The 144179-nt window shown below is 44.6% G+C and overlaps 3 protein-coding genes across 3 annotated transcripts; all 3 read right to left on the minus strand.

The window, feature by feature from the left end:
• Positions 1–288: 288 nt before the first annotated feature.
• On the minus strand, positions 289–61308 carry LPCAT2 (lysophosphatidylcholine acyltransferase 2). Its single transcript, XM_084757793.1, has 14 exons — positions 60990–61308; positions 53482–53621; positions 47984–48201; positions 46510–46622; positions 44741–44801; positions 43405–43463; positions 42018–42052; positions 38242–38296; positions 31881–31963; positions 29185–29310; positions 27655–27808; positions 9876–9974; positions 5484–5619; positions 289–1578 (listed from the first exon to the last, which is right to left on the minus strand). Exons 1-14 carry the CDS (start codon positions 61158–61160, stop codon positions 1394–1396), a joined length of 1635 nt encoding a protein of 544 aa, XP_084613919.1. The 5' UTR covers positions 61161–61308; the 3' UTR covers positions 289–1393.
• Positions 17579–18655, minus strand: CAPNS2 (calpain small subunit 2). Its single transcript, XM_084757796.1, has one exon. The coding sequence runs from the start codon at positions 18539–18541 to the stop codon at positions 17768–17770; it is 774 nt and encodes a 257-aa protein (XP_084613922.1). The 5' UTR covers positions 18542–18655; the 3' UTR covers positions 17579–17767.
• A 2518-nt stretch (positions 61309–63826) lies between the features above and the next one.
• On the minus strand, positions 63827–90119 carry MMP2 (matrix metallopeptidase 2). The gene is made up of 13 exons (XM_084757781.1): positions 89620–90119; positions 86725–86951; positions 85869–86017; positions 84854–84982; positions 84491–84664; positions 81165–81338; positions 80295–80468; positions 78024–78179; positions 76699–76840; positions 73310–73446; positions 70556–70715; positions 66853–66962; positions 63827–64719 (listed from the first exon to the last, which is right to left on the minus strand). Exons 1-13 carry the CDS (start codon positions 89773–89775, stop codon positions 64616–64618), a joined length of 1992 nt encoding a protein of 663 aa, XP_084613907.1. The 5' UTR covers positions 89776–90119; the 3' UTR covers positions 63827–64615.
• Between the last annotated feature and the right edge of the window lie 54060 nt (positions 90120–144179).

Raw genomic sequence — 144179 nt, forward strand, 5'->3', positions numbered from 1 at the left:
CTGGCTTACAAAGTTAAGTCCAGTTTAGCCAAGGCTATACAGAGAAACTCAATCTCAAAAAAGCAAAGGGGGATAAACCACACCTGCTTCGTGTGTGTGTTTAAAGTAGTTTAAAACCAAGGCCTTTGATTAAATATAGTTTGCAACATTTTCAGGTGACCCCAGAGCCTCAAAAGGAACTTTAAACTCAGGCTTATCGTGACTCTCCAATAGATTCTGGAATCTATCCAGAACAAAGAATTTGGTGCCGAACACTGAATGCAGAACAGAAACCGGTTGTTTTATACATTCTTTTAATAAATCAGTTCTTTATTCAAAACCTCAAATGGAAATGATATTAAAAGCATGCAGACATAGGTCCCAATAAAAATTGAATTCGAGGACATTTTTGCTTAGCCTAGAGGGAACTCCTGCCTGGGCATAGATGTGGCCACATGTTAACAAACTAAGCTTTTTGATACCTTGGCTCTCGGTGACACATTGGAAGTTTCTGTTTTCCACGTGGATACTTCTGAACAACTCTAAAGTCTGAGAGAAAAACTAACACAATAAAACTCCCTCTTGAATTGGATGGTAAAATATACTAATTTGGCCATTTACAGAAAAAGATCGAGTCTGATTTGTTTATTGGGAAAATGCTATCTTCGGAACCAGCCAACTCAAATTCAATTCAACTCTGTAGCAAACAATTCATTTTCTCATTAGGCAATCACTGTTCCCCTCAATAAGGCAATTCCCACTCAGCTTGTGGTCACAGGGGCTATCTTTAAGACGCAGTCCCTTCTGTACTATGGGTCATGTAAGAGGACCGCTGTCCTAAGCAGGCATCTTAGAGACCTGCAGTAGAGATGCACGTCAAGGCGAGCCTGTGCTCCTATGAAGCTCACCTAACTAAGGGCTCGCTCCCCTCTCCTAGCCAGGAAACTGAAATTTAAATGGAAAAAATAAACCTGTGAAGATAAAGATACAGAATTCTGCCATGTTTTCCAGATTCTTTAGCCGTACTTCCCAAAAGGGAAGGAATTAGAGAAAACATAGTATTACTATATGTGAAAGGACCGAAAATTGTTTGTAGCCACTAAACACATGGTGTTGATTAATGTTGGCCAGCACAGAGTTAAGGCCAATGCATTTATTTATTATGAAAATCAAACTGAAAATTTCATAAAAATATACAGCACTTTATCATCGGTTAATGCAACCAGTAAAGCACAAAGTTAAACAAAAGGAGCTTACTTGATATACGTGGGTTAATAAAAACATTTTAGGAAGAAAATACACCATCTTAGTAAAAAAGCTTTCTGTTTTGTACATTACTTGATGAGCACATTTACAATGTTGCCAATAAACACCTTTCCCACGTCACCTTTCTTCGCTGGGGACACTGAGGTTTTCAGTCAACCTTTTTGTCTGAGGCGCCTTCCTCGTGGGTCTCAGGGCTGACTTTATTACTAGCCACAGAGGGAGCTGTCTGGACTTCATCTGGTAACGAAAACACATGGCATGTCTGGAGGTCTAAGTATGTGGTAAATATCTTGGCATATTCTGGGTGCTTTAGGGCAAACCTTTTGAATTCCTCTAGAAGAGAGAGAGAGAGAAAAAAAAAATCAACAAGTTAGGGTGGTTCTTCATTTGGCATGATGAAACTTAACAGAAGATCCTAATCGTGTAGTCGTCACAGAATCCTGTTACTAAACTCACAAAAACCCGCTGATAACACACGTGGTACCACTGCTCTGTTATAGCTTTTCCAACATCTAGTCAAGTTGAAGACGCATATCTGTTAATCTAATAAATAAACTTCCTAATCCCATTCCGAGGTACACAACCTACGGAAACTGGGAATTGTGCCTGGGAGACAGGGGCGAAAAATGTTCACAGCAAAACAAAGCAACATCACTCATAACAGGGAAGAAAGAAAATGGCTCAGGTCGACAGTAGCAAGGAATGCAGTGAAAGTGAGTGAAATGAGGAACGCGTGACTACATAGGCTGGATGAAAAATGCCAGAGACAAAAGAACACGGACTATAGCACCTCATTTATGGAAAGCTCAAAAACTTAGACAAAACTGAAACATGCTGTGATGCACACGTCTGTGGTGAAAGGACAACATGAAACAGGGCAAGGATTCCTTTCCCACGAGGGGCTCCTGCTCTGGGCGAGCTCCCTTCGTCTCTCTGAACGGTAGTTACACAGGCGTTCATTTCATAACACACACGGGGCTCTATATTCTTATCTCATTCCATTTTCTATGTTTTTTTTTTTAAATCTATTATCCAGGACTGTCTATGGCTAGATTTTAAGACTATTTAAACCCTTAGCTCTTATGGAGAAAGGTGCAGACTTGACAAACTGAGCCCAAACTTGCAACCAATAATGGCTAGGAAAGCACATTCAATAATCACATCCCAGGAGCCCTGGGTCCTGCCTCTCTTACCTGTCAGTGTTATAGATCTGGGAACTGAGAAAAACACAGTGGGCGTATCAATGGGGACTTCCACCTCAAATCTCCAATAAGCCTGAGCTTCCACAATACGATACTGTTAGTTTTAAAACTTCTTCCACGTCTTTAGCCCCTTTCAGTGAGGAGGACGGGCTGAATGGTTTCTAGGCAGACTTTTTTTTTTTCCCACCACAAAATGAAGAACTTTATTAAAGGCTCACAGCATTAGGGAGGTTGAGAAGCATTGTTCTAGGGGATATGGTTTAAGTGTATCTTAATTTTAAAAATATATTTTATTAATTTATTCATATTACATCTCAATTGTTATCCCATCCCTTGGATCCTCCCATTCCTCCCTCCCTCCCATTTTCCCCTTACTCCCTTCCCCTGTGATTGTGACTGAGGGGGACCTCCTCCCCCTGTATATGCTCATTATGAACACAGGAGTTGGCTTACTAAATCTAAGGCTATACTTTTAAGACCCGTGCTTTGTTCAAAGGATTGAAGCCACTGGGTGGGATATCTGTGGCACTAGAATGTATGTGGGGTTCTGGTGGTCTAACCTCAGCACTTGGGAGGCATGAGCAGGTAGATCCTGGTGGGTTCCAAGTCAGCAAGGACTACATAGTAAGACGTTGTCTCAAAACAATCCAACAGTATCTTGTTTTTCAAGAAGGGCCTAAGAAGTGACTGTAAGCAGAACTGGGCCGTTGACTCGGCTAATGGAGAACCAAGAACGCTAACAATCTAAAGGATCATGTTCTTACTTCATGTCAACATTCATTTTTAAGAATACTTAAATATCTCAATTTTCTTATAATTGGACTTATATAGTATTAGGGGGAGGGGAGAGATTCTGGGTGCTCTGAAAGGAAAAAAGGTTAAATGGGAAAAACAAAAACAAAAACAAACAAACAAAAAAAACCCAGGCTCTGGCTGCTGGTGGATCACCAGACTGCGGGTGTTCCTGTGGATGATCCCACGCCCATGTACGCGTGTGCAGGACAAGTCAGACTCAGAGGGTTATTTACAAAGAGGAAGTAACATTGGAAGGGAGATGCCCTGAGAGGGCCTGGGGGGAGCTGGGGAGAGAGCTTGCGACGTGGGTATGACCAAAAGCTCTAAGATGTATACGTTTTCAACTACATAAATAAATGTATGATCAGAATATAGTGTATGAAACATTAGTTAAAAAGAAGAAGAAGGAAAAGACAAAGCCCCTGGGACTGCAGGAGCCCCATTAGTCACTTATTCTTGTACAGAGCCTTAGATTTGACTCCCATCACCCCCACGGCAGCTGACAACCGTCCACAATGCCAGTATCAGGAGATCCACTGTCCCTTTCTGACTTCTGGGGGCACCAGGTATGCACATGGTACACAAACACCCACACACATAAAAAAAACTCATAGACATAAAATAAACAAATCTTAAAAACAAAAGACCGGGCTGGAGAGATGGCTCAGAGGTTAAGAGCACCGGCTGCTCTTTCAAAGGTCCTGAGTTCAATTCCCAGCAACCACATGGTGGCTCACAAGCATCTATGATGTGATCAGATACATGCCCTCTTCTGTTCTGTCGATGTATATGCAGGCAGAGCACTGTATACATAATAATAATAAATAAACAAATCTTTAAAACAAAACAAAACAAAACAACAACAACAACAAAAAAAACAAAAGACCATGGAGCACAGTTCTCTAACAGACTACTTAAGCTGACAAAAGTGTGGCCACCTACAAACAGTTTTTAATTTAACTTAAGTCGTTATCTTCCAATGAAACGCTTCATCAAAACTTGGTAGCTCTGGTATGGAGAGATTGTTCAGCGGTTCTAAACACCCACACATTGGCTCTGTGGTCTGTAACACCATTTCCAGGGGATCTGATGCACTCTTTTGGCCTCCGTGGGCTCCTGCATGTACGTGATGCACAAAAACTCACAGAGGCAAACAAATAAACAAATATAAAGGCAAATGCTGTTTTGAAACTTGTATATAGAGTAATAGAGAATGTTACAGAAGCAGATAACCAAAGAAACTTTAGTTCGTATGAGTTTTCGAAGACGTTCCCCCCTCTTTTTAATAAGCTCAATAGATCTATTCCCCTCTGCATGTAACTATCTAAAAGAGAATATGGACAACCAAAATGCCAGCAACTGAACACAGAATGGGAAAAACACGTGGCCTGCTTTGCCCATCCCATGCGCATTACTAAAGCTGCAGCTGGGTGAACACCACCGTCAGGGCAAGGTAATTAGGTAGTTAGAGAGTGCCCTTTAGCCAGAGGGGAAAGCCGGAGGAAGATAAGCCAGCCTGGCATCCAGGACCACATCAAAGCTAAACAGAAAACAATCACTTAGGCCTGTGAACAGAGCTATGCCTTTTTTTTTTTTTTAAAGACTACCCTGGGTAATACAGGGAAAGTGATTCGCCACCATTGTTTTGATGTATACAGTCTTGAGGCACCAGGATGAAGGAGCAGCTAATGCCACAGGCCTTCGTTAGGGATGGTCACACCCTCATGGGTGCTCGCCACAGGATGGAAAGGACAAAGGCTGCCCAGGTTTACAGACACTACCACGTTAAGCATCAGTAAACTGTTGAGCTGCTTCCACTGTCGGTGCTTTGGTGCATACTCCTCCGCTGCAGTTGATTAGCTTGCTCAGGGCAGCCTGGGCAGACTCACAGCCGATGTGAAAGGCAGGGAGGTGTTGTTAATGCTTCAGGCTCTACAGCCAGACTCTTCGAATTTGAATCCTGGCTCTGACAATCTTAAGGAAATTACCCAAATCCTTTGTTCTTTGCCAAACACAGATGTGAAAGCACGGGACACCGATTAAAGACATTCATATTCACAGAATATAGAAGAGTATCTGGCATATAAGTCTTCAGTAGTTATGCATTACTATCACCACCATGACAATTAATACAGTCATAGCCGTCAGCGCTATTCGTAGCTTAGATGATTTCCTAGTAGTGGGGGTTGCGGGGGCGGGTGTGTGTGTGTGGGGGGGGATGGGTTGGGATTGTCTACTCACCGTAGGAAACAGAGTCCCCCTGGGCAATTTCCTTGAAGAGACCAGAAACATCAAGGTCAGTCACTCCAAGAGACGCCTGCAGAATGGTGCAAAACTCTTCCTCTGTTATGTAGCCATCCTCATCAACATCAAAGAGCTGCAAGGGAAACAGTACACAGAGGTAGGCTCCTAAAGCCTGTGGTATTGAATTGTTTGGAAAGTAAAGTCTTTAATAATGGAAACAGTTATTGTTTTATATATATATATATATATATATATATATATATACACACACACATATATATATATATACACATACACATATATTATATATATGAAACAGTATGCATATGATATAGGTACATAATGTAAATGCATGTGATATATATGGAGAGGGAGAGAGGGAGGTCTCTGCTACTCTTGAATGATTTAAAAATGTGTAGCAGTCTGGTCTTGGGAAGAGACAGAATTAAAATAGGGACATGCCAATACCTGAGGCCTGAGACCTGAGACCAAAAGACCTGAGAGCCCTGGGAGACATGATGAGTCATTCTCAAAGGCTTTCCAGAGAAGCTGTCATTACAGTTGTACCTCATAACAGAAAGAGATATTCCCAGAAGATAAAAGGACTGGCAGGTAAGGCCCTGGGCCTTCAGTCCAGAGACTGACGGAGAAGCCAGAACCAGATCACGGTGGACACATATGGCCCCACCTAATACTGAGGAAGTGATTGCGTGTATTCTAGAGCAGAGTGCGTAGAACAGGGTGGGGGCAGGACACTGCTAATGGCTACAAGTGAGAAAACTACGTGAATCTAGGGTGGACAAGCAGGACAGGAAGGCAGACTTTATACGCAGCACAGATAGGATGTGCAGAAAAAGGTTGTAGCAATGGAGGGGAACCAAAGAGACGAAGTCTGCTAGTTGGGTAACAGGAAAACTGTCCTAAGAACCACCGCCAAATGCGATCAAGGGTTGGACCTGGACATTGAAATTTGAGTCAGAAGGGCCAGGCGTGATGGGGGTGGGGGTGGGGGGGGAAATCAGCTACAAGCTCAAGAAACTGATAAGGTTACAGGTAGAAATTCAGGAAAGAACTGAATCCATGGGTGTGTGCAGCTTCTCTGTTGAGAAAGAACAGAGTAAAGGCCCAGCCGTGGGACAGCCACTACTGAGATGTGTGAGCCAAAGAAGACAGTGAGCTAACACAGACATGAACGGTGATTATATTTACAGGTGAAACAAACAACAACACCCCCCTCCCCCCAATAACAATGGACTAGGAAGGTTAAAAGCCAAGCAGTGGAAGAGAAGTAAATAAATGACGGATAACAAATAATCAAAATCCTCTCTGGCTATTAAGAATTTTTAACTAGAACTTGTTCTATGCAGACATTGATCAAGGGCATTCAGTTCCCTTTAAATGTATTAATCCTTAATGCTCCCAATATCACTGAGTCAACAGGTGCCACCATCAGCCCGCTCTTGCATATGAGGCAGCAGAGGTCCAATGAAGGTAGGAAGTTCTTTCCCAGGGCACACAACCTCTAAGTGGCAGAGCTAGCATTCAAAGGGTGATGCTCACTACGGAAAGCCCCGGTGGTTAAAGTCTCTACTTTAGACCAAACATTACATCAAAGACATGGAAAAATTGGCATCGGTAAGGTCCGGGAGTCATGGAAAGAGACGTAAGTGAATACTGAATAGTGGGCGAAAGAAAAAAGGTCCACAGCTCAAAGTTAGGATTTGTTCCCCAAAAGATGGAAAAAAAAACCAGGCTTCTGGCCCATTTCCTGTGTTGAGCTTTTAACTGGGGAGTGAAGATGGCTGGGGAGAGAGAAGTGAACTGACGGCTTTTCATAAACTGTCGACCTCAGCTTCCTTATGTAACTTGGTCTTTCATGCATTAACCACCAGGACTCAGTGGCACATCTCCCCTCTGCTCCCCCCCCTTAATCTTCCCCACCCTTAACAATTCTTTCCACCCACCTTAGCAGTCTACACCCGGCACAGCTGGGAGGGCTCACTTCCCTGTCATCTCTTTCTACCGGTCTGTTCTGGGTCTTCCTTCTTCTACGCTGATTCCTGGCCACAGCCACCCTAGACTGAAGCTTCTCCTTGATTTCCTTCCCCCAGTAAGAACTTCCAATCATCTCTGCTGGCCAATTCACAGATCTGGGATAAGCCCCAGTCTGGACCCATAGAGAAAGCCTGACACCCAGTTTCCTTAGGGGAATGATATTTCCCATTGTATAAAGCACTGTAGGACCCCCACCCCCAAAGAGACGATTCTCTATTAAGCAAGACCGTTCAGGTCGTCCTTGAATGTGAATTGTGAACTGCTCACTCCCTTTACCTGTAGGGCTCAAGGAAGGGTATAGGACTGCTCCTACAGCCAGGACCTCTGGGCTGGGCTGGTTCAGTGCATTCTCCTTGGCCTCTTCCCTGGACACATCACTGCTAACAATTTTGTCAATCAGTCAGAGTTGATCCGACTGCAACTAAAAACCTCTACCATCCTACCTGGATAGCTTAATGTAGAGAGGAAACAAAGGGTGAGAAGTTAGCTGTAAAGTGCTTAGCACAGAAAAGGAGGTGACCGGATTCCATATACTATGAAAGCATATTACTAACAGGAAACAAAAAATATGCAAAAATGTTCACAAAGCATAAGACATAATAAAAAGGCAGGGCGAGCTGTACCTGTAATTCTAACACTCAAGGGGCTGGGATAGAAGTACTTCAAGTTTGAGCCAGCCTGGGCTACAGTGTAAGACCTTGTCTCAAAAAAAGTGTGTGTGTGTGTGTGTGTGTGTGTGTATGTGTGTGTGTATGCATGTATATATGTATACATATATATAAACACATATATATGTATACAGATGATAGAAATAGATAGATGAATGATAGATGGATTAATGATAGATGATAAATTTTTGATAGGTAGATAGATAGAAAAAAACCAACGTAAAGCATGACCCTTGCCAAAGAGAAAAATGAGCTATTTTTAGATATGAGTCTTCCTTTCTTCCGTCCTCCATCTTCAAAGCATGGTCTCGGCTGGTCAAGATTTTCATGGCTTCTTTAAAAACAGTAATTACTATGATTAAGGGCCAACTGTTCTATTGGGTCTTTCATTGAGAAACCAAGAGTGACTATTTGGTCAGCTAAACGTATAATTACACATACAATCTCGAAACAGAAACAGAGAGGCCTGGACCGGGATGAGTTAGCTCCATGTCTCATTTTAGGGTCTTTGATGAGTAAGTCTAAAAGCTGAAGGTTTGGAACTTTGGAACAGTGTCTGGCCCCTGCATCATGCCCATCTACTGAGCATCAACCATGGAGTTATGTCCACTTTTCTGCATTTAAAGCGATCTGCAATAGAAAGTACCCACAGGGATTCCTGTAACAGTGACAGAACACACAGAATCCAGGGGCCATGGGGGCGGCTCTAAATCATGAAAAAGGGGTCTTGTCCAGAGGGTTTTTCTAGATCCTAGAAGGGGGGGGGGAGCCTGTTGGAGCCACAGTGGGATCTCTACCCCAGAGAAAGCCACGGAGAGAAGAGGAGGAGGTGAGAAAGAAGGCCACTGGCATTCAGGCTACACGGAAGCCAAGGCTGCCTCTGTGCAAATCAATGAGCCCATCTTGGCAAGACAGATGGGGAGGGGAAGGCACTGCCTCAGTTGAGAGAGGACTCCACGGAACTCAGAGCGCAAAGGAAACGCCACGATGAAACACTAAATGAGGAAGCATCTCCACTCTCAGGAGGACATGCATTTTGGACTATAGTATCCGTGACCAGCAAGTGCAGTCTGGATCTTCAAAATACACTTTTTCCTCTGGCTTTGCTGGGGAGAAGAGAGATATTTTTCCCCTCCTAAGTTAGATGCCTGCACTACACTGAAAATACGTTGACTACTACAGTATGCGGTAGTCGATACAGCAGGGTAGAAACTTGGGACATCGATGAGGATGATGTTGGCCTAACATCACCACACAAAAGAAATTCCAGCACCGAAGTGCCACTTAAACAATCTGACAGCTGCAAAAACAAGGACAGATCAGAACTTTCTAGATGAATCAGGATGAGGGGCAAGGGATGGTATTTATTTATAAATCTTACTCCAGGGCTTCAAAAGGGGACTGAAAAGAAATAACATTAATTTGTTAAATCACCTGCTCTTTGGTCTTGACGCTTGCACCTAGGCTGCTCCCACCTTTGTTTAAACGGATGCTGTGTTTTCTTTATTCTCAGTAGCAATTGGCTTAATCACATTACCCTCCCAAACATGTCACAGCAGATCTATAAACTCGGGGGACAGATTCACTGATTTTTCCAAATAATGGAGTTAGAGTCAACACATATTTAGAAGGCCAACTGAGATGTGGTCAGTGGGGTTGGCAGTACCTTAAATGCCACCTGGATGATCTCTTCTGTGTTGGCAGGGTTGCACAAGACAGCCAGGCCGATCACGTACTCTCGGAAGTCAATGCTGCCATCATTATTCTGGGAAAAGATACCAGTCAGTTAGAGAGGTGCAGGACAAGCATGCTGGGTAGCACTGAAGTGTCATGCACTGGGCCACGGTGAAGAGAAGTTTCCTGAGAAGGACAGCAAGGGACAGGCTACTCAGTCCCCAGCTCAGGAGGCAAAACACAGTACAGCCAATAATGACCATAAGTACTTACCACCGAAGCCATGTATAGTGACCCACTGATACTCAGTGTGGATTTCTAAGTTTAAAATTGCTTTGATGAGAACCCGTCAGGGAGGCACGGACTAAGACCTTAATCCTTAGTTGGGAATAAAGCATTGGATCCATGGAAATGAAATGAAAATAAAAATGAAATGAAATGGAAATGGTCCTGCCAAAATGGCCAGCATCAGAGGATCCCCAAAGGTCCTGGAGGGTTAATAAACCCTTGGCTGTTTATTAACACAGAAAATGGAAGCGAAAGGAGAAAAAAAGGGAAACTGAGGCATTAACTAAGCTGCATTCTTTAGTTGTTAATTATTAATCTGGAAGAAACAAGAAGCAACTGAGCCAAAACCAACAACCCCTTGGGGATTTCTGCCCCAGAAGCCCCTGTACTTTGAAGCCAACAGAAACCAAACACAACCAGAATGATACAGTTCAGGAGAGTGTCATGATGGCAACAGAAAACAAACATGGATGATTCCAGCCTAGGCTGACATACACCCTAACTATAGAGAATGAGAGCTTAAGATAAAGAGGAAGAAAGGAGCCAGTCTTGGTGGTGCCCACTTTAATCCCAGCACATGGGAGGCAAAGGCAGGTAGAGCTCTGTGAGTTCGAGGCCAGCCTGGTCCACAGCGTGAGTTCCAGGACAGCCAGGGCTAAAAGGTGGAACTCTGTCTCAGATTAAGAAGGAAAAGAAGGAGGAAGAGAAGCAGGGCAGACGGTGAGGGAGGACTGGAAGAGAGAACAGACATAAGGGAAAAAAAGGGGGACGCGATGGCGAGGAGGGAGCACTATGAGGAGAATCTGCGGGGCGAGAATGGATCTCGCAGTACAGCCCTCAAGTGACGAGGCTCCTGATAAACCATGCAGCCAGGGCAACAAGGCAGGAGCAATGCTTCATCGCACATTGACAAAGGACACTCACTGGGCGTCAGCAGGCGTGTGATCTTCACCTACACAGTCAGCAGCTGCGCTTGAAAAGACGGTTTCCGTCAAAGCCCCTGAAACGGCGGCTGACTCTTCACAGCATGGTTTTTTTTCTAGGGAGGTTTTCATGCGCTTCTCAAGAGCGAAGCCCTCCAAAAGTCAAGTCACTTTCCGCATATTACTGTATCTTACTGCAGGGCGGAAACTAAAAGGAATAATAATTTAATTTCCTGCTCCCACCAGAAGAGGCAGAAACAGAGATTTTAAGATTTCCCTCGAGTATCAGGGTTTATTTCTAAGACAAAACCTCACATCATTCAACTTCTCTATTTGTCTAGAAACATCTTGAGAATAACTATTTTTTTTAAAAGTCAGCTTTATTGCTGCATAAGTTATATCCGGCTGTATGCGCCTACTTAAAGTTTCTAACTGATGTCACATATCATAGGTATCAGGTAGTCACTGCCACAATGACCTTCTATGTCATTACCACGAAAGCTTCAAAGAGGACAACATCTTAAGTAGTACCCTATGCTCCTTGTACCATCACCATTTAATTCTTTTTATTTATTTATTTATTTATGTATACAGTGTATATTAGATCACATTATAGATGGTTGTGAGCCACCATGTAGTTGCTGGGAATTGAACTCAGGACCTCTGGAAGAGCAGACAGTGCTCTTAACCACTGAGCTATCACTCCAGCCCCATCACCATTTAATTCTTAACATACTGTACACAGTGGTTTTTAATGAGCCTTAGATGTTGAGGAGCTTTGAGTCATAGCAAAGTTGTTCTATGAGCATAGACTATACGTCCATATGATCTATGAGCACAGATGTGCTTCCTATGAAACTGAGGCAGGTGGAGTTCTGTGGGTTTGAGTCCAGCCTGGTCTACAGAATGAGTTCCAGGCCAACTAGGGCTGCAAGGAGGAACCCTGTTTCGAATAAAAAAGAAAGAGGAGGAGGAGATGTAGGTCAGAACATGAAGGAAGATTCGAGTAAAAGAGAACAGACCCAAGAGGAAACACTGAACAACACGGGACTCGGGAATGATCAGTGCTCACTATACTGTCAACACAGGCTAAGCACCAACACTCTTTTTTGTAGAAATGAAAATGTAACAACTCCCTATTGTCAGTAGCCGTGGAACAAGGCAATGTGCTGGAGCCCAAACTTCCATTAGTATATGATAGCTAAGGATGGCACATATTAATGGCATATTTTTTTTCAATTGATACAATTATATTATGGCAGACTCTTGACTCACATGAAAAAGAATACATAATTTTTCTTTCTAGTAATGTGAAGGAGAAAAAAATCAAGATGAAAGTTACTTGGAGAGATTATTTTATTGCATTAATAATATACTACTGAAGCTCCTAATTCAGAATAATAAAATTTATAACTGGAAGAAATTATAGAAACTAATAGTGAAACTAAGATATACATTTCATTTCAAGTTAATAAAACCTACTATTTCTATAATTGCAATTAAATTTAAGTAGTTTGACCATCAGTCATTCAAATTCAATAAACACTTTTGTAGAGGAATTTTAATCCAGCAACATGGATTAAAGACCATATCCAAAGACCTAGATCTGTATGATCTGGGCAAAATCAGACACATCCTTTAGTACACTTCTTTAATCTCTCTGGCTGGAATACAGACACACCTTTAGTATACACCTTTAATGTCAAAGAATGACATCTAATTGAGGGGCAGACAAAGTGATAAATCAGAGAAAGATCTGATAGAATGAGTCGGAGATAGGATATGGCCAACTCCCATTAGAACAGGTAGGAAAGAGAAGCTACTTCAGAGCAGAGAGAGATCAGGATAGTTTGTGGAGACTGTAGAGCCGAGTTTGGTAGTACAGCAGAGTTTGGTGAAGTTGGGTTCAACTCAGTTGAGTGCAGTTGAGATTGTGCAGTTCAGTTCATGGAGTTCAGAGGCAGTTTTTCCAAGCAAAGCAATTAATTCAGTGAGAAGTCAGAAGCAGAGAAAAGCCAATTTGAATCAGTCAGCTTGGAGAGGAGCTTTAAGCCCTAACAGCTTATTTTGAGCCAGCCAGCCAGTTCAGAAAGAACTAGAAAGGGTAATCTTATTCAGCAGTAAGTCTTGGAGGCTGAAAATAATCTAGGTCTAGGTTACCAAATGGAGGCCAGAAGCTGAAGCCTTCAAGGCACTGGCTTGCAGAAGATTAGATTGTATGGAGGCTAGAAATTTCCAGGCCTAGGCCTAGGAATAGTTAGATAGAAACACTCTGGGCTCATCCCAAGCCATGCACTCATAAAGCTTCAGTATAGCTCTCATCTCATGTCCTCATCTGAGGAAATAAAAACAGCATTTACACACCTTGAAAAAGAATATTTTAAAATGGGCAAAAAGTTATATTACAACATATATTCTTTTAATGTTTTTATTTTGACTCAGATTTGTGACTTAAACATTGTTCCATTAAACCCATAGTGGTTTCCTTAAAAATCTCCTCAGGAAGAATTATAAATAATAGCACCTGGTCTTAAAATGTATTTCAGAGAAACATGTAAATGAAGAAATAAACCTTTCAATGGAAGGCTCTAGCCATTTCTCCACATCCTTTGCCAAGCAGAGCTGGGAAAAAGCCAAAACTTGGCACCAAGAGGCCCTGCAGAGGCACCGCAGAAAGTGATGTGGCCAAGCTTCCAGTGAGCTGCATCTGTGAACGTCATCCCTTGCCTGGAAGCCAACAGATTCAGAAAAGCACAGAGTGTGGGAGGGCTCACAGTGAGTCCAGTCTCCCAGCACCTTTTACCTGCCACCCTGGCTGCTGGCAGCAATGGGAAGTCTAGGTAACTTGTCCTTATTTTAGCTGTTTAAAATCCCAGGAGGGAGCGCAGAGAGACAACCCAGCAGTTAAGAACACCTGCTCCTCTTCCAGAGGACCCGGGTTTGATTTCCAGCACCCACATGGCAGCTCACAATTATCTGTAACTCCAGTGTGAGGGTATTGGTATTGAATACTCTAGTCTGGCCCCTGCAGACACTGTACACACATGGAGCATTAACACACAGGCAAAACATTCATACATATAAAATAAATTAAGTAAATAAAACCTCAGGAGGAATAAATGGCCTGATTTTCAGGCATCAGCACTTCAAGGCTGCTTCACAACTTAATTTATTTAACATACATTTTTCATTTAAAAATTTTTTATAAGGTTCTGAGTCTTGCAACATTTCAGGATACAACTCTGAATACATATTACAAGAATTAATTGCCAAGAATGTTTCCCCCTCTTTGTTGCGTTATAATTGATGTCATCTTTTTGGATAAGAGATGACCAATGCTCTCAGAGTAAAACTCAAAACGTTCCCAAAAAATAGAATCTACTTGTCTGCAATAGTCTCCATCAGTGATGGCACATTACACTCCTGAGAAACACTGTTAGGACATTGCATGCCTCGGCTATCAAAGCGGAAGTGTTCCAGTTACCTGGGTATTCTGACTGGGAGTACATTTCTACCACATTTATAAGAATACTACCAAATTTCCTGTAATGAAACTACTTTAATATAGTTGGCACTATGTAAGCACTTTCAAACACTGAGCCTGATATTTTTCAAGATGAACTCACATTTGGCAGAGGGTTGTTGTTAGACAGGGGACGCTTTAAAACACTAAAAAAAAAAAAAAAAAAAAAATGTATCCCTAAAGTGACCTTCAAGAGGACATACAAATTATGAATGTTGTTGGAAGTTTTTCCCTCTCGGATACACAGCAGACATTTTCTTTTCTGTGTTTTTATAGGTTATAGAACTTAGTGGCTACAAACAAGATAGCTACTTTTGAAGTTACTCGTAGTTTCAAAATGTAAGTCTGCAGGCATTACAATTCCGTATGTTCGTCTCGCTATTACTCTCAGTTTACTGCCGTGACTGGACCCTGTAACGTCAGACGTTCACTGACAATCGGGTGGAAGAATCAAATGCCTTCTTCCCAGGCTCTACTGGCTTTCCACACAGAAATGGGCAATTGTTGAATGAGGGTTCCAGGGGATGACATAGGGTCTCATGTAACCCATGGTGGTCTCTGGGTTACATACATAGTCAAGGCTTGACTTGAACTCCTGACCTCAAGCCTTCGTCTCAAGTGTGAAGATCACAGACATGTGCTTCCATGCCCAATACATGGTGTCTCTGTCTCTGTCTCTGTCTCTGTCTCTGTCTCTGTCTCTGTCTGTCTCTCTCTCTCTCTGTCTCTCACACAGGTTTCTCTGTGGCCTCGAACTCGCAGAGATCTGCCTGCCTCTGCCTCCCATGTGCTAGGATTACAGGTGTGTGCCACCATGCCCGGCTATGGCACATTTTTTTTTATAGTTGCAAATTAATACTTTCTCTAACCCTGAAAGTACACCTTTAAACATTAAATATTGAATGAAAACTTAAAAACTCAGTCACTGGTCTTATATAATATATAATATACATAATAACCAAAGGTTTATCTACTTGGGACAATATAGAGTTTGGACTGAATTTTCTAGTGTCCACACTGGTGACTGGGGTTATTTAGATAAATTTTAAATGACTATAGAGAACAAGAAGAGAGAACCATAGGCGGCTTCTGGGTGTTAGAGGAGAATCCTGAAAATAGGCATTCCCTTAGCTGGAGGGATGAAGGGAACGCTTGCCGCCTCTTCTGGTGCGCGACGCCAGCCTTACCGCTTATAAGACACTCATGATGAAATCTGCATCAAGACCACAAGCTCTACATTGTCCTTTTCACAGCCACGATGTGGAGATCACATTAGAAAAACAGTCTGAGCCCTGATAGGCATCTTGGCGGCTTTCTCCCTTTCCTGGCTCCTCTCCCGCTCCCCGTGTCTGATGTGCTCCTGGGTGTATTCTACAGCAGGGAGGCTGATAGGGAGGTGAGGTTGCTGGCAGCAGCCTCATCATGCTCACATACCCACAGCTGGCCCAGGTAAACTCTCAGAGCAAGTGAAGTCACAAGTCCCTTGAAGAGAGCAGATACGATCTCTGTGCTTACCTCGGTTCAGAATCGTGTGTGTGTGGTATTTTGTAAACACTGCATGAGGGCAGTGATGGTACACACAGAGGCCAAACGCCAACCTCTCCCGGTGTCACTGGGGCTTTCAGACAGGCGCTCTAGACCTCCTAGGAGGCCAGCTACGGCTACATTGTTTCCATAGTTACAACTCTCTTCTAAATGACTCAAAAGAGGGAGAATAATTCAGTTTTGATCTCAGAAGGAGTCTCCAAAGTGGCCCAGGGTGGAAGGAATGTAATAAACACAGCAGAGAGTGAAAAACCCTGAAGGGCGGGGAACAGGTACACCTCTCTTGAGGTGTCTCCTCCAACATGCCCGGGGTTCTGCTTGCTCAGCTGAAACAAATAGCTTGTACCAAAATAATAAAATCAGGTTAAGAGCTGAACACCCGAAGGACATGGTTAACTCAGTGGTAAGGTGGCAGGTTTCCACTGTTCCTATTTTCTCTCCTTGAATGAAGGCAGCGCCAGCGCTCCAGCTTGGCAGTTGCTGCTAAGGCAGATTTGAAAAACCCTGGGAGACAGGCATAATGTAAAGAGCTTAAGACTGTCAGCTTGGCTGCTTGCTCATTAGCATGACCTGAGGAGCTTAAGGCAGAGAGGGTTCTGAAGAGACTCCTGTCATCTGGAGTGGGAGTCAGCCACTCATGGCTAAAGGACTCCCCCTGCAATGCTAAATTGCAGCCAGAGCCTCACAGCACTGCTGCAGGAAAAGTCAGCAATACTGCTGCCTGCCTTGCTTCATCTTCCACTTCACTGACTGCTAATTACGTGTGTTGTCTTTTTTTCCCCCCAACGTTTCTCCCTGCCTGTTGTTTTCAAAGATAAGCAAAAGAATTTTCCTTACTCTGAGGTAAGACAAGACAGGACAAGAGCTGGCTAACATCACCTGGGTGTGCCTGACTTTGTGTGAAGTAAACAGAAGAGTGATCGTTTGGCTTCATTAAGGTGGCCAACACTAGGAACAACGGTATGCCTTTATTCCTCAAGGCCCTTAACTCTTTACCAACACACCAAAACAAATCTGCTCTATCTGTCTTACTAAAAGGAAGACAAAGGAGTCTAGGCTTTTAGGCAAGTGCTCTATATTTTTTTTTATATAAAAGGATAATGCCCTACTTAAAACTGCTTAATCTCCTATTTTCAAATCTATTTCCACACAATAAAATAAGTTCTCTGGAGAGTGTTCTTCATAATATGAAGACCAGATGTGAAATTACGAGTAGGAAAGACTTCAGCCTTCCTTCTCAGCTTTTCAACAGAAAAAATTTGTACCTCCGGATGCTTTCTTGACTTAATTCCACAATATTACGCAACGCAAACCCATCCGCCAGCAACCACCTTTCAAAGCCAACACCCGCCCATCACATATACATGTCTCTATATATCATCTCTCAAAAACTGATACACAAACCACTCAGAACACTTTTTTTTTGTCCAAATTTAGTTTTAATCAAGCAGTAAAGTGTACGCTACGACAAGGACTATGCAGCGTTATAAATGAGCCCACCAGGAAATGGTAGCCGTTGGGTGGGATATGAGCTGTGGCGCCCACAGCCACGCTTTCTGCAGTCCGGTCTCTCAGGGATGGGGGCACCACCTCTCTGCACCCCTGTCAGGAATACATGGTGAGCTGCAGCCACTCTCGGATAGACACCTGAATCAGGCCATCCGCGTCACGATCCAGAGACTTGAAAGCGCGAAACATGGCATCCAGGCGAACCAGGCAACTGATAAAGTTGTTGAAATCCATACTGCCGTCCTCATCAGCGTACCGACGGACGATCATTAGGTAGAGTTGCTCGTTTAGCTGGAAGCCTGCCGCCTGCAGGGCCCCGTGCAGCTGGGAGCTCCTGAGAGAGCCGGAATGGTCCCGGTCATACTGCTTAAAAACACACTGCCATTTCTTGATGTTGTTCCACAGGTACTTAAACTCCTCAAAGCCCAGCTTCCCTGTCGTGTCACTGTCCATGACAGACACGATACTCCTGCAGGTGTCAAGGCTGAAGCCCTCGGTCTTCAGATCCTTATGCTTGGAAAGGACTTTGTTGAGGATATTCATCAAGTCCGTGGCACCCACCTCCATGTCCGGTCCGGCCAGCTGCGCAAACTGCTGCCGAAATCTCCTGACTTCCTCACTTTCTGATGCCTCCACAGCGGTAAAATGTCGCTGCTGCGGGGGAGGAGGCTCTGGGGTGTACTGAGCTGCGGCAGCCTCACTGATAAAATTGACAATTCCTCCAATGATCCCTCCGATGTTGCTTCCTCTTCCTCCTCCTCCTCCTCCTCCTCCTCCTCCTCTTCCCTGACCACCTCCTCCAAGAAAGCCCCCAAGAGCCTCCCCAAGACCCCGATCTGCCCCTTCCAGGATCGCCTTTGCGAGAAACATACTCGCAGGTTAGCGAACAGATGTGAACGCCGCTAATATCCTGGAAATGGTTTGGAGAGAGTCGCAATAGAGTCAGAGTGGTGCACATGTGGATGAACTGGCTTTTCTGTACCTGCCTAAAACGGAACCACACCCATGAGGAGATGCTTCACCTCCAAATGAAGTTGCTGAGTTCCGTTGGGTCCTAGCACCTGCCGTATTTTCACTGGCCTCAATGAGCTTATTTTTCCACACCTCTAGATATTCCACATTAAAATGAGACTTTAAACAGAAAACACAAAGCTACACATTTCTATGGCTTTGTTTTTTTTTTATTTTTATTAGCATCCAAAATTGGAGACTAATTATCTTCACAGGAGAAGGTAAGAGGCTCAAATGAACAGCTTCTTTACCAAGGAGTATTTATTATAAGGGTAGAATTGAAGAACTCTTGAGCATTTTAAACAGGCATTTCCCCTTCCTTTAGTAAGGCTTCCAGAGTCCAAATTTTAAGAAAAACTTGGAAAGAGTGTCTTCTTCAGTCAAGGTCTCCAGTGCTACCCTCAGAAGTTATGATTCTGGAGGTCAGCTACGGGGCCCATTATTAATATTTTTGGAATCTTTTTGAGGTTAAATTTATTTTTTAAAAAAATTACGTTATATGTATATGCCTCCACAGACGCCAGGGTGCCTTAGTCACAGACAGCTCTGAGCTGCTGTTGTGGCTGCCGGAAGAGAATTCATTCTCTGCAAGAACTCAACACTCTTGACTGCTGAGCCATCTCTCCAGCCCTCCGTGTTAACTCTTATTTACATGCTTGAAGGAATCCATCAGTGCAGGACTATGGCCTTGGGCCTTTCTTTGTAAAAAAAAAAAATCACTTACATCTCTGGGACTAGAGAGCTGGCTCAGCCGTTAAGAGCACATCTGTTCTTGCAGAGAACTAAGTTTGGTTCCTGTTACCCATACCAGGCGACTCACAGTCTCCTGTAACTCCCGCATCAGGGGATCTGATACCCCTTCCTGGCCTCTGTGGGCACTGTAGGTACACACACAGACACACACACACACACACACACACACACGATTATTCTTATTACTGAGTTCCTGGGGAAAGTGCCAATTTCAAATCTGGAAAAACGATGATAAAACTATCTTCCCTGCCTGCTTCACAATGATTCACTCTAACTTCTAACGCGTTGGGGCATGCACTAGGTGGCTACGAGACGAAGATAAGTAAGGCAGGACTGCTGTGTTCAAAATCAAGCAGACCATAAGGACCGACCATAAGTATAAGTTTGTGCCCATTTGTCTATTTCTATTATTAATACTAAACCATTATAATTTTATAGATCATAGTTTGGTGTCAAGGTTTCATAAAATTCTCCTGGAAGACAAAACGTACTCCGGTAAAGAGAAACCTCAAACAAATGAGCACCTATTCAAGATCATGCAGGTTATGTGTTTTATATTGCACTACCAAGCTAGCCCAGTTGCCAAACGAGAGTAGAAATTCTACTGAGCTAAAGGAAAGGGAAGCATCTACTACAGCAGAGATAATGAGTCATCCTCCAAATGTACAATGACACAAACGGATAGTGTAGTAGAAACTCAGAGGAACCAAGGGACACAAGAGGCAGCAAATAGCATAATGTGATGAGAATCTTTATAAGAGCGAGAATGACGAGAGAGCAACAAATCAGAACTGGACGAGAAAGGACTCTGGGCTGCCGTGTAACAGGGCGCACCTGATGGGTTACTGCAGACCCACCCCTAGCTCAGAGTGAAATCCAAGGAGGACAGATGCAAAATTACCATGCAACTATACGATTCAAGAACTGTGAATGTGCTAGCTATTTAGAAGAGAATGATAAGCTAGAGGCTCTCAACTTCTCGCCTCCTTCTGCGTCACCACATATCCTAAGAGGGCCTTGAACTGTCAATCCTCCTGTTTCAGCTCTGGAATGCTGGGATTGCAGGTATATGCCACCACATCCAACCAACTTTATTTATGTTTGTGTGTTTCTTGGATCATGAGAACAATGTCTTCAATGTCCTGTCTCTTTTAGCCATACCCAAAATTTGGCATTCTGTGCACGCCAAAGGACAAAATATCATCTTTAGCTCTGTAGGGAAAAGTACCCAGGAAAGACCACCTCAGGCTCACTGTGTCTCGCATAGACTGAAATATAATCACAGAAGCCTCTTTAAGCGAAATGGGCTTTGCTTTTTATGATTTTTTAAAAAATGTTATTTTATTTTACGTGGATGGGTGCTTTATCTGCATGTATGTCTGTGTACCTTCTGCATGCAGAGCCCATGTAGGCCAGAAGAGACTGAGAGATCTCCTGGCACTGGACTTACAGTTCTGGGCCACCCTGTGGGTACTGGGAATAGAACCTGGGTCCTCTGGAAGAGCAGCCAGTGTTCTTAACCACTGAGCCATCTTTCTAAATGGTTTTTAAGGTTGCAAATTAACTTGATAGCAGCTAGCATCATGTACAATGTACCTCATCTTATATGCTGTTTTGTTACTTTGCTACACTTCAGTCTCCTCTCATTTGTCTTCTGTAAAGAAGGCGGTATGTGACTGTTTGTTATAAACCATCATAGAACAAAATGCTGTTATGAAATGAGTAAGCCTTTTCTTCAATGGACCGTTTAATGTTCTACAGTTATTTAAAAGAACATTTACAGCAACCGGAGTTACTATCTGGGAGGAAACATCACTGCTGAAGCCTAGAGGAAAAGGATACAACAGGTCACACCTAATGGAAAATGTAGTCCCAATTTGGCATAGTTACTGAACTTCAGAGATCAACAATGAAACACGAACACTATTAGCAATGTTATTTCTAATAGCCAAAAGTGAAAAAAAAAAACCTGAATATCGACCAACTGGTGAATGAATATTTGATATAAAGAAATATTATTGGTAAACAAATTGGAACTAATGGCTAACGCACACTGCATGGATGAATCTTAAAGTATGTTAACTAAAGAAGCCAGACACAGGGAGCTAGATGTTGTAACGTTCCAGTTATGTGTAATGTCCGGAAAACCCAAATATATAAGGACAGGAAGCATATTAGTGGCAGCCTAAGTTCCAGGAGAGAAACATGGAACAAAAAATTACACAGTAAATGACACAAGGAATCATATGAGATGGATGGAAATGTGCTAAAACTGATTGATGGTGACAGTAGCAGCATTCTTGAGTTTAATTTTCTTGTGATACCACTGTCTCCTCATAGTGTGTGTGTGTGTGTGTGTGTGTGTGTGTGTAATTATCTATACCATAAACTTGGTTCTATTAATGTGAAAGGCATTTTAGTTACTCCTAACCCTATGCTTATGTGTTGCCTCATTTTCAAAAGTGTTTCTGACTACAACCTATAAGTACATTACCCCGCTAAGTAGGATTTCAAAGTTGCAGGGAGAATCTACTAACAGAGGATTCTCAGCTCCCAACTGAGGTAAAAATCTTTCTGTCAGGTATTGCTTTAGCTCCTGCAACATGATGTGGAACAGACACTCTGAATTCAGCAATAATTTGCTGATCAGAATGTCATGTTGGATGAAATCAGAAGCCTTTCTAGAGTCCATGTACACAGTATCAAGCTTTCCCTTATGCAGAACTCTTGCTCTGTCCAGAAAGGGGATGCAATTGGCTGAACACAATCTTTTCTTTACAAAGCCTGTGCTCTTCTCCCGTCTGCTTGTAGGGGAGGCTGGCATTGCTCACTTGCTGCAGCGAGGAAGCTGGATTACTGCAGGCCCTCTTCTGTTTCAGAAACTAACCTCCCGGGTACTTATGCATAATTCTGATGCCTAGATAACATATTTGCAGATGAAATGAGAGCGCTAATTCAGCCTAAGAACTGGAAAGACATGCTCAGACGTATAGGCCTGCCAAACTTTCAGGACAGCCGAGTAGGAAAGTTCACCTGCCCCACCCAGAAGTTTTAGCCTTTTTCTTCAAACAGTGCCATGTAAATTATGAAGTGAGTTTGACAGAGCAAAGACTGGATAAGTGGGCTTGAGATCAAGATGAGCTCTTCTTCTCACAGGAACTATGAGATACTAGGTTACTTAATCAAAACTGACACAGAGATGAAAAAGATTGGATTTCCTAGTCTCTCTACAACCATTTAAGGTGTCTCCCAACCTCCATCAGGAACAAAATCCCTGGGCCACAGCACCCTGCCTCTGACAGCAAGGGGCCAGCCAGAATGACTGCTATTGTTGGCACTGACACTTGGCCTCATACCGAGAACAGGGCAGACGGGAAGAGCTTGGGATAAAGAAACGAGCTTGGGATAAAGAAACACATTCATTCCACAGAATGAAACAATAATAAAAGATCTACAGAACATTACAATAGCCAGAAAGGCTGGGTTGCCAGAGTGCTGAAGTATACACAAACCCTTCCTGTGTAATCCTTAAACAAAGGGCACACTGCTGCCCGGAGAGCTCAGTGCGCAGCAGCAGAAACGGAAATATGATACTTGTCAACCTTTTTAAAAAGAAGGGGCATAGTAGCCATCTAGAACTTACTAGTCGATGGTCTGTGAAGAGAACAGTATTGGCTATTTAGATACTGAGCTCGTGTTGGGCTACACCTGGAGAATTAGAAATCAAGCTCTCTCATTCTCTCCCTTGTGTCTGTGAAGATGGTTGATAAACTACTACTTCACTCTGGGGAAGGATGGCAGACATGGCTCAGCGGTTAAGAGCACTGGCTGCTCTTCTAGAGGACCCTGGTTTAATTCCCAGCACCCACAAGGTAGCTCACAGCCATCTGTAACTCTAGCTCCAGGGAATCTGACAACCTCTTCTGGCCTCTGTGTGCATGAGGTATACCTGTGGTGCAAGGACATACATGCAACCAAGACACAGTAAAAAAAAAAAAAGAAAGAAAACAGAAAGAAAAGAGAAAGAAAGAAAACAGGTTAACAAGAGGAGCTGGCAGAGGATTAATGAACACTGTTGTTAGGGTCCTGGCCAGACATTGTTGCATCTGTAGAAATGGCTACCCCATAATTGGTCCTGATGTAGGCAATATTATTTCTCGATCTCATTAAATGCTCTCGAGTTCCTTCAGATGGGCTAGCAAATGATTTAATACTTAATTTGAATTATTACTATAAAATATTGAGAGGCCTTTGTTCTAAACCATTGCCTCAGACTTTTCTGGCCATCTAATTTCCCAGTTAACCTTTGATTAAGGAGAATTCGGTAAATACTCGTTGAGTGTAAACAAGTAAAACACACCTGAAATTGCCGTGCTTCCTTGCTCTATCAAATATTCCCAGCCCAATCACTTCATTTGAGTGAGAAACAGGGCTGGCATGGGTGAGTGTGTGTGCACAAGGTGTGGCAGCAATTACATAACTCAGCTTTTAAAAAACAAAGGAAATCTTCACTGGCACAGACATGCAGCTGCAACACACACACACACACACACACACACACACACACACACACACACACACGGGAGGGGGTACAGACATGGACAGATTTTGGACAGACGGACAAACACTATCTAATACATTAGTCTTTAATTCTCCACACTGTTTTCTCTTCCAATACATGGCAGGCAGAAGACCAGCTTCTTCTCTATAGCAAAAGCCAAGTGCAGAGAAGAACATTTATAGCTGGGAAGCTGAGATCTGTCTGTGTCTATGACTTCCTTCCCCAGCGTCAGCGTCACTACAGCTGCACCTGCACTGCAGGATTTAGTCTGTGGCTCCCTGTACACACACCATCCACCAGACGAACCCCGGGCCAGCCTTCCATTTCTTTGTCTCTTCTTTCAAGACATGCGTGTAGGAAAGTTCTTCCCCATATTTTTTTTTTAGGGAAAAGAGATGTAAAAGTCCTCATCTCATACCATCACTTTGCATGAGCCTGAAGCTTTGTAGTCCCATCACTATGCAGAGTTCCTCATGTCTATATTAATCCTGCATATGGCTCAAATTATAGGACCTGCCACATTTTCTTTTACTTTTGGTATATCATACTGTGTATATTGACATTTTGAATTTTTTTTTATTAAGTTGTCCCATAAACATTTTACTGTCTTATAAATAGGTTTTCAAAATCACTAAGGTCTAATGAGTTTTTATGTATAATTAATTTTATTGCCTAAAATTAAGTCCTCAGATAAATAAGAAGGAGATCAGAAGTCAGTGCTTGAGTGCTAAGACTGCAAGGAGGGTGGAACCAGTCTGCAAAGCAGAAGCAGGAGGGCTAACCAGGAAAGTATCACGTTACACTGTTCAGTGAGGGTCAGCAGTGCAGGTACAGATGAAGAGGCCAAGGACAGGCAGAGTCAAATCCGACTCACACACTGCTGAAGGAGCCAAGAAGGAAGGCTTCATGTTTGCATTAGTCACACAGTGTATTCCTCACCACAGGAAGAGAGGAACACTGATTCTTATAAGGAAAAAAAAAGAAAAAGAAAGAAAACTTAAGCACAAACCTACTGAAATAGTCCATGGAAAAATGTGACTGTCAACATAGGCAACAGTTCTCACCGGTGTCATTATGCCCAGGGACAACTGTCTTCTCTCAGCCCGAGTGACTCAATCTGTCTAACTGGTGATTATTTTAATCCCCACATTTAACTATCTTTCTCACTCCCAAATCTTCCTGCATTCAAGTGTGATACAGAAATGGCACAGCTGTTGGCAGGTGTCACCAATCAAAGGCCAGAACAGTTATGGTAGTTTGACACTTGAAGTACAAGACAATTTCTACAAATATTAGTTAATGTTGATGAAAAGGTCCTGATGATATCTAAAGATACGCTGGTGATTGTCCCCCTTTGTCCCTGTTTCACATGCTTTCCCATTTCCTCATCGCCTGTCTTTGTGTGGCGCTGCCACCACGTCCCTTCTTATCAGTGTGTCAACCAGAGAGAAGCTTCACTGGAAACCACCTGCATGGTGTTTGAGCCACAGTGGAAGTCGCTATAAAAATGTCACAGAAGCTCAGAGCTTGTGAGAGTGGCCAAGCAATGACTGGTCTGACTTAAGGCCTATGCTCTACACTGCCTGGATGGCCAGGAACCAGAAGCTGGATGGTTCAGAGACCTAGGGTAGCCCCCAACACGAGTGACAAAAAAAAAAATCCATGAAATGATTCCTAACTATAATCTGCTGTACTCGCAGATAGGTGCCTAGCCCGCTAGTCATTAGAGAGTCTTCCTCCAGCAGCTGATGGGGCAGATTCAGAGACCCACAGCCAAACAAATACTGGGCAGAGCTCAAGGAACCCAGCAGAAGAGAGGAGGAAGGATTGTAGAAGCCAGAGGGGTCCAGGACACCAGGACAACATGACTCACGGAATCAACTAGGCAGGGCTCAGATGGGTTCACAGAGACCGAAGCTGCAATCACAGAGCATGCACGGGGCTGCGCTAGGTCCTTGGAAGGCATGCTGGGATTGCTTAGTTTGGGGGGAGTGGGAAAGGGATGTCTCAGACTCTTTTCCTTACCCTTGAGACCCTTTTCCTCCTACTGGGTTGCCTCACCCAGCCTTGACATGAGGGGTTTGTGCCTAATCTTATCACATGTATGCTGTTCTGCCCTTTCATTTGACAATCACTGGGAGGCCTGCTTTTTTCTGCCGGGAAACAGAGGGGGAGGGGGAGTAGAGTTGGAGGTGGGTTAGGAGGAGTGGGGGGATGGGAAGCTGCTACAGTTGGGGATCAGTGGTTATAAAGTAAAAAGCACCTCTAATTTACCGATTTACATAGTTGCATCCAATACTTTTTCTCCCCCCACCGTAAATCATCATCATGCTTCAAGCACGCCATGACATTAGGATGCTATTTCATGTTATTTGAATGTTGTAGCAAGCCCAGCAGAGACAGACACACAGGGACTTCATACCGAAGACGGTTGGGGACCTGTGGCCTGCTAAAGACTAGCTGATTCTACAAGATCACAGAACAAATCACTAGGAAGATGGGCACGCTGCAGGCGTGGGGAGGAAGAGAGAGCTAGAGCTGGGAACCATGCTCTGTCTGTCATGCGCATAAGCTTTTTGAAAAAACTTCTTTTCTTGGTGGCAATAGGTAACTGGGGATTCTAGAACTAAACAAGAGGGAATAAGCCCCCTTCGAGCTCTCTCCCAATTAAACTACAAACTCCGGCCAACAAACAAACAAACAAAAAAACCAAACTACCTCCAAACAAAATGTGAAAGGAATATTACTAAGGAAGGTCCAACCCCAGAGAACAATCCATAAGGGTGTGAACTATGACATGTTTAAATTGCTCCAACTGGACACAAGGCTCCTCAGTTGAGAAATAGATAAAGAGAACAAGCTATTGATACATTAAACACAACGGCCGAATCTTAAATATATTATGCTGTGCAGAAGAAGCTAGAATTTAGAACCTTAATATAAAACTTCAACTTTGACACGGCATCTTGAATACCCATAAGGACTGGGATGCAGAGCTGATGGAGGAAGGGCTGTAAGAGAATTGCTAACTTTTGTGTATTTTGGATATTTTTAGACTGTCTTTTGTCTTCAACGTAATAGGAAGTTACCGGCTTCTACACATGTGCTAACTCAGAGCTCATATTAACACTTCAGATACTAAAATAAAACTTTAAAGAAAATTTGAAATGTTGAAAATTTTTTTCCTAAAGAAATCTGACTGACCAGTCAACTAACTGCCCACTTTTACATCTTTTTGCACAGTGAAGTGTTGAGTTGAACTCTGTCAGGCAATTTCATTTAAAAATAAAACTCATTTGGGCTTCATGCAGTTTGAAGGCAGCCCAGAAATGTTCAGAACAGCACACCAATGTACAAGTTCTACACAAGTTTAAAAATCCTTCCCAATTACATCAACATTTCCAATTCTACCCTGCAGATATGACTATATATAGTCAGTTTTTTACTTCTGAACAGATATTTAAATTAACATACACTGCTTAATGTTGCACTATATATGTAGTCATAACTATACTTATTATTAATACTGAGGGGACATATAACCATGACATTAAATGACACTGGCTCTTTGCACACTGACCCACCCAGTTTGTCAATATCTGCCTCCTGGTCTGCAGGGACTGGCTGTGTAAGATGTTAAAGACACATTCCAACATACCCTGTCAAAGAGTGCAAAGAGTTGTCTCAAGACGTCCGAAACAGGTAACTTCAAATATTCTGCAAACTCTTCAATTCCAATTCTGCCTCCTTTTGAGGAACTTGCAATAGATGCATATTCATCCAACTGCTTACGGACGCTGTCCCAGTCCAATCTAAATACAGAATTGTAAGTATGTGTTATTAGTTCTTTCAAGTCTCAGGGACATTTTATGAGTGTTATTTTATCACTGTGTCTAAGGGAAAACATTTTATGTTAAATTTAAAATGGAAGTGAAAGTAAGTATTAGAGAGAAAATATCAAACATATATGTGGGCATTTAAATTTCAAAAGTATGTCTGTACAAATGACAAAAAGAAAACCTAAATATTGGAAGGAAAGAAAATTAAGTAAGAACAGTGTGGTAGAACAGGAAGTGATCTGTGAATTTTAACCTAACATTATCTAGAAAGACAACTGTTGCTTATTGAGTGCTATGAAAGATATTATAATTATTTTTCTCAAAAAGCTTTCAGACTGATAGCTCATAGTTCACAAAATGGTATAATAGGGCGATTCACAAATTATGCATACTTTTATCAGTTATTAAAAGTCAGAATAATAAAATATTGAAAAGTACAGTATGCTGATATCATCTCTTGTTTTTGCTTTGAAGAATTAAATGTGTGACCTAACACACACTTCTACAAGCAATTGTAATGACTACCTAGATCACTTCAAATCTACAGAATACTGTGGACATAGTGCTAAAACAGCAAAACTTTGTCCTCTAGAAAACAGAAACAGTATTTTCTATATAACTTATCAAAACATATTTCCATATCAAGCTTTCAAAGAATAACTCCTTTTACAGTAACTGCCTAGGGAGGACGCCAACATCTTATTAACCTAATAAACTCTGCAAATTCCTAGTAAAGAGAAAAAAGAGAAGGCTGCCACCAACATGACTCATGGGGAAAAGGGGCCTGCCATCAAGCCTGCTGACCTGAATTCAATCTCGGCTCGGTAGAAATCAACAACTGACTTCCGCAAGCTGACCTCAGCACACGTGCAGTGGCATGGATGTGTGTGGGTACAGGTGCAGGCGCACACGCAGGCACAAACACACTTAAGTTTGTAATGTGTGTATAATGACCAGCGAATAGTGAGACTTCTCACTGTGTCAGTTTTCACACGCGAGGTTCTGACCAGCACACGCCAGTGCCACCCACGGTGCCAACCCTCCCTTATAAGCAGGTGACAGCAGTCACTACCCACTCGGAGTAGCATTTCTTGAGTAACAGGGTGATCTGTACAAATTCACAGTGATATCTCTTCCTTCTTAGTGTAACCAACTCATGCGGTCATCACTGCCTTCATTACTCTTGACAATACAAAACTAGATTATAAAAACATAGAAGACCAATTCACCATTACTGCTTTCCTGCACATAGGAGCTGGAACTGACAGTGGTAAAGCAACCGAAAACAGAGCTGGGATGTCACACTTTTGAATACTTCTGAGGGACGGGTTGTTTTAAAATACACTTACTTCAGTTTCCGGCTAATCTTGGTAAATTCTACCAACCCAGCCTCCATAGGCAGTGTCAGCTGTCCTGCCGAGATCATTAACCTGCAGTCTTCGTACGTATGATCCGTTACTGGTATTCCCAAAGCTCTGCAAACAGTAGGAAGAAACCATTTAACGAAGCACTCGGGATACTGTTTTTATTAGCCCTGAGCTGGTGAGCAGACAACAGTGACGGGAGAGACGTTAGTGACCCCCTCAGACTGGTCTTCTCTTGCTTGGTTCTACTTCCCAGTTTCACTCACAGAAACGCCTCCTACCTATAGGTGTCTGTCTGTTGTCTACCTATAGCTGAAAATGCTTATTTGGGGTTCTAACTGGAAAAAAACCCATCACTTTGTTAGTATTATATACCATGCAACATAGTAAGTCAGTGGTATGGGGTCTGGTGACAGGAAATGCAGGTTACAGTCCCACCCTGTCACCGGTCTCATATGATTTTGGGGGGAATGCTGCTTAGTGCCTGGTGCCTTCCATACCTCAGGATTCCTGTGAGCACACGGTGGCTAATGTAAACAAAGGGCCTGAACATCCCCTTGGCGGGAAGGACATCCACTGTGCTCCTCATAGCTTTTTGCCTGCTCTGTTGTAATTCAGGGTCTCAGTGTGCTCTCCAAGCTGGCCTTGAAGTCCCCACCCTCCTCGGCCTCATGAGAGCGGAGATGAGCTGGCATGTTAAATGAAACGGGTTTATTTTCCCATTTGAGTCTCATTATAATAAAAGCCATGTGAAAGACAAAGCAATACTTTTAAATTCCCATTTTATGTATTAGGAAAAGGAGTGCAGGGCCGCCCCTGGGGTGACTTGCTCTTCTACTCCTCATGTGAAGTCAATATTCACTCCACTCACAAAGCCTTGAAAAGAGCTGATTTTGAACAAATGCCTTCTTTGGTTTTAGATATACTTTGGAAAACCAAGATATGATACAAACTCCTTCCAGTTCTAATATTTACTTCCTCATTTCTAGACATACCCTGGCCAGTATAATAACATAATTTGCTTTTACACTGTGGAAAAAAAAAACTATAAAAACAATTTCATAGCTGGTTTAGAAACTAAATACAATAAGCACACCCAAGTATACATAATAGCAGTTTTTTTCAATAAACATGTGTCCTATTTTGAAAATAAATTTATCCTGCTGTGAAGTAAGCCATATGTGTATGTGGGGGGGGGGGTGGCGTATACAAAATCTGGCCTTAGTTCAGTTAGGATTCCTATTGTTGTGATAAAATATCATGATCAAACCTTGGTGAAAAAAGGGTTTATTTTGCTTACACTTCCAAGTAACAGTCCATCACTGAGGGAAGTCAGGACAGGAACTCAAGCAGGGCAGGAACCTGGAGGCAGGAGCTGATGCAGAGGCCATGGAGGGATGCTGCTTACTGGCTTGCCCCTCATGGCTGCTCAGCCTGTTTTCTTAGAGATCCCAGGACCACCAGCTCAGAGGTAACACCACCTACAGTGAGCTGGGCCCTGCCACATCAATCAGTAATTAAGAAAATTTGCTACAAACTAAGGAATGCTGAGAGTGGGAGGGCTAGTCTTCCCCAGGAAAGGGCACACCAAATGGCTACCCAATACCAGTGGTCAGCGAGGAAAACAGACAGGTAACATTATTCAGACTGAGTGTTTACATGTATGTGTTTAGGAACACTACACACACACACACACACACACACACACACACACACACACCAGCCATTAATGAAAAAAAGAGGCCATGAATTTAAAAGCAAGAATGAGGGCTATACGGGAGGACTTGGAGGGTGGAAAGGGAAGGGGTAAATTATGTGATTATACTCTAGTTTCAAAAAAGAAATAAAAAAGAAATAAAAGAAATAACATTTAAAAAAAATCCTCCCACCAAAAAGAAACGATGAAAAATGCACTATAGACTTGCCTACAGGCAGATCTCACGGGAGCATTACCAAATGATCCTAGCTTGTGCCAAGCTGGCATAAAACTAGCAGGACAGAGTCAAATTCAGAGTTGCTGTTGAATTCTTACTAAAAGCGGAGGAGGGGGAGGGTTACAATCAGTGTGTCTATTAGACCCAAACCTCCCAGTAGGGCTCACAGAAGGAGGTGGTGCCTGGAGGGCCCTGAAGCTGCCTAGGCGGTGGGCTAGAATCATACAATCTTTCCTTACAAGTTGGGTGATTTATGTAACCAACATATGGGCCATTAAAAACCCCCTTAAGTGCAGGACGCATTTACCGCATGCTGTACGTCTCCTAACTGCTATTACAGCCATCCTTTCACGTGGGTAACTGTTTTCCTCTTCTATAAACAAGCCTCTTCCTTTTTTGGTGCTATCATCGTGAATTCCTTCGAAACATCTGGCCTTGGGCAGCCGGGGATGGAACACTGGCCTCAGAAAGAGTGCCCGAAACCACCCCGAGGCTCTGTAGTGACAGGCCAGCACCCGTGCAAGACACTAGCTGGCCTCTCTACCTGAGGCACACTTCTATCAATTGGAGGAGGCACCTGGGAAGCGTTCGTAGATTACTTCACTGCCTGTGAACCTCAGCCCCGCCATTTTACCCACCATAAGATAAGAACCGTAATGGGGAGGGGAAAGCGCTACACTATATGAAGTGACATTGACCGATAATTTTCAAATTATTTATCAGTTAGACTCTCCAGGACATACTTACTCTGCCATTAAATTCCGAACTCTACTGGCAAAAAGAACAGGATTACTCTTTTCTTCATCACTTGGTGCTTGAACTGGCATGAACTGAAAGACAAATAATATCTTTCCACAGCAATCCTTAGTCCCGAGACATTAAATGCTAAATCAATCAAGTGGCCAATCAACACACTTCAACCGTGGTCTTCCTAGAGCACGTGTTGTATGTCATGGGACACTGGGGGTGGCCTTGGGACACGGGAGCCTGGCTGTGTTAACTCTGCTAAGCCACTGCCTCCTCCCCAACTCGGCAAAGATGGCCACGGTCACCCACCAGCCTCACTGTGCTACTGAAGAGAACCGCTGCCTAGATTTGTGGATTTGCCTAACGTCTCCGCCTCAGAGCTGGGTTTTCTTCATTCCCGTCTTATGTGAAAATGGCCTGCAGATAGGTCTATCTGCCACATGCAGGCATTGGCCACTAAAGCCAGAAGCAGGTGTCAGACTCTCTGGAACTGGGGTTACAGGAGAATGAGCCAACATAGGGGTGCTGGGAATTGAGCCCCGGTCCTGTGGGAAAGCGGTCAGTGCCTTTTACTGTTCAGCCATGTCTCCAGCCGAGAGGGATGAGCTTTTGAGCAACATCTTGGGTGGCTGGGAGGATAGAAGAAGAGCCTGGAAGATTCTGGAATGAACCCAGGAGAGACCTTGGGATCTAGAACAGGAGGTGTAGAGATGCAGACTCTGCAGCTGGGATGCAGGAGGCTTTTGAAGTTAAACGCAAAGGGCGTGTAGAATAATGTGTGCTGTGTGTCATTTTACTTGCATGTTATTTTACTAACTTTATTATTTTATTTTATTTCATTTTATTTATTTATTTTGGTTTTTGGAGACAGGGTTTCTCTGGGTAGCCTTGGCTGACCTGGACTCACTTTGTAGACTCGAACTCACAGCAATCCACCTGCCTCTGCCTCCAGAGTGCTGGGATTAAAGGCGTGCGCCACCACACCCGGCTTTATTAACTTTACAAGGAAGCAGCAGCAGCACACTGGAAAATGTCCCTGCTGTGTGATCCAGGTAAAGGCATTTAGCCTTTTGGGGCTTCAGGTCCTTCTGTCAAAGGACCAACTCTGGCTCTATAATCTCCAAGGTCCTTTCTAGGCAGAAGTCTCTGCTGAGCATAGTTCAAGGTGGAAAAACTAGCCGAGCCACCAGAGGTCTCCACATCACCTCATATATCCGGAGCAACAACTGCAAATCAGAATTACCAAAAATCCCTTCTGGCCTAACCTGTTAAAATGTATTATGCTTGCATGGCAAGAAATTTAAAAAAAAAAAAAAGAGGTTTTAAAAAAAAACCCCAAAGTTCATAAAATCTCTAACAAAACAATATAAGGAAATAAAGTTTCAAACTACCAACAATTCTCCAGTTTTTAAAGATGCCAGTGACGGTTTAAACTCAAGGGAAAAGAGAAAAAAAAAAAAAGCAGCCGGCGTGAACTCACCCCCCCCCCCAATTCCATTCCATTGCACCTGCCTCCTGCCCTATAGGGCCACACCCCTCCCCGCATAAGTAGTCTCCCATTTCCACTGTGCTTGACTTTGTCTCATAGCCTGTGTCCCATTTCAAAAGATTTGCTGTCCTGTTTCCCAGCTCTATGCTTTGATTTTTGTGCTCCCTGCCTCTTTTCAGGCCTTAAACTGTACACCAGACCCAGGGAACACTCCTCATGGTATGAGCCACAGTTACCCAATGGCCAGGCCCGGGCCTCCCACTCACACTGAGCACCAGTAAAACTAGTTGGTCCGTTGTTTCGTAACTACATCAAGCACCCCTCCTTCCCATAAACTAAAAGGATGGAGCGGAAGACTGCTGAGTGATGGCACTCTGATCACCTTGGTTCAACTTATAATTCCTTGTCTAAATCTTCAGAAAGGAAAATGCAAAAGAAAAAAAAAAAGAGAGAGAGAGGGGGAGGTGGGGGTGGGGAGGAAAACTCTTATCAACATCGCTTGGTGCTTCCTTCCCCATGGAAGAGAACTGCCAGATGAGGTGGGCATTTAAAGTTAATGTTTAATGAAGGCTTAGCACGTAAGGAGCCTTATTACATTTTCATAACCCTGTAAAAAGGTGTCATTATTCTTATTTGCCAGTGAGAGCACAGACTTGGAGAAGTAATTTTCACACATACATGCAGGTGGTCATTGGGGAAACCTGATACTTTTTTATAACAATCGTGTCTACTAATACTTATAAATTCCTGAATTTTTGTCAAGTTCCAGAACAAAGTTTGCTTTGTTAGGACAAGTATGCCCATGACTGGTTGTAACTTGGGCTTTTCTAAAAGGCCTGTTCTAGATTCAAGATTACAAATCACGTTAAGGTCTTTGGACATTTAAATAAAGTATACAAACATAAAGGCACAAACAGCTTAACATGGTGCTCAGCCGTGGACAACACTGGGCTGCTGATACATGTTTTCTTATGTATAGGCATTTATTATTCTATGATAACTTTCTACAGTATTTTAAATAGTAAGGTGAACAGGTTTGCAGTCGAGAAGCAACAGGCTCTACCACACAGCCTAGAGAGGCTCTGTGAGGGAAGCCTCTTCAGTCTAGATGCGTACATGTGCAGCCTAAAATGTTTACATAAAATGCGTTTGGTGAACATACCAGCTGTTATACAATATGTGACTGTATTTGAGCTTCTTCTAAGTTACGTAATATACAATAGTCATCATCCTAATGCACCCAAAGTTTGCTTTTAAAAGTGTTAAAACGAATCCCATATTCTTGGGTAGTAAGTCTTGGCTTAGGTTTACTCAGCACTGGAGATATTTTAATAGCATGTTTAAGACAATGACAAAGATGTCCAACAATTTTACAAAACAGAAAAAAATAAAAAGAGAGAGTGTGTTGTTGCTTCTGACTTACCAAGACACCTGCAATTCTCAGGACAAAATGACCCAAGGCCACCAACAAGCTTTGTGTCGGGCAGCTCAGTGCTGCCACAGAAGTCACAGAGATGCCTGCGCCTCAGAGGCCAGGCCTGGATTGTTAGAGTCTGTGCTAGGGTGTGGCCACACTTACTGCCGGGAAGGCCAGTGGGATGCATTTTTGAGTTACATTCCAACAGTGAAGAACCGAACTATTCAAATGTCACAGCGCTATCAGATTCAGGAGTGGTGGCATACAGTTTTAATCTTAGCTACTCAGACACTGAGGCAGGAGAATCGCAAGCTTGAGGCCAATCCTGGCAGCTTAGCAATATTCTTTCTTAAAATAGGATTTTAAAAAATGCTGGAGATACATGCAATTCAGGGTAGAAACCTTGACTAGAACGTGTGAAACCTGGGTAAAATTCCCAGGACATAAAATAAAACAAAAATGAGTAAAGAAGTCAGGAGCTCCATGTGTGAAGGAACTACAAATCCAAAATAAATATAACAAAACCAAGAATACTAAACCTAAAAACGCCATAAATTCCAGGTCTGCACCACGATCCAAGCATATCAGTACAATTCCTACTGATTCAACTATTTCCAACAGGCTGAAAGTCACAATGTATGTGAAATTGTGGAACAAAAAATACATTCTTTCCTTTGCCAGATGGTGAATGTAAATACTGTAATTTCTTTCTTTTCTTTTCTTTCTTTCTTTCTTTCTTTCTTTCTTTTTTTTTTCTTAAAGAAAGAAAGCCATGACACGGAAAGGAAATGTGGTAACAGCAGTCAGAGGACAAGATGAGGAACTTACGTACCCCTGTTGTAACGCAGTTTCACCACTGACACGTATGCTAGACCGGAAAGTAGGGCTCTGTGTGCATCGGGGACTAGCTCCTGTTTTGGCTAGAGATTGGTCGGTTTAGAGGAAAGGGTACTGATGTCGTGTGTGGTGTGGGGTGGGGTGGGGTGGGGTGGTACGGTGTATGTGTGTGACGGCTTCCAAATCTGCAAAGGCGATAACAAGGTTGTTTTAAGTATAGGTTTCTTGGTCTTTTTTAGAAAAAGAAAATAGAACCAGACCACAGGGCAGTTAAAGAAGGAAGAGCAACACTCAGGGCACTTAGGGACAACAGCATGAACTTGCCCAAAGTGTCCTCTAGGGAAAGAGTTTTGTAGTCTAACAGCTCAAAGGCACTAAAAAGACCTCCCAGTCACTGAACTTTCCTTCGTGGCTGCTGAAGTTTTTAGGACCAAGATGAGACATTTCCCCTCCCCGAGAAACAGCTAGGATTATGCCAAGAACAGGTTTTCTGCTACATTTTACAACACCACAGGCAGATGCTAAGCTGATTTTTTAAAAAAAGTAGGTAGGTGTAAACTGAGACAAATACGAAGATATCTTCAAAGTAGGCAGGTGTGGTGAGAGTTTTGGTATCTTAAAAAAAAACAGTTTGGGGGGAGGGAGGATGAGGGAGGGGGGAGGGAGGATGAGGGAGGGAGGGAGGGAGGATGAGGGAGGGAGGGAGGGTGGGACCAGGATGCAACAAGGGAGGGGGCTACAATCAGGATATAAAGTGAACAATTTTTAAAAAGTTATGTAACTATGTCTATTTTTTTTAAATCCCAGGTATGGGATATGGGAGCTGCTTCAGTCTGTCCACAGCTGTTACGTTATGATCACTAGCAGGGGGGTGATCTTTGTCAGCTACAGACAATTTAATTCTGGGGACTCTGGAGAGGGTATAAATCCCAGAGCCCAGAGAGAGAAGGGGAGGAGGGGGAGGAAGAGGAGGAGGAGGAGAAGGAGAAGGAAGAAGAAGAGGAGGAGTTGGAGAAAAGGAGGAGGAGGGGGAGGAAGAAGGAGGAGGAGGAGGAGGAGAAGGAAGAGGAGAAACTGCTCCCCTTTGCTGCTGTTTTGTTTTGACAAGAAGAACTTCGAGATACCCTGACAAGGAAGATTGGACTTGCCCTCAAGCAACCTGATGGCTCCAATCAGCAAAAAGTAGTTTTAAAAAGACCTTCACCCCTTTCCCCTCTAACATTCTTTCTCACCTAGAGTTGGGGAGCGGGTTGAAGAGATTGGGGTGGAGAAGAGTGGTAGATATAAGAACCCAAATAAAATAGATTTAAAAATACGCCAAGAGACAGATAGCATACAAATCTCCATGGAATTCACTGAAGTTTACACTCATTTTGAAGGCTAATTTACTCCTGTACATTACCTGATATTGCTAGTTACCTATAAATGGTGAAACAATTAAGTTCTCCAGCAAGGCAAAACAGTATTTTAAATGCCAAAGCCCTGCCACTTAGAGCACAAGTCTCCACTCATAATTCTGTAGTATACGTAAAAGTGTAAGGCTTTCTTAGAAGAAGAAGAAGAAGAAGAAGAAGAAGAAGAAGAAGAAGAAGAAGAAGAAGAAGAAGAAGAAGAAGAAGAAGAAGAAGAAGAAGAAGAAGAAGAAGAAGAAAAGAAGCAGCAGCAGCAGCAGGGCGTGGTGCTGCACGCCTTTAATCCCAGCACTCAGGAGGCAGAGGCAGGTGGATCTCTGTGAGTTCGAGGCCAGCCTGGTCTACAAAGTGAGTCCAGGATAGCCAAGGCTACATAGAGAAACCCTGTCTCAAAAAACTAAAATAAATAAATAAATAAATATAAAATAAAAATATTTTATTTTATTTTATTTTATTTTATTTTATGTGTAGGAGCTCTTTGGCCTGCATGTATGCTGGTACTTCATATACAGTGCTTGAAAAGATCAGAAGAGGGTGTTGGATCCCTTGGAACTGGAGTTACAGATGTCTGTGAGCCACCATGTGGGTGTTGGGAATCATACCCAGATCCTCTGGAAGAGCAGCCAGTGCTCTTAACCTCTGCGCCATATCTCCAGCCCCAATTTACATTGCTTAAGCCCACAGATGCAATTGGAGCATGCACATCGGAGTCTCAGATGTTGATACTGTTAACCTTCACACTTCAGTAATGACTTTAGGGTATCACTTGCTATCTGGAACCGATTCTTAGGATCTTAGAAGTTTGGTCCCAATTTTGAAAATGTTCCAACCATTTACTCATTCAAGGACTGTCCTGTGAATATAATAATATGAGCCACTCAAACCTTCAGAGAGGTTCCCAGATACAAAAGCACGCCGTGAGAGCGTCTAAAGTTGGTATCTCTTGTCTACATCGCAAGCATTACCTCTCAGCTTTCACACAAATTTTACCTGCCAGAATGATTAGCATGCCGAAGGCTCTCGGAAATTACATGTGTTTGCTGGCTCAATTCCGAGAGCTAAATCTGACATCAGGGAGACTTAGAAACCCAATCTACATTGACCGGAATAAGCAGTACTTTTTTAAAAGGTGTTGGACAGCAGCCTCTAAGCAAGGGTTCGAAGCCAGAGCATCTTAAATCCGGAGGCTGCATTGGAATGACCTACCTCAACTTCCACCTTTGTGAAGAGCTGACAGAAAGTGAGCACGCACAGCTGGATGCTGAAAAAGAAGAGAGGCGGCTATTGTCAGACCAGGACGCAGGTGTGGTCTGTTCCTCCCACACAGGCCACCCCACATCATGCTACACGTGTCTCTTGCATTTAGACACGCGACACTCAAGCCTTGACACCTCCTTGGGTGAGACAACTATTCTTGGTATTGAAACCCTAAAGCACTAAACGCAATCACTACGTTTGTCCTAGTGAATGTCAGCTATAGCTAAAACAGACCAGACGTCAAATCTGCAGTCTCCTTGATAGCGCACACTCACAGAGAGCACCCAAAGTCTACTTTAGGATAAATAAATATGCATGGGAGATAGGACTCAACGGTTAAGAGCACCGGCTGCGCTTCTAGAGAAGCAGGGTTCAGTTCCCAGCATCCGTAACACAGCTCACTCCTGTCTGTAACTCCAATTCCAGGGGCTCCAACACCCTCTTCTGGCTCCCTGGGCACTGGGCAGACATATATGTGGGCAAAACACCCATACACGTAAAACAAAAATAAATAAAAATAAAATAAAACTTAAAGGCACATAAATGTGTTTACAAGAAAACTAAGCAGTATATCATGTTTCTAAATTCTTTGGGTAACAACTTTTAAAAAGTCAGCGAGCTTTTTTTCCTTAAAAATTAGTTACTTTTCTCCAAATTGTCTCAGTAACAAGGTTTGAGCTATGGAGAAATGTCTTGAAGACTTGAAATTTTCACTGTAAATCTAGACAAAGGGCAGTCTGGAGGACATCCTGCCTTACAGCTTTCCAGGATGTATTTAGATTCTGAGCCAGATTTCTGTAGGATTTTCAGTTTAGCTTCTTCAGACAATTGACCCAGTAATCAGGCAGAGTGGATTAGACCATATGCTAAAGAAAGCAACCAGCCAAGCGTATTTTGTGCTATTATAAAATTAAAATTAAAATTGAAAAAAAATCATCTGAAGACACTTAAGTAAGCTAGAAATTTCAACAAAGGATACTGGCTACAGATGAGTCGGGGCTGGGGGAGTGCTCAGGACCTTCAGCTCTGTGTCCACTGGCAAGGGCACCAGGCTCCAGCCGACAGTTATAAGCCCGAGGCCACACACAGAGAGATCTGGATAAATCCATCGAGTCACAAAACAAACAAAAAGACATGAATGTGGGAAAGGGGGCTTGCAGGGAGCAGTGGGAGGGGAAAAGGGGGAGTGAGAGTAACATACTCAAAAGGCATCATGGATGAAATAGCAAATTTAATAAACTTTATATTGTTTTTGAAAAGGAATTTGGGAGTTAAAGTTGGTGTTTGTAAAGTTAATTACGATTTGGAAATGTGACTTTTTTTTTTAAATCACATAGAAGCTCCAAGCCACATCAATTTACTTTAACCACTGTCAAGGGACCTGTCTTCTCTTAAATATTTTTCATTGCTACGCTATGTTTGACTTTGCACGCCAAGTCTGTGAACTGTGTGTGTGCAGTACCCACAGAGATCAGAAGAGGTCATCACATGCCCTGAAATTGCAGGTGCAGCTGATTGTGACCAGCCATGTGTGGGTGCTGGGAATTGAACCCGGGTCCTCTGCAAGAGCAGCCAGTGCTCTTAACCACTGAGCCATCTCTCCACCCAAACTGAACCGTTTTTAACTATTTATATAGGGCCTTCGAATCAAGGATTCAGAGACATATATATTATGAAGCATGCACATAACAGATCACTAAGTTTGCCTTTTTCACACTACAGAGAAACCAAATACTTCTTAGGAAACTGCTCTCTCCAACTGTGCCTTCTCAAAGCTTACTCCTCATGCCTCTTCTTCCTTGGGTAAGGAAGGTCTGGTAAAATATCTCTGCTTTGAGGAAACAGCAACCAAGAATATAGATTTGAAAGCAATAGGTGCAGTGCTACCAGAAGCGTTCAGTAGGTCTGAAGACAGATAGAAACAGGACTTGCCATATGCAAGGGCCAGGTGCATTTGCACAAACTTATGCTTCTTAAAGACCTTGTGGCTGTTTCTAAGTCACGAGGCATCTTCGACACTTAATATTTTTCCTCTCTTCCCTGAATTCACTTTCCAATTTTATTTTCCCTTTTATCACACACTCCGCAGAGTAGAAAGCTGTATTCCTAAGCTACTCTATGTTCTTCCTCTAGTCCCCTGCTTCCAAAAAGCCCCCTTCTATTTGACTTTCACAACCTCCCAGACTGCTGCATAACAAAGTCACTCTGGTCAGTGAGTCCAAAGCCAGGCTTTCCACGGGACACCTAGCCCAGAAGGGCCCAGTGGAAAAAATAAGTTGGTATCCATTGAAATTCCAAACACTGTGTTTCTGAGATGATCAAATGCTGCCTGTTTCTCTAAGGTTTGTTGTTGTTGATCAAGAGTTAAAAACTTAGAATTCAAAACTAGTAGTGGCCTGAAGCATGCATCTAGTCTGAGGAGTAAATTGGTTCCTTGAAACGGTGAACATCACGCATCACTACATCTTCTTCATCATGTGTTCTTTGTTTCTTTCTTTTCTTTTGTTTTCTTTTGTTTTCATTCTTTGTTTCTAACTCTATCTGCTGACCTTCATCTACCAAGGGCTGAAGCTCAGAAGCCACATGAGTTCTATAGGCCGTTTACTCAAGTGTCCCTTAAGTCACCTTTCCTGGTCCAAATTTGTTATCTCAGAGAAAATACTGCACACACATGAAAGGAGAAATGCATACTACCTTTTCTCCCAGACTTGCCAAAGTACAAGGGACTATATAAATGTTATGGAAAGGAGCCAGGGTATGCTAAAAAGCCATGGCGACTTCCTCCAAAATAGTTCCATCAGCAATGTTATCTGAGATCTGCTCTTGACACTGTCAAAACTGGGTGAGGCCCCTGGGAAAATTCTCAAATCCAGCTTTGCCTGTGGGGCTCACTGAAATGGAAGGAGGCTCAACCTTTCCTAGTAGGAGCTGAACAAAAAGACTTGGAAGAAAGCTGTGATTTGTGTAAAAGGCCTGTTTCCTTTCGTCATGGTCAATGGTGAGAACACCCCTCACCTCTCTAAGAGCTCCAGAAACTGTGGGTGTCTGCGCTTTCAAGATCTGACACCACAGAACTGAAGTTCTGGGCAGCCATTTCCTTAGCACAGACAGACAGGCCACGGCAGTTTCAGGTCCCGAAATCTCAAGTGAGCTGAACTGCTTAAACTAACCTCATAAAATCTGAACAGAGATGATACTATGTGACGTTAAACCTACAGTGGGAATGAGAACACAAGATTCAAGCTAAGTATGATGCAAGCCAGGCCCCTAAAGCTGAGCTGGCCAAGAGCTCATAATCTTTATTATTATGAGTAGAGAGACTCATAAACAGTATGAGCAACAGTTACATCCTGCCTTTTTGCATCCCTCTGCTAAGGTTCCAGTGCCTGGCAAAGGGCACCCTTGGACATTAGAGAAGTTCTCGAAGACAGTTTCTTCATTAATTACACTAATATGTTCCTTACAACTGGCCGACAAAATTGTGAAGGTGACAGATCACTAGTATTCCTCAAATGGTATTTCATGTACGTCACAATTAATCTCACTGGGCATTTAGGGACAAGAAGATGATCCTGTCCCCGGGGATATGATTAAAAGACGTACAACTGACTGGAAATGTCTACTTTTACAAGAATAAGATTTTGTGTTTAAAGAAAGAATAAATTATATTTCTTTTCTTCATTAAGATGTTTTGCACATACGATTAAACTATGTAAGTGACTTACAATGTATATCCTTGCCATGTCCAGGTCACAGTATCCTAAAACAACAGAAGCAGTCGAACTGTTAGTCTAGACTTGTGTGGATACCTGGAATCCCAGCGACGGAGGCAGGATTCAGGAGTTCAAGGGCACTTTGAGCTACACCGTGAGCTCACAGCCAACAAAAGCTACATGAGACCCTGTCTCAAAAAAGGAAACTAAATAAATAAAACAAAACAAACGACAAATTAAACAACAAAGTAAAGTGAATCTTTGTTTAATGTTAGGACCCATGTATACTTTTTCTGCAATAAAAAACAATATATTAAAAACTTAAATAAGCCCATAATTATTAAAGGAACAGGAACTAATACACAAATACATGAATTACACAAGTTATAAAGCTGCATAAAGATTATCCTCACACCTTTATATTTTTATATTATAACTTGTTCTGAATTTAAAATATTGTACATGTTCAGTTATTTTTCTCCCCAAACAAGGTAGTGTGTGTGTATATATGTGTATGTATAATATATATATATATATATATATATATATATATATATATATAATTTATCAATCATCACAAATGATTATTTGGAAGAAAAAATGAAGTACATAGTGAAAGAATTTTAGTATATGAAGATTTAAACATATAGGCAGAAGGCTGAGTAGAAGTTTGATAGATTTTTAATTCCCTTTTTACTATAGATGTTCTAGTTGAGATAGAAAGCTGAACTGCTCAAGACGTCATAATCTTTATTATTATGAGTAGAGACTCATCCTCATAAGTAGGATGAGCAACAGTTACATCCTGCCTTCTTGTAGCCGTCTGGTAAGGCCTTTTTAGGATGGAACCCAGTGTCTGGGGAAGGGCAGCGTGACTGCTGTCCAGAGGGTAATGGTGTGACCAGCCGATGCAGAAAACGCTGCTTCCTAGGGGCACCCGTGGATGTGAGAGAAGATGTGGAGTTCTCTGTGACAGTTTCTTAATTAATTACAGTAATTCCCAATGCTCACCCAGCCAGTAAGTACAGAGCCTGTACTTACTGCCTCCCCTAAATTTATACTCTGCTTCCAGCCTTCTTATATCTCTAGTTAACTCTGTATCTGAAAAAGTTTCCCTGTCATCTCCACAAAAATCATACATTTCTACTGTCTGGTATAATTGGAGCCTAAGTGTGGGGCTTAACTGTCCATCACAGAGAAAGCAGAGTACAGACTTCGTGATGCCTTCCTGAAGCTAAATTATACAGAACGGTATTTAGTACGGGTATCACATTTTATAATGCTGGTGGCAGGTGGCGTTATTCTGCCCGATTGCTTCCCTCACTTAGCCATTCATCAACCAGATATTAAAAAGGCCCTAGAGAACGAACTATTTGGAACACAGAATTCCTTTCCTTACCAGCTTGTTTGGGTATCTGAGGAGGATGGGCTGCACTGGAACGCCTGGGATGAAGGCTCCTAGAACCACATCAAAGTTGTACAACATGGTTTGTAGTTGAACAGGAGGCACATAATAATAAAAATAGTATAAACACACTGGTTGCTTAAGAGTAGACAAAACAGAAACTATGCTCAAGTATTTACAAGTTATTACTCACAACAAGTTATTACAAGCAAGACTTAGGCAAGACATTAAATGTTGTGCCTAAGTCACTTAAGCATATATTTATTCATTGTTTTCTTCAATAAAGAAAATTAATGACATTGATTTCAAAACAGTTCTTACGTATACATATAATTTTACCATTTACTTTTATTTTGGGGGTTGTCTTCATTTCCTAAACACATACTATCCAACAATATAAAAAAGCAGTGACAAAAATCAAGGCAAGGAGAAAATAAGAACTAAAATGCTTGAAGCAAAGTTATTATATTGCCTGAAGTGAGTCATACCATTGGTGCAAAGCATACTAGCAGCGAGCCCACACAAAGAGCCTGAAGTGTTACAAGTTAAAACTGAACGGTGCATCCGTGGCTGCCTTCCCAGCACAGGGCAAAAATGAGTGAACTTTAGAAGGCATGAAAAAACAGGAATGATATTAAGGAAGGCTGTCTGAAATCCCCGGATATCTATGAGGTTCCTTGGAGGAAAAAGGAAAACGTCAGTGACTCCTGACATATACACACTGATATACACAGACACAGACACACAGAAACACACACAGACACATACATAGAGAAATACAAATAGGCAAACCAACACAGAAAGAAACACACAGATACACCCCCACCCCCCCCACACACACACAGAGGGAGAGAGAGAGAGAGACAGACAGACAGACAGACAGACAGAGACAGAGACGTACACAGGGACACAGACAGACACATATACAGAGATACACATGGGCAAACTAAAAGACACACACACACACACATACACCCCCACACACCCCACACACACACAGAGGGAGAGACAGACAGACAGACAGAGACAGAGACGTACACAGGGACACAGACAGACACATATACAGAGATACACATGGGCAAAGTAAAAGACACACACACACACACACACACACACAAACACACAAACACACAGGTAAAAGGGAAAGACCATATCAAAAAAAGAGAGCAAAGCAGTAAACAGGGGTAAGTTCTGTGGAATCAGAGTATCAGAAAGGTTTTATCAGAAAGGAAATGCCAGAAGCACATGAATTATATCGTGCATTCCAATGGAGTCATCTGAGAAATCTCCCATACTATATTGTTATAATACATAATTTAATTTATCTCACCTGGTTTAAAAGTAATCAAACAGGATCGATTAGTACAAGTACCTTCTGGGAAAACTAGTATCTTGGGAGAAAAGGAATAAATTTAATATTTCAGTCTAATTAATAGATTACCTCTTTATTCTTCTATGACTTCACTAACACTGCTAATGTTTCAAGAATAAAACTTAAATAAAAGGCTGACTCTTGATTCTAATAAGAGCTGGAAGAAAAAAAAAAAGAGCTGGGCTCAGATTGTTTCATATTCCTCTAAAAGCAGTGTAGTTTAAAAAAGAAGTACAGTTTGACCAGTCTAATAATTAGAAAAGATAGAGGCATTAAATAATATTTTTATAGACTATTTTACAGACTATTCTGCTTACTTATGTTTCTTTTGCATTTCTCAATCCTTTTATTAATAATCTGAATAAATTTAAAAGAAGACATAAAGCAAGGTTATATCCTTAACTAAAATAAATCTTATTGTCATAATTTTTTTCATTAAATGTTATTTACTCCCAATATATATTTCAGGGATGCCTTGAGAACAAAGGAGAGAGACTGCTTGTGTGCCTTCTGCTCGGTTTCTTTAGTTATCATGTGGGATCCACTTTATAGCTGGCTTTGCTTTTCCTGAGGAAACATTTTAGCTGTTAACGCGCTACTTAATGTTTTCTCTGCGTAAGACACACAAACATTGCGATCTCCTCCACTAATTAAGACACAAGCTTGGTTTTTTAAAGCTTTTCAAATTGAGTCAAGAGTTAACTTCTAAGTATATAAAATAAAATAAGATCCCCATACTCAAAGCAGTTAGCAGATACATGATCTATAGTAGTTAGAGAGGGAAAACATTGGCTCCAACTACAAAATAAAAATTAATGAGGAGGCATAACTCCAACCCCTTCATTTATAAAATGGGCTTCCTGTGACAAGCAGGCACAATGACCAGCAGTTTTGCTTGGCATACGTCCACAAATAGATTGCTAGCGAGGAATGCTAACAAAGTGAGTCAGAAAAATCTCAGGGAGGAAGGAGCATTCAAAGTAGCCAGCCTAGTAGCTCCGGTGTCTACAGCCTCCGCTGTCACCAAGTGCCTGTCAGTCAGGGCCTGACCATTTTACCCCTGGACAGATAAACTTTCTGCAAAATGAAAAACTAATGAGCTGAAATCTACCTACTTCTAATCATTTCTCACCTACTACTCCTAGACGTATTTCTTGGATCCAAAGAGAAACTTTTAAGTTTTCTAAACGCCACCTCAATCACTTTTTAAACCATTCCCCGTACACCCCGGGGTGGGTGTACGTGGGCATCTCTGTGCTACCACAGGTGGGCCGACTGCCGGAACAGCATCTGCCTGCTAGAGATCGCTTGTTTTCATCAGGACAGAGGCAGAGTGGGGAGATGGTGAAACAGGACGGTTTTACAGACTATTTCGCTATGCCTTTGAATGGAAAGCTCTATTTAAATATAATTCAGAAGAGATCTGGTACACTTAATAATATTTTTAGTCAAGTGAGTTAACTTATATAAAATATTCATTTTATTTAGTAGGAATTAAAGTCAGAGTTACAGAATCATTCTTTTTTTATGATGCAAAAAAAAAAAATCTGACAAATAAAATGGAATGGTCCATGCTGGGGACGGAGTCTTCTTCGCACTGACTAGTTTTATTCTGCATCTACGATGCTGTGGACATGGATACCTTGCTTTCTGTTGGCACGACTGAGTAAGTCTACTGACATACAAAAGCTCTCAGTTTATGCCAATGACAAGCAACTGCGCCTTACCTGGGGCCATTCCCCTCCTGATGTCGCTCGCTTTCTTATTTCATTTATTGTGTTTTTTCGGGAGTCGGGGTCAACACGGGACACCAAAACCGGCTGCACGGCCCGTAACAGCCCTTGAAAAACAAAAGGTCAAAACCAAGTCAATTTCTTAAAGCCACTATGGCATTAACGTTGGATAAACTGAAACAATTTTTACGGAAAGTGAAAACTTTAGCCAATCTAAACTCATAATCTTTTTAAAAACCCAGATTCAAAGTTTACTAGTTAGGTTCTAATTTCAAATAGAGAGATGGGTACCATGTCATTGATTTTTTACAGAAGTTGGCTGGAAGAATGGAAGAAGGGAGAATGGAGAGAGAAACAAACAAACTTTTATTTTCCTAAAAACCTTCTTCCTGAATGCATCTTAAACTGTTACCACGGAGCTTCAAAACTTTCTTGTTTGATTTTAACACACATGGTATGAATTGATAGTGCACACGAGTAGAGAGCGATTATGACCAATTTCACTAAAATCCCTCTGAGCAGATCGCTTCCTATCACATGCCAAGTAATCCTCCAGTGTTCTGCAACAGAGACGTTTAGGGAAAAGCCGCGTTGCATAAAGCACAGTAGTTGTACACGGAAGAGAAAACAAAACAACAAAGAACAAAATAAACATGTCTTCATTCAGTGACAAAGCTACAAGGACTACTGTTCTTTCTGAGGGGCAGCGAGGCGACATATCCGGCGACTTTCACACCCACTCTCTCATCACTTGGTGTTTGCAGTAACCTTGGGACAACCGGGAGCAGTTACTTGGACACTGATTCCTCGGGGAGAGATGGAAGCATCTGGCAGGGAAAACATTTCACCCGCTTCATTATTTTTTATGGCAGGAAGCACTTATTGTTCCAAATCATAATTTTCAAAGAGTTACACAAATGTCCCTCAGGGAACTTATAGGGGCACAATAATCCAGAAAACAGAGCTGGGAGAAAAGAGGCTTAGCACATTTATCAGCATGACGCCATAACGAGAAGTTCACGAGACAGCATGAGATCTGTGGTTTTCCGAGTCTTTTTTTTTTTTTAAAGAAGCATTTTTGAAATCTGATTTTCCTTATGACACACAGGAACACAGAGATATAATGGCCTGGTGGTGATAAGTCTCCTGAAAAACCTAAATGCGAAAGATAAGGGGATGTCTCTGACCTTTTTTTTTTTTTTAAACAAACTCACTCTTTACATAGAGTAGCTTATTTAAATAAAAGGAACTATGTTTAAAAATACAGTAGAGTTTTATTTTTAACTGGCTGGAGATGCCACTCAGTGTTAGGTCATTTGCCTTGCATGTATAAACACCATGGGTTTAATACTCAGTGAAATGAGTAAATGAAAACAAATAAATATATAGACATTGGATACGTACACGATTCTCTCGGCTTAATGTTTGCACATGCTAATATTGTGGCTGTTACCTTACAGGTACTTACTGCCAACCAGAGGGGTCTGGGCATTCTCATTTCGAGACACCAGAGAAGGCAGCCCGGCTACCACACAGGCGATCCCATCGAAGAACGTGGAATGAGGGGCAACCACAAAAATGGGCGCTTCCGAAGGGCTCGCGAGCTGTCCTTTCACAGTCACCACAAATCCCATCGAGAAAAACAGGGCGCGGCCCAGAAACTTCAACACAGGGTGAGTGATCTTCCTTTGAAAACGATGATAGAAAAGACACTGAGCTTTGCTTTACAGTAAAACACAGTAGGAAAATCAAAACAGGTCAGGGGACCCGTCCCCCCCCCCCTGCATCCTCACGCATGAGCTATGGAGACTAACGGCTGTTAGAATTATCTTCAGCTGTCAACTTGACACACGTGGGAGGAGGGAACTTCAGCTGGGGGGCTGCCATCTGTCTGCGGGGGGTAGGGGGGGCGCTTTCTTGATTACTAATTAATGCTGAAGGCCCAGCTCAGTTGTCTGTGGCGGGTGGGGGCCTGGACTGTATGAGAATAGAACGGAACATGAGCCTCATGGGGGCGGGGGGTGTAAGCCAGTCAGCACTGTTCCCCCACCATCTCTGCTTCAGTCCCCTAACTCTAAGGTCCTGCCTGGAGTCCCCTGGCTGACTCCCATGACTCAGCAATGCATTGCGACTTGGGAGCTGGAAGATGAAAGCGACTCTTCTCCACGTTGCTGTTGGTCGGTGTTTTATCAGAGCAACGGAAAGCAAACCGGAACAGGAGCTGAACAGGGAACCTCTTTCTGTGAAGTGGCAGGCTCTGTTCTAAAAAGGTTCCTTATATTAAGATTTTTAATCCTCGGTCTGTCCTTACGAAACGGCTATCATCATCATCATTCTCACTTGTAACACTTATTATGTTTACTTACAGATGCATGTGTGTCTGTAAGAATGTATGTCCTACAGTGCGCATTCGGTGGTCAGGGAACAACTTGTAGGAGTCAGTTCTTTCCTTCCACCATTGTGGATCCAGGAGGACTGAACTCAGGTTATCAGGCTTGGCAGCAAGACATCTTGCCAGCCCTATTAACCTCATTATTTAAGTTTAAATGTGTGTGTGTGTATGGGTGTGTGTGTCTGTCTGTCTGTCTGTCTGTCTGTCTCGCAGGCATATGGGTGACCAGAGAAGCCAGAAGAAGGTATCAGGGTCCCTGGAGCTAGAGTTGGTAGTGGGAACCAAACTCCAGTCCTCTAGAAGAACAGCAAGCATTTTTAAAGCCTGAGCCATCTCTCCTTATGCTCATTTTGAAGATGAGAGAACTGAGGCAAAGATACATGGATGATAAATGACTCCATTATTCTGTAAGCTTGAAGTGATCAAAACGAATCTTCAAACTAGATCCTGCACTGAGACTACCTACAAAAGTACTGGCCTTAGAAAGCAGTCATTTTGGGACTGGAGAGGTGGCTCAGAGGTTAAGAGCACTGGCAGCTCTTCCAGAGGTCCCAGGTTGAATTCCCAGGCCCCACGTGGCAGCTCACAACTGCCCATAACTCCAGTTCCAGAGGATCTGACCCCCTCACACAGACACACATGCAGGCAAAACACCAATGCATGTGAAATACAAATAATTTGTAAAATTAAAAAAATATTTTATTAAAGAAAGCCATTGTCTTGGGAATTAATTTTACTTTCACATAATGAAGATGGTTATTGTCTACCCAGGTACTTTAGAAGTCTCATGCTGAATTAACTTAGGAATAATTCTTAGAGAGAAATCTCATCTACAATAATATAGCCTGCAGACGTCATCAAACACCTCCAAAAAATAAACTCAGCATTGCTCTTCCGCTGAGCTTAGATATGCAAGCAACTCCAGAAGCCTTAGCATTTACTTTGTAAAAGGCTTTAAGATATTTTACCATTAGAGCTAATTATCTGAGCTGGCCAGATGGTTCACCAGGTAAACAGATGCCCTTGCCACAGTAGAAGAAGAGAAACAACAAGACCTCAACACGTGTGCGCTGGCGTATGTGCACATGCCTACACAGTCACACAAAACAATACTTAAAAACATTCAGAACTTCAAAGAACTGTGCTGGACACATAAGACAAGTGAGGTCCAGCATCTTTACTGGCAAGAGTAAATAATAGGGAGTCAAAAATATCCTTACAGATATTTAGAGTCCCAAGAACAGAACGGATACCTCAGTACATGAGCAAACATATGTTATAGAGCACCCAGACATGGTATGCCTTGGACTGCCCTGAAATCAGAACAGCGGAGATTCTTCCAGAAGACCCTCACAGGACTGGGCTCACCGAGACTCCCTTGTGGAGAGGTGAGGGCACTCACAAAACTCCAGAGGAAAGCTATGAAGGAAAGTGTCAGGCTCCCCAGTGGCTGACTTATCTATCCTTTCCCCCAGACGCATAAGCAAAAAAGCAATTTCTGGAGTCAAAGTGGGGGCCGCACCTTTTCTTTGGTGCTCCGGCCTCCCTTAAGTTGTCTGGGCTTCGATGGGCAACCTCTCGCCTATTCTTGTAAGCCTCCCTGATTAAACTCGCTGGTCCACTCAGCTAGACTTGGGTGGGATCATTTCTTCGGTCTGTCATCAGTGTCCTATCTGAATGAATAGACATTTGTTCACATCACTACTCTAAAAAAAAAAAAATACAGCTTTTCATTAAACGTAAAATGAAATATGCTCGGTCATCTCTGAGGAATTGTGGAGAACAGACTCCACACCCAGGCAACATCCTTGAATGCTCAAGTCATTTATATAATGTCACGTAACCACTGCATAAAAGCTATGCATTGTGTCCTGCAGACTCTCAAACACCTCTAGAATGTTTACAGTACCTCGTACACCGTGAACGCTATCTATGCAAATAGGTCTGCTGGTGTGCTGTTTAGGGGCTATGAATAGACAAACAGTATATGCATGCTCAGTAGGGATGTAATCTTTCCTCTAATCATTTTTCATCCACAATTGATTGACCTGCAGATGCAGAGCCCACTATTAACTCTAGAGTACCTACAAGGTGTTGAAAAGGACCTTTTTAAAAAAAAAAAGTGAGCTTCTAATTTTGTTAACCAGTGAAAAGCTTCTAGTAGTGAGCTACAGAGGAGGCTTCAGTGATGCTGGCCTCACAAGAAGTGAGACACAGTAAGCCAGAGGACTTCCCAGAGGGCACGGGAAAGCGACAACCTCCACCTTTAGTCTGGAGGTAAGCTCCATGCACATACAAGAACATGAAGTACATTCCTGTGTTTCCATACTTTCTTTCTTTTTTTTTTTTTAGTTTTTATTAATTTATTCTTGTTACATCTCAATGGTTATCCCATCCCTTGTATCCTCCCATTCTTCCCTCCCTCCCATTTTCCCCTTACTCCCCTCCCCTATGACTGTTCCTTTATTTCTTAACTATACTGGCATAGCTCCTTATAAATATATTTCAAGAAGTCAGATCCCGTAGTGACTTCTATTTAAGCATTTTTAAAACGCCTAGGGGAAAAGAGCCACGCAAACCTAATGGCCTGAGCTTGAGCTCCAGAGCCATTTAAAAGGCAGATGCAGCGGTGTGCATATGCAATCAGGGCTTCTGTGGAGGGATAGGGTGGAGACAGCGAGCTAGTTAGCGTGGAATATGCTGTGTAGTAGCAGAAAAAAGACAGTGTGCCTCAAAATGGGGGGAAAATGAGAATCAACTCCCAAGTGTCCTCTGAACTCCATCTATGTGCTTTGGCAAATGAACGTTCCCCCTACCCCCCTCACACACACTTTTAAATTTTTTAATGGCTAATAACTTCAAAGTTACTTGAATGAGAGGAAACAGACCCTGATTTAATTGACAAAAGTAAAACTTTTCTAAAGCAAAAACAATCAAATATTAAAAAGAACACTTTTCTATTTTTTTTTTTTCTGGATTCTTAACCTATTCCTCCCTTTGTCCTAGCTCTTGGTAAGCCAGTAACTATAAAACCAAAGAAAGAATCTGAGAGAAACGTGGGACTCATGAAATGCGGCCCATAAAGTGTTATTTTATAATGTGCATCCTTGAGTTATAAAACAAAGAAATAAGATTTGCAAGGACTGAGTTTTCTCTGGGGCACTGCCAACACTTTCCCACTTCAAAACAGCCTTGTGTTTGATATTCACGATTGTTCACTGGGACAAGGAACTGAATGCATTGAACTGCATGCCTCTCTTAAAGCCGCAGAACAGTAGTTTCCCAGTAATTTTGGAGGACATATTCACATTTGGGATTTGCACAAGAAGAACAAATCCTTCTATATGGAAAAAGCAAGCAAGCAAACAAACAAGCGCCATACACAATTGCAGGGAGCTCGTCAGTATCCTAAAATACATCTATGGCTCTGTAGCCTATGGAGCGCACAGTAAGAAGGCCCATGTTCAACAGACACAGATGGTGACAATTTAATCCCGCCAAAAGGTAGTGACTTCTACTCGTATACTTTATTTACTCTTGCCCAGTCTGTTCTCTAGAACTTTCCTAATTAGGTAATTCAAGAAATTCTAGAAAAGCAGTTCCATTTGCCTCTGTACTAACATTTCAAAAATGCTATGTTGAGTGATAATTAAAGTTAATATTAACCACTAATGTGATTAATAAAAATAATATAATCGATCTAGTTAATTATATTACTGCAGAAGGCATATCGTTACCTCAGGGGAACAAAAGGAAATGTGAAAACCGTGGAAAGGCCAAAGAAAGCCAAGTGGTTTACAGATATGTTTCAGGAAAAATAACAGAATGTGCTATTCTGGCCGCGTCCAGTGTATCACAAGGCCTGGCGTGAGCAGCTTGAAAGGAAGAAAGATTTGTCTTAGCTCATGGCTTTGGAGGTCAGTTCCATTCTGGGGACGCTGGTGAGGCTGAGCGTCACAGCAGTGAGAGAATATGCCACATGCTACTCACCTCACAGCGGACAGGAAACAGCGAAAGTGCATGCAGAAAGGGGCTAGCCCCCCTCCTCCTGAGAACATTCTAGTGACCTAATTACTTCAACTAGGCTAGGCCCCTCCAGATTTTCAGCACCTCCTAATACTGCCGTCATATTATGACTTCATCAAGAAACTAATCCTCAAGATAGAGTCACTTCCCAAAAGCCCATTGGCTGCTGACAAAGCTTCTAATCCATGAGGCTATCGGAGACGTTTCATGTTAAAATGTAACGCCATCAGAACCAGAGATGAAAATCCTTCACAATAACTCAGAAAACAAAATGTTTCAACATTAAGAAATTATACCCAGGGCTGGAGAGACATTCAGCCATTAAAGGCTAGGCTCACAACCAAAAATTTAAAAGAAATTATACCTAGCACGGAATATCATCAACATGTGCCTATATGATAATGTCTGCATAAATCAAGGCCCGTTCCGTGCAAGAAACAAATATAAACTGTTAAAACTGAGTAGCAGTAAGCTAAAAAGACCACTGGTTGCTAAAGAAACCTTTAGACTTTTGACTTGAGTAAGATTTGGGCATAATTATCTCCTACCTCCTCCAATCGGTTATCGGATGGGTCAGCTTTTCGGGGCGGCAAACTGTTGAGATTGCAGCAAACGGCCAGGCCAGGATCAAAACTAAAGCAACCAATAAAACACGGACTGGAAGCAGAATGAGTCCAAGAAGAACAATCTGCAAATGAAGGTTGACCTTATTAAATAAATAAATAAATAAAAGATAAATGGATGCTATTTACATAGACCACTACCAAATACAGAAGCATAAGAAGAAAGCTTTGGCTTCATGCACGTACTCAAGGATGAGTTCATTAAATGTTGTCTCATATGAGACTAAGATATAAACACACACACACACACACACACACACACACACACACACACACACGACATTTGATCTCAAAGGGCTCCTATTCGAGGGGCATGGTGGCACGTGCCTCTAATCTCAGCATTCTCCTCCCAGCAGAGGCAGGTGGCTCTCTATGGGATCCACATGAGTTCGAGGCCAGCCTGGTCTACACAGTGAGTTCCAGGTCAGCCAGAGACACATTAGGAGACCCTGTCTCCAAATACAAAACAATAACAACATAATAGAGGCAAACGAAGCATGGAGGAGAAACAGACGCTGGGACAACCTGATCTGTATGTCCATGAGGAAACAGAGGATGCTGGGACAACCTGATCTGTATGGCCATGAGGAAACAGAGGATGCTGGGACAACCTGATCTGTATGGCCATAAGGAAACAGAGGATGCTGGGACAACCTGATCTGTATGGCCATGAGGAAACAGAGGATGCTGGGACAACCTGATCTGTATGGCCATAAGGAAACAGAGGATGCTGGGACAACCTGATCTGTATGGCCATGAGGAAACAGAGGATGCTGGAACAACCTGATCTGTATGGCCATGAGGAAACAGAGGATGCTGGGACAACCTGATCTGCATGGCCATAAGAGGGAACAGGGGATGCTGGGACAACCTGATCTGCATGGCCATAAGAGGGAACAGGGGATGCTGGGACAACCTGATCTGCATGGCCATAAGAGGGAACAGGGGATGTTGCTAGAACAACAAAAGGTAGGCTTGACTTAGTAGCCAGCACAAGCTTCCTGGGGGAGCTGTGGCCGGAACAGTCCTGCCAAAGAAGCATGTGTGGCCAGACCTTTGGTCCGAGCGACTTGAGAGGCTGAGGCAGGAGGAGCAAGTTCAAGGCTGCCTAAGCTAGGAAGTGAAGGGAGCTGAGGTTTAACACCCCCTGGGCACGCTCAAGCTCTCTCAGTGTAGTGCCAGCACAGCTAAACACGAGGCGAACAGATGTTAGCTAGGCAAGATGTCACACTGCTCCCCAGAAGCTACCCAGAGAGAAGAGTGGGAATAAAAGCGTTAGCGGATGACAGATTACACTGCTTCCTGGGCCCGCCAGTTCTGTGGAACTGAGCCGTGAGAAACTGGAGGAGAGAATCAAAATGAAAAACAAATAAGAATAAAGAGTAGGTGAGTCAGAACAGTAAATCATACGGAAATGTTTACTGTGTGTCAAGCATAGGGCACACAGTGGTTCATTTAGTTCTTAAGTTGCTTTACATGAGAAGAATGTCACAGAGAGATGAATTCACAATAAAATTATATTAATATCAACAGAAGTGAAAACAAATGTATTTATAAAGCCTTTGCTCCTAATCCTTACGCCATCCTGTCTTTTAAGTAAATAGTTATTATGTATAATACTGATTTTTTTTTCTATAAATGAATTACATGATCCAAACAGTGCAGTCTGTCTTTTGTCTCTATTGGCCTCTATAGGAATCTGAACATCACCAAATAACTTATAAAATGCCCAAACTGTTCTAGTTATTGACCTGTTTTAGTTGCTGTAGTTTTCAAGTAGGTGGTGTGTACACTCAGTTTTTTGAAGATATTTCTACATCCTCTACATTTCCAAAGTTTAGAAGTAATGCCTCTGGTCGGTCGGTCGGTCGGTCTGTCTGTCTGTCTGTCTGTCTGTCTGTCTGTCTGTCTCTCTCTCTCTCTCTCTCACACACACACACACACACACACAGATTTTTATTGAGATTTCCATGAATCTAGAGGTAATCTTGAAAGAATCCTGGGTTTTCCTGTTCACAATAAGCAACATCCATCCACATGCCATAACTTCTCATTAAGCACTATCTTTTTGTTTCCAGTAGAGTGACTGGACATGGTTTGGGTTAAATATTCCTCAAAGTAGTCAACATCATTTACTGCTATTTCATATATGGTTATCTCCTTTATTTTTTAATTGTTTGATACTTGGATGTAAATACAAAATTGATTTAATTTCTAAATGTAAGAATTTTTTTTCAAACATCAGATTTATACATTCATTCATGCATTCCTCTGTTCACTCATTCCTAGAGACCGGACAGCAATATGTAGCCTGGATGGCTTGGAACGTGCTACATAGACCAGGCTAGCCCTGAGCTCACTGATTTCTGCCTGCTTCTGCCTCCCGAATGAAGTCGATGTGGGCACTGCCATGCCCAGCCTGTTTTTGATTTTTAATATAATGTGTTGCAATCAGCAAATATATTCTGTAATATATCAGTCTTTTCTTTCCTGCCAAGGATTGGTCTGTATTGGGAAGCACTTGGTATCCTGCAGTTACAGTAGACACTGTCCTACAAATGTCAGTCCAGTAAAGGTGCTCACGTGACATTGTTCTTCAACTCGAATGCTTTAATAATCATCTCTGGTCTGGTCTTTTCTCTCAGTTACTAAGAAATGAGTGTTAGCGTCCTCAAAGCAGGGTGCTGTTTGTTTACTAGCCTAGCTCTGTGTCCCCACCTAGAGTGCTGGAATGGCTCCTCAGCTATGCTGACTTGACATTTTGGCCAGTCGTTGCTATGAAGGCTACAGCATATACACTTACTATATGACAACTCAGAATTAATGCTACACCACTTCAGACACACCGCAAGAAAAATCAGTGCAATTCCGTCCTTTCAAAGCTCTTAACCATTCTTCACACCTCCATATGTGTAAACGTGAGAAAATACTGTTAGTTTTGCATTAAATCGGCACATTTTATAGTTCTTTAATTAAACCAAGATGAGGAAAAGTGAGTTTAGTTTTGAATTTCCAAGTATCATTTCCAGTATTCTTCATTATTTCCTGTGGATCCACACTTAGATCTGAGAATACGATGCCACATTCCTACTACTGGAAACACGTCCTTTGTCTCTCTCCTTTTTTAAAAAAATGATTTATTTCTTTTTATTTTATGTGCATTGATGTTTTGCCTGCATGCATGTTTGTGTGAGGATGTCTGATCCACTGGAACCAGAGTTAACAGACAGTTGTGAACTGCCAGGTGGATGCTGGGAATTAGAGCCGAATCCTCTGGTGAAGCAGACAGTGCTCCTCTCCACCGGTCCATCTTTCCAGCCCATCTCTTTCTTTTTTAAAATCACACTTACATATTTATTTGTGTCTGTGTGTACGTGTGTACGTGTGTGTGTGTGTGTGTGTGTGTGTGTGTGTGTGTGCATGCCACTGTCCATGTGTGGAAGTCGAAGTCAGTTCTCTTTTTCTACCAAATAGGTCCTGGGAAACCTAACTTAGGTTATCAGATTTAGCAGCCAGAGCCTTTTTCTGCTGAGCCATCTTGACAGGTTTTTTTTCTTTTCTTTTCTTTTCTCCTTTTTCTAACAAGTATTAAACCCAAGTCCTCAAGCAGTATGCCACTGTAGCACCAGTGAGCTACACATCTCCAACCCTCACTTACCATTTTGTTTTGTTCTGGGGCGAGGGTTGTTCTGTTGTTTAGACAGGGTCTCTATCTCCATAGCCCTGGCTGTCCTGGGACTCATTATGTGGAGCAGGCTGGCCACCACACCTTTACATAAGGAGCCATCTTTCCAGCCTCCTTGTCGCCTATTGATTTCTAGATTGACTTGTCTTTTCTAGAAGTTCTTTATATACTGATATACTGTGTACAAGATTTTCTCAAAAATTATAGGTTATCACTTTAATATCTTTCTTTCATTTTATATGTATATGTATTCGGTGTACGTGGTTGGTCCCATGCTTTTTTGTGGACACATGTAGGGAGGGAAGGGATATGGAAGCCTAAAGTTAATACTAGATGTTTTCTTCAAGCGCGTTCCACTTTATTTACTAGGGTAGTGTCCCTTATTGAATTTAGACTAGTCTAACTCGCCAGCCTGCCCCGGGATCCCATCTCTGCCTTAGTGCTGGGATTACAGGCAGCCACCACACCTGCCCAGCTTGTTGTAAGGTTTCCAGAGATGCATACTCAGGCTCCAATGTTTGTGTGACAACAGCTTTATCCACTGAGGCATCTTCTAGGATCCCTCTTCAATTTCCTGGTAGTGTGTATATTTTGAAGTAGAAAGCATTTAATTTGACAATACTACTTATCTATTTCTCCTGTCATGTGTGTGTATGCGCGCCCAAGCGCACACACGTGCGTGCTTATACTTGTATTGATTATTTAGGAAATTTCAACTGACTAATACAAGGTCATTAAGATTTACACTTATGTTCTCTCTTAAGACTTTCATTATTTAAACTCTCATATTTTCACTATTTCATTCTTTTATCAGCTTAGGCTGTTTTATATTAGATGAACTTAATTCTCCTGTACACGTTAATCCATTTATCCCAGACCATTTATTGAAAAGACAGGTCTTTCTCCATTGAATTGCTCTAGCACTCTTGTAGAAAAGTCAACGGCTATAGATATATGCTTGTTTCTGAATCCAGTTTTCTCCCATTGACTCATTTATTTAGGTATTTTACGATTTAATTCTGTAAAGGTTTTTTTTCCTTGTCATGTGTGGCTACTAAAATCTCTGATCAACTTGATTAATATTCAGTTAATGAATACAGGAATGTCCTTTAGTGTAGAAACATAAATTTCCCACTACTTGCAAGGAGTTTTTGTTGTATATAACTGGGTACAATGCAGGAGGCAGGTCACAACTGTCTTAGCCTGAGGTTCCTGCTTATACAGAGCCTCCAGGCCAATTAGAGATGAGATCTCAGGGCATTCTTGGATCTTTCCAGAACATGTGCAAAACATTTCTCTCATTTACTGCTATATGTCCAGAGGTATGTACTTACTATATTATAAGCAGCAAAAAGTATTTTTGATATTAACAAATAACCCCATAATGATAACTAATCATTTTAATTCTAAATTCTGTTGCAGCAATAAAAATCAGGTTACTATTTTCCATTCCACAAAGTAGAAAAAAAGACCCTTAAATGTATTTTTAAAAATACATTTATAGAGGCTAGAGAGATGACTCAGCAGTTAAGAATCTTTGCTTGCTCTTCCAGAGGACTGGGGTTAAATTCCCATCACCCAGATGGCAGCTCACAAACTGTCTGTAACTCGAGTTCCAGAGGATCCAACACCTTCATATAGAGAAACATGCAGGCAAAACACCAATGCATATAATATAAAAATAGATAAATCATTTTTAAGTACATAAATAAAGGAGAAAGGACAAATTTAACCTTCAAGCTCTATAATGAAATGCTCAAAGTGACAACAACCCTTAACAATCATAATTCAATATAAAATTTAGTCTGAACTAAGTATATTATCATATAGAGGTGGAAGTATATCTGTACTTTAAACTAGATAGTATAAACATATTTTATCCATGCTTATTCAAATTTTTCCTTTACCCATGCTATTCAAGTCACTGAAGTATCTACAGTAACACTGATATTATGGATTTAAGAAAGAAAAACGAAAGAAAAACGAAAGAAATTAAATGCCCATACCATACCTAAACAGTTTAATACAAGTACCAAATTTTAAATACAGATACAATTATATATATGCAGCAGAATTACCAATACTAAGACCAGCAAACCAGACTACATTATGCCACATATATAATCCCATTTAATTTAACTCTCCTTTGAAGAATTGTTATTTCAATTTAATAGACAAGAAAATGGAATAGACAAGGGCAGTTAAGTGACTAGGCTAAATTCACAGAATTTGTGACTAATAAGTGACCAGTGCTCTTCGCATTATATGTGGTTCTCAGAGTTCTTAAAAAGAGCTCCTTTAGGTGAGTTTTTAAAAAAATAATAATATACTCAGGGTACAATATAAATACTTAAATATGCCACTTTGAGCCTCCGCCCAAACTCTGAACCCTAATAGACAGGTCCGTTTTCATTTAAATATAACTCATCCTTCTGGAGTTAATCTTGAAGCAGGGCAGATGTGCCTGGAAGTGCTGCAGGAGAGTCAAGGCAGAAGACGGATTTGTAAACTTAGTTTATCCACCTGTCTTATCTTCCTCTCTCTTATCTATCCTTCAACCAGATACCTACCACAGACACCCCCACCCACTCCCAGCACATAGCTCAGGGCTTAATATGCCCCCTGTAGGGAGGTCACTAGTCTTAAAGCTTTACACAAAAACCCTGCAAGAGTAACCATTACTTCAATCCAAAATAACAAAAACTATGAGACGGACAGGGAAACATGAACACCTTTTGCTCCCCCTGCAGAATATGACAAATGCAGTTTCCACCCATCTCTATCTTGTTCTCCAATCACTAACCTCAGCGAAGAGGGAAGTCAAAAAGTGAACTAACTAGTAGTAAAAACTGCCCTTTACAAGATAAAGACAACTTCCTCTGTGGCCATTTCTAACAGTGGCTATCTCTCATGTCATCCTTGACTATAGAAAAGGTGTTGTGTGAAGGCTGGCTCAAACTAACAGAAACTCCTGACTGCCTGCATGTTATCTCTCTCACGTCTTTGCTTCTGATTTACAGCATGGTTGTTCGTTCTCGGCTAAATCCTTACCTATGGTTCCAAGGATAGCCCAGGGCTCTCTGCCTCCTCTCTTACTCTACCCGGCCCTGATTGACTCCCCTTTTTATAAAGGAGAGAACCCTGAAACCCACTCTTCTGTGCTTCCACAAACTCGAGCCAAAGTTCCTGCCCCATGTATCCCCTTCTCAGGCGAGGAACCCTTGTATGGATGGGATGTTCCTTGCTGACATGCCTTGTCTGCATCTTCTCGCTTTCACGTCCCTCGGATCATCCCACTCTCCACCCCCCTCCCCCAGTGTCCTCAGCTCTCACATCCTCCTGTCTGACCCTCATGACCCTTTCCAGTCAGATCCACAGCTCTTCCTTCCTCAGATGTTTTCCCTTAATAGACTCCACATCTCAGTCAGACAGCCTTTCCCCCTTCAGACTCAGTAACTCCTCAGATGCCTCCCCAATCAGATGTGTTCCCTGGACAAATTCCTAGTCACACCCACTAAGCCCTCAAAGTGTCAGACCTCTTCTTCAGATTCGTGATCCTCTCAAAAGCCTCCTCTCTTAGACCCGTGATCCCCCTCAGATGCCTCCCCTCTCAGACCTGATGCCCTCAAGACCTATTCCCTTTCAGACCAGAAGTCCTCAGGTGCTTCCTCTCTGGGATGCACGATTCCTCCCGAGCCTCCTCCTTCTGACCACATCCCTTCTGCCTGCGCGCGCACCACGCCTCTACCTGCAGCCAACGGGCCGCACTGATCCGCGTCTGCTGGACGAAGGGGTTGGGCACGGGCGGCGGGAAGAAGGACGCCTGGCGAGGTACCATGGGTGGCCGCAGCCCGCCGTCCCCGACGCCGGAGCCGGGCACTGTAGCCGCCACAGCGGCTGCCTCGGCACACCGGTTCATGACGGATCCCCGTGCAGGACCCAAGCCAAGCTGGGAACCCTGAGCTCGCGGAAGAACGATGCAGACTATCCCCAAGAACCTCCCAGCCCGAGGCACCGCTCCCGGCTTCTGCGCAGGCGCCTGAGTCACCTAGCTACTAGATGCCACGCCCCCGAGCCCTGGCTCCGCCCTCCTAGGTACCTGTTTTCTGAACACTGCCCCACCTCTTGGAGGCCGATCTGGTAAGTAAACTAATAAATCCAGGGTGGGCTTTGTTTAACTGTGTTCGATTTCCGGTGTGTTTCGTTTTTTGTGTGTAAACCTGTTTGATTAGGGGGTGTTTGTAGGTTACAAAGCGAGAACGAACTAAGGGAGGAACTGGTAGCAGAGGTACTCTGTCCCACTCAAGACGTGGATTAGCAGAATGGATGGCTGTCTTTCTCGGAAACTGAACTACTTTTTAGAAAAGGCAGAAATAACTGGCTTCCACTACGGATGAGGAACTTGACCCAGGGAAAGGAAATGACTGAGGTAGTGGCTCCATTTCACACTAAGGAAGTACGGGGCCTGTCTGGACCTGTGTGGGAGGGGGCAGGGGAAGACCAGAGTTGACCGAGGACCTTAGACCAGTTCCTAGCTGGTAGAACCCTGACTGACCAGAGTAAAAGAATGGAGATAAAGAACCCTTACCCCTACTGGCTAACTTTGCTCTCATCAGGCACCTACTGGCTAACTTTGCTCTCATCAGGCACCGGGGTCGGGGAGGAGCAGAGCAGTGAGAAGTGTCATCCAGGCCCTAGGACAGCTGCTTCTCCAAATGTAGCCACTATAATATCTCCAAATCTAGCCCCCCCACCACCACCACCACCAGGTAGTTGTGAGGTCTTGGGCTAGTGAATTGAAGTCTCTGAGCTAGCTGCCTCCTCTAGGAGCAAAGGCTTGGGGTCTGGGTAATTAATACCTCATAGGGCTATAGTACAGATTAAATAATGTCTCGTAGTGCTCATAGAGAAATTGGCCTGGCAGTGGTGGCGCACCCTTTAATCCCAGCACCTGGGAGGCAGAGGCAGGTGGATCTCTGTGAGTTTGAAGCCAGCCTGGACTACAGAGTGAGTTTCAGGACAGTCACAGCTGTTATACAGCAAAACCCTGTCTCGGAAAAATGAAAGAGAGAGAGAGAGAGAGAGAGAGAGAGAGAGAGAGAGAGAGAGAGAGAGAGAGAGAGAGAGAGAGAGAAAGAAGAAGAAGAAGGAGGAGGAGGAGGAGGAGGAGGACGACGACAAGGAGGAGAGAAATGGTATGGTGGGAACATCTGAATTCTCTCTGAATGTGTAATGGAGAGCCTTGATAATAATATCCTTCTGCTAGTGTGTGAGATTCTCACCCTTGAGACCCTCCCAATAGGGCTGTGCATCCCCAGTAAGCCACTTGCAAGACGGACCTTCAAGAATCAGAACTAAGAGCCGGGAGAGATGGCCCAGTGGTTAAGAGCACTGGCTCCTCTTCCAGAGGACCTGGGTTCAATTCCCAGCATCCACATGGCAGCTCACAGCTTTTTTTTTAACTCTGAAGTCTGAGACCTTCACAGAGACGTACATGCAGGCAAAACACTAATGCACATAAACTTTTTTTAAAAAGTAAAGAAAAAAGAAAGAAAGAAACCAGAACTGGCCATGGGAGAAAAGGTGATTTCAGGCCCCCTGAGATATCTTCCAGAATTGAATCCACACCTTACTCCACTACCTCTAACCCTACCAAGAAAGGCCCACAGCTAAAGACCACCAGCCTGTCAGATCTGGCAGGGACTTCTGAGAAACAAAAAAACAAAAAAAGTTTTGGAATTCGTTGACAAACCTCTATGTGTGTGGGTATGGGGTGTGGGTGTGGGGAAGACTAGAGGTGGATGACATGAAGGAGTAAGCGCCCACATTTATCATGGCTGCGTTTAGAAAACAAGCACACCATCCCCTCAAACTGTGTGTACTTGGGGGCAGTTTTGGGGGCGATGGAAGCTCCTGCTGCCACTGCTGCTGCTGTTGAGACTCTGGGCCGAACTATGTTGTTCCTCCTGTGGTCATCCTTTGGCCCCAACTCAAGTTCTGTTTCTAACAGCTGACTGACCCCGACAAGCCACTTTCCTCTGTGGCCAGTTGCCTCTCTGGAGTCTGTTAAGGTGACAGTGAAGGCTCTTAGAAGAGGAGGTTGTGCCTGTGCCGGGGCGTGGTGACTCACGCCTTTAATCCCGAGTACTCGGGAGGCAGAAGCTGGGGGTGGGGGGAGATATTGGATCGCTGTGGCTTTGAGGCCAGCCTGGTCTACAAAGCGAGTCCAAGACAGCCAAGGCTACACAGAGAAACCCTGTCTCGTAAAAACAAAACAAAACAAAAAGCAGAGGAGGTTGTGTGGTTGCAGTTCCATGCTTTCAGCCCAGACCCTATAATACAGCAACAGAACTGCTGCCCCAGCTCTTCCCCGTGAAGATCAAAGCACTGATATGTCCAGGCTCTTCCTCATGTGAACCAGGCATGCAAGTCTATTCCACTCCAGGGTCCTTAGCTGGGCAGCTCTGACCTTTCCAGCACACATCTTCTGCACCTTGCATTGAGCAAAGCTTTGCTCTTTAAGTTCCTCGCCCCTGCCCCCCTTTTTTGGTTGTGAGCTGCTAAAACAGAGCCAAAAGCTGCCACTCAGTTGGGTGTCTTTATTTACACTTGTTTGTCATTTCCCATGGGGAACTGGTAAAGGGAGAAGCGAGAAGACTGAGCAGAAAGCCCCTGGCTTGCATCTCCTCCATCCAGTGGAGGAAGTGACAGAGGATGCTCTAAATAGAGTGAAGAAAGAAACCATCGCTCATTGCTCTGTGGGCTGAGATGCACCGTGCAGCGATGCAGACAACCTGAGTCCTTCTGTCAGGATATGCTGTATGGTGGGAAACCGAGAAGGCTGAGGGGAAAAAAAAATGAACAAAGTGCATACAAAGCAAACTGCTAAAGTAGTGCAGGCACCAGGGCAGCCAGAAGTTGAGAAACCAGGTGTCTCCGACTACCACTGTGACACACCTGGATCCCACTGCCGCCATCCCCATGCCAGGCTGGGGGGCCACCAGTGCCCTCCTAAGACAGTCTCTGTTGACTCTGAGGCTGCTGTGAGCCATACGAGAGCATAGGCGTTGAAGAATCTGAAGTGTGGAGCACCGGGGCAGCCCAAAGGGGGGCTGCATTGAGAATATCCAAGCACCCCCTAGCGGGGGGTCAAAGGGGCAAGAAGCACCTGGGAGGGGTGCAATCAGCACCTTTCTTTGGGCACAAAAAGAAGCCACTCTCTGAACTCTTACATCATGAGGTGAAGGAGGAGGCTGATTAACTACAGAGCTGAAGGCAGAGCAGCCAGGCCCCCTCCCCATCCTTCTCCGGTGTGGTGCTCTGGGCCTGGTGTGCAGTGATGTGGATTATAGGGCCTGTGGGACCAGGGCCAGCTCAGCAGCCCAGCCAGTCCGATTTGACACTTCCGAACTTGACGCTCTTCAGACTTTGGTTCTCCAGCTTCAGGTAAAAAGCACCTTTGAAGAAGAAGCTGTGACCTGGAGAGAGAAGGAAGAGAGACTGACTGGACCCACCCTGACCTCACATGGCACAGGGAAGGTCCCTGGCAGTGGTCACATCTGCCCAGCTTAGTAAAGAAGCTTTTCGACCAGCCTCTGGGCTGGAGAAGAGGCGTGGCTAGGAGGTCAGGTCTCTTAGTGTCTGCTTACTGGTCTTGAAGCCAGGGATCAGGGCACTAGCTTCTTAGAGCAGCCATTTTCAACCCGTGGGGCACAAGCTTTTAATATAGTACATGTTGTGATCCTTCCCCCTACCATCAAATTATTTCATTGCTACATCATAACTGTAAATTTGCTACTGTTGTGAATCAAAAAGTAAAGATGTATTTTCCAATAGGTGACGCCTGTGAAAAAGCTATTTGATCCGTCCCCAGATGGGTCTCGCCCGGCAGGTTGAGAATCACACACTTAGAGCTTGTTACGATATTAATACTTGCTCTTGGTGACAATAGTGCCTTCCTGAGCACAAGCTCCAAGCCAAGCACAGCACACGTCAGGGGATGGGAAACAGGAGGTCCCCAGGCCCATAAGGTTTATTAGGCTCATACAAATATTTGCTTCACGTTGTCTTTAATTCTGAAAGAGTTGCCAAGATATAAACACATCTGGCAATGTCATATGAATATGCAGATATCTGGCTTCTCCTTAAACCTCTAAAATATATAAAACCACAAGAGCATACTTTTGCAGGTCAGCTGTCATCAGAGGCTGATAAGCGACTCTTCCCTGTCAGTGAACCACTTGTATCAATTCTGTAAACACACACACACACACACACACACACACACACACACACAGAGAGAGAGAGAGACAGACACACAGACAGGAGCTCTTACACAGTCACACAATTAGGACCCCCATATACACATACTCAGTTCCCACATGTATACATTCAAACACACACACAAACTTTCACACACACTCAGGGCCCCCAAACACACACACTTAGCACCCTGACACACACACACTCAGACCAAAACATGCACACACAAACAGGCACACACATATATATGCACACACTCATATACTCCAGCACCCACACACACTCAGGCTCTCCCTACATACTCACATCTACACCCATGTACACACTCATATACACTTATGTGTACACACATACTCAGACCCACACTCACAAACTTGCACAGAGTCACCCCTGCACAGAGTCATCCCTACACAGACTCACACACTACTGTTTCCTCTCCTAATCTCTAGAGGTTTTGGGACCTCTGAATTCCTCTAAACACACATGACTTCTCTTACTCCATTTAAAACCCTGGCTCACAGTAGGGACTTGACAGATGTTTGGTTGAAGGTCACTCATAATGGAGTACCTGACTATACATTACTTTCCTTCTGCACTTGTAAGACCTTCTGATGAATGCTCAGGGCTATGAGCTTTCAGATGGTAAAAGGACACACACACATCACACACACCACACACACACTTGCACATACATCACACACAACACATACACACACATCCCACACATACTACACATACCCCCCACACACACCACATTCATACACCACACACGCGCACACACACACACAAATCCTCCTCTAAAAAGCCACAAAAGCCAAACTGACTTCATTGCCAGGACCCTAGAGAATCACAGAAACCTCCCTGGGAGTACTGTTTCAAATTCCTAATGCTATCCTTTGCTGACATTGCAAAGAAGCAAGCAGCTGAGCTGGGAATCAATGCCACATGAGTGACAGAGCATGACAAAGTTTGCCTTGTCTCAAGAGAAGCCATGCTTCTGATGGGAGGTGGTCACGAGGCCTTTTGGGTAACCCAGTACAGCTTGGCTCAGCCCCCAGAATGAATCCAGGGCACCAGGCCATGTTCTTGGCCCTTGGAGGCCTCCCAGCCCCCTCTGCTGTGGCTGCAGCCCCTACAGCTGCACGAGGCCTTTCTAAGTCTTACAGCCCGGAGCTTAGCTGAGGCAGCAAGGGTCAGGAGACTGGCTGCCTTCCCAGCACCGAGCTGAAGGGACTGGTTTGTTTTCTAGGACTGCAGGGCTGCCCTGCAAGAGTATGTACCAACGAGGAGCTGTTTTCTGGCTGGGATCAGGCAATCCTAGAATGCTAACAGAGGCCCGGGTAGCTTACCACTGCCCTGAAGGTCCACGACTGCGTCCAGGTTATCAGGGATGGCGTTCCAGGAATCTGCGATGAGTTTAGGGAAACCGGGATCCATTTTCTTCTTCACCTCATTGTATCTAGGAGAGAGACATGAAGAAGCGGATGGCCTCTATGAAGGCCAAGCCCCTGCCCAACCCCAGTCAAGGATCCTGGAGAGAAAGATGCAAGGGTTGGCACAGAGTGGGTCTGGGAAATAAGACTTGGCCACTCAAAGGGGGAAGCAGGCAGCAATGCAAGCATCTAGAGAAGGCCTGGGTGTGCATCCCACACTGCTACTTCCTAATTGCATGGCTTGAGGCAATCCCTAAGAGCAACAGCCACTGTGACTGCCACCAAGAAGCACATGCTTGTGTCTTTCCCTCGTCTGGTATTCATCAGGGATTTGGGAACTGATAGTTCCCTTAAAAAACTTTTAAAATTTTTCTTTTGAGATTTTTGAAAAAATGTCTTTGGGTGTTTTGCCTGAATATATGTCTGCACACCATGTGAATGAGTGCCCTCAAAAGCCAGAAGAGGAAGTTGGATCCCCTGGAACTAAAGTTCTATATATAGAAGATTCTGAACCATGTGGGTACTAGGAATTGAAGCCAGGACTTAGGAAAGAGCAGATAGTACTGTTGACTGCTGAGCCATCTCTCCAGCACCTCCCGCCTCCTAAACCTTTGATTCCCTGCTGCAGTCAGAGGACCAATGGACCAGACAGACCCATAATTCTTTCACTGTGTGGTTTGAACAAATTGCTGCTGCTTCATCTGTGAAACGGAGATGACAAGCCACGTCTGGGAGTTAACCGAGGCTCAGAGAGCAAGGCTACAATGCAATGTGGTCCGTGTGAGCTCAAGGCCATGAGTCACTGGGCAGACTGCATGCCACTCAGTCCCAGCTGCAGCTGTGCTTTGTCAAGAAACACAACAAGAGAGGCCTGAGGAAGATGCAGGCAAACAATGCCACAGCAAAGAGTGCATGTGCAGAGGCCATTAAGGCCTTTGTGAAGCCTAAGGCTGTTAAGCCCAAGAAGCCAAAAGACCCCAGCCGCAGCCGGCTGGCTTGCTTTCATCACTCATCCCAAGCTTGGGAAGAAGATTCGAAACTACATGGCTAAGGGTCGTAGGCTCTGCCAACCAAAGCCCAAGGTGCAAACCAAGGCAGAGGCTGCAACCCCAGCCAAGGCCCAGGCTTCGGCGCCAGCTCAGGCTCCCAAAGGTGCCCAGGCCCCTGTAACAGCCCCATAGAAAAGGCTTCTGCCAATGAAGACAGATGAACTGGTGTGACACACCTACTATACACTTTACTTATGACCAGTGTCCTATGCTGTTTTTAACAAATAAACTCAAGGCAAGATCTGTTTCAAAAAAAAAAAAAAAAAAAAGAGTTGCCAATATGAGATGCAATTTTTTTTTTTAGCCTCTTTCCATCATAAGCTCCAGGAGTGCAGTGAGGGGCTACACCTGGGCCTACGTCTCCCCAGTACCTAGCTGTGTGCAAAACACATAAGGGACACTGAATGTCCATCTGTGGCCTCCATGAGAGCTTCCAAAGGCAGCACCTGAGTATATCCTGGCATGCTGGTGACAGCTGCTCACCCAGTGTCTCCAGACCCTCTTTTTCCTGCAACCATGGCCCAAAGAAGGTGTCTCCAGTTCTTGTGCCACCTTCCCTGGCACCCATCTCTCCTCTGTATGCGCAGTCCAGAACCTAGGGGCCAGCCCTTTCTACTCTTGCCTCTTTACCAAAGGCTCACGGAGCTTCCTCAGCAGAGGGCGGTATCTGTTCTGGCATCTAGGCTTAGAAGCCTTACCAAGGAAAAGGATTAGAAGAAACCAGCAAGACATTTCAGGCCCTCGGGTCTGTGTATGCGTGCGCTCTCATGCTCACATCGGGCGTGCCCGTTCTTGAAGGTGTATGCACAAAGGGTGTGTAGGAGAGAGACTGGGAGAGTACTTCCCACGCTGGGTAGGGGAATCACCTAGGCTTTAGGATTCTGAGATTCCTGAATGATGTGTCTATGTGAGACTCCACCCCTCCTGGCTGCCACGCCCACACTTGAAGATTCAGAGCGCCCATAAATTCAAGAGCCTGAGATGCCATTCTTGGTACGTGGGCCCAAGGCCTGCTCAGCGGTTTCCTGCCCGACTGTTTTTCTTCCTGAGCCTTGAGATACCAATCAGCTTAGGTTGCTAAGTATCTCGGGAGATACTACCAGAATTCCACCCTGCCATGCGCAGCCCTGGGGCAGCGTCTGAATGGGGGTGGGGGTGGGGGGAGGAGAAGGAAGGGAAGATGAGGAGGAGAAGGAGGAGGAGGGGGGTGATGAGGAAGGAGAGGGGAAGGAGAGAGAGGCTTTGAAGGAAGCAGGATTGTTTGTTTGTTCAGTGATAACCAGACAAAGTCTAGGAATCCCATCAATAGTTCCTGGGTAAGGCTTGGATACACTGACAGTTACAGAAGGGGAGAGGGGAGCTTTTGTCCACCCACTCTTTCCTCACTGACCAAATTACCCAGAGGGCACACTGAAGGGAGCACTTCGAGGAACAGAGGAGAAGCAACTTCAAGCATATCTCTCAGCCAGCACACCTACTCGAAAGTAGGTTGCCTGAGTTCCTCAGTTTCTCTGGGCCTCAGTTTCCTCAAGGGTAAGTTGTGACGGGCTGTAAGTTTCCCTTCTGAGTTTGAGCTATGTCCATAGACACTGCTGTCTCTGGCCTCTCATCCTGACCTTTTGCCTCTCAGTGCCAGAGCCTTCTCTCCAGAGGATTTGGAGCAGAGCCACCTGCTTCTCAACTGCTCCCCTGCCAGTCTGCACCACTAGCCAGGCCAGCTGAGACATGAGGGAGGGTGCCAGCTGCTGACATGGGGGAGGGTGCCAGCTGTTGACATGGGGAAGGGTGCCTGCTGCAGACATGAGGAAGGGTGCCCTGCTGCTGACATGGGGGAGGGTGCCTGCTGCTGACATGGGGGAGGGTGCCAGCTGCTGATATGGGGAAAGGGAGGGATGCCTGCTACAGACATGAGTGAGGGTTGCTGCTGCTGACCCAGGGAGGGCGCCCTCTGCAGACATGAGGGATGGTCCCTTTGGCTTCCCAGGACCTGGTTTGGGTGCTATCTTCCTCATTTCTCTCTGCTGCTCTGACTTCACCCTCCTTCCCTGTGTTCCCACTGCATCAGGAAGTCTAGGGCATTCTCCAAGGCCAGAATGCCCAGGTGTCACTCCATGGTTGTAGGAACTGGAACTAACTATTTAACCTTCCAGAACTGTTTTCTGCATGTAAAAAGCAGGAAGGACAGTGATTCTTACTTCATCGGGCCTTACATTAGCATCTGTCTGTCATACAGTGGCAACAGTAGCAACTGTTATTTGTATCTCCTGTCACTGTATTACCAGCACTCCTGTGGGATGCCCTAACATGAAGCTTTAGATAGTTATCTTCAGGCCCAGTCAGAACACAGCTGAAAAAGGAAAGAGGATTCCGGCCAGCCAAAATAACCCCAACAGTGTCACGAGGAGGGTGTAACATCCTGTGGTGACTTCTCTTGGTGGTCCCGCTGCCTTGCAGGCAGGCTGGAGATCGAGGACGGAGTGTCTACCCGCACTGTGTGTGTCAAGTCACAGAATGTCTTGCCCCATGAAACTTGCCATGCCATCATTCTACCTGCCCCTCCCCCCCCTTACCTCCAGAACTTGTCTCCAGCAAAGATGTATGTCTTCTTGTTTTTACTCCAGTTAAAGGCAGCATCTACTTTCTGGACGTCAGGGGGCAAGCCCAGGCTGGTCAGTGGCTTGGGGTATCCTCGCTCCAGGGTGCTGGCAGAATAGACCCAGTACTGGTTCCCTGAGAGAAGAGGCAAGAGATGAGTTTGTGGCTGTGGGAATATGCCTCAAGCCAACCTGGCCTTCCCATCCTCTCCGGCAAAAGAGCCTGCTGGGTCTTTCTTACCAGGATATACCCTTCTGCTCATAGCCCAGTTCTGTACCTAGAGGCAGGCCTCACACACAAGATTATGTTTTGTTTCACTTTGTTTTGAATCAAGATCTCATGTAACCCAGGCTGGCCTTGAACTCCTGATCATCCTGCCCCTCAGCCCCCCTCTCTCTCCAGACTACTGGGATTACAATGAGGCAGACTACACCACACCTGACTTCTACAGGGCTGAGAATCGAACCCACAGCTTTGTGTGTGCTAGACAAGCAATCTACCAATTGAACTATATCACCAACTCATATACACAGAGTTTTATACATTGGTTATTGAAGGTGCCAATCAAAGGATAATAAATGGAAGATAAGCAGCCAGTGTGTGTGTCACACTTGCCTGGATAAAGTGCCCTGGGAGCCAAAGCTAGCCTGGCTCCTGCCATGGTCACCAAAGGATGGGGCTGGAAGCTGTCCATATATGGGACAGAAAATGCTCAAATCTTAGCTGAACCTTCAAGGCCAGCCTGGGCTACATAGCAAATGCAGTGCCAGCCTGAATTACACCATAAAGCCTTGTCTCAGCTGGGTGTGGTGGTGTACACCTGTAATCCCAGCACTCAGGAGGCAGAGGCAGGTGGACCTCTGTGAGTTCGAGGCCAGCCTGGTCTACAAAGCGAGTCCAGGACAGCTGAGGCTACACAAAGAAACCCTGTCTCAAAAAACAAAAACAAAACAAAAAACCAAACCAACCAGCCAAAGAAACAAACAAAAAAACCCTGTCTCAAAACAAAGATAAAAGCAACAAACCTAATTTTAAAAATGATGCTTGTGTTTGGAGTCTAAATACCATGTATAGAACAGTTTGTTTCTATCCTTGTTTCAGACACTACTCTACAGTAACAAACTGCCTTTATGCAAATAGATATATGTTTAAAAAGACATTTTATGTTATAAATGGGGGCTGGGGGCTGTAGAGATGATTTCGTAGTTATGAGTGCTCCCTACTCTCCCTGAAGACTGGAGGTAGAGACCCAGGACTCAGGTTGAGCAGCTTACAAACTCTGTCTCCAGGTTCCTGCCCCGACTTCCCTGGAAGATGGAATGTAAGGTAAAATAAATCCTTCCTTTCCCAAGTTACCTTTGGCCATGGTGTTCTATCATAGTCATAGGAACCCTATCTAAGACACACTTGAACCTCTAGCTCTAGGGGGATCATTGTCTCTAGGCTCTGTGAGCACCTTCATGTGCACACACACCCTGACACAGACTTACGTACATAAAAAAGTTTTTAAAAGTTCAGGGTTGGAGCCGGGCATGGTGGCGCATGCCTTTAATCCTAGCACTCGGGAGGCAGAGGCAGGTGGATCGCTGTGAGTTCGAGGCCAGCCTGGCCTACAAAGCGAGTCCAGGACAGCCAAGGCTACACAGAGAAACCCTGTCTCAAAAAACCAAAAAAAAAAAAAAAAAAAAGTTCAGGGTTGGGCATGTAGCTTGGTTAGTAGGGCTTGCCCAGTGTGTACAAGGCTCTGAGTCCATCCCCAGCATCACAGTAAACCGGGTGTTATGGCAACCGGGTGTTATGGCAGATGCCTAATCCTAACAGTTGAGAGGAGGCAGGAGGATCATAAGGTAAAGGTTACCCTTGGCTACACTGCAAGTTTGAGGGCAGTCTGGGTTGCATGAGACCCCACCTGTCCACACACACACACACACACACACACACACATACACACACACACACACACACACACACACACACACACACACCTAACTATAACTAAAGCAGCTCCTGGCCAAGGCTCCAGCCATGGAAAGTTGTTAGGGAAACATCAGCACTGAAAGGAGATTCTGGTTTCTTCTAGGAAAGAAACCAAAGATCAACAAAGAACCCAGAAGAAAGGAAATTGTTGTGTGATTGGGGCGAGTTGATGCTGAGTGTCTACCCCGACCCCAAATAAATCTAATGTGTGTTAGCTAGGTTTTTTTTTTGTTTGTTTTTTTGTTTTTTGTTTTTTGTTTTTTGTCAACTTAACCCAAGGTAGAGTTATCTGAGAAGGGGGACTCTCAATGGAGAAAAAATATGTCTCCATAAAATTGGCCTGTAGATAAGCCCGTGGCTCATTTTCTTAATTAGTAACAGATGTAGGAGGCCCCAGCCCACTGTGGGTGGAGCCACCTCTGGGCAGGTTGTCCTGCACTATATAAGAAAGCAGGCTGACCAAGTGATGGGGAGGAGAGAGAGCTAGTGTTCAGTGTTCATCTGTGACTTCTGCTTCAGTTCCTGCCCTGGGTTTCTGGCCTGACTTGCCTTCAAGCTACACTACAACCGGAAGCTGAATGCTTTAGCACAATAGAAACCCTCACTAAGACACTGTGCTTTGAGAAATGATATTGAGACAGTCCCTAAAGGAGATGCAGCACCGCAGGTGGGCAGGTGCCTGAGAACTGCTTTGGCGGAGGGGTGGATCCAGTTAAACAGGACCTCAGAGCCAGCAGGACCCTCCCACATACCTGAGAAGAACACAGCCTTCTCTTCCTGCGGGGCCTCGTACACAGCATCGATCTTTTCTGGGAGCTCAGGCCAGAATGTGGCCACCAGCAAGGGTCCCGTAGGCTTGTCACGTGGTGTCACCGTCCGCCATATAAACCTGGGGACAGGAATCGGACACAGGAAGTCACACATTCCGGCACTCTGCAGCGCTAACAAGCAAACCCCCTCAGATAGTGGAAAGTCCAATAGTGGAAAGAGGCAAGGTCAAAAGATGGCTGGAGAAGGATGGTGAGAAATAGGAGGGACTCTGCTCGGACACCACCCTTCTGTCTTGTCCCTAGCTCCTCCAGGAAGCCACCCTAGACTGTCTCTGTTTACTGTGTTTCCTATCTTAGTGCCTCTCAACACCAGCTCTCAGTGCCTGAAGTTGCTGTTGTTTATCTCCCGTGTACTGTATGTTTAGAATCCCACTGAGCAGTGATTCACTGCACTTTAAAGCATTTTTGGAATTTAAATGGGATACATCTATAGGCATTGGCAAAAATAAGGGCTATATTTACTGAGAGCATACTAAGGGACAAGCACTTTTATGAGCGAGCCTTGTAAAATGGAACCCTCATAACTGTGTGATATGTGCGCTTCCTCATTCTGATCAGCATCTCTTTCTGGACCACCCTTCCTGTCAGCTCCACACTTCTAATCACCCTTCATCACCCTCTGCTGCCCATGACCTCATCCTCATCATAGGAATCAGCCCCACATGTCTTCAAACTCTTGACATCGTAACACAACTTGTCATCGAGTTACAAAAAGCAAAAGCTATCTTCAGCTGCACGTGGCCTTGAGTGGCAGGTCGGTCATGAGTTAAGCCTCCCGAGTCTCAAATTGCAATCCTCAGACCAGCAGCCCCAGCAGGCCCTGGGCTTAAGTTAGAAATGTAAATTACTGGACCTGACCTAAGATCTATAGAGCAGATGTCTCTGGCTTTCAATTGAGATACTATTTGAACAAGCCTTCCGGGTGATTCTGTTTGCCAGAGTCAGTTAGCCTAACACTCCTCGCCATGTGTCTTACATCAGCTCAGCAAGATTGAGCAGATAGACTTGTATCTCATGTCTAGACCTCTCTCTCTCTCTCTCTCTCTCTCTCTCTCTCTCTCTCTCTCTCTCTCTCTCTCTCTCCTACCTCCATTTGCACTTTGGCTGGATGTAGGAAGCCATTGGCAGCCATCTAAGGGGCCCAATCGCTGCATACAGGCCATACAAAGATACCAATGGAGGAAGACAAGTCGCTGACCTTCCTCTGCCCTTTAAAGCAGATTTACCCCTTGACACTATACCATGAAAGACCAATTTTTCTTCCACCGTTTGATTTGGAGCAGGAGAGACTGGTAGCTCTGTTACTTAAAGCAGCACATACAAGGCAAGGTCATGATCTTCATTTGCCAAACCCACACTCAGATAAGCATGTGAAAGTATCTGGATTTCAGTCCATATCCAACTCCAAAATGCATATTCAGGAATCCTGTAGTAGTACCCTGTCTCCCCAGAGCCTCCCTGGCTCCAATATTTGCACACAGTTACTGTTTAATTAATTATAGATCAAGTCAACAACTCCACTGAACATACATTTAGGTCTTTTTGATAGAAAGTGGGATGCGGTATCAGAACCAGGCCTAGCCTGGGCCTGGGCTCAGAGCCATTTCTGACAGCTCCATCCATGGTCACCGTTTCCACTGTGGCTAGTACTCCGAGCTGGGGACCTTGCTGGAGAATAGAGTCCCCACTTCACCACTTCTCCCTCTCTACAAAGTACGGCAGAACACTAGTAGCATCTGCAGTCACTAAAACTGGTTTGGGCACTAAGACCTAACTCTATTTGACTTGCTGCATTTTGAGTCTCATTTCTCTTTCTAGCTTTTTTTTGTTATCACCTATAGATAGTGGTAGACTCTGAAGGGCAGAGCATATGTATCCCACACATGTTCCCATGTCTGAAGAGAAGCCCTTCCTGAAACAGAAACAAGTCATTCCTTGAATATCTTTTTGCCTTCCTGAGCTCCCTGTCCCACACTGTATATGTCAGGAACTTTTATCTCTGTCTCTGCATATAATTCCTAACCCACCACCTCCATTCCAGGAGGCCTGTGCATTTCTCTTGAGAACAGTGATGTGACATTAAATAGACCCTCTATCTCCAGGACAGTCTTCCCTTTCTTAGCTATCATCAAAGCCTATCAAGGCAACCGGCACAGTAGATGATAAATTATGACTTATTAAGATGACAGATGATGAGTCTGAAAAAATGTACTCTGTGCTGGCATTGTTCTAAGCACCGAATCCTTATGTCTGCTCTATTTGGTAGGATTCAATATTAGCCCCCATCTTAGAGATAGGCAAGCTGAGGTACAAAGAAAACAATTAACCTACTGATTATCATACAACCTGTAGATTGCTAAAGTACTATTCTACTTCCACAGCCCATTTTCCTAACTTTTAAACTCTATGAGTAGATGCGTAGATAATTTGCGTCAATGTTTGGAAGGATAATTGAGAATAGATGGACAGAAAATACTTGCTAGATAGATGAGAGATAGATAGATAGATAGATAGATAGATAGATAGATAGATAGATGCTCTATGAATAGATGAAGGTAGATGCGAATGGACAGATGGATGGTGGACTAGATGGATGGATGCACTCTTTAATGAGGTCCTAGCTAGTATTTGCCATTATCTAGGAAGACAGGGCATTAGAGTGACTCGAAGTCATTTGTCATGATCAAAGCCTTATAGAATGAAGGAATTAATCTGTCTCCCCCTATGGGCCCTTGCTATATACACAGACAGCAATTTGGCTGCTTGAGATCGATAGCATTCTGGGAGAAGGCCAATAGAAGACTACCTAACTCCCCTACATTCTTTCCTCTTGAATCATGTCTGGATGTGCCTTGCTATATGACAACACAGACTGTCTTTTAGAGTTGAGCTGGAGTGGACTGGGATGCGTAGCTTAGCTATGTTCTTTGGTGTCATCGGTAGAAGATTCTCAGATATGACATGCATGAAATCTTTCCAAGTGCGTGTATGGCTTGACTTGGCCTCTTACACCCTGTCATCTGCCACAAGTTTCCACTTAACTATGGGAAAACATATTGACATGTAGAATCTACTTAACTGCCTCATTCTCCAAAAGCTTAGACATCTGCTAGACCCGGAATTCAAAAGAAGCCCTGTGTGGGAAGCCACTAATATCTATGTGTTTTGTTGTGAGACACACAGCAAAAACTGCTCCCTGCAGGTTGGTCATTCTGTAAGCCCCTATGGGCCTCAACAAACAATGGGAACACAAGAGCAATAGGGAGGGACAGAAGCCAGAGGGTAAGACAGACAAAATCAACCTCACTCACCGGTCCTTGAAGAAAAAGACCTCACCACGAATCTGGGCAATGCCATGAAAGACAATGTCATCTTTGCAGATCTCCGGAGTGACAGGTCCCAGTGTAGGAGTGGGACCAGTACCAGTGTCAATATCAGCATCAGGGGAGGACCCTGAGGAATGGGGAGACACCTGACCTTAGACTTTTCCCCCAACAACAATGCTTCTCATCACCAGGTGGGACCCCCCAATACTGCTACGTGGAAGAAACGTCTGCCTCAGTGTAGCCAGAACGCAGAGAAGGGAACTAAGAGAAGCCTGGGTCTTGTGTGGTCTCTTTAAGAACCGGAAAGGCTGCCCAGGTCATTCTAGGGGAGTGGCAACTTCTTAAGGATTAGCATTTTTATTCCTCATGAGGATCAACATTTGAGTCTGTGAACTGTTGCATCTCTTTAAGATGGTGTGTGGCAGTAGTGGCAGTGTCCCTTGGCTTCCCCATCCACGTTCTACTTTCACTGCCCTCTCTGGTCCAGGATCCACTAGGAAGGACTATTAGATGATTGATTTCTTTTTCTTTTCTTTTCTTTCTTTTTCTTTCTTTCTTTCTTTTTTTTTTTATGAAATGGACTTGCCTTTTGGCCTTTAGCCTTACTGAAAGCACAGACAGGAGATATTGCTGGTTGTAGGAACTAGTTGTGTTTTGATTGCAAATTAAAACATCAACATCTTGGGCTGGAGAGATGGCTCAGCAGTTAAGAGACTGTCTGCTTTACCAGAGGTCCTGAGTTCAATTCCCAGCAACCACATGGTGGCTCACAGCCATCTATAATGTGGTCTAATGTCCGTTTCCAGCATGTAGGCGTACGTATAAATAGAGCAGTCATACATAAAATAATCTTTAGAGACACATCATCATCTTATGAAAACTAGCAACGTTCATCCTCATGTAGTATTGTTATTGCATGTCAGAGAAAAATCCTGCCCTGTAGGCAGCTCACTCTTCTGAATCCTAAACTGTACCTGGCTGCTAAAACTTAGTTGTCCTTGGGCCAGACAGACTGCCTTTCTCCAGCCTTGGTTCATATACCTAGCACATGGAAAGCCCTAGAAGTGGGGAGGCAAGAGAGGCATGGATAACTAGTGTTTAGAAAGGATAAGGCTGTCTGAGAAGTTCTTTGGAGCATTATTCTGAAGTCTGAGGATCAGGCACAATTCGTAGTCGATATTCCTGCCAATGTCCCTGGTCATTCTGACTAGATGAGACCTGGCATTTCCCAGTTCTGTGTCCCTCCCACCCAGGCTGTGGGACACTTGTAGACACCTCTACCCGCAGAGGCCCTCAAGCTGAGGCTTTACCGTAGAGCTCCTGGATCCCCTTGATGTCATCATTGGATAAGCGGAAGTTCTTGGTGTAGGTATAGATGGGAGCCATCAGAGCTCCAGGGTCCTGTGAGTGCTCCAGCCCCAAGGCATGGCCGAACTCATGGGCTGCCACAAGGAACAGGCTGTATCCTGGACGCCAAAGGAGGGACATACAGGAGAATGAGGGCGGGGACGGGGAGGAAGACAGACATGAAGACTTGCCTCATATGAAGGTTTGCGGGGACATCGCCAGGGTGGGGTTACAAGTTCTGGAAACAGCAGGTATTGGTTTTGTTGTTCTAAAAATGCTGTTGCTTTTGAGTAGGTCAGTCAACCCCCTCTGGCCCTGGCTTTTTGTGAGAGTTGACCAAACAAAACAACAACAGCAGCAACAACAACAACAACAACAACAACAACAAAACAAAAAACAAAAAACAAAAAAAAACAAACCTCCTGCCACTCAGGATCTCAAGGAGGGGGAGCAAGAGGGCTAGTCTGACCTTAGGGCGTCACCTTTTTCTTCCCAGGGAAGGGAGTCAAGAAACCACTCCCCTGAGAATGATATAACATTTGCCTAGTGTGCAACAGCAACTCCAGTCCCACAGGGAAACTGAAACAAAACATATCCATGCCTGTACAGCTTGCTCAGGCTTGGCCGCGAACAGCAGGCAAATCATGCGCTACACCCTGTTGTGACTGAATCACGCCACGGGCCCCACCATCACACACACACACACACACACACACACACACGCACACAATTCTGTCCCTGGTTACCTAGGATGTGTGATCTTATTGCATATGTTATTAAAATGGGAGCCAGAGCCGAGAATGGTGTCCTGTGTCTATAATCCCAGTCCTTGATATGCTGGAAGTAGATGGAGTTTGAGCTTGAGTTCAACCTGGGCGACATAGTGAAATCCTGTCTCAAGTAGATGAGTAAGTTAAAAATGCTGTCTCATGACCTCACAGGAAAAGAGACAAAGGCATAGGGAACAGAGATGGACATGCAATGACAGGAGCAGACAATGAAGTGACACGGGCTCCCACAGAACACTTTGAACTTAAACTTCTAGCCTCCAGAATCAGGGGATGGGAAACCAGTTTAGGTTGCTGTAAGCCACCAGTATGTTATGCTTTGTCCATGGCAGCATGAGGGGCCACAGACTCTACAGGGGTGGAGATCCCACCTTAGACAGAAGTTGCACAGAGCCGGGGATGTCAGCATATCCCCTAGCATAGCATTTGGCAGGCAAGACAAAAAAAAAAAAAAAAAAAAAAAAACTAAGAAAACCACATATGGCCAGCTGCTGGCATGATCAAGGTCTACCTCATTACAGAAAAATACAAAAACAAAAACAAATAAACAAAACCCAACAGTAACGGAAGGAAAGAGTGTCCCAGTTAGCACTAAGTATCCATGAGACACAGCCTAGAATGATCACTGAAAACTCTCAACTGAGTAGTAGTCTTCATCAGCTCGGTCTCCAGGCATGTCTGTGAGGAACTGTGTTATTAATTGATGCCGAGAACACAGCCCACTATGGGCGGCTCCATTCCCTGGGCAGGTGCCCTGGGCTATATAAGAAAGCTAGGTATGGATGAGCGTGTGAGCCAACAGTGCTGTTGTGCCATGGCTCCTGCCTCCAGGTTCTTACCTTAAGTTCCTGCTCCTACTTCCCGTAATGATGGATTGCAACCTGGGAGCGTAGGCCTTTGTGTAACCCTTTCTTCCCTAAGCACTTATTCACAGCAACAAAAATCACACTGGAACAGAGGCTCACCTAATTCCGACAGGCCCTGGACCCATCCCCTCACATAAACATTCTGGGCTACCTGAAAACTAACTGCCCTGGGCCTACTAGGTCCTGAAAGCTAGGTCCAAAGCACCCTGTTCATAGTCCTGATAACAGTAAGGTCATTAAATGTCTCCTGCTAGTGACAGTCCTGTGTAGAGGGGCAGCTGGAATGGAAGGCAAGGAAGGAAAGAGCGGGGCTGGTACCCACCCAGGATCAGTGCCCAGTAATACAGTCTCATTTTGGAAGCTGTGCGAGTGTCCACCTGAATCGGCTGGGCCTAAGCGGAGAACCTGTCTTCAGTAAGGCTGAGCACAGTCTCAGCTCAGATGGCCAGGTCTGAAGGTACGATGGGGGTGTCTCGTCTAGGGACAGTGTCTATGCTCAAAGTAGTCTGGGCCTCAGAATATTCCACTTCAGGTATAGAGGAATGTTCAGTGTCTTTACCCAAAGGCCAGGGCCTCCTACCTTGGTCAGGACAGAAGCCCCACTTGCGGTCATCATCGTAGTTGCTTGTGGTCGCACACCACAGCTTTTCATCATTGCGGCCGGCGCTGGTGCAGCTTTCATATTTGTTGCCCAGGAAAGTGAAGGGGAAGACACATGGGGCACCTTCCGAATTTCCACCCACAGTGGACATAGCTGTGGGGTAAGGAACATAGGTCAAGAGGCAGCAGAGGCTCAGAGGCCACCTACCAGAAAACAATGACAAGACCCTGACATTAACATACACTCACTGGGTACTGACCCATCCTAGTCACCTCCACCAATAATTGTGGCTCAGTAGAGACCCTATAGTGTCATGTCATTCCCCAAGGATTGAAGAGATTAAGAGACTTGCTGAGCAGAATATGCTCGAAAGTTGGTATCGGAGCCAAGGTTTAAACCCATAGACAGGAGCAGAGAGGCCAGGCACCCAGAGGGCTGAGCGAGCTGACTGTCTCAACACACTGCTCTAGAAGATGAGCCTGTAGGCACATTCTTACAGAGACTCATCTCTGAGTAAGCTTCAAGAAGTAGGCTCAGTAAACACATGCTGGGAGAAGAGAGGTGTGGGAAAGGATGAATAAGAGACTTGAGAAGAGATGCAATCAAGAGAAGGTGAGAAGAGAAATCCAAGGTCAGAGGGAGGCAGAGGAATACAGTGTCAGAGCTGAGAGACAAGGGATGCAGGCCAGCTAGCAAGGTGCAAGCCGGCTAGCACGACGCCATTGGCTGACTCCCATGCCCATGTGGTATCCGCAGCTAGTCCTGGGGAAAGACGCTGTGGGCAAACAAGTGGGTATTAAACAGCCAAATGCTTTCATCTGGGGAGCAGAGAGAGGCAGGGTTACCCACCGGTCTCTGGGCAGAATCCATACTTCTTATCTTGGTCATAGTCCTCAGTGGTGCTACACCAGCGGTAGCCGTCCGTGCGGCCCTCGGTGGTACAGCTGTTGTAGGAGGTGCCCTGGAAGCGGAACGGGAACTTGCAGGGCTTTCCGTCTCCATTGCCGCCCATGGTCATCAAGGCTGGGGAGGGAAAGAGAGGGAGAAGATGCCACTGAGAGAGAGAGAGAGACAGAGAGACAGAGAGACAGAGAGACAGAGAGACAGAGAGACAGAGAGACAGAGAGACAGAGACACACACAGAGAAAGAGAGAGAGACACACACACAGAGAAAGAGAGAGAGACACACAGAGAGAGAGAGAGAGAGAGAGAGAGAGAGAGAAGAGAGAGAAAGAGAGAGAAAGAGATCTGCCTGGGTGGAGCTGGCTAGTCCCCTACTTGCTGGTTCATACAAGACAAATTGCTGAGGTGTTAAAAGTATTAACTGCAACCAATCTCTAGGGGCTGGAGAGATAGCTCTGCAACTGAATGCAATGGCTGCCCTTCCAGAGGACCCAAGTTTGGTTCCCAGCAGCACCCATGCCAGGCAGTCCACAACCATCTGTAACTCCAGTTCCAGAGGATTTGATGCCTCTAGTCCCTGAGGGTACCCACACTCATGTAAATAAATTCACATAAAAACACATACCTATCCATAATTAAAAATGATAAATAAATAAATCTCAAAGCACTCTCTACGAGCTATTGAAGATCGGTTTTTCTTAGAAAATGTCAGTCCTTTGTGGACAGCCCTACCGCTGCTCCCTGCATAAGGGAGAGGAGGAGGCAGGGACAGCTTATATCTTAGCCTCCCATTTTGTTGACCCCAACATAGGGCATGACTGGAGAATGGGGAGAGAGATTGGATCAAGGTCAGCCTGTCAGTCTTGGGCTCTCCCAAGTCTTCTATCCCTCTATCCGCTCCAGAGTTACAAAATGGTGTGTCTCTGGAATTGCCAACTATCAAAACCACAAGTGCATAACAAGGACCATCTGTGCGCGGCGGTGCCAGAGGTGACCTCACTAGGCCTGCTAGCTCTACCACGAGCTGAATGAAGCCCAGCCCCTGGCCTCCCAATGCAGAAATCGGGGGTGGGGGGGTGGGGGTGGGGGTGGGGGTGGGTCTCTATCTTCATGGCTCTGCTCCTCCCCAAACAGGAAACCTTTCCCTGATGAACCAAGAAGACTAAGACCCAGAAAGAGGCAAAACTGAGTCCAGAGATCCTGACGACTCAGAGTGGCGAAGGGTCAAATGATAACTCTGATTCCCACCAGCTGCGTTTCAGCCACCCGGAAGCCCATGTCCTCTGGGACCCACCCTCTTCCCAAAGAGAAGGTCAGGGAACAGACACTGAATCAGCAGTCAGGAGGGCTTGAGTAACCAGAACTGCTGCCTGGAGACCCAAACACGTGTGCATTGTGCGTACTTGCACACTGCTAAGGACCAAAAAATGGCCCAATTTCTGACACAGAGGGAACCTTTCCAAGCTCATGCAGTTCGAGGCTGTTTCCACATCTATCTACAAAACCTGTTCCAACTGAAGGGCTGACTCAGGAAAGGGTTTCTGTCTTTCCCCATGTCCTATTGGGAAACGCAAGACACAGACTTGTATTTGCAAATCTCTGACTTACTAATAGCCAATAGCTTGGGTGTTAGCACAAAGTTCAGTTTCAGTGGTAAAAGCATAAAGAAGGTGAGAATTGAGCTCCATAGTGGAAGACAGCATGCTTAGCATGCATGGGTCCATGGCTTGGGTCTCCTCAACAAAGGAAGAAGGAAAAGAAGAAATGTAAGGGCTGGAGAGACGGCTCAGAGGTTAAGAGCACCAGCTACTCTTCCAAAGGTCCTGAGTTCAATTCCCAGCAACCACATGATGGCTCACAGCCCTCCATATTGAGATCTGGTGCCCTCTTCTGGCCTGCAAGAGAACACTGCATATATGTATATGTCATAAATAAATAAATAAATAAATAAATAAATAAATAAATAAATAAATAAATAAAACTTTTTTAAAAAGAAGAAGAAATGTAAACAGAAAGACAATTAGAAACATTGTTTCTTCCCTTCCATCCAATGGTTGGTGCTAATGTTATGTTGCAACAGGGACAGGGAGCATCACAAACATATATGATATGTGTCCTTCTCACCCCACACAGACTGTTCTTGGTCTATGACCCTGGGAAGTCTGTATGGGCTGGGAAATAAGCAAATACTTAGAAGTATGTTTGTTTGTATTTTCTCCAATTTCCCCCACATTTTCTGGGCTTCTGATATCTAGAACCATCAAATGAGATGGCCTGGCCAAGTATGATGTCAGGCATACTTTTAAAAAAGATTTATGAATAGAAATGTATCCGGGAAGCTTTCAAAGTAGATTGAATATGTACATCAATACCTTTCCCCTTTTCACACTTTCATCTCAATAAAGAATAGAAGGGAGATTTTTTTCAAGCTCTGATGAACACACACACACACACACACACACACACACACACACACACACACACACAGAAATACTGAATGGAGCTAGATGCCTCTGTCATGACACAAGGACAGAAGGCAGAGTCAGATGTCATAGCTGTGACCACTCAAAACGACTCTCTTTAGTACAGTGGGACCAGTCTGTGAGAGATAGCAAATATTTTTAGACTGGAGTCCCTACTTGCATCAGGTACCAGCTTGGATGAAGCCCTGTTCCCCTCCCACTGCTAGCTCTTGATCTGTCTCTATGCCTCAGCTCTCTTCTCCTACCCTCCTGCCCTTGAGCTCTGGGTCTTTGGAGTGTAAAGTGGTCCCAGAAGCAACAAAGAAACATCTAAGGTCATTTTCATGTATGTTAGAAACAATAATTAAATGCATCAAATCCACGATTTCATAAATAATACTGCTAATGGTGACTTAGGTAAATATGAAGTAAGTACATATGGTCAAGCTTCACAAAAGTAGCACTGAAGTCACAACACGCCACATACATGGTAGTGGTCCCATGGGACAGTGGTCCCATAAGGTCAGACTGACTGGTTGGTATCTTTGTACCCTTCTCGGCTGGTGTAAAGATACTGTGTTCACAGTACAGTGATGATGAGCTTACCCAACCATACATTTCTTTTTAATATTTGCCAGTCCTTAAGTAATACAGTATGGCAGGGACACAATGATGGCTGGGATCAGTATATTGGATACTTGGGATGAAGGTTGACTGGCCTGTGGAATGTGGAAGGTGTAGGCATAACAGAAACCCATGTAGGCTGGGGGTCTGGGTAGGGTGAGGGTTGGGGCCGGAGTAGATGCTTACCTTCATGGGGGCAGAAGCCGTACTTGCCATCCTTCTCGAAGTTGTATGTGGTGGCGCACCAGAGGAAGCCGTCGCTACGGCCAGCGTCAGTGCAGCTGTTGTATTCCCGACCGTTAAACAGGAAGGGGAACTTGCAGTACTCGCCGTCAGCATTGCCATATTTTACCCGGACCACTGTAAGGCAAACACAGCATGGGACCCACCTTTCCAGGCTCATCCTCAGACACTGGGCTGTGGACTCACCCTGAGGCCTGTCCTCCCCCCTCCCCCCCCATTGCCTTCATCCCACCAGAGCAAAGGAAGGGCTTAAGGTTGGTTTGGGTTGCAAGGAGACAGGGAGGAATGCCAAAGAGGCTGTCTTACCTTGTCCTTCCCCCAGGGTCCACAGCTCATCATCATCGAAGTGAGAATCTCCCCCAACCCCAGTGCCCGGGGCGAAGGCATGTGCCAGAAGTCCATCCTTGCCATCAAACGCGTATCCATCTCCGTGCTCTAAAACCCACATTGATTCTTAGCTTTACCTTCCCCCACCCCCACAGCCACACCCTAGTCTGTTGTTCGGAGCTCCTCAACCCTCCAAGCACCTCTTCCTTTCCCCTTTCCCATTGGGGTTATCTAAGAAAGGCAGTGCAGGGAGTCAGTGGAAAAGCTCTAGCTTGGTGGCTACCATCCTGTGGCCCACAGTATTAGAGGCCACATGGTCTTCTCACCTGCACCATAGCTTTCCCTTTGTTATGTTCATTGCTGTCACCCACATGCCTACAGTGCCACCACAGCATGATAGCCAATACCCTCCTGAGACCAACATCCTCCCATCAGCATGGTTTTCCTCACCATGCCCTAGTCTCATGCCAGACTGTCACAGCTATCCACAGAGCCAGCCTTCAGGCCCACTGTGAGAGCATGCCCAGGCCTACACCACTCTTCTTCTGCCCTCTGCCTTCACTGCCTTACCACCTACAATCCATATCACCACCCTTCATATTTACGCTGCTCCCAGTTGATATCAACAGTTTACATGGTGGCTGGACCCCAGATTCTATTCTACTTCCTCCCATGTTGTATTGTGACTACTGAATTTGAATTGACAAGGTCTTTCTTATTACTTTAATTCTAAGTAGCCATATGCTCTTATGGGCTGTCACTTAGAGGGTGCACTAGGTTTTTCCTGTATGCGGGGCACACTGCGATTGCATCCTCTGTTCTCCCAAGAGTGGCTCTTCAGTGTCTGGGATGTGCTCTTCCACCTCCATCTGTCGCACTTCCGATGTCTACACCTTCTTGGTAAGCTGCCTTCAGGATCCCCACACTTCTCAAATGTCTACCTAGTCCCATTGTCTCTCTATGCTGCCCCACTCTCCATCCTCCTTCTGCCTACCCCAGCGGCCAAAGTTGATCATGATGTCAGCTTCGCCATCATGGATTCGAGAAAAGCGTAGAGGAGTCACGTTGCTCCACACTTGTAAGGCCCGAGCAAAGGCATCATCCACTGTCTCAGAGTCCATGTCAGGTGTGTAACCAATGATCCTAGAGGTGGTAGAAATGCACATGACTGTGTATATGCAACAGTGCAGGCGTCTATGCGCACAGAGTATGTGTCTAAGTGTTCTTATGCAGCACGTGCTGAACCAAGTTCACTAAGAACACCCTCCTATAGAGCCCTGATGTCTCCAGAATCTCGGACCTTCTTGTCTCTCACTCTGTCTAGGAAAAAGGCACCAGGGACACAAACAGTGCAATATCAGAGCTCTCACCCTTGACCAACACCAGCCACATAGAGTAAAGGTCTTTGCCCAATCAGCAACCAATCATAACAACACTATATTAAGAACACAATTATTGCCTCATTATCAACTTTCCTCCACCTATCCCAGTGACCCAGATGGCAATAACAATCACCAACACGTTATAGCCACTTACTCTGTAGCAAGCATTGTAAATCTAAGTTAGTTCCCCAACCACAGCTATGAGGAACACATTTCTTAGCCCGGTTCCATAGACAAGGAAACCAACTCAAAGTGCAGAATAAAACCTTGGTTGCTGAGTATGTGACTCAAGTCTACATCGGCCTGGCTCCGCCCACCAAGAACTCTGTATGCAAAGTCCCTGGATGCTCACCTTTCAGTCATGACACCTCATGGACCCCCTGCATTGAAAAGGCAATTCCCAAGGAAACACACACACAATATCCCTCAGGAGCCGCTGGCTCTTTGTCCCCAACCCCTCCTTGGCACCTGTATGTGATCTGGTTCTTGTCCCACTTGGGTTTGCGGGGGAAGAAGTTGTAGTTGGCCACATCTGGGTTGCCACACCGTGGCTTCCGCATGGTCTCGATGGTATTCTGGTCAAGGTCACCTGTCTGGGGCAGCCCAAAGAACTTCTGCATCTTCTTGAGGGCATCTTTCAGGACAAAGAGGTTGCAACTGTCCTTGGGGCAGCCATAGAAAGTGTTCAGGTATTGCTGAAATATACAGACAGTGTCAAAGCCAGAAACCACAGTGGGATGCAAAACACACAGTCCCACCCCAACAACTCCCCAAACATTGCTTAATCGAGACAGGATGGAATCCAGGTGTTCAAAGGCATTGAGGGGACTCTTAGGTTCCCCAATCAGTTCTGTCACACACCAACAAAGCGATGCACTGGTAAAGGGCATAGCTACCACCTTTTCTTTCCTTGAATTTAGTAGATGTTTACTTATGCAAACACACACACACACACACACACACACACACACACACACACACACACACACTTCCTGTCATGCAGAAGAAGAATCTAAGAAAAAACAGACAGTTTAAGAGCTTGCTAAAGATCTGGACTTGACACCAAGTCTAGAGCCCATATTTGAATCCTGATAGCCCAGCATCTATCATCTGATTGAACTCCCCCAAAGACCTAGACATGCATTGATTTCCTCGTGGTTTTTTTTTCCTTATGAAGAAATTTAAGGATTGTATGCATGGAGTCTGGTAGCAGATCTAAGTTCAAGTCTTAGGTCCATCATTTCTAAAAAGATAACCAGTCTTACTCTTCAGAGGGTCTCCCCCCCCCCAGACTACCAACAAGCTGGTCAACAAGAGTCGTTTGATGCCTACCATGTGTCAAGCCTTGTGCTACTGCTGAGGTAAACTGATGGCCAAGCCAGGCACTTCCAGCCTGTAAGCTTCATAACTCAGTGCAAGAACATGGGTGAATCACAAACAAATGCAAACTTGAATCCACTGGAAGAGGCTAGCTGGGATGGCCAAAGGAGCCAGAAGTTCTCATGGCTGGCCCTTACCTGCTTGGAGGCACTCAGCAAAGGGCGGAAGAGGGCATGATAGTGATGACAGCAATGGTGATGTGACAGTAATAATGCCTGATGCTTACAGAGTACTTCCCTAGAGCCAAAACTTCTTTAAGAGGACCTGGCTGCTTATCACAAAGATGATGCTAACTATGGCCCTCTGACTTCAAAGAAACAATCACTCCGGAAGTTAAATCAGTCATCTGGGATGACCAGGCCAGAAGGCTAATATTCTCCCTGAGAGATTTTGCAGGGAGTAGTATAAGTTCAAAGCCATCTCTTTTTTTTTTTTTCGTTTTTTTCTTCTAGGACCTTTTCACTTTAAGTTGAACCCACGAGCTTCCTGCCTTAGTCTCCCCAGGGGTGCACCATGCTTGGCCAGAGTCTGCCTAGTTAAGTTCTTTCCCCCTGCACTGCCTCTGGTCAGCAAGGGTTTCCTTAAGCTGCAGAAGGCAAGGGGACCCGAGTAACTGCTCTGAAGCTCCACTCTCAACTTCAGCCAACAAGCCCATCACTGATACTTTAGACACCTTAGTACATACTGTGGTGATCACCCCTCACCGTAAAATTGTTTCCATAGCTACTTCACAACCGTAATTTCCCCACTTTTGTGAATGGTAATGTAATTATCTGATGTTTCAGGACATCTCATTTACGATCCTTGCGACGGGGTCTTTCTACCCACCTAAGAGGTCGCGACCCACAGGTTGAGAACCCCTGCCGTAAAGAAAGGGTTAGGGAAAGAGAGTTGGTGTAACCACAGGAATGTGATTCCCAGCTCTGGGTAGTCTGCGGAGGAGGCTGGTTGGGGGATTTCTAGAACGGTTGAATAAAAGCAATAAAATCACAGATGTCCTAAGATCATCTAAAGCAATCCATGGCCCCTGTGTGGAGAGAGGTGCCTGCTCCTTACTGTGAGTGTTGCCACCCTGCTACCAGGGCGCTCTAGGGCCGGGAGCAGGCTCACACAACAGCATCTGAGCCGCAGCTTGGGAGCCAGGCCAAGAAGGAGGTCGTGCTGGCTGCTGGCCCACCCCAGCCCTGCTCAGTCCGCCCCCGCCCCACGCGCCCAGGCCCTCTGCGCCTGCTCCTCGCGCCTGTTGTTGCTTTGCTTCCTCTGACCCCAGGGAAAAGTTCAAAGAAAGTTTCCTGGGACCCTCCTGGACAACTTCTGCCTAAAAGCAAGGCATCAAAAAAAAAAATGCACTTTCTGCTTCTCTCTAGCTTCAGTTACTGGCCAAATGGTCCCCTCCAGCGTCTCACCCAAGCCCTGTCTCCAGATGTGTGCCAAAGTTTCCCAGAAGTTAGCCAAGCCTTGCTCCAGCTATCTTTTTATATGCAAAGGCTTATACAAATTATACTCCAATGCACACCCCCACCCCCGATTTTCAAGAGATTCCTCCTTAAACTGATTGTCCTAAAGGTCTGCCAAGACGGCTGCCAGAGGATCTGTTGCCAGCTCTCCTGACTTTCACAAAGCCTGCCTAGAACCAAATCCCCTAGGTAAGTAGACAAAGTCCCTGTTATTCACAAAAACAACCCTTTCCAGATGTTTCCCAAGGCAATCACCTCCCTCCTTTGCTCCTTCCTGGTCCCTTGGATGTACCCTGAACTTCTGCAAGTTTCTTATCAAAGGCCTTCTCTTACCAAAGACCCCTCCCCATAATTTACAAAAGCCATCCCCTCCATCAACTAGCCAAGAAGGTGACCCTCAAAGATGTTTACCAAAGTCCCTCTCGACGTTGTGTGCCAGTAGAGGGGGTCAGAGGAGGGTGGCCTGCGTCCTCTGCTTCCTAAGTTTGTCTAAACTTGGCTCGATGAAGCCAGCGTAGCAACTTACCACTGCCAACTCTTTGTCTGTTTTGGGAGCGACATCACCAGGGAACTTGATGATGGGCGAAGGTGCAGCGCTGGCGCGGCCCAGCAGGCAGCACAAGACGCAGAGAATCCGCAGAGGGCCAGCGAGCGCTCCCCTGGCCACTGGTACCTTCACCATCGTGCTCCCGGGTTCCGCGTGTCACCCCGAGGTCTCTGGCTGTGTGCTGGGGTCCGCCCGGATGGCGCCGGCTCCTCAAGGCCGCACGGAGTTCTGAGATCCCCTTACTCAATTGCCCGCTTTGCAGGGTTCAGGGGCTCATAACGGAGTCCCGCGTCCCAGCACACGCCTCTGCCGAGGGTGCTTGCAGGTCCTGGCAATCTCTTTATATATTGAAAACTCTAGATGCACACACAGCCTCCAGCCACCCCGGGGGAAGTCTGGATGCAGCGGAAACAAGGGCGGGCAGACGCCAGATGTGGCCGGCTGGGCTGGAAGAGTGCTGGCAGCCCCGGGTGGAGCGGGGAGGGTGGGGGAGTGAGGGGATGAGAGGGGTGGCGCAGTTCGACCCGCCCCTCTCCTCCCAACCCCCACTCCCCTTCTCAGCTTCTTCCCACCTCTTCTTCCATTCCCCACCCCCCTTCTGCCTCCAGCCACCCTGGGCCTCCTAGCTCCCTAGCTGGGGCTCTTCACCACTCTGCCTCTACAACGGGCTTCTCCTCCAAGCTCTAAACCAGGAGCACAGCTAAGGACTTCCTGCGCGTAACAAGTGAAGCTAGCCCTGCAGGCTCTGGTTCAGAGACTGGATGGCAACCTTATCTTTGGAGGGATGTAGGGATCAGGACACTGAGCTGGGGAGGGGGAAGCAGGGAGGGCAAGGGAAGGACAGGTTGGAAAGTGGTGGTTAGAAACAAAAGGACCCCCAGCGTTTATTGATAGTCCCAAGCAGAAATTTTAGATAATCAGCCATGGAGACACAAGAGAGGAAATGAGTAGAGATCGAATCAGATAGAAGCTGATAGAATCTAATCGGCATTGCTTCTTTCTTCCTTTCTTCCTTCCTTCCTTCCTTCCTTCCTTCCTTCCTTCCTTCCACAAGGTAAGCATTTGCTTGGTTTCAGTAGTAGTCCTTAGTAGAAAACAATACAGTGAAAAACAGCACTGCACCCTGAGAAATGTCCTCTCTCTTAGGAAAGACAATTGAGTCTGACCTTGCTCTCACCTCCCCTACAACCCCCCAACTAATATGGACAGTCCAGAAAAACTTCCTGGAAGCAGAAGTGACTTCTGAGCTGTTTCTGGAAGAGCTAAGCCTTGGAGCATAGGGTAGGAGCAGGACAGACATTTCCAGCAAGATATGTCAGAAAAGCAATTCCCCTGTCTTAAAGGTAGAGGCTATGCTGCCCAAGGGACCAGCAAAGAGGAGCTTGAGAAGAAGGTGGTGGCATTAGGGTGAGCTGGGAACATTTAAAGGAGCCAGGTCACAGGTCACGTGTGCTCAGAGAGCTAGCATCACCCCTCCTGAATGGGAGAATGGTGAAGGGTGTGTCAGCCTTCTATCCGAAGGCTTGGGTCTCAGTGGGCTCCTGACAAGTTCAGGCTTGCCCCAGGCAAGCTGTAGAGTGGGTTTGCCAAGGCTCAGCTGCAAGGAGTCTCTTGGGACCAGGATCTGTCGGAGAGAGCTGGGCCATCTGAGTGGACAGCCCAGGCTTGGGTGGGGGTGCTCCAGAGGGGGGGGGGCTTTGCCTGCTGGTCCAGCCCCCTTTGGCTCCTGGCCAACAAGTCTTGTGGATAGCCAGAGGGCCAACTTGGAGAGCAGGGAATGAAAGTGGAAAAAGTTGTCTCACTTAAACAGGGGTTGCAAACTCGTGGCTTGTGGGCTGAATAGCATTCTGAAATTTGGGAAGCCTTATGTAAAAATCAGACTTTCTGGTTTCGTTAAAATAATTTCCAAGTCCTGGCAACCATGGGTGCCAGTTTCCATGTGACAGCCACTAGGCTGAGGCTAGGTTGTCCCTTTCAGACTAGATTTTACTACTCTCTGCTACTTGCCCAGGGATTTATGGTTGTCCCCTTTGTCCACATGTCACCTACTACGTCAGGTGACTAGCCACCTTGAAGGACGCTAGGGCTGGATTCCTACCTCCTATACCACAGTTATAGAGAGAAGGACCAGAACCGTGGGATGCTACTAGTGCGAGGATCTGAGTCATGCAAGGAGAAGACATTAAATACCAGAACTGCCTGGTAGTTATTCATTCATAATTAGCTAAACCTAGTTCCTAATTCCAGGAGCTCCAAACCTTGCACAATTCTTAGCCAAAAGAACACCTCAGGTACCATTGCCTACTCCAGAAAATCAACCCAAATGGGCCTGTCAATCACCTGTCAAGCTATCTATTCTAGTGCCCTTAGAGCAATGCAAAGCCTGCCCACAGATGCATTGGCACAACGGTGTCTCCCGTCAGTATCCCCTCTCACCCCTGGTAAGCAAGCTTTCCTTTATTTTGCGATACACTCTGCGTATCTTGTCGCAATTCTTTCTACAGAGATAAGGACCCAAGGGAACAGAGAGAAGGCCAGAATGAAACTCTAGAGATACCTGGTTCCAGTTTTATCCTTTCTCCCAAAAGCCTTAGGAAGACATGGAGCCCAAACAGAGCTTTGGGGTTCTCTGAAGGAGAGACGTCCATGGGTGGAACTGGGAGTTGGTTTTCTTCTCCTTTGTGGGTTCTAGGGATCAAACTGAGGTCATCAGGCTTGGTAGCAAGTGCCTTTACGTATGGACCCATCAACCCGGCTCTAACTAGGGTTCTTTCTAGAAGCATAGGGGGGGAGGCGGGGCGGGTATATGGGACAATGAGCAACTTAGGAGAAGCTCTATAACTGAAGAAACATCCCTCCCGGACAACTTTCATTACCTATTTATGTAAACCCCAGGGAGGGGCAAGGCCTCCTACATCTCACCTGCAGCCTCATGAGTCACTCCTGAGCCCTTGTACAGATGCCATGTATGCCCTGTGAGCCTTCTTTTCCTCTACAAGGAAATGTTCTTGTGAGGAACCTGTGTGGGTAATCCTAGCTTCTCTGAAAGCAAAACAACAGCCATGCCATGCCCAGAGGATGGCATTCCACAGGAGTGTGTTTGGTCACCAGCAGCTGGAAGAGGTTAGGACATCTTCTTCTGGGGTCTGTGTGGCCCTGAAGGTACCTGAGTGGTCTTCAGCAACCAGAACTGTTAGATGAACTTCAGGTGCTCAAAGCCACCTTATTTATAGAAATGTGTTACACATGTGGCGGTTTGAATGAGAATGGCCTTCAGAGGCTCACATATTTGAATGCTTGGTCCCTAGCTGGTGGAACCGTTTGGAAAGAATTAGGAGGTATGGCCTTGTTGGAGGATATGTGTTATTGTTGGTGGGATGGGGTTGAAGTTTCATAAGGCCATGCTAGACCCAGCTGTGCTTGCCTACTAGCGCGCGCGCACACGCTCTCTTTCCCTCTGTAGGCTCTGTTTCTTAACAATTAAACTTTATTATACAACCCAACTAGCTTACATAAGAAGGAAAAAGGGTTAAAGGGAAAAAAGAGTGAACCCTTCTGGTATCCTTTTCACAGGACGGGTCCCTACGTGTCTCCGGCCTGTGTGCTGGTCTGGCCTTTTCGCTGATCCACGTGCTCTCAAGCCTGGTCTGAACCTGTAGCACCTCTCTCCTCTCTGCCTCCCTGTCTCACATGCCAAGAGCGGTCTCCTTCTCACATTGAGGGTTCATTAGAAAAATAGTCCAGGTGGAGTCCCCAGGTCTGCTTCCTGAATTCCAGGTCCAGGATGGCTCCACCCAGTCTAGCTCAAGTTTAATCTAAGGGAGTATCCATGGTGTGTCCAAGGGTAAAGCCCGCCAAGACTGCTTTCACCTGTGACAAAGCTTACAGTCTTTCCCACACATCCCCCTTCTCTTTAAAAAAAAATTAAGAAAGATATACACAAATATACATATATACAGAATCATCAGGTATCAAGTACATAACCAAATCCCTTTATACTTGTTAACTGGAAAGTATTTCACTATCCTACCAAATATCGTACCATTATCAATCTATAAATGTGTTTTTAATTCTTTTTTTTTTAATGTGTGTGTTTTTAATTCTTAAACTAAAGCTTCTAGTAACACTGTGGCTATCTAGTCTTCAATCTCATCAGAGACCCAAGAAGGAAATTCTATCTAATAAAGGAAGTGCTGGTGGGCAACTTCCAAGTGTGGATAGGACAGAGAGAGAGCAGACTGCTTAAATAGTCACCAGATTCTCTCCTTCATTGGAGCAATCAGTCTTCAGCCTTATCGGCCCAAAACATCCAACAAACTGCTTTTTGAAGCAGGAAATCTGACAGTCTGATCCATCTAGTCGTTTCAAAGCTGGACAGTCAACTTTCCAGCATCACTGTTGATCATTGCGGACAGTCAGCCTGTCATCAGCAGTAGAAATAAGAGCAGTTTTTCAGTCCAGTGACCATTCTGTTACCCTCATCATTTGATGCCCCCAATTTAATGATGTATACAGAGATACAGCCAGGAGCGGACATCTCTCTCTGTCAAGAAAGCCCTCATCATTAAATGCTATATTCTGTGGATCTCCGATGAGTTTGAAAACCAACTATCTATTCTTACAGTTATCAATCTATTCCTTTGAAGACATATACAAGAAATTAAACAAATATGTTCTATGACAAAGTAAAAATCCTATCTAGTAGGATAGTTGGTAACTAAATACCAACTTTTATCCCCGATCTTCCTGAACAGATTATTAATAGTTTTTCATAAGACATTACCTTTTCGAATGAGTGGTGATACATGAATAATACAGTAAATAAACATTGAACAAAATGATCTTAGGTTTTTAACATACAATATATATTTTGTCAACATATAACATACAATACATAAGGCAAAAATGAATAGCAATATGCAATTTAAGTTCTTATTAATGTGAAGCAAAAGTTGAAGTCTTAAATTTTCTTCAATCAAGAGTCTTAAATTTTTATCAATCTACAATACCAATGTAAGATTTTTGAAGCTAGTAGATTCAATAATCTACCTTTTATTCTATAAACCTATATCCTCCCCTCCTCACCCCCTTTTCCTTAATATTAGATGAGATAGAAAGATAAGAAAGAAAGATAGAAGAAAGAAATCCCCAAATGAAACTTTTATTAATTGTAACTAACCCCTTTGGGCAAAAATGAGCATTGGTAACCCACCAAAACCACCCACTCCACTTACTGGGAATGGGAGCGTCGTGTTCTCAAATTTACTTCATGAAGTTTAGGAGAAAAATGTTTTTTGGGTACCCTAGAAAAATAATATATTGGCCAAGTGCTGGAAAAGCTAGCTGTATCTGTTTTTGTCCAGTCTTTTTGGGATCGATCCTTTCGGCTAGCCGATTTATTGTTAATATCATGAAATTTCTGGAGAAAACAGTAGCGCCAGAGGCAAAAGTTCGATCTTTATCATTGTCCTGTTTTTTGTTCTGAAAGTAAGCAAACTTTTGAAATCATTAGTACAGGTATGTTAGTACATATATAATTTTTCAAGGAAACATCAGTTGAGGCACCTTGCTCGAGGTGCCAGAGGCATGCTTTTGGGGTTAAGTCACCCAGGCTACCTGTTTCGTCTTCAACAATGTCCTGCTTTTTGCAAATAATACAGGGCTCTACCTGCATGTACACCAATAGGCCAGAAGAGGGCATTAGTTCTCCAAGCTGTATGAAACAATGTCAAGTTGTAAGAACCAGGTAGCTCTTAAGACTCACTTGGTATACAGTTAGATCTAATCCTTGTAAGTTTGGTTGGTAGCCATATATATATATTTTTTACTCTCTGTGGAAACATACACGTACCCACGACCCTATCTCAAAACTATTGCAGGTTTCCATTTTATACATGACAAGTCCTCATAGAATATTGGTTGTCCCAGCTCTTCAGTTTTTTTCTATCATCCAATGTCTCTCTGCAGCTGATGTCCCTTCATCATTAACATTAAGACAATTTAGAGCCAACAAAGCATTATTTAATCAGTCCCTGGGTGTCTTTACCCTTCCCTTTTGTTTAATAAGCATTTCTTTTTAGGTACGATTAGCTCTTTTCACAACTGTTTGTCCTGTGGGGTTGTGAGGTATACCAGTAACATATTTTATATTATAATACATAAAGACGTTTTTCATCTTAAGGGACACATATGTAGGAGTATTGTCAGTCTTAATTTGTGCAGGTATTTCCATAAATGCCATTATTTCTAGCAAATGAGTAATCACACAGTCAGCCCTTTCAGAACTTAAGGCAGCTGCCCATTGAAAACCTGAATATGTATCAATGGTATGATGCACATACCTCATTTTTCCAAATTTTGTAAAATAAAGCACATCCATCTGTCAAATTGTATTCCTTTTGTTACCTCTGGGGTTAATTTCAGCAGATAATGGTATTTGACTATATAAGGAACATGTAGGACACTTATTAATTATTTCTCTGGCTTGTTGCCAAGTGATAGAAATCTTTTCTTCAACCCCTTACCATTGACATGATGTTTTTCATGAAATTTTGAGGCTTTGAATACATTACCTATCAATAATTTGTCACTCTCTTTATTTTCTTGTGCCAATGGGCCTGGTAAACCTGTATGGGATCAAATATGAGTAATATACAAGGGATAATTTCTGTTTCTGATGACCTGTTGCAGTTCTATAAATAATGTAGTCCATTTTGTGTTATCAGGAGTAAATTCAGCAGTTTCTATATGTAAAACAACTCTTTCAGCATATTGAGAATCAGTAATTATATTAAGAGATTCAGGAAAATCTAATACCATAAGGATTGCATATACTTTTGATTTTTGAACTGATGTAAATGGACTTTTAATCATCTTAGTTATCTTTATCAGACTTATAACCAGCCATACCTGATTTATTTGCATCAGTGAAAAAGGTGGGTGCCCCTGAGATTGGTGACCTCTTTACAATACTTGGAAGGATGCAATTAAGTCTTTTTATAAACTGTATACATTTGCTTTTTGGGTATCTATTGTTAATGTCTCCCAAATAGTTACTACAAGCTTTTTGCCAATCTTTATTAATTACCCATAATGACATAATCTCAGAATCAGTAAGAGATACTACAATTTCCGCCGGGCCCATCCCTGACAGTTGGCACAACCTTATTCTTCCCTTTGTAATCAATTCAGAAATTTTCTCTATGTATGTTTTCAATTTTTTGCTTTGTTTATTTGTCAGGAATATCGATTCTACGATTCTGTCTTCCCTTTGCACAGGAAGCCCAGTAGGAGAATGTTTTGAAGGCAAAATAACCAGAATGCAACCAAGTTCAGAATCAATTTTATCCACATATGCCTTTTGAAGTTTTTGTTCTGCCAGAATCAACTCCTTTTCTGCCTCAGCAGTTAGACACCTTGGACTATTTAAATCTGAATTCCCTTGTAATGTTTGAAACAAGTTACTTAACTCATAGGTAGCTAACCCTATTGTAGGCCTTAACCAGTTAATATCTCCCAATAATTTTTGAAAGTCATTAAAAGTTTACAATTGATCTCTACAGATCTGTAGCTTTTGTGGTCGAATTTTTTGTTCAGTTATTTTACAGCCTAAATAGGTAATTGAATCTCCTCTTTGTAATTTTTCCACAGCAATCTGTAATCCCCAGAATGGCAGAATTCTTTGTGACTCCTGAAACATTTTTTCTACAACACTAGGATCAGAATCAGCTAGCAGAATATCATCCATGTAATGGTATATGATAGATTGAGGAAACTGTCTACAAATTATTTCTAAAGGTTGTTGCACAAAATACTGGCATAAAGTTGGGCTATTCAACATTTCCTGTGGAAGTACCTTCCAATGATATCTCTTTATTGGAGAATTACTGTTCAGAGTAGGTACTGAGAAATCAAACCTTTCCCTGTCTTTCTCATGTAGAGGTATGGTGAAAAAAACAGTCTTTTAAATAAATGTAATTATATGTCAAGACCTAGTAACAAGGAAGGCAAAGGAATTCCAGGTTAAAGTGAACCCATGGGTTGAATAACCTTGTTTATGGCCCTCAAATCCGTTATCATTCTCCACCCACCTGATTTCTTTCTTACCACCAACACAGGGGAATTCCAGGGACTGGAAGATTCTTCCATGTGTTGAGCCTCCAGCTGGTCTTTTACTAAACAGTGAAGCACCTACAATTTTTTTTTTTTGTTAAGGGCCACTGCTCCTGTCATACAGGTCTGTTTGAAATCCATTTTAGGGGCAGGGCTGTTGGTATCTCAGCAGTGGCCCCTCTTATAAATTTTGACACTCTAAACCTGAAGAATTTTGAGGTTGGACAGTGGGCATAGTTTGTGGTCGCCCCTGATCATTTACATTAATCTCTTCCCCAGAAGCACGTACCAATTCACTCCTAGTTTTAACATTGTTTATCTCTGTATTTGTAGGAATAGTAATCTGAGTACCCCATTGTTGTAAGAGATCTCTTCCCCATAGATTTATGGGAATGTCAGCCACATAAGGTTTTAGCTTCCCTGTCTGCCCTTCTGGTGTCACACACTCAAGCCATTGCACACTTTGTTTTATTTGAGATAACTTACCAATTCCTACAATTTTTGTATAAACCTTCTTAAGTGGCCAATTTTGGTGCCAAGCCTTCTGACAAATGATTGAGACATCGGCTCCACTGTCGACCAAGCCTTCTATTTTAACACCATTCAATTGTGTAATTAACTTAAGTTTCTGATCGTTAATTACTGTTCATCAAAACACATGTGTCCCTGTGCTTTCGAATGCACCAGTCCATGAACTGGAGCGGCTTTGCCCTTAAAATAAGGAAACAGTAAGAGTTGAGCAATTCTATTCCCATCTCCTTCTATTCTCATATCCTTCTTTACACATGTAATGATTTTTATTTCCTCCTTAGAATCTGCATCTATAATACCGCGATGCACAATAAAGCCTTGAGAAGTCAGCCCACTTCTTTCCAGAACCATTCCTACTGTGCCTGAAGGCCAAGGACCGAAAGCACCAGTATTTAATTTATAACATTCAACCTGGGGAGATAGGGTAAGAGACATATTTGAAGCCAGATCCAAGTCTGCACTGCCTTTAGTAGCATACATTAGATCACTAATATTCAGTTCCTGTTTTTCTGCGGGCTTGTCACTTCCAGACTGGCCAAAAGAATTGGGCTGGCATTGTTTATAGGGGCCTGAGCCGATGGCCCCCTCCTGCCATTTCCCATAGGCAAGATATTTCCTTGCACATCTCTCTTAGACTGACAGTTCCCAAGACCAATGCTTCCCTTTCCACAGTGACTACAGTACCCTGGAAGTCTTAACATCTCATTACCATCATGACCAGAACCTCCTTGTTCTCTCCTAAGAGTTTTGTTTTCTTCCGGTTATTGCACTTTTTATCTCTACAGTTTCTTCGCACATGACCAATTTTACCACAATTAAAGCACTGAGTATTATGATATCTGGGCTCCTTGGCTAAAGCTTGTCCTACAATATTATTTTGATATTTCTGAGAGTTAATATTGACTGTCTCCTGTACCCAGTCATCTAATAGAGTGCCGCTTTCCTTTAATGGTCTAAGCACCCTCTTACATTCAGTATTTGCATTATCATAAGCCATTATAAGTTTTAATGCCTGTTTGGTGTCAGAATCTGGCAACACCCTATCCATAGCAGATCCTAATCTCTGCAAAAATTCTGTGAAGGGTTCCAGAAGTCCTTGGAATACTTTAGTAAATGGAATAGTTGTTTTCCCAGGTTCCTCTACCAGCTCCCAAGCTCTCAAGGCTGCCTTACGACATTGTTCAATCACTCTATCTTCAGCTTGAATTTGCTCTTTTAAGTTAGTATATTGTCCTTCACCAAGCAATTGGTCTGTATTAATATTTATTCCCTGTGTCGTATTTTCTTGTTCTATTTTTATAGCCTCTTTTTGCCACCATGCTAATCACTGTAACTGTGGTGCTGCTTTTAATACCGATGAAACTAAATTTTTCCCATCTTGGGGAACAAGTCTATTCTGAGTGGCCCAGCTGTTTAACATTTGTTTAACGAAGGCAGAGTGCATACCATATTTGATGATAGATTCTTTAAAATGTTTTAAATCCATCATAGCTACAGGATGCCAGGCCATTTCGTCATAACCCTCAGCACCATTTTGTGCCGGCACATGTCTTACAGTGACTGGAAAAGCTGAAGGTGTCTAGGCAACTGTGGAGGTGTCCTCCACCAGGACATTTTCCTCCAAAGACCTTTTGATCTGTCTGCCTTTCTTTTTCTCTGGTTTTTTTTTTTTTTTTTTTTTTAGCCTTCTCCACTCTTTTTAACCAAAGGTGCCTTCTGCTTTTCCAGCCCTTCCAGTTTTTTCTGCATTTTGCCCATTTGTTTAGTCAAGTCAGTACTTCTTTTTAAAAGGATAGAGCTTATTGACTCTTTTGGGGTTTTTTTGTTTGTTTGTTTGTTTTGTTTTTGTCCTTCATCACTCCCAGTTATCCAAAATTTTATTTGCTTTTCCATCCCTTTATTTTCTTTCCTCAGCCTTCCCATCTGTCCAGTCAAATCTGCAATCTTTTCTAAAAGGATAGAATTTACTGACCCTTCCGTCTTTTCTATGTCATTAGCCTTTCTTCTAATCCTTTTAAGAATGAAATACAATAAAAAGACAACAACAACAACAACAAAAACAAAAAAAACCCAAAACAACAACAACAACAAAAAACCCAAAAAACAAAAAACCAGAGAATTCCCTCTAAGTATAAGGCAGGAAAGAGTTTTGCAATGGCAGTTGCAACTTTGTTGATACCCTGAAACAGCACTTCTGTACCTTTGAATTCTGAACCTTCCCTCATACCATTAGAAACTGTGGAACCTATTGGGCCCCACCTTGGGCGCCACTTGTAGGCTCTGTTTCTTAACAATTAAACTTTATTATACAACCCAACTAGCTTACATAAGAGGGAAAAAAGGTTAAAGAGAAAAAAGTATGAACCTTCTTGTATCCATTCCACGGGACGGGTCCCTAGGTGTCTCTGGCCTATGTGCTGGTCCAACCTGTTCGCTGATCCACATGCGCAGACCACCTGGTCTGAACCTGCAGCACCTCTCTTCTCTCCGCCTGCCTGTCTCACATGCCAAGAGTGGTCTCCTTCTCCCATTGAGGATCGATTAGAAAAACAATAGTCCAGGTGGAGTCCCCAGGTCTGCTTCCTGAATTCCAGGTCCAGGATGGCTCTACCCAGTCTAGCTCAAGGTTAATCTAAGGGAGTATCCATGATGTGTCCAAGGGTAAAGCCTGCCAAGACTGCTTTCACCTGTGACAAAGCTTACAGTCTTTCCCACCTCCCTCCCTCTCTCTCTCTCTTTCTCTCCCCCCTCCCCTCCCTCCCTCCCTCCCTCCCTTTCCCTCCTTATCTCCCTTTCTCTCTCCCCCTCCCTCCCTTTCCCTCTCCATCTCCCTGTCCTGCTCTCCCACTTTTCTGATCTCCCACACTCTTGCTCTCTCTTTGCCTCCAAATTCTGGCTATGATGTAAGCTCTCAACAGCTGTTCCAGCACCATGCCTGTCTTCCTGCCTGCTGCCATGTTCCCTGCCATGCTGGTCACAGGCTCACCCTCTGAAACTATGAGAAACGTCCTGATTAAATGTTCTCTTTTTTTATATGTGGCCTTGGACATGGTGTCTCTTCACAGTAATAGAAAAGTAACTAAGCTAGGCACCGTGATGCATGCCTGTAATCGCAACACTTGGAGAGGCAGAGGCAGGCAGATCTCTGAGTTTGAGGCCAGCCTGGTGTTGGCTCTTGTTCCTTAACAATTAAACTTTATTGTGAATTTATTAAACAAAGGTATCTTCCTTACAATCCAACTATCCTAAACAGGAGGGAAAAGCAATAAAGGAGAATAAGAATGAAACCTGATTATCAGTTCCACAGGGCGAGTCCCTTGGCGTAATTCTCCATAAATCTTGCAGATCCTCTGCCTGACAGAAGAAAGCACCCTCGCCACCCCTCCCCCCATGCCATTAGAGCAGAACCACTGGTCTGTCTGGGGTTCCCTCCTCTCCTGATGGTTGTTGTTTTTGCAATTCAATAGCCTGCCGGCCCCAAAATGGCTCCTCTCAGTCTTATGGCAGATGTTTATCTCAGTGGGGTATTAGTGGGGTCAAGCCACCCAAGACTGCTTTCACCTTGGGCTCAGTCTAAGAAAAGGTCACATTCCTTCCACAGCCTGGTCTACAAAGCAAGTCCAGTACAGGCAAGGCTACACAGCGAACCCCTGTCTTGAAAAAAACAAGACCAAAACAAGAAGAGGAGGAGGAGGAGGAGGAGGAGGAGGAGGAGGAGGAGGAGGAGAAAAGAAAAGTGAGTAGTAACAACATAGTCCTAGAAAACTACCCAGGCTGCAATTGGCTGTTTTCAGGCTATGGCAAGCATTTCATTCATTCATTTATTTTTTTCATTCATTATTTCACTCACTCATTCAAGAATTCTTTTATGCACACTGTTCCAGATGCTGGATGGCATTAGGCTCCAATGGCACTGGGACAGGATCTGTGACTCTGTAGGGACAGGAATTGCTTCCTGGAGTCCTTGGCCAAAAGTACCTGACCCGACTCAGCCAAGAGTCGATTCAGAAAAAGATGATTGGTAGAGAAGCAAGGACTGATTTGCTATCTAGCATAGCCACACTGGGAAGAAGTAGGAATCGACACCATGATCCCCATCTTTGGAGTATGTAGAGTATATGGAGGCAGAACAAAATGGAGGACAAGAAGAGTACATAGCCAAGCATTCTTGATCCAGTAATGGTCCAGCTGATGGCTATCTCAGGCCCGGTGCTGGGTCCTGTTGGCTCCAGGGCATCATTAGTAGGGGCAATTTGCTTCTTGTTAAGAGATAGCTGCTCCATTCACTTCCAGTCACAGAGTAGAAGCTTGGGGAGCTCACTGTTCCTGGAACTTGAGATAAGCTTAGTAAGATTCAGAGAACACATTTAAGAGCTAGAAATATAGTTATTCGTGCAGTTGGTCTTTCTTCATAGTGATAATGCAATTGACTAAAGGTTCAGAGGGGAGGACATCTGTCAGCCGTGCCTTCCAGAACCTGGTCTTTAGCTCAGACCTGTGGGGTTTAGTGGAAGTGATCTACCTGCCAGATCCACACTGGCTGCCTGGATGGAAAGAGAAGTCATACCCCTTGGCAAGGCAGAGCTCGGAGCTGGGCTTTAAGTGTTCACTGAAACCAGCTAATAATTCAGAGACATTCACTGGTCTCTGTCTGGGATGCACTGGCCTTTCAGCTGTAAGTGAAACGAGTATGGTATAGTGTAGAAGACCAGGGCCACAAAGTGGAGGTGACACAAAGATGACAATGGTGTCATGAATAGAGGAGAGAGGACAACACCCCCTCCCACTTTCTCTTCCAGGTCCCCACTAAGCTGTCTAGCCTTCCATCTTTGTAAACAGCCAGGCCGCCTTTGAATGGTTACTAAGTAAGCCAGTAAGCCACTTTGACTTTGTTTTCTCTTTGCCAGACCCTTTTTATATGGGTTTGGCTGGCCCCTGAGAAACATTGGGAAGCCGTGGCCGTTGAGAGCCTCTTTCTTACCCTCCACCATTTTGCCACTGTGTCTTGATCTCTCCTATTCACCACAGGGACACACCTCTACCCACCAAACCCCAGGCCTTCTCCAGGGCCCAGAACACTCAACCCTCGAGGAGCCATGGCAAGGACTTCCAGGTGGATTGAAGCCAGCTCTAGGCTGCCACCCACTGGTGACTCAGTGTCTTGCCCGCTCTGCACAATCTGTTTCACATAACTTGGGTTGTAAAACCTCAATTCCTTGCTATGGCTCCAAGACCTTTAAGCAATTTTTAGAGCCTTCTCTTAAGCAGCTCAGAACTGGGAAGTAGGTGCGGGGAGCCAATGGGGTGCCATAGGAACCTGGACAGAAATCTGAGGCTGACCCTACTGAAGACCCTAGAGGGCAAATTACTGCAATCCTAAAGGAAGGGGACTGAGAAGGGGCTTCTAGTAAAACTAGACAAGGAGGCTTCATTCTCCTTCTTCTATTGATGACTTACTTGTCTCCTCATTGATGGTATTGAGCCTAAAGCCAGGAACAGACACAGGAGCCATGCAGTTGCAGGGCAGGGCAGAAGGTCAGAGACATGTGGAGTAGGCTAGCCTACCTTAGCTTTTTCTTGCTCCCTTGCTTTTGAAGCCTGGGCCACAAGGCTTTCTCCCTTCCTCTCTCTTTCTCTGCCATCTGCCCCCATGTGACAGCCAAAAGGGGGACCCAGGGATCTTCTTTTGATGTGTGGGTCATTGAGGAGCAGCACAGTGCAGAGAGTGACAAGGATGAGCAGCAAAGGTGGAGCCTGCAGCAGGCATCCCAGCCTTACTGTCATGGTCTTCTTCAGACCAGTTCCCAACAGCACAGCAACACCAGCTCCAGGGCTGCCTCAGGCTTTCAAGGTCACACTCATTGTTCCCTAGGCCAGCAAAGGCCAGTTTTTAGGTCTCTGTTCAAGTGCCATGCCCTCAGTGACACTGTCCTTGACTGGCTGTCCCCAAAGGATTCATGCTGGTGTTGACATTCATCTTTGTGGTAGTGACATTCATCTTAAGGCACTCTTTTAAAGTCACGTGTGTGTGTTGTGTTGTGTGTGTGCTGTGTGTGTGTTTTATGTGTTGTGTGTGTGTTGAGTGTGTGGGGGGGCATATATGTGTGTGTGTGTGTGGTGTATGTGTGTTGTGTGTGTGTTGAGTGTGTGTGGGGCATGTATTTGTGTGTGGTGTGTGTGTGTGGTGTGTGTGTGGTGTGTGTGTGTGTGTTGAGTGTGTGTGGTGTATGTATGTATGCGTGTGTGGTATGTGTGCGTGCGTGTGAGGTATGTGTGTGTGTTATATGATTATTTGTCTTTATATGTCTATGCATGCATAACAGAGGCCAAAGGAAAATGACCGGCATCCTGCTCTCTCTCTCTCTCCCTGCCTTGTTCATTTGAATCAGAATCTCTCACAGAACTTGGAACTTGACTGGTAACCAGAAAGTCCTAGCTATCCTCCTGTCTCCTCCCTCTAACAGTGCTGGGGGTTACATGCATATTTGAGACCATGCCTGACCTTTTTTTTTTTTTTTTTGAGATTTATTTATTATGCATACAGTGCTCTGCCTGCAAGTACATCCGCAGGCCAGAAGAGGGCATCAGGTCACATAATAGATGGTTATGAGCCACTATGTGGTTGCTGGGGATTGAACTCCAGACCTCTGGAAGAGCAGCCAGTGCTTTTAACTTCTGAACCATCTCTCCAGCCCCATGCCTGACTTTTAAAAATATAAGGGTGCTAAAATCCATAGTAAATACACTTACCCTTTTACCCCCTGACTCCTCCCTCCAGCCCTCAAAACAATCTTATTGTTTTGTTTCTTACTTTTTATTGATTCTGCTGCTAGAACCTCCAGCTTCACATGCCCTAGTTGTTCAATAAAATACTTGTCATCTCAATGACAATTTCAATAAGTAGATAATTCCCTAAATGTGAGTGAATGGAAAGGCAGGCCCAGAACCCAGAGACTGTAGGATTTGCTCAGGGAACCCCCGAAGCAAAGGCAAGCAAGACTCTGTTCTGTCTACGCTGCCTTTTCTGGTTTTAAAGCCCTTGTGCTTACTGAACAATCATAGTCCACAGCCACTGTGGTGAGGTGGGGGAAGTAAACTGAGGCATTGAGGGGGACCTTCCAGGGCGAGACAACAAAGTCTCCAGGGGTTTGCTTTAATCCAGGAATTGTGGTAAGTACTGTCACACAGAACACCCAATACACCCACCCATGGACTCTCTGCTGACGATAGGAAGAAGAGAGCCCAGAGAAGAGAAGTTGGTTTGCCCAAGGACACACAGCAAGTCCGCCCAATGCTGGGAGCTAAGTCTATTGATTGCTTCCCTGCAGCAGCAAGTTACCCCTTGGACTCCCCACTCTGCTACCTGCTGCCCACTTTTCAGCATCCCTTCTGCCCCTTGCTGATCTTCACATCCTGACTCCCCCTGACGCCCAGAAATCAATCCAAGATTATTGTACTTTCAAAGTCAGTTCAACGCACCCCTCCAGGAAGGCCTCACTGATTCAGAGCCAGTCATCAGTCACCACACCATACTCATGTAAAGGTGGTGGCTTGTTAACTCTGTGATGACCTCACTTTCTTTATTGGTCCTGTAATTGTGAAAAAAAAAACCAAAAACTGACAACCAGGGCAGTGATAGCATGGATAGTGCCTATTAAACATTTCACGTCGCCTGGCATGCATGCAGAAGACACTCAAAAGCCAATCACTCTCTTTACAACCATGCTGGTGTGTGTGTGTGTGTGTGTGTGTGTGTGTGTGTGTGTGTGTGTGTGTGTGTGTGTACAAGAGATGAAAGTGTTTGAGCTTCTACTGGGTCTACTTGGTCTACTTGTGTCTGGGTAGCAAGTGCCTAGCCATTGCCTTTTAAGGTTCTAGCAAGAATGAAATTGGATGCACCTCATTGTTCCTGAAGCAAGGATCCCCTGTGAGAGAGGATGCATCAGAACTCTGATTCTCTACAACCTCCTGTTCCAGAGCTGTCAGGCCTTGCCATCTGGCGGATGCTATTGGAAAAGCAGCCTCAGGGTGTGGAGCGCCTGGGCTGGTACATTCGTTGGGCTTCATCGCCACCTAGTGCATATTAGGAACAACCACATCCTATCTCGTCGGCTTCGGCCTCAGACTCGCCCCGAGGAGATTCTTTAAAAAATACAAGCGAGGCTCGCAGACAGGAGCCTAGCATAGTTGTCCTCTGAGAGGCTATACCCAGCAGTGCAACCAAACAGATGCGAAAACTCACAGCCAAACATTGGGGTTAGCGTAGGGAATCTTGTGGAAAAGTAGGGGAATGGATAGAAGGACCCGGAGGTGACCAGAGCTCCACAAGAAGACCAACAGAGCTGACCAGGGCCCCAGAGGGCCTGTGGTGACACTGAAGTATCAGCCAAGCACCATGCATGGCCTGGACCAAAGGCCCCTACAGAGATGTAGCAAATGGGCATCTCAGGATTCATGTGGGTCCTTTAGTAAGGGGAGGGGGGGCTGTTTCTGCCATGGACTGTTTGCATACTTTTTGATCACTACCTCTCAGCAAGTGAGTGAGTTGGCCTCTCCAGGCCACAGGGGAAGAAGATGGTGCTTAGTCCTGATGTGACTTGATGAGCTGGGGTGGGGGCTCCCCTTTTCTGAGCTATAGGGGGCAGTGGAAGTGGGAAGAAGGAGGGAGGGGGCTATGATCGGGATGCAGAGGGATCAATTAAATTAATTAATTTAAACTTAAAAAAATACAAGCTACATATAATGTACAAATTCAGGATTTGCGGGTACGGAGGAATTCAGGCATAAAATCTAGATTTTTAACTTGAGTTCCCATGTGCTCTTAACTCTGGGACGTTCGTGCCTGAGGAGCACGGACTGAAGGGACTCCTGCAGGTGCATCAGTAGGTTCTCACTTCCCATCTCCCTGAGATGAGAGAAGAGAAAGCCAGGGCACTCTCTCTCTCTCTCTCTCTCTCTCTCTCTCTCTCTCTCTCTCTCTCTCTCTCTCTTTCACTTAAAGATGCCCTGAGGTGGCACACTCAGAGGCTGAGGCAGGAAGATGGCAAGTTCTAGTCTAACCTGGGCCTCAGAGCAACACCCTATATCAAACACCTGAAGGCATGGGGCTGTTGAATGACAGGGTGCTTCGCAGCCTTGTACAAGACCCAGAGTGTACACCTCAGCAAAGAAAGCAACAGTGAGGAACGCAAGGTACCGTACCATGGGGTCAGGACTTACTGACTCTGAGTCAAAGAACGCCCTTATCTATCTGTCTGCCTCTTGCTCTAGCTATCCCACTTATCCTGGCTAGAATGAAGGTGGCTCAGGCACTGAGCTGCAAACCAGAGGCAAAGACAAAGTGAAAAGCGTCCAGTGATGGTGGCGTGCACCTGTTACTGTGTCAGCAGGGCTCATTCAAAGCCCTTAAGTGTGCTGTTTCGTGGAGTGAGTCCTAGAAACCTGCCTCCAGGTGGATTATTATGAACACTATTTCTCTATGTCTGAGGAAACCTAGACCCAGAGAAGTTAAGAAGCTAACTCGAGGTTGCACAGTGGGTGAGCACTGAGGACAGTAGGTGACACTGAGGACAGTGGGTGAGCACTGAGGACAGTGGGTGAGCACTGAGGGCAGTGGGTGAGCACTGAGGACAGTGGGTGACACTGAGGGCAGTGGGTGAGCACTGAGGACAGTGGGTTACACTGAGGTTAGTGAATGAGCACTGAGGGCACTGAGTGAGCACTGGGGACAGTGGGTGACACTGAGGACAGTGGGTGAGCACTGAGGACAGTTAGTGAGCACTGAGTACAGCTAGTGAGCACTGAGGACAGTGGGTGAGCACTGATGGAGACTAGGAGGCTATCTCAGCTTATTTCCCGGCCTTGGATTCCAGGCCTGAGGACTGCCTGGCTCAGACATAAATGAGCCTCAACCCCTTAGGAGGAGAAATAGATGTGCTTCACAGTCCTGCATTAGGTTGCTTGGGGCCACAAGGCTCAGGTACAGGAATCCAAGTTCAGTAGACCCCCACAGAGTGTCTCTGCCCTTGGAAAATGTCAAGAGCCAATCACTGCCTCAACAGCCTGCAGCTGACCTCAGTCCTCCTAGTGACAAGAACAGGCTTTGTTTAGATTCTCTCTCTCCCTCTCTCTCTCTCTCTCTCTCTCTCTCTCTCTCTCTCTCTCCCTCCCTCTCTTCCCCTCCTCTCTCTCCTTAATCTTTTTCCATTTCTTTATTTATTCAGTCACTTTACAGCCTGATCAAAGCCCCCTCCCTCCTTTACTGCAGTCCCATCCTCACACACCCCTCCCTCCCTCTTCCCTCCTCCCCTTTTTCTCAGAGAAGGGGAGGCCCCCCAATGGGTACCACCTGGGATTCTGATTCTCTTTCTTGTAAGTAGCAGCCATCTTCCCCCCAGTGGCTGCATGACCTCCTGCCCTGGCTGCTGGTGCCCAGGCCCTTAGCTCTGACATCCCACGCCCTTTAGCTAGAAATATTGACATAGCTGACTTTGCCTCCTGCCCTGGCATCCAGACCCAGATGCCTAAACACCCTGCCTTCCAGCTAGATCTCCCCATGGGTCCCCCCATTCCCAAGCCTGTCTCCTTCCTTTCCCCCTCTATGGCTGCACTATCCCACTTGTCAGAGGCTGGGACCCCCTCCTTTTGCTGTTGGGGTCTCCCTCGCAGACTACCAGGGGTGCTGGGAAGGTCTGGGGACTCCACAGCTCCCTTGCAAGCAATTTCCAGCTTTCTTTAGGTAGTCAAACATGGGCACAAAATAGGTTGAGACTGAGGTAGGTCTCCTTTCTGAGCCACTGGGTGCCTTGATTCAGAGTCCGAGGTGGCCCCGCCTGGCCTTGCTCTTCTACCCCACTGCCCTAGAAACAGAAAGGGCAGTTCTCTGCTTCTGTTCTGCTCAGAAGGATGTGGTTTGCCTTTGGTACCTGTGGCACAGTCAATATGTACTCATACTACAAGTACCCGGCTACATATATGGAGAAGTCCTATAGGCTGGACCTGACAGGTGCAGAGAGACACAGCATGAACCTGGGGTGCTCATATAGGGCTAATATGGGTTTCTCAGGAAGCTCAGGTAGTGTGACATCCCTCCTATTATAGAAGGAATCTGGAAGGATTTCTTGAAGGAGGCACCACTGGGGCGGAGCTCTGAAGGTTAAGGGCAGTGGAAGTATGTACCCACCTGGATGTCAGGGTCAAAAAAGCCTGGCAAGCTCACATGTGTGTGTATAAGACATACAACATGGTTGGCCTTGAACAAAGAACCCATGGCTGGGGCATGGGATGGGGCATGATAACAGGATAGGCCCAGCTAGAGACCCTGCCCATCCCACTGAGCATCCCTGATCCTCAGCCTCAAACGCTGGCTCTGGAGAAACAGCCAGCTTATCTGACACATGGAGGCACTGGGCAGGAGGAACAAGCAGCAGTTCACCACAGACGTTCCCCAGCCATGTTGCCACGGACTGCCCATTTCACACCTGTTGGGTCTTGGGGGCCAGGAGGAGCCACAGACCATGGTTGAGCAGATGTGATCAGATTTCTTTATAAGGCATTTAATCCTGGATCTGCAAGAAAGCTTAAGGTGAGGAAGCATGCCCAGGACAGATAGAGGCTGAGGGCTGGGACTGACTTTCAGGGGAAGATGCTGCCCCAGGTTGGAGAAAACCAGTCACCAGTTGCTATGCCGTTCTCTCCACCCTCTGCTACCTGGACATTTTCCACGGCTCTTGTTGCCCCGCTGTGAAGATCGTGTATCCGTTTCTCCTGGTCCTCCATAGATAACCATGTGGCCTCCAGGATTCACACAGTTATCTATCCACAGCCTCGAGGGTGGTGCCAGATGTTGGAGTTTGTGGATCCAGCTCAGTGTGGCTGGAAGAAAGATGGATGAGCATGCCAAAGGCAAAATGCCACCTTATCTGTGAGGCTTGTTTCACCAGGAGACTCTGCCCAGGAGTCAAGTGGGGGTTAGGGGGAAGACTTCTAGAGCCCTGGCTACTTTGATGGCTGGAAACAGTACCCCACTTAAGCAATGGGGGGGGGTTCTTTCTTCTTTTAAGTCACTTCATTTTTCCCAAGCATGTTAGATTTCTACTGTCGTGGAAAAATACTTGAGACAAAACACATTTCAAAAAAAAATGAAAGGTTTATTTTTGCTCAGATTCTAGTCATGGCCACTTGCTCTATTGCTCTGGGCTTGTGGCAAAGCAGAACATTACGAGGAGGGAGGAAAGGGGAGTAGGGTGTGTGTGTGTGCGTGTAAGAGAGAGGGTGAGGGAGAAAGGGAGGGAGGGAGGGAGGGAGGGAGGGAGAGAGAGAGAGAGAGAGAGAGAGAGAGAGAGAGAGAGAGAGAGAGAGAATATGCCTCCTCCCAGGTAACACTAGTTACCTTCTTCTTCCAGCTATGTCTCATATCCTCACTACCCACTTGTCCATGGGGCAAATGAACCCCTCTAAGGATGAAACTACTGAAGAGGTCAGGGAGATCAGAGTCTTCACCATCCAGACACTTCCCGAAGGCTGCATCTCTGAATGTAAATCTTCAACATGTGAGTTTGTGGGGGAACACACTTGGACTCCGCGGCAGATCAGCAGGGGCGATTCTGGGCCAGGTCGCCATATGTGGCTGTTGAGAGGGCAAGACTCTGCCTGTTCCAGGCTGAGAACTGTACCTGACCCATTGTAGGTGCTGCCCTACTGTGCGGGTGGGAGTACTCATGTTGCTAGGTTCCCTTGTGGTATCAGGAGAGGGAACTTTGCTGAGGAGTCACTCTTTAACTTCACTGCCTGAGGTCCTGAACAGCTTCCTGTCTTCAGAGGCCATGCTATACTCTTCCATCTTGGGTGAGACAGCCCCAGAGGTCAGAGCTGACAGGAAGATGGCTGGATTGGGGCCAGATGTGAGCACAGCCACTGTAGACAACAGCTGCTTGAACAGGCAGCAGTAGACCTGGGGGTGGGTATGGCTCAGGAACACTATCAAAGTACAAAGTGGCCATAGGTATCCGCTTCTCTGCCCCACTGTGTCAACTAACTGCAGTGGAGTGGTTTTTGATGCTGAACCAGAAGTTTTCATGTAGATGAAAGAAAATCTGTATGGAGCTGTTTTTTTTTTTTTTCAAACAAGTGAGTCACTGTATCTGCTAGCTATTGCCTGGTAACAAACTGCTCCAAGATAGATCATAAAAAGACAAACACATAGTCAACAGGCTGATTGAGTGGGGCTGTTACCTACATGAGGCTGAGCTCCCTCTTGGTTGCAGCACTGATGCATCGGTTGTGGAGACAGGACCAGGATGACATGTCAGGAGTATGCACAAAAGCAGCTCTTTAACTCCTCGGGTCTCTCCTTTGGCTGGCTAGCCCAAGCTTTCTCAGTGGTGTAGAAGGCTTGTGGTACAGAGGCTGGAGGAATGCAAGGCTTCTGGAGGGCCAGGCTCTGAGTAGAAGCACACCTTGCCTCTATTACAACAGACTCAATGGGCACAGCAGATGACTCTATTCTGTGATAGGACAGACACAGAGTCATACTGTAAAGGACATATGGAGGTGGAGGAGGAATTAATTTGTAATCTACTATTATGTTTTCAATGTCAAATGTCGCCCCCACAGACTTGCTAGGTGGTTCTCCCTATTTGAGTGTAGGTTATAGATTCTTTGAGGCATGGAGCTTGGCTGGCACATGTTGGCCACTTGGGTGGGTCTTGATATTCATAACCTGTCCTGGTGTCTAGTGCAAGCTTTCTGCTTCCTGTCTGTCATCACAATGTGAACAGCTGCTGGGAGCCTCTGCCACAGTTGGCACTGCTTCTGACCCCACACCTTGTCTGCTGTGAGCCAAAAGGACCCCCCTTCCTTTAAGCTATTTCCGTTAGATATTCTGCCCTGGCAAAGAGAGAGGAAGCTAGGACATCCATCCACCAAGTTGATTAAATTTCTATTTTCTCTGAACAACTTCCCATCATCTCCGATAGACTAAAGCCAAGTAGCAGACACTTCTACAGACGGATATGGTGTCTGGTTTACACAACCTTACCAGGTCTGTATCGCTTGTATTTTTGTCCAACTGCCTTCCATAAGTAAGTGAATTGGCAACCTCTTCCTCCATTTCAAGCCCACCAACCTTCCTATGGTCTACAGGAGAAATCTCAGTTCCTCAGCCTGGAAGTAAAACCTTTTTACCATCAACATTCCAGGCTTAGCCTCCACGTCATTCCGCTCTCTCCTGTTGTCCTTGTATACCAAGCCCTCATCCGGTGTTTATAAACATAAGACTTTCTTAATGTTTTTAGTGTCTGTTTTTACAAGTGTTTCATCTTCCAGGAATGCTATTCCTCTGCCTGGTGACACTGACTCAGTTCAGCACCATGTCCGCAGTCTTCGCTGGCACCACACCCTGAATCCTGCTTCATCACCATTAGCCCCTCTTTTTCTAACCTTCTCAGTTACTGTGCCCACGGGCAGACCCACTGCCCATCTTCCCTATCCCTCTGTCTCCAGTGAACAGTCTGTCACTCATAGACCAAGATCAGGGGCAGGAACACAGACTCTGGGGACAGAGAGACCCACATCTGTTCCCACCGATCAGGAACTCAGGGACACTCGAAAAGTTCTCGATACTCCACCAGAGCCTCAGTTTCCTTATTAGCAGAGTAAGTGTCCTAAACATCCACCTTAGGACATTTCTCTGAGAGGCATCATGGAGTGTGCGTTGTGTGGTTCCCGGAGGATGGCCAGTGCTCAGCAAGTGTCCACACATGGCTACGTGGAGTGGCGCCCCAAGCTTTCTGCAGCCTCTGCCTCTCAGTCCACCCTTCCCGAACCTCTCCATCTCCATCCTGGTAGCAGTACCTCTGTTCTTTCTTCCCTGTCCACTTCCCAATCACTCTGCAGGGAAGGAAATGAGACACACAAAACACCCAGAACTAAAACTCGAAAGTGTTTCTCTTTGGTGTTCAGGAGGTTGGGGGGGATCAGTTGCCTGTGCCTCTCACAAATAAATTAACCGAGAGGCAGCTTTTGTAACAAAATATGATTCTTGTAGAAGGATTATGGGTACTAAATCCCAGCTAGAATATGCTGTATATGTGCAGGTGTGTGTGTGTGTGTGTGTGTGTGTGTGTGTGTGTGTGTGTAGCAAAGCTTCAGTAATCATACACTTACAACTAATAAATTGGGTCGTTTAATTCCACTGCAATAAGCCTTTGAAATATAAGCTCTCATTTCAGACTTACAGAACATAGCTTCTCACGTCTGTAACTCCCCAGCATGCATTACCACTTATAATTAAATTCACTTTTAAGAAATCTGAAGCACTTTTGTGGATTATCTCTCCATTCAGTGTCATGATGGTAAAATTAATGTGTAATCTGTTGGATGCGTTTGGTTTGTGTTCGGATAAAACACATATCCTCCACTGTTGATCAAAAGCTGCAAAGTCAGATAAGATGAAGGGGATGCACATGATTTCACTGGAACAGACTGGAACAAAGCCAGAGCAAAGCCAGGCATGCCTTACCCGTCCCTGTTCCCCCAAAGGGGTACACAGCCCCATGAAAGAGGAATGTCTCAGTTACTTGAAAAGGCAAAAAAAATGTTAAATTATGGTCAAATTATCTGCTGGAAATGATGCAGTCATAAATCTTGCATAGCAGTCGACCCAAAGCCCCTGGGTTAATGATCAGAAGACAGATGCCTAAGAGGCCCCAGGTCAGTGAGTGTGTGCATGTGCGCAGGAGGCACACACAGATGCAGACAGGGCCCGACGAGAACTTCGGTGGCGAATGATGGAATCTTGAACTCAGGCATAGGCACTGTGAACACAGCTACTTGAAGTCTAACAGTAGAGTTCCGAGCATTGGATGATGAGTAACCTAAGAGCTGTGTGGTGACTTTCCAAACCCCAGACACACAAGAGCTAAGGTTTTACTACTCAGCCCAGCCGGAGAATGAGTGCATCCATGCCTCCTCAATCAGAGGGGATGCTTCCCTGGACAGGGCTTTGAGATGTGTCACTCAGTGGTGGAATGTCTGCCTGACAAGCAGAAGGCCCTTGGTTCAGTCTGAGAGAGAGAGAGAGAGAGAGAGAGAGAGAGAGAGAGAGAGAGAGAGAGAAGAAGAAGAAGAAGAAGAAGAAGAAGAAGAAGAAGAAGAAGAAGAAGAAGAAGAAGAAGAAGGAGGAGGAGGAAGAGGAGGAGGAGGAGGAGGGAGAGGAGGGAGAGGAGGAGGAGAGAATAGGAGAGAGAGGCATATGTGTGTGATTCTTCCACTAACAAGAATGTCACTCAAGATTTGTTCCTTTCCCATGTCCCACAAGATCTCTGCTTAAAAGACAGTGTCTTCCTGAGAACAGCAGCTTGAATGAGAAGGCAAATATTAGCATGCACGCAGGCACCTGCACGACCTTTGATGGAGGTGGCAGCTCTGACACTCAGAGAAAGAGACAGTGGCCACATCACTCACTACTGCTGCTTTTGGTGGTGGTTTCCAGGAGTCAGAGGCAAGGCCAAGGGTAGGTGTGCCAGTGTGTGTGTGTTTGTAAATGTCTCCCTGCATGTGCTCATTTGTGTGAGTGTTGGTGTCTATGTATACTTGTGAGTGTGTAGGGCTATTCAGTGTGAAGGTGTGTCTGTGTCTGGAGCTATGAGCATATGTCTATGTGTCAAAGTGCATCTGTTTATTTGTCTTTATCTTCAGCTATTGAGTTACTCTAACAGAGTACCCTAAACCAGATCAATTGTAAATGGCAGGGGTACATTGCACAGTTCTGAGGCTGCAATGGCTTAGATAAAGATGCTGGCAGATTTGGTATCTAGTGAGAGCTGTTGTTTGGCTCATAGACAACAGTGTCTCATTGTGTCCTTATATGAGAGGAAGGGCAAGAGGTCTCTTTGTAGCCTGTTTCATGAGAGCACTAGTCCCTGTCACCTTACAAAGGCCATACCTCTTAATACCATCTCTTTAGGGGGTAGGATTTCAATATGAATTTGGAGGACACACTTCAATCATGGAAGTTTTTTGGATGTTGAGTGTCTGCTTGAGCTTCTTCCTGTCTCTCTGTTGTGGCTATTAAACTGCTAAGTCAAGGTTCTTGTCCTTGTAAGGTATCAATGACATCAGGCAAGTGTTGTTTCTATAAAATATCAACCTTTAGCTTTTACCAGTAAAGACTCAATAGCCAGATGCTGGGGTGATGGGTATATGGGTGTATGGGTGGATGGGTGGATGGGTGGATGGATGGATGGGTGGATGGATGGATTGTTGGGGTGGGTGGGTGGGTGGGTGAGTGGGAAGATGGGTATGTGGAAGGATGCATGGGTGGATGGTTGGGTGGGTGGGAGGATGGGTAGGTGAGTGGGTGGGTTGTAGGATAGGTGGGAGGGTAGATGAGTGGGAAGGGTGGGTGAGCGTGTGGATGAGTGGATGGATATTGAAACTGAGAGAAGGAAAAAGGCAGTGAATCTCAACAGGCCATCCTAGAAGTGATGGCTGGAGTTCATCCAGATACTTGGTTTACTTTTGTCATAGGATTGACCCAAGGAGGTTTTAAATATTTAATAAATAGCCAATAAAAATTGCAGAAGTATCACATCTTAAAAATGCAAATTTCTGGCTTTTTTTTTTTTAAGGCCAAAAGACAGCAGGCTTGTATTTTGCATGTAAGCAACTGTGAAGCAGGCTAGCAGCTGCTCCTTTGGACAGGAGTGTGATTTCTAATCTGCCTCCCACTGCCACTCCATGCCCTACTACTCTTTACTTTCCTCCAACACTCGGGCATATCACCTGTCAACCCCACAGGCATTTGCACTTTCCACTCTATAAAGTTAAAGAAAATCCTGCCAGCCATTACTCTTTTTCTTCTTCTTCTTCTTCTTCTTCTTCTTCTTCTTCTTCTTCTTCTTCTTCTTCTTCTTCTTCTTCTTCTTCTTTTAAGATGGTTTATCTGTGTAGTCTTGGCTGTCCTGGACTAGCTTTAGTGGACCAGGCTGGCCTCGAACTCACAGCTGTATGCTCTCCTCTGACACCTGAGTGCTAGGAATAAAGGCATGCGCCACCATGCCCAGCTCATTACTCTTAGTTTATTGTGCTGATCCAGTCTGAGCTTGTTCTCCTACGTTTCCACTCTGCCCATGGGCAGTGCTGGGTTGTATAGCAAGTGATGCCACCTTGAGCCTTTGCTGAAGGGACAGAGAAGTTCACGCAAGCCTCTGCCACCTCTCTCCCTCCAGCTTCCCCTAAGGGGTGATCTTTGACCCAGACAGGGCTTCCCAGGCAGAAAGGAAGGGTGGCTTGCTCAGGTGGCTGTGCCAGTGGGACCAGCAGGCAGATTTGAAGGAAGACACAGCCTGCCTTCCAGAAGTTGAAAGGAAATGGTTTCTGAAAATGTCCCTTGTGCACTTTTGTATTTCATTGACATTTTAATTAAGACGGGAACACTCTTTGGGGAGCTCTGCTCTGAAGTTGAAATCACTTTAATATGCTGCCCTCGCGTAAAGCCGCCGGTGAATGGGAGCTTGAGGTTCTCACATGTTCCCCGGCACTTAGTGATTCCTTTTCACCGCACATTATGATGTGAAGATGCTTTATGAGTTCCTATTGGCTAAGTGCAGCCATATCAAATTCTAATTTTGCTCAGTGGATTTTCTATAAGAAGATTAAAGTGCACCCGGGCCTTCCCCTGTGGGAAGCGTGTCCCAGCATCACCTCAACTTCCCAGGAGTGAAATAGTTGCTTTAGAGCCTGGAGAGACAGCTCACTTAGGATGCTTGACATGCAAATGTGAAGAGTTGAATTTGTATCCCCAGAACCCAGGGGTAAAGCTGGGTGTCTTGCCGTATCCCTGTAATCCTAGTGCTGAGCAGGAGAGCAGAGTCACACGGATCCCTGGAGCTCACTGGCTGCTTTGTCTAGCCTATTAGCTCAGTGCTCCCAGCTCAGTGAGAGACCCTGTCTCAAAAAATATAGTGCAGGGGGCTAGTGAGAAGTGACAGAGGAAGGCATCTGATGCTGACCTCTGGCTTCCACATGCACGAAAACACACACACACACACACACACACACACACACACACACACACACATTCACACAAAAGGGGTGAGGTGTTCTAGCTGAGAGGACAGGTGATGATCAGTGCTATGAGGTCATAGCTTCAAATTACACCCCCATCCTTACTGCTGTCTTGGCTGGGGGCACATCCATGCACACCAAACACTGAACCTCACATCTAAGTGTTCTCATAGCTCACATTGAAAATTTTTGCTTACAGACCTCTACTACTCTTTTTAGTTTTCAAATTCTCCTCTCTTGATGGTGAAAACCTGAAGGCAGTCAGAGCAGTGTGATGTGGTCCCACTGTGCTATTTATTCCCAGCATCAGTTTGATGTCATTCTGTTTGGTGCAGGCTCACAACACCCTCTCTCTCTGTCTCTTTCTGTCTCTCTGTGTGTCTCTGTGTCTCTGTCTGTCTCTCTGTCTCTCTCTATGTCTCCCTGTCTGTCTCTGTCTCTCTCATATCAAAATAGTTTTCTCTGTCTCATCTAAACTTTGTGCAAAAACTCTAACAAGCCCAGCAAGCAATATTATCAGTTTGAAATCAGTTTGCAGCAACCAAATGAAGGATGTTGAAAACGCACCTGCTATCAAGACTTACAAATTCAAACAAATGGGTGTGTGTGTGGGGGGGAGTCTTATTTAATAAATGCCTTTGAAGACATGAGTATCCATCTGGGAAGAAAAGGTAAAGTTGGATCCCTACCTCACAACTTACCCCTAAATTAACCCTAGGTAAATAAGCACCTCCATGTGAACAACCAAACACACAAGAACTTTATGAAGAAAGAGAAACTTTAAAATAGTCTGAGATGAGGCAAGACAGAAACACCAGGAGTCACAAGTGAAAACACTGATCACTTTGCCCACAAGTAAATTTTTATAAGGCTACATTGCAAACATTGAAAGCAAACAAAATATGGGAAATGTTTGCAACTCATAGCCTACAGTGGTGGATTTGTCTACTACAAAAAAGAGTTTCTAGGAATCAGTAAGGAAAATACCAAACAATTGAACAAGAAAATGTGTTGAAAACATGAACATGTTGTGGGTATAATATGATTTTTTTGCATTTTTATATTGCCAGATAAGTCATATATGTCACAAATGCTTAAGAACAGGTCATATTTAATTCTGGAGAAAAGCAGCCTCATGGTTACAGACCTATGAAAAACAAACTTTTGTCTTTACAAGGAGGAACTGGGTGGCATGGGAAAGACACTTTTCATAGTTTAATTTTTAAACCATATGTATGTATGTAATAATAAAATCACAGATACACACATAGCTGTAAATATATATAACATAGATGTGTAGAAACCATATTATAATATAACTGCAGGTGCAGTAATATAACACACACACATGCTGTTGGCTTGATTCTTGAACTTAGTTTTCTATGAATGGTTGCAATGGTCTCTAGCTAAAAAATCAAATATTTTCTAAATTAATTAGGCTGTGGATAAGAAGGATTATCGCTTCCTTCCCTTCTTCCTCCAAGCCCCTCATACTTTCATGCCTAAGAAAACTAGTGTGTGGTAGTTAATGCTGTTGAGGGAGTGGATGCCCCCAACTTGGCTGATGGTGGGTCAAGAAGAATAACTTTCTTCCTACTCTTTTCAAGGTTAAGACTTGAGCACCTAGTCTTTCTTATTTTATTTTATTTTATTTTATTTTATTTTATTTTAAAGTAAGTTGTGTGGAATAGAAATGACAGCCCCACTTGGACCATAGGATGAGGGGTTAGAGTGGTTTGATCCAGGCACACTATTTTGAGCGAGTTATTTAAACTCTGGGCTAAATCTCTGTTTTTCTGGTCATTGAAATGAAGGCAATAATAGCTGTCTTCCCCAAGACCCAGTAAAGTTGAGTTAGATTGAGCAGTGTTGCCATTAGTAAAAGGAAGAGAAACATCTCAATCAAAATTGATGTAAGTGAAAGTGAGAGACAGAAGAAAAAGGATACCTGGTGGTAGCCTTGGGGTTGATAATGAAGGAAGGTCAGAGTATAAATATTGGGAGTTCATAGTGGTCCATTATTGGTTTGTACAATGAAATGATCTCTCTCTCTCTCTCTCTCTCTCTCTCTCTCTCTCTCTCTCTCTCTCTCTCTCTCTCTCTTTCTTCACTGTGACAGAATAGCTGACAAGAATCAACTTAATGGGGAAGGGTTTGTCTCACAGTTCAAGGAGATACAGTCATGGCAGGAAAGGCCTGGAGGCAGGACTTCAAAGCTGTGGTTACACTGCATGGTCAGTCGGAAAACAGAGAGAAACGAATGCTAGTGCATGGCTCACTCTCTTCTTCTTAATTAGACTAGCACCCCAGGCCATGGGATGGTGGCATCTACATTTAGGATGGCTCTTCTCATGTCAGTTAACCTAATCCAGGAACTCCTTCACAGACGCACCCAGATGTTTGTCTCCTGGGTGAGGCTGGATCCTATCAAGCTGAAATTTAATATTAAGCATACCTCATGAGCGTGCATGTGATACAGAAAATGGGTTTAGTTAGCTTGCAGTATTGGAAGCTGAGAGTCCAAGTGTGGATGCTCCATTTTCTTAGCTTCTGATGAAGACCTGCAGTCATATCACTGTACAGACTTAGAGATGGCTCATTGTGGGAGCATGCGCAAGAAGTGGGGATGGTTACCCGGTGAACAGTCAGGGATCAGACTCATTCTTTCGTAACAAACCCACTAAAGGAAGCTCATTCCTATGGGCCAGCATTAACCCTTCCCGAGAATAGTGATTTCTGACCTCATCACTCCCTACTAGATGGCATCTCTTACAGATTCCACCACCACTTGCTATCTCCACGCTGGGGACCAAGCTTCAGCACACTTGACCCTTAGCAGAACAAACCACATCCAACACACAGCAGATGAGGAGAGAACAGATCTTGTTTTGTGCAAGGCTTGAAGAGACGTGGCCCAGGGAGTTCTTGACTTTGTTATATAAGTCAATCAGGGCATTGGCAATATGAGTCTCGATGAGTGTTTGCTTTTGGGAGCTTCTAGATCTGCCAGTTCTTTTGGTTAGGTCTGTAGCTCTGGATTCCTAACGGTGTGCACGGAAACGTATCCGCGTTGCGTGCACACACATGTTCTTCTAGTAGAAAAAGCTCTCAACTAAGACTCAAGTCCTAAGCCATTTCTACTGTCTAGTCCCAGAGGGAAACGCATCTGATCCCATTTCTAAGATAAGAGTCTGTCGACTTGTCGCATTCTCAACTCAGATGTAGACAATCTCACGTCAGCATCACTTAGAATCCCATACATCTAGTTTCCTTGAAGGTGGAAAGTCTGTCATTGTCCTGCAGAGCCATCGGGGGGGGGGCCCTAGGATGACTGTTGCCTCTCACCAAGATGCCCCCACACACATGGGGCCTCTCCTTCAGCATCAGTGAGGAGAGGGGAGTTGATACTCCTCTTGTCACAGGATGCCAGGCTAGAAAATGTCCTCAAGAGCTGTCATTCCTTGATATCACTGCTTCCCTCTGACCTGTTGCATTTTATCCTCAGCCATGACACCACCTCCCTTTGTATCTGCTGGGGTAGAGGTTGGGCTCCACGGACCCCTCCTGACACCACAACCCATGGACTCTCAAGCCCCTTTTACAAAATGGTTCAAAATTTGTTTACATCCTACACACATCTTCTTATATAATTTATCTTGTCTTTAGATCATTCAGCACTGAACACAATAGAAACACCGTGTACAAAACTTCTCTACTGTGCTGTTTGGGGAATAGCCAGCAAGAGAGAAAGCCCGCATGTGGTCGGTCCAGACACAGTTCTGTTTCTAATATTTTCAGACCATGGTGGTTGAGTCAGTAGAAGCTGAGCTGTGGGTAAAAAGGGCCAAGCATGCTGCCGGTGGCTGCCAGACTACATGCTGGCCGTTCCCGTAACAGCCTGAGGGAAAGTCACTCTGTTTTCGGATGAAGAGTCAGAGGGTCTAGCGTGTTAATGGGTCTTACTCAAGGCCACACCTTTAGGAAGAGCTGGCTTTGGACCCAGGCCTTTGCAAGGCTTCTCTTGACCTTTATCTCTGGGTCAATGGTCAGAGGTGACTGAATCATAGATGGTCTATTTGGTGAAGTTTTGAGAGGAGGGAGATGGAAATAGAGGAAGGTCTTGAGACCCAGCATGCCAAAATTTACAGGCAATGGAGTGTTTAGAGGGAAGTTTTCAGACCCTTCGGCTCAACACTCTTGTTGTTTCCACGAGGAAGGTAGGAGTCAGGTTGAAGGACACACAGGTTAGGAGCAAAGGGAAAGGGCACGACAAGGGGTTGAGGACCAATTAGTTACTCCAGGCTTTTCCGTTTGCCCATGTCCCCATTCCCCTGTGAGCTTCATCTGCTTGCTTACCCACAGTGAGGTTCTGGCCCTGGGCCTGGGGCATTTGTTCTCTGCTGCAGGCCACGCCCCCCAGATGTCACCTAGCTGGCCTCCCCCATCCTACTCTCTTTCAAGTCTTAACAGACAAAATTTCAGCTCTACTTCCAGGTTGGCCTAAAGAGCTGGGGGAGGGTTAAACTATAGCCAGGCAGGTACCATATTTTAAGGGGAAAAAAAAAAAAAAAGAAGGGAGTTTGGGACAGGAGGGAAAGTTAAATAAAAAGGTGAGATTTGAAGTCTGCCTTGAAATGGAGCTTCTAGCCTCCAGGAATAGTGGGCTCTGTGTTAGCATATTCATTTTGTTTTCCTGTGAGAAAATGATGATTAAATTATCAGAAACCAAGCTAAAAAAAAAAAACCAAAACCAAGCTGCCTGCATATTCCTTCACATCCCGGGGTCCTGCTCACCTCCTGCTTATGAGGTGCCCGGCCTTATCTCCAAGCTTTGCTTTAAATGTCCAACACATCTTATTAATGAAAGTAATAAGCTGCTGTTTATTATATGTCATAATGGGGAATATGACTATTTAATATAAATCTGACATTTAAATTCCACTTAGTTCTGATGTGGACGGTATCAAGGCAGAACTCTTTACCCTGGAGTAAAAACTCCCTGGGTCTGCATTTTAAAGCATTGAAGTTTTCAAAGTAATGAGGTTCTCTTTCTCTCTCCCTCTCTCCCTCTCTCTCTTTTTTCCAGAGGAACCAAATTGTGAAGACATCTGTTCTGTTATTAATTTCACATAAATCTTAAGCTCCTCAAGGCCAGAAATGAGGCTTCATTCACGTCGAATTAATGAAACATGATTGTAAGCCCCTTGCATGGAAATGCTGTCACACAGTCTTGAGCTGCTTATAAGCACGGAGTAATCTCAGGAACTGCCAGGGGACAGCCACTTGAAACCAGCCCTCCCCTCCCCCACCCCCCAGAAAACAATATCTGAAAATATCACAACACTAACGATGTCCTGAAAGATTACTAGCAGATGAGAATTTCTGGGAAATGAATCAGACTTTCTCAGTAAAGGATACAAAGAACTCAGGCGAAAGCAGATTACGCAATCCACAAGCTCTGTGGCTACAGTTTAATAACGGCGCCATGGGCAGCCCTGGAACACAACCACGGGGGTGGGGGCAGGGCGCTGGAATTTCTTGCAGCGATTTCTTTGGAAGTGGATGTGCTACATGTGACATAGATTTGAAACTGAAAGCCTTGATCGGCCAGAGTCTGACGGAGGTGTTGAGTGTGTTCTTGTGTCCAAAAGTCTATGTGCAAATGTGTAACCACGTGTGCATAGGTGTGCAATGTTGTACATGTATGGGATGAAAATGTGTATCGCAAATGACTATGTTTGTATGTATGAAAGACTGTGAGCTCTGTGTATATAAATATATGTGATTTTTGTGTGTGAGCATGTATCAAGGTGTGTGTGTGTGTATGTGTGTGTGTGTGTGTGTGTGTACAGCAGACTTCTCCGGTCAAGCATGATTTTGTTGAAGACGAATCTTCCACAGTAGCTCATTGAAGCCATCCTTGAAAAGAATCTTCTCTTGAGACTTTGGCTCATGGGGCAAGGTTGTCTGTCTGTCTATTTACCTACCCTTCTACTTACTTATCTATCTATCTATCTATCATGTATGTATGTATGTATGTATGTATGTATGTATGTATGTATCTATCTATCTATCTATCTATCTATCTATTTATCTATCTTTGTCAAATCACTGAGAAGTACCAGAGAAAAGGGAGGCCTAGAGGCAGACAATCTGGGATTTCTTAATCAAACCTCCAAGTGTTATTTTTGGTCTTCCGCTGAGCTGGGACCCCAAAAAAGAATCTGCATCTGATATTTACATCTCAAATCTTCAGAGCCTCATTAGCTTTGATATTTATTTATTTATTTATTTTTTAAAAAAAGGAATTAAATCAAACAGAGAGGCACCAAGTAAAAGCTTTGAATGTAGTGCAAAATTAATTAAAGCAGACAGCTGATGGCTGGGGTGGAATACAATAGATTTCAGGAAGCAGACAATGAAACTAATTAGGCTTTGATGGAAAAAAATCCTTTCTCATTGGTAACCATACACTGGTAATTAATAAGCCACCAGTATTGATAGTTGAAGAAGAGTAACAGAATTTCATCCTGGTTTTTGAAGCTGCTTTATTTTTTCCTTAACTGTGATCTTTCAAACTAAACCAATAAAATGACTTGCATTTTGTATTGTATTTTCCAGGGGAAATGGTTTCATCTTTACTAACAACTGGTTTGCTGTCATCTGGCCTCAGAATAGCGTATGTGGCTGGTATTCAACAGTCACAGCCAAATACCAGGGATATTTAATTCCAGCAGTTAGCATGAATCCACACAGTGGAGCCCTTTTGTGGATGTAAATAGAAGCAATCTCAGCTACATTTTGCCCCTGGATATTTTGAAGCAGTGTTTCATCATCCACACTTTGTAGATCTGTGCAAAAAAATTTGCATCTATTCAGTTGAAAAACCCTCGACCACCAGTGTAAAAGAGACTTCTAGGTTCGCCTAGTGTGAGAGAGAGCACCAAGGGGTCTGGCTTTCTCCTTGGAAGCTCTTTTAAATGAACTGATCAGTTGGTATCTGTGTTTTTTTGTCCTTCTGTGTTATGCAACAGCATCAATGTACAACTGGCCCAGTGGGACAGTTTAATGCACAGCTGGCCTGTCACAAACTTTTCAAATTGGTCACACATGTCTCTGGTGTGCCCCAGGTCTCCTTTTCGGTTCTTTTAGAATCCCCTGTCTACTAGCGCCCTAGCTCAGCATCGAAGGCTCTCAGGGTGACTCCGGGTCATTACTAGCTTTTTAAAAAGAGCATGCCTTAAGAACTACCTTGGGAAGCTTCCGCTCAGTATTTTAAAATGGCTAAAACGATAATGGTGGAATTTCAGGCTTTGTGGTCAGTGGATGAAAAGGATGCTTCTGAGCAAAAGATATTTCCAGCAGCCCCTCAGGGCTCAGTGCACACGGGTAGCCTAGTTTAGTGAATTCAGTGAATTGTGCCATAGTTCAGGTTTTCTCCACATAAAGTAAATAAAAAATGATCAGAAGGGTTTCTTGAAGCCTGAATTGTAGTTGTAACCTTGTACCCCAGAAAGAGTGGGAGACAGAAGGATGGAAAGAGATTTTCCCATGTGCAAAGACACAAGGTTGTTCCTTGTAAGTAGCATATGTATTGTGTGAATTCATTCATTCATTCACTGATTCAGTATGTGTCTTACTTTTTGAGGTGTGGCCTCATTAGGTTGTTCAGGCTAGCCTGGACTTCTGTATCCCACAAAAGCCCTTTCTCAACCTCCTGAGTAGCTGGGACCACAGGCCCGCGCTACTAGTATGCCTGGCTTCCACAGTATTTTTCACTTAAATTTTACAGTGACCTTCTGAAGTGAGCATTCCTGAACAGGAGGAAAAATAAATTTATCTAACTATCAATAAACCAGAAATACCAGACAACCAGGACACCAATTAAACCATTAGTCCTGGGACCAGATGCCTTGCATTGTGCTTACTACTCACTCCTGCGTGGAGAAGGTTGATGGTCAGAGAGTAAGGGAGGAGCCAGAGCGGCTGACTGGAGTGGTGCCCGGAAAACCATGACTAACTGGCCCAGGAAATGCTTGAATTTTTAAGTGGCTAGTACAGGATGTGATGGGACGTCAGCTATGATTTTCATCACTCTGTTCTTCAACAGAAAGAGCTAAGGCTCCGGAGGTCACGGAACCTTTTGAAAGTCACCCCACCAGAAAGTAGGTCCGAGTCAGAAGCCATCTTGGGTCTCGCAGACTTCCAAGTTCATGTAACCCTGACGCTGATTGTAGAGGCGTCTCCAAGATGACCTTGACATATCCCAGGCTGGCCCAGCATTTCTCTACAAAGATATGGAGGAAATGTTCTAGAAAGCAGTTGGAGTAGAGGGAGAGGTTGCCTATCTGGTTAGTAAGAAATTAAGATATTTGTTTGGATTTGATCTTCATATAAACAACAAATAGTGCTTACGAGTGGTTTTAGCCTATACCTTGGGACATACTTATATTAAAATTTATCCATTGTTTATTGGAAATTCTAGCACAATTGGGAATGCTGTTTTATCGGGAAGTCCTGAGTGGGAAGGGCTGAGCTGTAGGTGTTTCAAGTACCGAGACGTTTCAGTCCATAGAAACACTGCTATCTAAGATCCTCCCTTTCAAAGCTTATGATCTGAGCTGTAGTCCAAATACTTCTAAAAAACGCCCCCCTGTGGCTTCTAAAGTGATGGAATCTCAGGGCAGAGGGCATTAAAGTCAATACCCTACCTTGCTTTCCCTCTTCCCGTCTTCCCTTCACGCAAGAAGGCAAAAGCCAGTGTCCTGGCACTATGGCTTGGCTTTGAAGCTAGGCATGCCCTAGTCTCCCAAGCACATGGAAACAATTCCTCTCCCAAAGGCCTTCATGGTTAGCCAGCTGCACGGTGCATGGTTTTGCAGCTGTAGTTATAATTTCTGCAGCGCCCCCCACCCCAGCCCAGATGGTATCTATTAGAATGCATTGCTTTTGAAAAGCAAACTGAGTCTTAATTAAAGGTTGGCTATCCAAAGCCTGTTTGTAAATGAGAAAAATTAAGCAACGACTCTGAATAGGGCAATATGTCGCCTCTGTGGTTGGAATACCACTGTCTCCACACATAGAGGGTCTCCTGTGCTTTAGGCTGTCCCTGTAATTGCATCTGAGTGCTTTGTTGCTCAACAAACACAAATGAGCCATGAGGCTCAATGGAATAGCCCGAGTTGCTTTTAGAGTGAAACGGGCCCAGTCTGGAGTTTAATCACATCCTCTCAAAAGCCACTGTTCAAATACAGTGCCTGGTGACCTAATGAGAGTTGTTTGGTATCCCCAAACTAGGCTACTGCCTTTGGTATGGAGGCCAGGTGAAAGCTAGGAGAACCTAGCCTTCGCCTCACCTCTGTATCAATGATGAAACAATACATCCTGTAAAAACAGATGCCCTTGCCCAGTGCTTTTGAACAAGAGCTCCCTAAAATCTCAGTGCACAGAATTCAGGAAGTTCATTATTTGGGAAAATGAAAAAAAGAAAAAGAAACTAATTTTTTTCTCATTTTTGCTAACTTCTAGCTGAAATATCTGAATATAAAGCAATACAATACAACCTTACCAGTTCTGCATGCAAACTCTGTGACCTACTCATCAATAGAATTAATGTTCCAGGTGTCCAATAATATCCTGAAACAGACTCATTATTACTCTTTGGAAATTGTAATGATTATTGGGCCTACCTCTCCACCTTGTATTTAATAAAAGCACATAAAATAGTTGCCCTTTTAAATTATTTACATAACTGTTATTTTGTGCAACTCGTTTTATAAGCCTGTCTTTTATGCATGTAAAACATTGTCTTGTAAAGATTCTTGAAGGCATTGTGCTAAGTGAAATAAGCCAGATAGTAAAGGGTACATGCTGTGTGATTCCGTCTATGTCAGGCACAAGCAGTGTGAATTTTCCTAATGCTGTTCAACTATGCATTTGGAAGTGGTCAAAATTTGAGCCACCCATGGTGGTATGTGCCTGCAACCCCAGAATTTGGGAGGTTGAAGTGTGAGTTCAAGGTCAGCTTGGGATACATAGTGAGACCTGATGGAGGAGGAGGAGGAGGAGGAAGAAGAAGAGGAGGAGGAGGAGAAGGAAGAGGAAGAAAGTAGCAAACTTTATGTATTTTGTCACATTTTTTCCTAAAATCCACTGGAATACTAGAGATGGTTTTATATCACATTTCACACCCTGCATTTTCTTGCAAAGGGTCCCAAACCCAACCTTCCTAACACTGCAATTCTTTAATACAGTTCCTCATGCTGTGTTGAACTCCGCCCTCAACCATAAAATTATTTTGTTGCTACTTTATAACTATAAATTTGCTACTGTTATGGACCATGGTGTAAATATCTGATATATGGCCCCTGTGTGTGTGTGGGGGGGTTTGTGATCCACAGGTTGACAACTACTGTTCTAGAGGAAGTGTCTCTTGATGTGAGGTACCTTCTTTCTAGGTCTGCTCTGCTCAAATGTGCCACGTTTGCAGCCCCTGTTCTACAGTCAAGACTATGCTAGGGATCTGATCTCTAATAAATCTAGCATCCTTCTAATATCCCAGTGTGAGCCTTGCTACCTACCAAGAACCTAATGCCTTATTCTACTTAGTTAGAGGTCTATTTGTCAAGTGTCAAAGAAGTGCACGAGCCGTAGAAGCACCCAATGGAGACTTTCTCCTTGATGCAATCGGAAAACTTCCTTTGTGAGTCAATGTGACTTAAGGGTTCATCCGCGGACATGAAAGTGTATCTCAGGGTCACCTTCCCAAATTTTACGAGATGCTCTGTAATCCTACTTTAATCTCCCCAACCTTGTGAGGTTAGCACACGCGGAAGAACACTTTTCAGACAAAGGACTGAGACTTTAAAATGTCAAGTGAACTTGTGTGACACTGGCCCCCCCCAAAGGCTTTCAGCATGGAACGTCTCATGTTTTGATCAAAGTCATGCTTTATAACTCAGGTTGGCCTTGAACCTTCAATTCTCTGTGCTGCTCGGCCTTCCTAGTGCTGACCTCACAAGGTGGATCACTATGCCTAGCCATGAGTTATTTTAACGGGGACATAATTTTTAGTTTTGGGGATATGAGCACTCAGGTACATGCTCTGCTGTGTGGGGCCCTATGTTGAGCTAGACTGAGTACCTGCAACCCCACATACATGTCCCAGCAACACAAGCATAGAGCAAGCCCAGCTCTGTGGATAAAGATGGTAGTGATAAAAGAAAGGAGTGGATGGGAAAGAGAAAAAAAAAATGAAAGAAAGTGATGGATAGGAGTCTCAGCATCCTCCTCTGGAAAGTGGGTCGATGAAACCCACCACATGGGTGGATCATCGGGAGGATCTGAACACATTGTACTCACTTCTCTCTTCCACACCCCACTTCCTGTCCCCCCCCCCCGTCCGTTCCTCCTTTCTTTTCACTCATATATACACATAAACAAACAGATGTGGTTGTATGCTTTTTAAAAATGGGGTGGGGGCGAAGAGGGAGACTGTGTAGATGTGATCTGTGTTAACATGAAAATAACGTGTGGGACAAACAAGGTGGTAGGCAGTTTTAGGGTAACCATGGCACATGCTAGGTTAAGGGATCCCCCAGGAGCTGTCATCTGACACTTCACAGGAATCCAATCCCCAGACAAACAGCTTGTGTTCCTGCCATTAAAACTTCATGCCTTTGAGTCTGGCATGCTTCCGCTACCGCAGTGTCTCCAGAGATGTGAAGAGCTGATGAAGGGAAAGGTGCAGAAATGTTCCCCCCCCAAAAAAGGGGGGGGGTGTTCTTGAGCAGCGGAAGGAGAACAGGCACGGCTAGAACTTGCCATAGGAATGTGCTTCTCCATTACACAGAAGAAGGGGCTGTCGGCTTTGCACGTGCCTAAGAAAGGAAAAAGAGTCATCCTAAAGCTCACAGATAAAGCCAGGAAGAGGACGTCATCCTCGTAGCGCGGCGCGTGACTATGCATCAACTTCCTTGGCGCCGGCCTCTTATCTCTAGGCTGATGTGAGGCCAGATTGCCATCCAGCTGGGGCCTGCTTCTTATTGCCTCCAAACCACTTCCTCAAGCTCCCTGGGACTCAGCACACATCTGGCCGCCCGGTGGACTTTTGCTCAAGGGAACAGGGGAAAGGCAAACAGGCACGCACAGGGGGTTGAGTGATCTACAGATACATGCAAGGTGCTGAGGAAGATTCTGACTTGTTCTCTGGCCTTGAACTTGCTTGTCTGCTCTCTGGGCCTCAGTGTCCCGGACTGTAAAATTCTAGCGGGGAGTCAAGGCTACTTGATGCCTCAAATGCTCTTGTTCTTAAAATGAAAAATGGGCTAGAGAGACGGCTCGGTGGTTAGGAGCATGTGCTGCTCTTGCTGAGGGCCCGGGTTCGGTTCTGAGTATCCATGCAGAGTGTTTCACAACTGTCTGTAATTCTAGCTTTAGGGAGATCCAACACCGCTGGAATTTGCTGGCACTGGCATTCACAGACACATACACACACACACCTTTTAAAATCACAATATTGATGCTATTCCTACAATAAAAAAAAAACACAGATGCAGAGGAAATAAATGCACAGGGAATATTTGTGGAAAGCCCAGTTTCCACAGGGCCAAATGCTTGGTTAATAATTATAATTCAACTAAATGGTTTTGTTATCAATTACCAGCAAAAAACATGGAGCCGTGCAAATCCAGGGCTCCAAATTAGTGAGCTCAGTCTGTACTTATATGTCAGTCTGGACCCTATGTTAGACGTCACGCTCTGGCATCCCTCTGTCTTTTGTAACATACGATGGTTTTAAAACTTGAGCAAACATTTTAGTAACAGAAGTCCCCCCCCCCCACTGAAGCCCAAGTGTGACCTGTCTTCAGAAAGCTCTGTGGATGTGATCCTCGTTTCTCTATGGGTTGACTCTCTTGTTTATCGGTGTGGTTTGAATTTGAGGCATTGGTTTATGCAGGAAATGTCTAGATATCTGGAGAAAAAGGAGATGTCCCTGCCAGAGATGTGCCTGTCCTTCCAGGTGACTGATTCTGAGTCTGGCCACACTCCTTTGCTGGATGTGATCAAGGCTATGTATTGTCCCCATGCCTGGCTGTCTGTGCCTTTCCTGAAGTAGCTCCTTGCTGTGCATGAGTCAGTAGCAGCCAGCAAGGACTGGGTCTCTGATGCTTCTAGAAACATCCCACCTCTCATTTGATGCTGACCCTCTGAGGCATCTACGGTCAACTGGTGACTTGTCCCCTATTGTCCCAAGCCCTTTTCTGATGTGTGGAATTGCTTTCTCTTTCTGTGGGCAGGTTGTTGAGTCCTACAAAAGGGCTCTGCAAGCTTGAGGCTCCTTCAAAATAACTTTTCAAATGACTTATTTATGTTTTAAATTATGATTATTGTATGCTTACCTATGTCAGAGTATGTGTGTGTGAGTGTAGGTACCCAGGGAGGCCAGAAGAGGGCACTATTCCCCCCACCCACCCCCAGAGTTGGACTTATAAGCTGTAACAGCTGAGGTTGGTACTAGGAACTGAACTCCTAGGGTCATCTATAAAAGTGGCTTTATTCTCAATAGTTGAATCATCTCACGAGCCCAGGAAACAATGACTTTTAGAAAGGCTTTTCCCTCTGGGATTTTACTAATCTTCACTCTCCTTCGGTTTGTGCCTTGTTCTGCCCTAGTGAGAGCTCATGGAGAGACTTCAGGGAGTTTGGTCCATGAAGACTTTCAAAGGCTGAAAGTCTTGAACCATGCTGCAGTTCTAAAGCTAAAAAATGGCCAGAAGGTCACTCAAGGAAGAAAAAAACCTGAGATAGCCTGCAGAGACAGGAGGTACCAAGCAGATCTGGGGAGCCTTTGCTGGGCAGGAATATAAAAGAGTATCTGTGTGCCTCATCTTAGAAGGATGTAAATGAGAGACACATAAGGTCCAGCATGCAAAGGGCTACATGTCCTCTGTACTTTGTCCAAAGGTCAGTGGAAGCTAGGGGAGGCTTAAAGACAATAAGAAAGTACTCAGATTTGAGTTTTACAAAGAGCAATGGGTGTGTGGGTGTGGGTGTGTGGGTGTGTGAGAGAGAGAGAGAGAGAGAAAGAGAGAGAGAGAGAGAGAGAGAGAGAGAGAGAGAGAGAGAGAGAGAGAGAGAGAGAAGGGGGAAGGAGGGAGGGAAGGGAAGGAGGGAGGGAGGGAGGGAGGGGAGGAGGGAGGGGAGGAGGGAGGATACAACAGAAGTCCACATGGGAGACAGGTTACTAAAGTGAGTAGTAGCAGGGGTGTGACTGGGGGCAGGAAGCAATGAGACACCAATTTATGGGGTGATTTTGCAGGCCCACGTGTACAATGAGGAAGAGCTGGAGAACGGGAGGCCATGCGAAATGTCTGCCCCCTGGCCCCCGAAGGATGACATCCCTAGTAAGCCCAGAGGGGCCCTGGGGGGAAGGCCAGTGCAACTAGGTTTAGACTTGAGTGTCTTATTACCATGTAGAGCAGATGGGCACTGCTGGGTTCCTGGTATCTACTTGAATGTTCTACAGAGAAGCATGTAGGTAAATACGCTTGTCTTTGAACACGTAACAAGTCCATGCTAATTGTGCAGTGCATCCTGCATCAAGGAAGCCATTTCTCTCTGCTCTTACTGCCTGGGAGATTCTCCATCCTCTCCCTCAGTCCTTATCTCCCAGCAATCCCTCTCCTGCAAGCTTGGAGTTTATTTCTCTCCTCCCCTTTCTCCCCCTCTTTGTGATGGGCACCTTGATTTAATCTTAAGCCCTCCATATGGCATAGTGTTTAATATATAGAAGTGTCACTAAAAGTTGAGAGTCAAACACATAGTTACAACCCAGGGAGGCCTAGGGCTTGCCTCCAGTCACACTATGGTCTGAGACCAGGCTCTTAACGACATCTCTCCAGCTTAGAATTTTCCAAACACCCACAGACCAGTTCTATTTCTACGCAGCTTTTTGTTTTGTTTGTTTGGTTTGATTTTTTTTTTTTGAGACAGGGTCTTCCTGTGTAGTTTTCACTGTCCTGGATTCGGTTTGTAGACCATGCCTCAAACTCACAGAGATCCGCCTGCCTCTGCCTCTCGGAGTGCTGGGATTAAAGCCATGTGTCACCAGGCCTAGCTTATGCAGTTATTTTAAAAGCACAGTTCGCCTGAAAATTGGGTTAGTGCACACCTAGATCTCAATGTGTCTTGCTTCTTTGATAAGCTGTAAGATCTGGAGCACTGGCCAGACTCTGACTCACAATTTGCCACACTCCCCACCTCACCTGTAAGATTTACCTAATCTTGGGCACTTTCTATGCCCACACCATCGTTTTTCCCTTCGTAGCAGAACAGAGGACTATTATATAGTTATAACCATAACAAACCAAGAAGCACAGGGAGAGAGCACTGTGAAGGGAACATGGGGACTACTCCTAGGTGTTTCCGCTCATTTTCATCTGATTTCAATTTGGGGGCGGGGTTTGGGATTGAACAGGAGTTGTTCTGAGCTGCTGAGTAAGAGCAATACCAGCAAGCCACCTCCAGCTCCCACGTACTGCCTTAAAGGTACAAGTGACCTTCTGTTTTGCTCACTTTTTAAATACACACCCTTCACCCTGACTCCTTGCCAGACACAGGCACAGGGACCTCCTGCGTGAAGGTGGGAGGGCACACGAGCTGGGAATATAACCTTTCTGGGTAGCTTTAGACAAGCATCTACCTCCCCCCCCCCATAGCTGTTTCCTCATAAGCAAAATGAGGTGTGGATGGCGCTACCTTGCCTGCAGTGGCTGTAAAGACTGAATGAAGTAAGACCTGCAGTGACCTACTGACCTCCACTGGCACCAGCGTGCAAGGAACAGGCACTGCTTGGTCACTAAGGCGAGTGGCAACATAATGACTTATTCACTCTCTAGTTGAGTCCTTTGGGAAACAGTTATTGGCCTCACGACCCAAAAGGCTGATGCCTTTAAGAAGTGCCAAAGCATACACATTCAAGGTGTCTTGCTCCACATCAGTGGTTCTCAACCCTGAACAAGCACTGGGATTATCTGAGTTGTTCCTACAGAACACAGCTCTGGGGACTTACAGTGGACTAATGATATCAGACACGCTAGCGCAGGGTCCCTCTGCTACAATAGTGACTGGTATGGCAGGTGATGGCCAGCCTGGGGAGATCTCCTTAAGCCCCATTGGGTCATACATGACTTGAGCATGAGCCTTGACGTACTTACGTGAGTACCCATTGGCCTCACCCACGCCCTCTGCTTCCTCAAACCACTAGAATCGAAACTCCACAACAACAGACTCCCCGCTATTCTTCTCATTATTGTTCTATTGTGATAATGGCCCTTGTCCATGGGGACTGCTTCCCAAGGCCCTATTAGACTTCTGGAACCCCGGTGCTGAATGGCCCAGCAGCAAGCACGGGATAGAGCTTTAATAGCTACCTAAAGTCTGCATAAATGGCCATTATCTCAAAGTTCTGCCTGCAGCTGTCTCTTCACCGGGGGCTCCTGGGTTTGTGTTGTCCTATATCAGAGTAGCACAAGCCTAGAATGGAGATGGTCAATCCTTCTAGAAGGAATTTCAGAAGTTAGCCAGGACAGTTTTCCCCCAAAGCAAATGCTTTGCCTTAACCTTCACAGTGTTCACTGTATTTACACCCAGCTCTTACTATCCTTACAGCAGTTAGCATTTGCTTATATGCACTTGACAAAGAACCCTTCTCAAAATTTATTATTCAAAAAACAAAACAAAACAAGAACAGAAACAAAACAAAACAAAAAAACCCCACACCATCATTTGTCAAAAATAAAAAGATAACAGGGAAAATAAGTACAAAGGAAAGAAACCTATTTATAAAATTTAGTTAGGACAGGAGCTTGTGACCTTTCCTCTCATCATGTCCAGGTTTGGAGTCAGTAGAGAGCTGTGAAAGGCATTAACATTACCCCTTGACTTTATATGATGCTACAGCCTTGCACAACATCTTAGACCATCCATGTTGTACTCAGCCATCGGCGGTACTCACCCAGTAGAGAAATCTCCAGACATCTAAGTTCTGTATCTTAAAAACTGAGGCCAAAGACGGGAAAGACTTACCCAAGGTCTCATCTTTTAAAATCTCTGCCATCCTGGGCTTTCTAGTCTTGTGATTGGGGGAAGGATAGGAAACAGGTGACACAAGGGAAGCATGTATGTACACACGTTAAGGCTCACCCTCAGGGTATAAATGGCCTGGCCTTGGCTTAAGAGGATGTCCCATGTTTATTTCTACCTATCAAACACTTCCTAGGTGCCTGGCATGTCCCATCCATCATTGCGCAAAAGGTAGAGGGTACCCAGGGTGCTCCCCCGTGCCTGCCTGTCTGACAGAAGATGCTTTCATGGTTCCCATCCACACCTGCCCACGGAAGTGACTTGGGCTCTTTGTGTTATGCTTGGCATCTTTTCATTTTAAGAAAGCAACTACCCTCTCACACCATTCTGGGCTCCGCCTCCCCGGCAGCATGTACTTTGAGAACACTGCTAATTTCCGTGTCTGGCTTCCAGACCCAGACGTCAAAACAACCACCTTTCATCTCAGGTTTGTAATACAGAAGGCCTTCAATATTGGGAACAGATAGCCTTGGAAGGTGGGTTCATATCTCTCAGCAAGATTGCTGTAACTTAAGTCTCCCGCCCCCAATCAAGGCTTTCTCTCTTCCTCGTAGGTATTTGAATACAAATGCCCCTTTCATTTGACTGATTGGAGGTCTCCAACCTGCAATAAATGAAACATCTGATCCCCTTGAATCCAAATCACTTTTTCTTTGATTTTCTTTTACTTCTATTTCTTCTTCCTTTGTTCTATAGCTCGAGTCAAATTTCCCTTTAGAAATTGAAAGAATGTGTGTGGGTTTTTCTGCTCTCCACCACCCCCACTCCCACCTCCCACCACCTCCCCACCCCTTAAACCAAGCTCTGGGTCATGGACTAGAACATTACAATCAAATTCAATGGCAGCCTGTCTCCAGTAATGTTCCTTTGCAGGACATTGTCCCTCCCTGTGTGGGCAGTGGCTATACACATTAACCCGTGTGTATTGGGCACTAAGGATGGCCATCAGAGTAACCTCTATACTTGAGAGAACGTATGAGTGAAGCCAATTTCCTCCAAGGGAAGAACTCAGTTACTCATGCACAGAGGCCTCGTGCTGGCATCTGACTATGGAGCCAAACACTTAATTGTTTTTGAAATGCTTAGTCCAGCTATGTTTCAGCTAACAGAAAAGGAAGGGGGGGGGTCTGTTAGTCTCTGGGATGGTGAGAGATTACACTCAAGACACTATAAAAGGCAAGCAGCAAATAAGCATGGCGTTGAACGCCTGTAAGCCCAGCACTGGGGAGGTTGAATCAGAAAGACTGTGAGTTGAAGGCCAGCCTGGGTCTTCTGAGACCCTATCAGCATCTCCTCCTGACAAGGCCAGCAGGCTCCGTGAGCAGCTGGTGATCCCTCCGCACACCTCACTACTCCAGTCATGCCAGGCCTTCATTGAGCCAAGATGTTGATTTCCTTCAGTCTTAGCCATGCACTGTAGGTAGTGGTAGTAAAGCCACCTCCTTTTTGAGCCAGTAGACAAGGCTTGTCCCCTTGGGAGTGGTTGTGTTGGTGTCAGGACACGTGTCCATTTTCCTTCACTGTGACAAACTACTTGAAAAAACAATTCAAAGGAATAGAGAGTTGGTCGGCTGCTGGTTCCATTGCTTTTGTGCCTGTGGTCACAGCAGAATATCATGATGAGAAGGCATGGGAGGGTTTCAAGCTGTTCACACCATGGCAACCAGGAAGCAGAGAAAAGGGCAGTAAAGGAATAAGCATCCTCACCTATTGTTGTCCACACACTCTAAAGTCCCCTCTCAACTTGCCTTTAGCCTGTTAGAGACCAAGCAGCAGTCACAAGTTGCTTCGAGATGCCTGGCTCGAGAAGCTGGGTTAATGAAGTGTATAAACTGGGGACTCCGGGGGATATACTCTTTATGTAGTAAAAATACTAATATACCATCCAAGAGCTCCTGGTTGGCTTCTACAAGATGTATGGCATAGAGCTCTTCCTGGCCCCAGTGCATTTTCAGTTCTCCCTTCATACAATGGATGCTTAACATTGAATAGATACTTGGATGCCCACATTGTCCTGCTTCCCTTGCAGCTAGATACGATCTGTGTGGTCATATTCTGGTCAACTGACATATGTAGAAGCAAGAGGTACAACTTTGGGAAGTATTTATATTAGTACTTAAGCTGTTCTTTCCAACTTCCTTCTTTCTGCAGGAACTATACATAAACGCTGACGTGCTGGTAACCATCTGGAACAGTGCAGTAATAATACCGAGCAACGGCAGAAGGTGTAGGACACTGACACTGAGGAGTCCCAGAGCATTACTGTGCCCCTTTGGGATGAGGGAGAAGTGAACCTCTATGACGCTGTTTCCTGAAGCTCACCCTATTCTCAACCCTCACCTCAATTCAGTCTCTGGTTTGTGAAGAGAAACGGCACTGCACTTACTGAGTCAGACATTCTCCTCATGGGGCAATGTCTTTGACTGACCCAACAATTTCCCAACACCAAGACAGACAGAGAGAAGAGTCAGCTTTAATTTCCTGTAAGTCCTTGTGATTCTTGGATGCTTTCTACCTCTAGTTGCCTTAGCTTCCTTTCCTGTTGATGTGATAAAATTCCCTGGCAAAAGCAACTTGGGGGAGGAAGGGTTTATGTGGCACACAATTCCAGGGTACAGTTCACCACTGATAGGAATTCAAGGCATCAAGAAGTCAAAGCAACTGGTCCCATTGCACACACAGTAAAGAACAGAAACCTCTGAGCTAATGCATATGTTCACATTTCCCAGCTTGCTCTCGCCTTTTTATATAACTCAAGGCCTAGCCCATGAAGTGCTGTCACCCACATTCGATGTGTCTTCCCACCCCAACCAACTCAGCTAAGAAATTCCCTCACAGGCACACCCACAGGACAACCAAACTGAGACTGCTCCCCGGTCCCCATGCCAGGTGGTTCGAGATCATGACAAGTTGATAGCCAAAGAGGCTAACCATCACTTACTATTCGGATGTCTTAGCCAGAAGCTTCTGTTGCTAAGGAAGCTTGAGCACTTCCTGAGATGATCTCACATCCATTGGCCCCAACATCTCTCCTGTCGGTTTCTTCCAAAGTGTGTCCACCGAACATCAGGGTTCCCACATGCCCTCATGCTCACCACACCCTTGCCTCTTCTCCTTGTTCAGCATTCCCAGAGGCCTCACCCACATCCTAGCTCAGGCCTGAAACTTTTCTCACTTGTGATCTCTTTTTACCCAAGACATTTTTACATAGTCCCTACATAGTCCCTAACTATGTAGATATATAAAATGTGTATAAACTAAACATTTACTAATAACAAGTTACAAAGGAATTTATTATATGGAAGTTTTTGTGTGTGTGTATATATATATATATATATATATATATATATATATATATATATATATATATATATTTATTTATTTACCATTTACTAGAGAGGGAAACAAATTTGAATAATAATGACGTGAATATGTTTATATTTGTATAAAGAATTAATTATTGGCTGCAGACCTAGCCTATTGGTCCTTACAATGCACTCAACAAACTATTCTTTCTAAAAGTAAAATGAAAAAGAAGCATTAAATCTTGGCTAAATAATTGATACTACAGGACAGAGCATTTTCAATGGTTTTCAGAGCTGGTCAATATTTTGATTCTACAATCATCAGTGCTGAGAAAGCCACTTGCATAAACATTTAGCACAAAGTGGCAAAAACATGTTCATGGCTATTTCAGAAATTGCTGAAAATTCTTTCCTAATCCCAAAGCCAAGATTCATTTAATGATCTTTTTAATGCAGCTCAAATTGGCAATTCAAATAGCAATTTTTAAAATCAAATATTCACAATCTAAATATACTAATTTGACATGTACTAAGGAACGAGGGCACAAAAAATTCTTTGTTTTCAATAATCATTACACTTCTAGAGCTGAAAACATTGTGTTCACAGTTTTAAAAAATCCTGCAGTTTGTCACAAACCTGAGCTGAGGGTCGTCAGGTGGGCTCTTGGCTCTTGAAGGAATACAGTGTACACAGTATATTTGTGTGTTCAGAACAAGGCCTGTCATGAAGTCACATGACACAACAGGAACCAAAGCTGCCAGAAACATCCCGGATTCATCACATTTTTGACTATTACAGTTATTTGTTGGTCATTATGCATCCAGAAAACTTTTACTGTTGGCAAATTTTCTTTTTCTTTTTTTTTCTGAAACAGGGTTTCTCTGTGTGGCCTTGGCTGTCCTGGACTCACTTTGTAGACCGGGCTGTCCTCGAACTCACAGCGATCCACCTGCCTCTGCCTCCCAAGTGCTGGGATTAAAGGTGTGCACCACCACGCCCGGCTGTTGGCAAATTTTCTGAGTCCCATAACCCCATAAGAATCTGGGCTCTAATTCAATAATGCTCCTCTGCCCTGACCTCCTGTTAGAACTCTGCCCCATACCTTTGCTTCTTCCTTTGTGTTGGGACCTCACACTCTCCAGAACCACTGTCACCCTACAGGGACCCAGTGCTCCTGCTCCCTAAGTCTTGCCAGGCTCTGCAGGAGCACCTACCTTCCAGATCCTAATCGCCCTCAGAGCCTTCTTCATTCCTGGCCTCAGATTCTACCAGATTCTCATTTGCTTCTATGGCAAAACACTCCCTGGAGTCTTTTTCTGGTCCATTGAGTTAAAAAAATAAACCCCTCCCCTCCTTATCTCCTCAGTGTTAACCCACTCTTGTGCTGAGAACCCACTCAATGCACATGACTCGAGAAAGAGGCAAAGAGAAGCCAGGTAGGCTGTTACCATTCAGGGGTCTTGGTCAGCTTCACCATTTCCCCTAGCTGAAGAATAAAAAGGCAGGCAAGTCTCAAACACAGCAGGCAGCAACAGGTAACAAACCTCTTAATAGAAACCCACCCCGCAAACAGACGGTCCTACGTCAACCTTGAGTGGTAGAGAGATCCCATTCAGATACCTCCAAAGTTTGGGGTTTGGGGTTTGGTGGTATCATTCATCAGCAGAATGGAGACTGGGCAGAGATGGGAACAGGCCTGGAGGAGAGACACCAAGCATCTAGAGAGAGCATGATGAAGTTGATGTGCCTCTTGGCCATTCAAGCTACACTAGTCTAGTGAGGGGTCAAGGTGAGAACCTGACATTGAAGGTGGAAATAAGGCGGACCCCAGAGCATGCTGTCTCTTTGTAGAGCACCAGCAGGGGGCTCATCCCCTCTGGCCTGGCCTGGCCTTCCAGTAGGCAGAGTGGACAACTCCACAATCCAAGCCCAGACAGACATCAAGTCTAGGTTTTTCTTATGGTTTCAAAGGCCATTCATGCTCAGGGTCTGGGAGCTGCTTGAAGGTAAACTCCAGTAGGTACCATCCTGGAAAAGTTCAAATCCTGCAGTCAGATGGTACTAGGTTTCAAGGCTGTGCCCCAACAGAGTGTCCTTGATTTATCCTCACCTCCTTAGTTACAACTACAGAGCAACAACAGTAAAGTTTCTGGCTATTAAGATTTAAAAATATCTTGCCACAAAGGATTCAGGTAGGCCAGATAAGATGATACTGCCTATCTTCACAGTATTCTGGAGCCTGGAGCACGAGGTTCATGAGTTCAAGTCCTGCTGAGGCTGTGTAGTAAGCACCAGGTTATTTTGAGCCATACGAGGAGACTGACGAAAACAAAAACAAAAAGGTAGATGTTTTAGGTTAAAAGAGATGAGATATGATAGATAGTGATCTTCCTTCAGAAATTTAGACCTAACAAGATAGGAAAGATGTTTACTTCAAGTTTGCCGAATACAAATAGCCAAATCCCTATGAATGTAACATTTATATAATTCCCGATTATCTTGTGGTTCTTCCCTCTGTGTGTAGTTTATTTTATTCGTATGTGATAATATAAATATATGCATTATAAAAAACATAATAGAAAACCAAACCAGACAAACAAACACAAACAAAAAGAAAAGAAAAAAAATCAAACACTGGATTCAGTTGGGAGAATGACCTAATAATGTATCTGCCCTAATTCCCTTTTTGTTGTCACACTAAAATACTCTGGCAAAAAGCATCTTGGGGAGGAAAGAGACTACTTGGCTGACACCTCCAGGTGAAGGTCCACCACTGAGGGAAGTCATGGCAGAAACTCAAGAAGGAACTAAGGCAGAAACTATGAAGGAATACCTTTGACTTGGTCATTCACTGGTTCCTGCTCAGGTAGCTTTGTTATCCAGCCCTGGACTTCCTGCCTAGGGATGGTGCCACCCACAGTGGGCTAGGTCTATCCACACCAATAATCAGTCAACACAATCTCTTACAAGCATGGCCAATTCCTCAGGTCAGGTTCTCTCTTACCAGTTGACAATAAACACTGATCACCACAGAGTCTTACTTGGTTTCCTTCTCTAGCGCCTAATTTTCCTTTTCGATCTTGTCTATATAAATCCATCTCTGGTTCCCAAATCATTTTTTGTCAGCCAATGCGGTCAGTATGAGCATAAAGATATTGTAGTTGACACACTGGCTTTGATTTTAAGCTGACACCTTTGGATGTTCCAGCACCACGGCTAGAGCAGAATAAGCCCAAGGCTTTATTTAACCCAAAATCTCAGGGGGCTGCACATAATGCATTGGCTGTACATAGCCTCTGTGAGGAATAGGGAGTGGCAGAGAGAAAAGATCTGGAGGAAAGGAGAGAGGAGGAAGGGGAGAAAGGACAGGGGAGGGGAGAGAGGAAGGGAAGTTAACACTTTCTCTTAGGCTGGGATTGCCCCTATTAACTTCTTGCCTACCTGTTTCCTGGACTGTCGCAGACCATTGACACATAACACACATGGAACCACAAATGCAAGTTGGTTAAGAAAGGCTTGGAACATTTCAGACCCAGCTGACAAAAACAGCTGTTGGCCCTGGTTTTCAGAAATCCCAACACAGGGTGTGTGTGTGTGTGTGTGTGTGTGTGTGTGTGTGTGTGTGTGTGCGTGTGCGCGCTGTGACCCCATCTGAATGGGCAGTGATACAGTCTCAGGCTCCCCTGTGGATATGTCCTTTTGAGGTATTTGTGAGCTCTTTAGCACGCCCTGTAGTTGGTTTTAAAGGGTCCCTTTGTCCTGAAAGCTTACAGACAACAATCGTTCCTCTCTCCCTTCTTAGCTTTTTTTTTTTCATCTCTGATTCCTTTCAAGTGTGAGTGGAAGCCTGCTGTTGTGAGTTTGCATGGAGGAGGCTAAGCCCTCTTCCATCCTGCCCTGCGCTAGCAGGAAGGAGAACATCAAAAGGCCCCGGTGGACTCCCCACATGGTCCAGATCTTCCTGTATGATGCGGAGAGGAAACTGGATGCTGTGGCTTCCCTTGCTTGCCTCGCATCCAGTCCGTTTTACCCTTCTCTTAAAGCACCCAGTGGTCCTCAACACGGGCAAGCAGTGGTGTGAGGAGTAAAGTGTCTCCTGCCAGGCTGAAGACCTGAAGGAGCCAGAAGTGAAGGGGAGGGGAAATCCAGCCTCCTCTGGGGTCCCTGCTGGGCTGAGGATTGGCGAGCCATGGGCGGTGTGAACCCTGAGTGCACCAAAACCCCAGGACTCAGCCATTGCCTTTTGTGGCTGCTGAGAACAAGGCACTAGGACTAAGTGAGGCTAAGAGGCCTCTCACACCGTGATTCTGCTCCCTGGTTCCACCTCTTAAGTATGGCCCTGGCTGTATCACTTGATCTCTGAGCTTTCTTTTTGTTGGCTCTTCACTGGAGGCTCTGAAGTGACTCTGTGAGCAGTGTCTGCCAAGAGTCTCTAGTTGCCTGCTGCCCAGAGCACAGATTTACCCAGTGACTGCTGTTTAAACAGGAATTCTGCCTTACCTACCTCCTCTGTAGCTGTGGGGAGCACCTGGGAATCTTAACTGGCCATGTTTTTCCTTTTAAGCAATTTTAGAGATTGCAGACCACATACAGTCTCTGCTGTATATATATATATATATATATATATATATATATATATATATATATATATATATATATATATATTCTACTTATTTAAAAAAATGTGGACGTACACCTTGGACTAGTGTCTCGATATAAGTGAGTATATACCATTAGCTCTTTTTGCTTCTGTGTGAACTCACTCATTATGACAATTTCTAGTTCAATCCATTTGTCCACAAATTTTGGAAATTCCTTGTTTTTAATAGCTGAGTAGTATTCCATAGTGTAAATGTACCACAGTTTCTTTATCCATTCTTCTATTGAGGGACACGTAGGTTGTTTCCAAGTTCTGGCTATTATGAATAAGGCAGCTATGAACATGGTTGAGCATATCCCCATGAAAAACTGTACCTACCAGAATAGTGGGTAAGAGGGGAGGACATCCTATTGAAATTTTAGGTGTGAAAAGCCTGGGAGAAAGAGGAAATGGAAGGATCCAGTGAGTCCTGGAAAACTACAGGCGAGTCTGGGCCCTGGGGTCCTCCGCAAACTGTGGCAACAGCCAAGGAAAAAATAGGCAGTAAAAACCTTGAACCCCTACCCGGACTAGCCGATGGACATTCTCCACTGTTGAGACAGAGATGCCTGGTGGCACTCAGAGGAAAGATAATAGGTCACCAAGGAGAGACTTGATACCGTATGAGCATATTCGGGGGAGGAGGTCCCCCTCAGACACAGACTTAGGGGAGGGGAGGGGAGTAGGGGGGAAGTGGGAGGAAGGGAGGAATGGGAGGATACATGGGATGGGCTAACAACTGAGATGTAATATGTATAAATTAATAAAAATGTATTAAAAAATGTTATAGCTGAAGACGAAGCTTAGTGGTTCAAAGCCCAGCATGTGCAAAGCCCTGGGTTCAATTCCCCTCTACCAACAATAAACAAATAAAAATTTAAAATACTTTGGGAAGAAAGAAGCAAGCAAGGAAGAAAGAGCTAAGGCCCATTTTTAGCTGGCAGGCTGCACACAAACATATCATGGGCTAGAGCTTGCCCGAGAGCCTGTGTTTGCCGCTCTCTACTCTAGAGGCAGATGACTTGGTTCAAACCTCAGCTCAGTCTCTTAGCAGCTGTGTGATATCAGGGAAATCTTGTAACTTCTCTCTCTCATATCGTTTACCAATTAGAATTGTAACTTCACTTCTGAAAGGGACACTATAGAATTGTGTGTGCGTGGACAGGCGCTTGTGTGTGTGTTTGTGTGTGTGTGTGTGTGTGTGTATATATATATATATGAAATGTATATATGTATAAATAAAATGTATAAATGAAATTCATATATATGAAAATGTATGTATATATACATATGTTTGTGTATATATATATATGTATACAGTTCTTAGTATATAGTCAGTGCTTGAGATTTGTTATCCTTGTTAATAATGTGTATCTGGCATTTGAGAGTATGTCTAGATAAGAATGTAATTGTGAACAGTTTTATTTGTCTTCCCCAAAGCTGGTGTGTGTATGTGTGTGTGTGTGTGTGTGTATGTGTGTGTGTGTGTGTGCACACGTGCTGAGTGCTTGGAGCTCAATATTTGTTTGCTCATGCATACATGCATTTTAAAGTATTTATCGAAACTATTGCATGCTGGTACTGTCATAAGCACTGGGAATAGTAGAGAATAAAACAGCAAATATCTGTCTTCGAGAAGCTCACTTGCTAGTGAGAGCCACATGATCTACTTATGCACAAAACCACAAATAATGAGGCAGAAGGTGATACAGAGCATCAGAAAACTAGGGTGGGGCAA

The sequence above is a fragment of the Acomys minous genome (assembly GCF_964271855.1).
Source record: "Acomys minous genome assembly, chromosome: 14".
NCBI lineage: Eukaryota > Metazoa > Chordata > Mammalia > Rodentia > Muridae > Acomys > Acomys minous.

Coding starts and splice junctions, on each gene's coding strand:
- CAPNS2 (XM_084757796.1), bottom strand. CDS start 18,541: ATGTTTCTCGCAAAGGCGATCCTGGAAGGGGCAGATCGGGGTCTTGGG.
- LPCAT2 (XM_084757793.1), bottom strand. CDS start 61,160: ATGAACCGGTGTGCCGAGGCAGCCGCTGTGGCGGCTACAGTGCCCGGC. Junction 44,802..46,509: donor CAGGAGGGGAATGGCCCCAG/GTAAGGCGCAGT, acceptor TTTTCTCCCAAG/ATACTAGTTTTCCCAGAAGG. Junction 42,053..43,404: donor TCAGATACCCAAACAAGCTG/GTAAGGAAAGGA, acceptor CTGTTGTTTTAG/GATACTGTGACCTGGACATG.
- MMP2 (XM_084757781.1), bottom strand. CDS start 89,775: ATGGTGAAGGTACCAGTGGCCAGGGGAGCGCTCGCTGGCCCTCTGCGG. Junction 78,180..80,294: donor GGGCTTCTGTCCTGACCAAG/GTAGGAGGCCCT, acceptor TTTGGCGTCCAG/GATACAGCCTGTTCCTTGTG. Junction 76,841..78,023: donor GGGGATCCAGGAGCTCTACG/GTAAAGCCTCAG, acceptor CCCATTCCTCAG/GGTCCTCCCCTGATGCTGAT.